Source organism: Amyelois transitella, chromosome 19 (assembly GCF_032362555.1).
Source record: "Amyelois transitella isolate CPQ chromosome 19, ilAmyTran1.1, whole genome shotgun sequence".
Lineage (NCBI taxonomy): Eukaryota > Metazoa > Arthropoda > Insecta > Lepidoptera > Pyralidae > Amyelois > Amyelois transitella.
In genome coordinates, this window is record NC_083522.1 from 2,365,709 (window position 1) to 2,473,854 (window position 108,146).

Consider the following 108,146-nt stretch of genomic DNA (forward strand, 5'->3'; position numbering starts at 1 on the left):
ATCTTGTACAAACCAATGATCCGGCATTGTAATGTCCGTCCAAGGCCTCGCAGAGTGGACATTTATTGCCGTGCTACATAGCCGTCGGGAATCCACTACAGGCGGTACATTATTGACTCGTCCAATAAGCGTGCGATGGCCGCGCGCCTTTTGTCAGCATCTTAGTTCGAAAATATGGAGACGATTTTATTTTAATCAAGTTCTTTATAAAAAAAGAATAGGACCACTCCATCTGTTTTCCATGGATCTCGTAAAAGGCGACTAAGGGATAGGCTTGCAAACTTGGGATTCTTTTTTTAGGCGATGGACTAGCAACCTGTCACTATTTGAATATCAATTCTATCATTAAGCCAAATAGCTGAATGTGGCATTTCAAGACTGTTGGCTCTGTCTACCCCACAAGGGATACAGACGTGACCATATGTATACGTCTGTATCCCTTGTGGTGTAAATTCTTTATATGTTTTGACGTATTTATGGTAGTCAGTTTAACAGAACGGATAATCTCTATCGCAGAGGAATGTGTGTAGGATAGCAAAAAAATATTTAACAATGAAAAGCAGTCGTCTCTACCAGTATGGCGCAGGCGACTGGCGGTTTTCAGTCCATAATTACTTAAAGACGCAATGTAGTTTAAATATCGACGCAAGAGAGAAAATACCTAACACAATCCGAAAAATAAAATGAAAATAAAACGCGTGGTGAAATTAGCCGCTGACCACACCGCCATGTTGCCCGAGACTGCTGGCGGCACGCGGATTACTTCGCGATGACACTGCGGAATCAATATTACTACTCACTGTTTTTACAATCATAAAGACCTCTTTTTTTAATTATGTAAGTACCTGCTTACATTAGTTTTTGCTTGCCTTTGCTTTGCCTGCTTACAAAATCGTGTTTATAGACGCATCCTGGGCTCTTCTCCAGAGATTTGAAGACCGTTCACCGCGACTTACGCCACGACGATAATGACAGATGATTGACTAAAAAGTAAATAAAAAAAAAATCGGTTGCCTGTTAAGTCGGTTTACTGACGACAGTTGAACGTAACAACGTCTTAAGAAAATACCGATGTAATGGCAGCATTTTTCAAAAGAAAATTTTAATTTAATTTGTTTAATACGAGTAGATTTGTATTTATATAGAGGAGGATTTATTATATATAGGAGGTATACCTCCTTCTCTATATAAATACAAATCTCGCTGCCGAACGCGAAGGCCAATTGTGCCTCTTTATCGCTCGTTCCACGCTCTCGCTTGCACTTCAAGCCTTACTTAATGGAACGCCTCAGAGCGAGGTAACGCCGCAAGAGTCATGTTTTTTCATGCGTGCAGCCGGCTCAATCGAATTATAAGACGTTGTCACGTCAAAAAAACTACTTATCAATTTTATTGTACTAAAACGTTCTCCATACTAACAAACCTGAGACGCGCGCATTCCTCCGCGTGATGAAATGAGCCGCTGCCCACCGCCATGTTGCCCGAGACTGCCGGCGGCACGCGGATTGCTTCGCGACGACACTGCCGGAATTCTGTTACGGTGTTAATTGCTTATTGTTTTAACAATATTATTAGTTGTCAGTCGTAATCTAATAATAAAAAAAAAATAAAAAAAAATAGACCTACTTTTATACGAGACATATTACACAGATTGAGTTAGTTTCGAAGTTAGTTCGAAAATTGTGTTACATACATAAAATCACGCCTCTTTCCCGGAGGGGTAGGCAGGGACTACCTCTTTCCACTTGCCACGATCTCTGCATACTTCCTTCGCTTTATCTACATTCATAACTCTCTTCATGCAAGCTCGGCGGTTTCGGGTACTTTTGATCTGACTCTTTACCGTAATTGTGCCTATGCAATAATAAAAATAAATATATACACGGGACAGATTGAGTTAGCTTCGAAGTAAGTTCGAAAATCGTGCTACGAGATACTAACTTAATTATACTATATTTTATAATAAATACTTATATATATAAAACTCCAACACGAAGAAGAATCATCATAGGATATTTTGCAATCTACTTAGTAATTGTGTTGTAAGTTGTTATCATTAAATTCGGAATAATATGTGTAAAAAGAAATGTATGTAAACTGAATACGCAGTACACGTAACAAAGTTGACATAGAAATTTGGAAAGCAGACTTCAGGCAGCAAGAAGCATAATGGCGTCGTTTTTCAATAGATAATCCCTTTATTGCATCACAAGAGTAAAACATTCAAAACAGTACAAAAGAGACAGAGATGGTACAAAAGCGGACTTATCGCTTGTGCAATCTCTTTCAGTCATCTTTAGGTGGAATGAAACTGAACGGGCCGAGGGTCTGGTGGGTTAGTCACAATGAAACACCAGAATTTCAGATATTTCAAGGCGTTGTCTGGTCGTCGTCTGAGACCAATCGATAGGCCTTTTTTTATTTAATATGTCAGTCAGTTTTGTTCATCTAATTTGACGGCCTCTGTGGCGCAGCGGTAGTACGCTTGTCTGTGACACCGGAGGTCCCGGGTTCAAATCCCTGCCAGGGCATGATGAGAAAAGAACTTTTTCTGATTAGCCTGGGTCTTGGATGTTTATATATATAAGTATTTATTATTAAATATATACGAGATACACAAGTCTCGAACTTACTTCAAGGCTAATTCAATCAGTGCAATTTGTCCCGTATATATTTATTTATTTTGTCTAAATTTCAAGTCAAAGTGTCTGTCTATCAATGGAGTATGAACGGCCGCAACAGAAATCAAACAGGAGATCTGCGTTGGCGCAGAGTAAAATAAATAAGTAAATGTTTAAACTTAATCCAATACAAACAGGAATTGTTCTGAATTTAGATGTTTTTCATCAATGTCATATTTTCATCGGTTTTTTTTTTTCAAATTAATATATTCTTAACTATTGTAACTAATCAAGATAGGATTTGAACCTGGCGGCAAGGGTTGCGCAACTGATGCTTATTATATTCTTCTGAGATTATTTTCATTGTAATTGTTGTAAAGTACGGCCTACACTAAAAAATATATTGAAAATTATGTGTAAGTACGTCTTACTGTCCTGTAAACTCTTCGAAAATAGTTATTATTTTTAAAAATATACCTTTTTAATGAAGTTAAATATAGAGAAACATCAATGACTATTTATTTGTAGAATTCAGCTACGAAAATCGTAGCAGTTCGTAGCTGCTGTGGTAGCGCTACGAAAATTAAATTAAACTAAGAAATAATTTTTAAATAGTAGGTACTTACTTACTTTTGTTTCAAAATCTCTTATTATCTTTAAAATACTAAGTGCCTTTAATATGTATTTGGTAAACATATTTGAAAGTAACAAACAAAAATTAAGGTCACGATTTTTAAATTTACCTTGATCATAATAATCCTGCTCTACAAAATTATCCTCAGCAATGCCTTCCTAGTCTGAACGTTATAGTGACAGGATTCATATAGTGACAGGATGCTAGCCCATCTCCTAAAGAAGAATCCCAAGTTTACAAGCCTTTCCCTTAGCCGACTTTTACGATATCCATGGGAAAGAGATGGAGTGGTCCTATTCTTTTTTATTTTGATCCCGTGAACCACACGGTACAAAAAATTACTTATGTATAAATAATAATACAATGCAAGTCAGCCTAAGTAACTCCAAACAAGAAATGCCAATCATGAAATACATCAGTTAGACAAGAAGAAGAAACATTTTTTCCCAAAAGCAATCTGAGCGGGACAGCTTCACTAATGAATTGGACCGTGTAATGGCCGCTGCAAATGTCCACTGACCCTCGGAATGGACCAGTCGGAGTTTAGTAATGAACCCCGGAAGAAATAAGTGTCACTCTTTTGATTTTGACTTGTAATACTCGTAAACGTGTATTACAACTGTGCCGTGTGGTTCCCGGCAGTGCCGTGTGGTTCCCGGCACCAATACAAAAAGACGGATGTCTTAAAAGGCGACTAAGGGATAGGCTTACAAACTTGAGATTCTTTTTTTAGGCGATAGGCTAGCAACTTGTCACTATTCGAATCTCAATTCTATCTTAAAGCCAAATAGCTGAACGTGGCCTATCAGTCCGCTCAGGACTGTTGGCTCTGTCTACCCCGCATGGGATATAGACGTGATTATATGTATGTATGTATGTATGTACTCGTAAACTATAACATGTTATTATGGAATGTCTATACATACCTAAATTAAGTCTAACTATTAAACGTCAAAAAAAATTATTCAAGTGTATGTCTGGCATAGGTAATTCGTTTTTTAAAAGCCCATATTTTGCAAAAAGCTTTGGCAAAAGGCGAATGTTAATAATAAGTGAAAAGCAGGTAACCATATACTTAATATAAAACGAATTCCAAAAATATACCAAGTGAACTGAAGTTCTATAAAAATGTCTCCAATAATCTTTACCTTGGCTTTCTGGTTCCATCCTCATCACTCTGGAGAGGAGCCCCGGGCTCCTATAAGTATGCATTTGACCATGGATCCTACACCTTTGGAACCTTTGCAGGGGAACCTCATTCGTATTGGATCGATCATGTTTATTCATCAAGTTGACTGATTGCGCAGGTTTCCTCACGATGTTTTTCTCACGGTAAAAACATCGGTAAGTGTTCAAACTAATATAAGTGCATAACTTCGAAAATAGTCATTTGTAGGGTGTGATTCGAACCTATGCCTTTTTTTCTAAAAATGTCTCCCATAATAATATATTTATAATAGGCAAATAACCTATAAAACCTATGTTTATTTCAATCAAGTTTCTAAAAACTTATTGACTTACACATTTTCTGTCTTTCGTCCTTCTTAGCGAATCCTTATATGGTCTATGATTGCATTGTGACTGTGAGACCATTTCCATAACATATAATACGAAATTATCGGTGTTTATCATTTTAAGTGGTTTTTGTTTTGTGTAAGTTAAAAACAAACCGGCCAAGGGCGAGTCGGACTCGCGTAAGAAGGGTTCCCTACCATCATGTTTGTTACTTAAATACCGTTTCTACCTGTTTATTAAAATCAACCAAAAATTGCTTAAAAATTACGTTTGAAGCATGGGAGCTCCTTCAATAATTATTTTATTTTTATAAATTACTTACTTTTTTATTTAAAAAGGATATTGATGAAATTTTAAGCTTCTACCTGTTACCGTTATTAATATTAAACAAAAAATACGAAAATGATTATTTTATGGGGACCCCTTTAATATTTAATTTTTTTAATGTTGAGTATTTTTTATTAAAGAGGAAACGGAACATATTTTTAAAAAATTTATTCTTCTTAGCTATCACGTTTTGTATATACAGCCTGGTGACAGACAGACAGCGAAGACTTAGTAATACTGTCCCGTTTTTACCTTTTAAGTACGGGACCTTAAAATAACCACGAACTGATTTACATAGTTAAGTTTATTTTTTAAATTATTTATCTTATATATAAAATTCTCGTGTCACAATGTCGATTTTAACTAAATTTTGCATGCATATTCAGTAGGTCTGAGAATCGGCAAACATCTATTTTTCATACATAGTGTCAAGGGTTGTCCACACTTAATTTTCTTTTTAACTACAAATTACTTAAAAATTATTTATATGGCAAAACAACGTTTGCCGGGACAGCCAGTTTATTTATAAACCGCAGGCTACATCCACCAATAGACGCTAAACTCTATGGACAAATTTCCCGCTTTTCAGAATTGTTTTCAGACTGTATCGATCGTCATCTTGCCGACGGGGAAGGGCGACGCGCCCGACGGCAAAAGTGACTCGTTGTTAAGTAAAACCCGACGGGAGGAGGTTCGAATCACAGGAAATCTATATTTTATTAAGATTTCTTAAGATTTTTACTAGAGCAGGTAAATTATAAGTTTTAATTCTTTTTAGAATTTCATATACTTATTATTCGAGGTAGCTAAGATTTTTGTCTTAGATATTTCTTCTGTACTTGTAGGTACCTATACTTATATATGTATATGATCAAGTAGAATAAAAAGTAAACCATAAGAATATAAGTAGAGAAGTTTACTTTGATACTAAAGTTAAAGAACACATAGAAACGTTTTCATTTAGAGATAAGGTAGACGTAGAATGACTACAAGAGAGGAAAACATGAAATTTGATGTGAAAAAGTCAATAAATAAAAGAGATAGATGCTCTATTGTCTTAGAAAAAGTTGTTGGATTTTAGAAATTAATTTCTCGCTTAGACCTAAATACTTACATGAATAATTTAGTCGTTAATCATTTTAATATTAAAAAAAATAACTAAAATAAAAATTAATCCAGCGAAACGTCGTCACATTTAAAACTCAACCACGAAATTCACTCAAACACTCCAAATAAAAACGTTAAAGAGGTTGCCTTTAAAAAATATCCGTACATTCATCCGCCATTGTCCGCCGTTCTTTTGAAGTAATCCTCAATCCTGAGGAATCGTCACCATTGTCGCTGGATCCAGACAGAGCATTAATCCTGCCTTTTGAAGACAAGAGATATCCATCAATTGTCAACATTGGACTGGAGGGGGCAGCACCGCTTCTTCCACCCCTGGGGTGAACCCCGGACGCACACTGAGGTAGTCGGCAAAGATTAAAATTGGAGTAGAGAAGGTAGGGAACTTTTTGTCCCTTCTTTTTTTTATCAGGCCAAATTTTATATTAGGCAGAACTAATTAATAAATAACACGGAAATAATTAATTTAATAATTCATATTATGTACGTAATTATTATTTTTATAATAGGCAGAATAATGTAATCACATCTAAGACGTACTGTAAAATTATAATAATATTAGCCGATATAAACCTGCCCGCTGTTTCATATTATTTTAAAAATTGCGATGCCCAGCAGGGTTCATATTGTACCCACATATATGAAGTAATTAGGTAACTGTAATTTGACTGATGACATGCAATAAAGATTTTGAATTGAATTGAAAAAAACGGCCGTGCCCCTTATTTGCGCGAGTTGGTGATCGCACTGCCCCAGATGTTTTTGGTACAAAATCTTTGTGTTTAAATGTACGGGCACACCACCGTAAATTACATTTCATTTCATTTTTATATTCGCGCGCAAGTGGATAAATTCACTAAATTCGGTCCATGGGCTACACATGACTTTCTTTCTCGTTATACTTTAGCATAGGTATTTTCTATTGCAGCTTTAGCACGGGCTTTTAAAAGACAGTAAATGATAATTTACAGCCAGTGAATAAATGTATTAACACCCGGATTCTAATCAGGCACCAGCCTGTCTCGTAAATTTTTAATGTCGTAGAGAGGACGTCAAAATCTCTGTTGGAACCTAAGTAGTCTTGCATAAAGAGAATGATTCATGTTGATAAAGCGAAAGAAGTGTAAAGGGACCTAGCAAGTAGAAAGTTGCTGGAGTGGTATAACTCTATGTAAAAATACTGTGTAAAAAAATGGGGTGGGTTGAATATTAAAAAGACTTATTTAGAAATTATGATATAATTTGACAAGACGAACGATTGATGACAACGCAAGAAACTTAAAAGGCACGACGACTCTCAGTTTCTCTCGTTTTCGGTGATATTCCTTTCATTTAGCTTCATAGTGCGATGGTGGAGCCCGCCGCGAGACAGGAACGAGTAGGTAAGTAAATAGGCTCGGGCTCTATGAAGATTTGAAAAAGGAAAATGTCGTTTCTGCGCAAACCCGCAAATAGTCTATGAGCGCCGAGCAGCCGTAGCTATAGGGAGTAAGCTAGTGATTGTCAAAATTTGGCTTCGTAGAACAAAGCATTATTTACCGAGAGGGGGGGCCTTTGTGTCGGCATTACACCACTCTACATAATATTGTGAAAGTTCTCACAATACTCTGTTTGCTAGGAGGCATTATGAGGCTTTTCGCTGGAAAAATCACGACTTGTTTAAAACTTTGAGGTGTCGAATTAGTTTTCCAGTTCAGTTTAATGAAGTTCGCTTGTTGGTTCCGGCGTGGCGTGTGTTCAGCGTCGTTTGTTTTGTGCCAGTATTTTTTGATTATTTTTTTTTAACAAGATAAAAAATTTAATTAAAGGCATGTTTTGCGCAGTATTGTGTTGTTGCCTCTGAATCAAAGGTCCAGAGGGTTCAATCCACGATAAGGTATGATGATGGAAAAGTATTTAATTACCTACATAAGAATTTCAAAATACAACAGTAGAGTTGAGTTGGTATTCGATGATAGAATTCTCGAACTTTAGGACTAAGTCATAATCTGTATGTGTGTATAATTACTTAGTCAGTCACCACTTAAGCCTCAAATTTTAGTGTGTCGTGATGTTAGTTCTCCTCTTACTAATAGATACTGAATATACTGATAATATTAAGTATTCTTGTAATAAATTAGTTTTATATGTAACACATAAGAGTGCCTTGAAATAATTTTTAATTTTATTTGATCGTCTTAATTTGTACATACAAATATTTAAAGTAAGTAGATACTTACTACATTAATAACTTAGGACTTAAAGCCCCATACCTACTAACATGTAATTAGGTACGTAATTCTTAATTTGAGACTTTCACGATAGTTTGAAAATAAGTTTTTTTGAAATTACCAGGTTAAATCGGAATGTTTAATCGTTATTTGGTGTGTTGAAAGTAAGTAACAATCCGCGAGATGGACTGATCTGATGGTGAAGTCCGCGGGGAAACGTTTAATGCAGGTCGCCTTCAACATAACCAGGTGGAAGTCACTCGAGAATGTTGAGGAGTGGACGTCCTATGAAATAATGTTGATGATGGAAATAATTAAGTAATATTATTCGTATAATAGTTTTATTCCGAGTTCTATGGTAGGCCATATCTCCTTTTTCATAGAAACGAATGTAATTGAAATTACCTCAAAAAAATACCCAAATAGATAAGTATTTAATAATATTGTAAAAATACAAATAAAATGTATCAAACTATTAAACGCCCACTAAAATTAAATACCCGCAAAAGTTAACAACAAATCGTTCAACGTATCAGCCTTCACCGTCTATTAAATTACAGTAAAGCCTCGTACAGACTGTACTCGAAACCGAATTATGCCGGAACTAATTGGCCGAAACGCGCCGTGAACACGTTCGAAAAGCTCGTGTTCGAATTTCAAATGAGGCGGCTCGCCCCACCCCCTGCCCCGCCCCGCCGCCATCTTGGATCCTAGTGGGGGCGACGGGGGGCTATTAAATTATTTCATTCCACATTGGGCCGCGAACGCTATCGGATTAAAACAATTGCCTGCGATACCATAAATGGATAATGAATTTTGCGAAGAAAATAATATGCTACGGAAATTTAATTCCGCTCGGATGACGGCGTCGCCGAGCTCGGCATACCTTCGCGAAGAGATTTGGAAAGGATTTTGTTTTGTAAGAATATTGTTTCATTTGAATGTTACAAGATCTTAATAAATAAAATATACTTAGAATAGTTATGTAGGTACAACATTTTCAAATGATGAGGAAAAAAGGTAAATGGGATATAGGGAAAAAATGGGAAATACTTGTGGAAAGAAGATCGGGAAATAAACACGTACTTACCCAATTTGAATTGGAAATTTAAAGTTTTAAAAAATAAAAATTCGTAGGGAGAAATTTCGCTATGAAAATTTCCACTAAATCCCGCTTTGTTTTAAAGTGATTTATTCTTATGGCTTAAAATAAACAAAATTAAGAAAAATAGAAACGACAAAGGCATGATTCTGTTTGTTATTTACCTACTCACTCTCAAGTAAGTAGGTGTGTAGGTAAGTACGTTTCTTTTAGTATTTATTGCAAATTTCTGAATTTATTAATATTGACCTATTATAAAACCTACTTCTTACCTATATATTGATACTTGCAAAAGTTCGGAACAACACAATTTTCCCGCCAAGATTGCCTGAAAGCCAGCCGGCACGGCAGCTGTCACATTCTGTGGTCGCGTGTCGGGAACTAACCAACTTTCATACCTTGCCCCAAACTTATTCCTATGAAGTCATTATTATACTTCTTAGGTGTTATATAAATTTTGTTATAAGTACCTACATGTTACTTGTAAAATGTAATAAAAGAAAGAGATTGTATATTATATGTATATAATATTTTTTTATTCCTAAAATTTCAATTAAATTAATACACCATAAAAATGTTCAAAGAAGAAAATGCTGCAGTGCAGTTTGTTACCACTTTTTCTGCACTGAAGCTATGAAATCGGCATTTAACTTTGGTTTACTTAAAAAGATAGTTGTAAAACCAAAAGATATGACAATTATTAAGTGATGTTTAATTATATCAAACTTAAACACTAGCGCTGTCGCGTTTCGCATCATAATAAAAGCGAAACAGCGATAAAAAGTAATTTTCTTTAGACTTCGCGCATGCCACACTAAGGGGGCTGTATATTGTATATGTATGTATATTTATAGTGCCGTTCCCACGTTTATAAACTCAATTCTATCATTAAGCCAAACATATATAAAAAAAAAAAAAAAAAAAAAAACATCTTTTAGAGAGTTAATTTTTTTGAATAGAGGTCCCTTGTGAGAGTTCTAGAGGTGCGCAATAAGTGAATATCTCATGAACTACACTTGAGAAATATAATGTGTAGTTAACGTTAATAATAATTGATAATTGTGAAGTTAATGAAGATAATGCTGCAGTGCAGTTTGTCACCGCTTCTTTTGCACTAACGCTTGGGAAGCAGCAGTAAACTTACATTAAAGTTATTTATTAGATGACAACCAATGTTGTTAAAACAAAAGATATGACAATTATTAGGTGATATGGGATGAAATGTCCCATAATAATGAATAAAAATTTAGTATTTGTATTTAATTGAACAGCTATTAAAACTACTTGGCAATGCGACATATAACATACAAAAAAGTACTCATAATTTTGCATTATATTTTGTTATTTGCATTTTAATAGAAAAAAACGTCTACTTACCTACCTATATAATTTTCCTGAAATTCCTTCTAAAGCCATATCTCTAAAAATTGTCAGTCTGTTACTCTTCATTAATAAAAGGTCTTTATTTTGTTTCGTTGTATATTTATCCCCTAAAAACAAAATAGATATAAATTTCTAATAATGACGACTGCTAATTGCAATTGAAAAACAAGTTAGCAAAACACACCGCACAAAACTATCCAGGTGGAACTGCTCGTACACGATTTGGCCATCAGCGTCGTCAATGGCCCCTCCGTACCATTTCACCCCCTTCCACTTTGTTCCCCTATTATTCCCTATCCACAGACGTAATTAGAGCTCCTACCACCGTTACCACAAAAATCGGAAAAATATTCCGATTACTGTGACCGCAACCTAATTATAGTTTTAAGATAAAAATAAATTGAAAATAACCGTGTGGTTCCCGGCACCAATACAAAAAAGAATAGGACAACTCCAATTCTTTCCCGTGGATGTCGTAAAAGGCGACTAGGGGATAGGCTTACAAAATTGTATTTCTTTTTTTAGGCGATGGGCTTGAATATCAATTATATCATTAAGCCAAATAGCTGAACGTGGCCTATCAGTCTTGAGACTGTTGGCTTTGTCTACCCACAAGGGATATAGACGTGACCATATGTAGGTACGTATGTACTAGTTATATATAGATGTAAATGAGAAGCTGCAATAAGCGATGAAGCAATTAAGATTGCCACCACGCCGCAAGATATTCTAATTTGCTGGATGCATTTTATTAGTGGGGAATTTGTATTGCAAATGTCTACGTTTTGAATTATGCATCAGCCAACACCCACTGTTACCCCTACGCGGTTTGTCGTGGCTTTATAACAATACATAAATAACCGTTAAAACTTAATAAATGCTGAAAGCAGTTGATGCAGTTTTATTTCTAAGGTCGTAAGGTTGTAAGTATTTGAAAAATTCTATGTTAATAGGTATCTTTCGTGGTGTGAAAAAGCTTAGACGAACTTACTTATATAAGCTTTATTAACTCGGAGACCTTCTGGCGAAAGGACAGGTCAAGTACCCGAAACTGACAAGCTTACATCAAGAGACTTATGAATGTAGAATAAGCAAGGAAGTTTCCAAGGACTGTGACAAGTGAAAAGATGTATTCTGTGCCTACCTCTCCGAGAAAGAAGAGTTATTTAGTGTATGTATGTAAGTATTAATTGTTAAGTCCAGATCATATTAATTTAACCTTCATAGGTAATTATAAATGTTTAAGTCTGATGTCTAGAAACCGAAGCGTAAATCTGGACCTGCACTTACAAGTTACATTAGTAGCCACTCCCCTCTTATTTTGCTTGCAAAAATATCAAAATCACATTTATGTTAGAAATGCTTTTGAGTATGCAGAGATCGTGGCAAGTGGAAAGAGGTAGTCTCTGCCTACCCCTCCGGGAAAGAGGCGTGATTTTATGTATGTATGTATGTATGCTTTTGAGAACCTTCATAAGTTTCTCTTGTATGCAAAATCCCTAGAAAATTTAATAGATTGTAAAATATAATATAAATTAATAAATTTATTTGTACTTAATCAGAACATATTATCATAGGCTAACTTTACGGCCACGGTCGAACTATAAGTAATTCTTTATAATGTCGTTATTACTAAGGATATAAGTAATCAACCACATAATTATTACCTTTCCAATACATTTCCTATATGCCTCCGACATAGTATATACGAGATATACAGAGTAAGTATACAGAATAAGTACGGACACGTCGAACAGTTCGCAGCGAATTGGGAGAGGCCGGCTGCGCATCAATTATGCAAACAAATCGGACAAATCACTTAACGGATACTGCCTGTGTCGTCTTCTACATACATCCTATTGTATATAATGTTGGAGTAATATTTTTGGACTAGGAGAACACAGTTTGCCTGAAGGCCATTAATTTTTAGGCAAAGGCTCGACGCTCAGAACAGAAAGACAGCCTTTTCGGCATAAACGCGCAAGGGGCTCCCAGGTGGGACAAACCTCGGCCTTGGACTGTGCCTTTGAGCAATGCAAACTCGTGAGCAACGCTCATAACCTTAGGGGTTCAATCTTGACTCAAATGTTCGACTAAGTACAGTTTATATATTTTAGTATTTTTTACCGGGCGAGATGAGCGAAGTCGCCTCTTTTCAGTGGGGGTAAAAAAAGATTTATATGTAATTAGGAAAGTAGTTAATAAGTATGTTTACTTTTTTTTTAACTGGAGTTTGAGCCGTCTTCTTAGAATATAAAAAATTTGGAAGGTTTTTTTTTTCCACTTAATTGGGCATTAATATTTTGGTGTGGTTCTCGGCACCAATAGAAAAGAGAAAAGGACCACACCACTATCACGTCACGTCTATATCCCTCGTGGGGTAGACAGAGCCAACAGTCATCAAAAGACCACGTTCAGCTGTTTGGCTTAATGATAGATTTGAGATTCATATAGTCACAGGTTGCAAGCCCGTCGCCTGAAAGAAGAATCCCATGTTTATAAGCCTAGGGATATTCTAGCCTTTTACGACATCCATGAGATGGAGTGGTCCTATTCGTTTTTTATATTGGTGCCGGTAACCACACGGCATAAATGCATTTCACACTAAATCCATTTGGCAATGTTCTGGTTTGCAACCATGTCTGACTGAATAAATTATTGACACATACGGCCGCTCGGTCCGGTCCAGATCATCAAATATGTATCGGTGCTGCATTGGTTGGATTTATGTTTTAATTTATACATACATACATACAGTCACGTCTATATACCTTGCGGGGTAGACAGAGTAAACAGACTTGACAATACTGTAAGGCCACGCTCAGCTGTATGGCTTAGTATGGCATAATGGAATTGAGATTTAAATAATGACGGGTTACTAGCCCATAATTTTTATTTATTTTTTATTTTAACTTAATACATGTGTACTTATTTATACCATACCTATTATGAAAGTGGGGTAATGACCCCACCTTGCTAGAAGAATTAAAAAGCTTCTTATGTGACTAAAATCTAAGGAGACATTGCAGTACAGAACTGTTCGAATCTACATAAAATCATGCCAAGAGTTAAGGAGAGACTTACATCCTTTTGCGCTTAGCCACCGTCCCGCCCCATGAGAATCCAAAAATTATAAGAACCTCTTTTTTTAACTCCAGTTAAAACTACTCCTTAAATAAGTCTGCGCTCTTTTAAAATATTTCCCAAGCGAAGTGTCTTTTATTAAGTAAGGAGAAAAGCGCAAAACAAAAGGTTGGCGACTCATGGGCATTCTTCATTAGACCGGCGAAGAATGTGGGCCTATTCTTTCTGCTCCTGCTGCTGGCCTTAATGAAATACCATTTGATGAACCGTCTTTTTTTTTAAATTGAATAAAGTACGTGATTGTTTTTTGATTTGGTGGATTCAAGTTGAACAATTGTGCTGCACTACAGTGTAATCCTACTAATATTATAAATGGGAAAGTTTATGAGTATGTCAGTATGAATGTTTGTAACTCTTTCACGCAAAAACTACTGAACCGATTACGATGAAATTTGGTATGAAGCTAGCTGAAGACTAACCAGAATAACATATAGGCTACTTATTATCCCGGAAATCCTGCGGGATTGATAGGGTTTCCATGCGGAGGAAGACGCGGGCGGCCATGTTATTTTTAAAAACGACTATTTACTAATAAAATGATAGGATCTAGAAGATTCTATTCTAGTCAAAAACATAGTCCGTGTCAGCTGCTTTTCTTCGGCGCAGTTGTAAAATTAAGGCTTTTTCCTTTAGGCGATAGGCTAGAACTGATTGATGTGTGTGTACCGTGCAGGATAACAAATTGTGAGAGTGCGCCAAGTGTGAAATTAAAAAATAACAAAATCTTTATTTTAATCCATTTCCATGGGAACGATCAGCTTCTAAAGAATTTAGTCAAATACTCCACTTTGAGACTAATATCCTATGAGCAAACGACGAGTAACGCTAAATGCAAATATTATTTTACCACCCGAAAACTAACATACTTATCTTTATCCCCTCTAAAATAAGGCTCATTTTTGCGTATGGATTTCTTTATGAGTTGAACCATTTATTTTGTGATGCCTAGTTCAAACATGTTGACAACTTTTGAAGGGGCGTTTTGGCAAATAAAAAAGCAATATAGTGCTTAGAGGGCCACGTGCAAGGGAGATATTGAGATGGTGTCGTGATAATTGGCGCTCAATTTCATCGTGTTTCGACGCTCGTTTGGTTTTGTGCGACAGTGTGAATTACACTTTATTATTTTAAAAAAACGTAGTTTCTTTACTCAAATATATATATATATATATATAATATAATAGCTTAATTAAATAATTGAGGTTCAGAGATAGTAACTAGTACCAGGTAGATTAGTATATGTATAAGTACGAGTAATTCGGATTACATACATACATACATATGGTCACGTTTATATCCCTTGCGGGGTAGATAGAGCCACCAGTCTTAAACAAGGATCCCAAGTTTGTAAAAAGGAAAGAAATGGAGTGGTCCTATTATTTTTTGCATTGGTGCCGGGAACCACACGGCACTCTAATTCGGACTGTTTTATCATATTACGATTTCTTTCTATACTAGGACACGTTTAAATTACTACCAAGTAGGTACATAAGCCTTTCCCTTTATTTACTGTTAAAACCTGCGCTGGACCAAAAAAAATCCCATCAATTATTATAAATGCGAATACGATAACACTAAAAATATAAGATGGGTAAAAATAAACTTTTATTTCAAAAGACATTTCCCATTACAAAATCGGGTAAAAAGCTACGAAACAATTCCCAACAATGTTCTTAATTCACCAAAATTTCCCATTACCGGGGAAAAGACGTAAAAACAATAATTGCTTTAGCATTTCATTCCGTTACGGCGAGTCCCGAAGCCCTCGCAATTATAAATATTTCAATTAAAAACCGTTCCATTTCCATTTTCCGTGTTCATATTGTGCGGTGAGACAATAAGATTTCATTGTGAAAATAAAAAAAAAAACACATTTTACGACATCCACGGAAAACGGATTGATTATGTTCTAAAGTACCTATTGGGAAATGATATGAAAATAGTATCTACTTACCTTTTGAATCCTACTAATATTATAAATGCGAAAGTTTGCGAGTAGTATGTCAGAATAAATGTTTGTTACTCTTTCACCCAAAACTACTGAATTGATTACGATGAAATTTGGATGTCTGAAGACCCAGAATAACATATAATACTTTTTATCCCGGAGTTCCCGCGGGATTAATTGTTAAGTTATGATAGGGTTTCCACGTGGACAAAGTCGCGGGCAACCGCTAGTATTATATATAATCAAAATATAGAAAAGTTGTACCTCTTGATCTCATGACGTAAATATCTTGCATACAATTTATTCTGATAAATAGAACGCATAAAGTCGAATAGATAAAATAAAAAGAATTACTTGAAATGAAAAAGAAAAAACTTTGTTATTGAAAGTAATTTTTTATGGTCAGTTTGTCGTCCCACATCTAATTTAAGCAGCCAAGTGAAGAGTAGGTATCTCTTTTTAAACATTCCAGCTCTTGTGCCAGAGTACTAAACTAATTTTATATCCAGAAAATTTAAAGACAAGGATTTGAAGCACCTTGGCTGTTCAATCTTGCCATGAATGAAATATTGAACAATTTATGTATTAATGCGATTAAAAATGCTTTCGTTGGGCCATGCGCAGATCTTCGTGGGTCTGCGGTATCTTTCCGGGGCTGTTAGCTCTGTAAGCGATAGAAACTTAAAATAAGTAAATTTAGACTAGATCATCAGAAGTAGCAAACGTTTTTTTTTTCTAGAAATTCACACAGGAGCGAAGCCCCTAGCAAACTTCCAGGTAAACATACATACATACATATGGTCACGTCTATATTTCTTGCGGGGTAGGCCAACAGTCTTGAAAAGACTGAATAGCCACGTTCAGCTATTTGGCTTAATGATAGATTTGAGATTCAACTAGTGACAGGTTGCTAGCCCATCGCCTAAAAAAGAATCCCAAGTTTGCAAGCTTATCCCTTAGTCGCATTTTACGACATCCATGGGAAAGAGATGGAGTGGTCCTATTCTTTTTTGTATTGGTGCCGGGAACCACACGGCACTGTCGGGAACCACACGGCACAGGTAAAAATACTTGTAATGTACTTCTGTTGGGATTTTTTAATTTTTTTTTTTCTACTTTTTCTAGGCAGCTTCAGGTCGCATGTTAGGAACAGGCAGCAGTAAGCGACGTATATTCATTAGAGAAGATTTAACACTTAATATTATGTCTGCAGACAACGATTCTTTTGTCATTTGTCGTGTTTTACATTCATAATAAATGTTTTATTGGGAAACACTAAAAGAAGGTAAATGAAAAATAAGTAAAAAATATCTTTATGTCTATGACCCTTTTAAGATTTAATTTCGGATGGGTATTTTGAATAATAAATAAATGAATCCATAAGACTAGCGAAAATAATGGATTACTTGATTTCTAACGAAAAACTTTTATGACGTTTGTTGCTGTCATTCCTTATAATGGACATATTATTCAGAAAAATCAGTTGCGAGACCAAACTTGGACAAAATAATCCTTAAATGTGGCCATTTACAAAAAGTTCTTTGCTAAATATTTTTACAGACTTAGCTTGGAAATGTTACCTACCATACTATATATCGTGTCACCTAACCCAATTTAAGGCAGTGATTACTTGCGATGACAAAACATAAGGGTCTATTTTCTCATGAAACGGTTTCATTTATTGCAATTTATAGCCATAAGCGTTACGTCCAAGCAAACACATTATAAATCATTACAAGACCATACAAACAAATACAATAGGCAATATCCATAGTTCCCTTGCCGTAAGGGTGCGTACACACCGGCACGCGTCGCTAGTGCGAACAGCAAACAGCCTCCCGGCGGCGTGTATAATTACATTCTTTTAATATGTACTTGATTTGTGTATTTGTTTGATGTCTTTCGCCTTAAGTGAGAAACGAATAGTGAGGGAAAAGATTCTCTTACATCCTCACCTCTAAAGAAGAGCCCAGAGTATGTCTTTTCACCATGATCTTGGAGAAAGTTAGAGTTTTATACAATGCGACTCCTATCTGACCTGTGTAACCTTCGCAAGGGAAATAAAGGAGGTAAACGGTACTAAAAATAAGATCTTCCAAAGGCAGGTACGAGAGTAGGAAGTAAAAAGTAATTAGATATATTGTTACTTGTACCTATTTAATTTATATATTTATGTACATCAAGGAAAAAAATTAAAATTGAACTTAAACTAAAGGAGAAATTTAGAACAAGGGCACTACTTATTTCTTTCCATAGGCCTACGACAGGAAAATGTAAAGACAGGCATTGGGATCTGTACATAATTAATAAGACATAAACTAACTTTTTTTTTTTTTTTTTTTTTTTTTTTTTTTTTTTTTTTTTTTTTTTTTTTTTTTTTTTCGGGACAAATTACACTGATTGAGTTAGCCTCGAAGTAAGTTCGAAACTTGTGTTACGAGATACTAACTCAACGATACTATATTTTATAATATAATAAATACTTATATAGATAAACATCCAAGACCCAGGACAATCAGAAAAAGTTCTTTTCTCATCATGCCTTGACCGGGATTCGAACCCGGGACCTCCGGTGTCACAGACAAGCGTAGTACCACTGAGCCACAGAGGCCGTCTGAACTGATACAAATAAATAAATAAAACATATTATCTTGTACCTACTTTCCTACATTTCGGTTGATGCTAATACACGTGTAGAATGTCAAATCGAGAATAAAAAAAAAATATCAAGTCATCTTAATCCTCATGGTGTAAGTTCCGATCAAGTCCAGATAGTTCCCTTGCCTCACTGAAGAGAAGCACAGAGTCTGCATTATCACGATCCTGGGTTGGCGAAGTCAGGTTTTTACAAGAAGCTACTCCCTTCGGTCTCCTTATAACTATATACTTATAAAACACAAGTGAAACAACTTGAATTCACTCCACAATGGAAATACACAGTTCAACAGCCTTGTAAAATAATCTTTCTTTAAAATTTCAAATTTTTCAAAATTTCAAAAATTTTATTCATTATTATAGTATACTACATATCGCTTAATAATTGTCAAACGTTTGGTTACACAATATTGGTTGACGTCAAATAAATTACTTAAAACAAGTTTACTGCCGCTTCCAAGGCGTCAGTGCAGAAGAAGCGGTAACAAACTGCACTGCAGCAATTAAAAAAAAAGTTACTACTGAAGCTCTTGTAACGTAGTTACTTTAGTAGTGTTAAGTATTCATAATAAAATGTAACCTAACCTAACATACCATATAAACAAAGTTATAAATTATATTCAAAAAAGCTCTCGTACCTAATAAAAAGGCGTGAATTGATTACGTCGGCACGTGCCCTGACATCAAACGTGTGACCTCTTGTTTTGCTAATTCCGGAATGTAATATTGATGTTGGGGTGTGAAGTGGAATAGACATGTTCAAAGATGTGATTAGTTATCGAGATATGTTCATTGGGTTTTTTTTTAATAACGTAAAAGGACTACGACGTGAAACGGAACATAGCAAATTTATGTGCGTGTAAATTGTTTTAGAGAGATTTGTAGACTAAAAATTGTAATGTATAAAAAGTTTAAGTGTCGTGTGGTTTCCGGAACTAATAGAAAACAAAATAGGACCAAAGAGATGGTCTTACACATAGAAAAGCGACTAAGGGGTAGACTTGCGATTCTTCTTTAAGGCGACAGGCTAGCAACCTGTCACTTTATGAATCTCAATTCTATCATTTCAGTTCTGTCTATCCCGCGAGGAATATAGACGTGATTATATGTAGGTATGTTTGTAAAAAGTTTAAAACAGATCTATGAAAAGCTAGAGAAAAGAATGAAATGAAAAGTATAATTTTTAACTGTGAGGTGAGAGTTTCAGTGGTAACAAGTAACTATAGAGAACAAATGTTTGGACGTTATGCCTCTGACGCCCAAATATACCTGGTTTGAAGACCTTTAAGTTGATTTGCGTCTGAAAATAGATTTTTGAAAGTGAGGATGCTGAAGGTCGGACAATGTGAAGTGGAAAGCATCGGAAGCTTAACAGAGAACACATATACTATATGTTAATGAGACAAAGACGTATGGAAACTAGCAATATGATTCATTATGAGTAAGGCCGTGTGGTTCCCGGCACCAATACAAAAAAGAATAGGACCACTCCATCTCTTTCCCATGGATGTCGTAAAAGGCGACTAAGGGGTAGGCTTGTAAACTTGGGATTCTTCTTTTAGGCGATGGGCTAGCAACCTGTCACTATTTGAATCCTATCTTAAAGCCAAATAGCTGAACGTGGCCTATCAGTCTTTAAAAGACTGTAGGCTCTGTCTATCCCGCAAGGGATATAGACGTGATTATATGTATGTATGTATGAGTAAGGTTGAGGAGGCCAGACGGATTGCTCCGTGATTATCCTGACTTATCATGGTCACAGGCAGACCTCGGGAAAGGAGAGCCTTAAATATGGAAGTGAATTGTTTAATCTCAAATCTATTATTAAGCCACACAGCTGAACGCGGCCAATCAGTCTTGTCAATACTGTTGGCTCTGGCAACCCTACAAGGGATATAGAGGTGACTATATGTATATATGTGTATGTGAAAAGTTTAAGACATAGGGGAAGACCGAAAAAGAGATGGATGGACGGCGTAAAGGATAATGTGAGGAGAAAGGGAGTAAGTAACTAGTGAGATGGCAGTTGACAGAAGTAATTGAAAAATAGATTCGGAGATAATTGACAGTAAGCGACGGACGGACAGACACACGAGTGATTCTATAAGGATTCCGTTTTTGTATTCAGACGTACAGAACCCTAAAAACTATCATACTGTGCCGACCCCACATAGAAAGGTAATGACAAAGAAAAAGGCAGACCCCGGCTCCTTTTCCAACGATTAATTAGGAAGCAACCGTTAATGTTATAATCCTAGAAGAATTAATTTTGTGGATCTAAATTAAACTAGTGAGAATTTTTGCTTAGTTACAAAATGTGCAATCATCTATGATGCTAACAATACCATGACAGAACAGACAGTCGACAGCATAAGGCCTCATTCACACGTGAGCCCACCGCGGCTTATCTCACTTGTGTCCCACTTGTGACGGTGAAAATGTGGCATCAGCCTGAAAGGAACTATTTTCATACACTGTAGTCGGACCTACTCGTTTTGATCATTGAAATGGACGACATTTCAAGGGGACCCTTCTCAGAACCTTAAAGGCATAGACATAAAAGTATTATTGAAAGAAAAAAAAATATTTTTACGATAAAAAATACAATTTGTAACCATATTCAGATAAAAAACTAAATCAAATGTCAAGACGTCTGACTACCTACAAGAAACAAATAACTTAATACAAACCAACTCAATTTTATATTTAAAGCAAGTAGGTAGGAACCTAATAATAATGTACTGTATGTATGCTATTTTAATTAATAGATGGGCGTCAAGCAGCAATTTTCTTGATCGTTGTTATTGACAACAGTTCTTTACCTAAAGCCTATATATAAAATGAGTCTATTAATTTTATTACTTGTAGTTATAACTTCAAGTACCAACTCTTACGGAGCGCAGTATACGTTGCTTTGTATCCGGATATCCGGTTTATTTGCGCGTATATTGTGTGGACACAATACTCCAGAGGGATCATGTCGCCGACTGTACTCGGATTTCGCGGAGTCCCTGTTATTGCATATACACACATGTATAAATTTTGTTATACTTAAATAAAATGTAGCGGGAGCGATGTTTCGGGCTCGTCCGCCGACAAAGGGAAGATCTTCCGCCAGGCTAGGTGTGATGCCTGGGGAGCCGCGACTCCGACTATGTTGAGTCTTAGGTTGTATTTATGCTTCAATCCGTGAAATCTTTGTTTGCGCGATTTAGAATCTTCGCTGCTAGTAGCTGAGCGCGTCGTTTTATTCGATTGACAGTTGGTGTGTGACATAAGTGCTGTCGCCAAAGTACTTACTGTATTTTACTGTAATACAAATCATTAACTGTTATCCAATTATCTGAATACTAGCTGTGCCCGCGACTTCGTCCGCGTGGAATAGTTATTTTGGGCATCATATTTATTTTTGCAAACATCCTCCTCGGCTTTATCAATTATAGCTGCTAATTGTTATGCGACTTGGCGACGACTTGGCCCACATCATTACCCGCGACCGAACGGAGACCGTATATATGAGTTTAGGGTGAGAGGTTGTGCGTTTGTGTGTTTGTTTGTGCAAACCAATGTTAGCATATATCTCCAAAACTACTGGTCCGATTTTTGACAGGCGGTCACTCGTATTAGAAAGAACGCTGGTTCGCCGTATTAAATGTTTCGCTGCAAATTGCTTATAACGACTATATCTCAAAACCTATTCGTCTGATTTATATACTGTAAATGGCAATTTTAGTCTACATGAAAAGCCGAAAGTAATAAACATATTTATTTGGATAAGGATTAAAGAAAATTGGTTTTAAAATAACTTATATTTATAATGAAAAAATAATCTTAAAAAATGAACATAAAAGTGGTTATTGTAGGTAAACATTAAGAGATAGATATATGCTCTCGCGGACTTTTTTGTGGCAAAAAATGAGTACTTCACATCTTTAGTACATTGTTTTACTATATCTTTGTTGGTTTGCGCAGCGTACGCGTGGAAAGCTCGCAGATGGCCGACTCATTCAACTTTCACCTGTATTGTTGACGTTTCCCGTAGGAAATCCGGGATAAAATGTAGCCTATAGCCTTCCTCGATAAATAGACTATCTAACAGTGAAAGAATTATTCAAATCGGTTCAGTAGTTTCTGATATTAGCGCGTTTAAACAAACAAACAAACAAAACAAACTCTTCAGCTTTATAATATTAGTATAGATGGCAAAAAGATTTTCAATTACAGATAACTATAACCACGCATCATAGAAATCCGATTGTATAACATTAATCCAATTTCTATAGGAAGTACAAATATTCTCATAACTTTCTTATCACCTGAAATAACATTGAAGCAACTATTTGTGTAACTAATAATCCATTAGGGGTTAAGTTCCATGCAAGTTTTTTAGCCTTACCCTTAGCCGTCTTTTACGACCATAGAAATGAAATGCCAGTGGTCCTATTCTAAAATGGCAGGAATCACTTGGCACCTTTTCTATACCGGAGTTTTACGACATCTATGGAAAAATAATGAAGTGGTCCTATTCTAAAATGGCAAGGAATACCTTTCTTTACCGAAAAAAAAACCCATCAAAATCCCAAACTGTTTACCTATTTATTTATCTGGGTGGAGTACTGCAATGCGCTTTTAGGTTATAAAAGATTCAAAGAGGGCGGCGCCCCTGTGTGGAGTTCGGCTTACGCGGCAGTTGGCCGCTCTCAGGGAAGCGCCGACCGAACACTTGGCATTTTTTTTTGTTTGTAGGTATTTGAATACTTATAAATTTTCAGCGGCGCTGACTTCTATAATGTACTCTAGACTTATGTTAAAAAAATAACAAACCATTGATTTTTATCATTTTTGCACTGATAATGTAAGTACTCTAACATACTTATAGTCACGTAGTTTAACCCTTACGAGGTAGACAGAGCCAATATGTGGGTGACTCCATCTCTTTCCCATGGCTGTCGTAAAAGGTGATTAAGGAAATGGCTTTTAAACTTGGGATTCTTCATGGGCGATGGCTTTTAAACTTGGGATTCTTCATCGATATGGGCTTATAACCTGTCATTATTTGAATCCCAATTCTATCATTAAACGGTGTATTCGCTGGACGGCGATTTCGCAAAACGTCGATCCATCCGTGTTTGCATTCTCGTGACGTCGATCCGCTTATGATTGTATTCTCATAAAGTCGATTCTATTGTTTTACAACTTTCCAACATAAGAAAGGTACAGTCAAACACAACATTTTTATTTAAATTTTTATATTTCAATCAACAGGTAATATAACGTTAAATAAACAGATTATAGCGACCTTTGTTTAATTATCCAGAGACATTGGAAAGATTTAGTTTAGAAGCCGTTTGCTTGAAAATCCCAGACGCATAGATTTTTATAAAGTTATAGGACTAAAATTTTACTCCTTAAACCTTTAAAAAAAATATAAGTATCAATAGGAACACGACTAACATAATCAAAGCTAGGTAGAACATTTAAAAAATGTGATTTTTTTATCACCGTTATCTCCTATTATCATTGGTTCGACATTTAGTCGTACGACTGTCATCCTCCAATAGGACGACAGGAAATTTCTAAACCAAGCGCAGTTCTCTCGTGTGTTCAACGTCGTGTGCTGTTAGAGCTGTTTGTACTATTTAATATTTAAGTTTGCATAAATACTTACATGGAAGGTGCAGGAACCTACACATTTAAAAGAATACAACAAAATCATTATTACCTACATACATAAAAATCACGCCTCTTTGCCGGAGGGGTAGGCAGAGGCTACCTCTTTCCACTTGCCACGATCTCTGTATACTTCCTTATTACCTACCTACATATATTCTTTTTTCGCTCGATTGTACTGCAAAAACATTGTAGATTCTTTTAATTTATAAAGTTTTAAAATTTTATTGGATGAATCGATGTAATGCGAAGAAAAGCCAGGTAATAACTGTTGGATCGATTTTATGCGAATAAAAGCGTAGGTCTCGATAAAATCGACGTCGTGCGAAATCGACGTCCAGCTAATACACCCATTAAACAACCAGCCAGCTGAACGTGACCCATCATTTTCTTCAAGACTGTTGACTCTGTCTACCCCACAAGGGACATTGACGTGATTATATGTATGTATTAATTTATGTATACTACACCACCACCCATGGCTTTACCAACCTTCCGTTTATAAGAGTTGAATCATGGGAGGAGTGCAAGAGTGCCTTTCTTAAATACTTACAAAATATTATAAAACAAACAAAAAAATACACAAAGTAGAGTTTTTCTTTACAATTTCGTAACATAACGAGGCAGCCATCTGCAATATCATTTTCAGTACCTAGGAACCAGTACGTTCGCGGGAGCGCTTCAAAGAGGGTCAGACTAAATGTCATTTTGTCTTACATATGTATAAGATCCAGCATACTTGCATTAATCAGTAGAATAGAATAGAATAGAATAGATTTATTTTCAAAATTGGATACAAGGTATCACTTATTGACGTCGCATCACTTAAATCTAATTATAACTACTACCGCTTCCAAAGCGCATGTGTAGAAGAAGCGGCGGAACAAACTACTCTGCAGCATTTTCGTCGGTATTTATGTGCCTCTGTGTCCGATTTCATATCTATTTGACATTTTGTTATAGTTGACTGATAACAATGCTTTTACTAAAAATACCTCACAAAGTTAATTATCGTGTGGTTCCCGGCACCAATAAAAAAAAGAATAAGTAGGACCAATCCATCTCGTTCCCATGGATGTTGTAAAAGGCGATTAAGGGATAGGCTTATAAACTTGGGATTTATCTTTTAGGCGATGGGCTAGCAACCTGTCACTATTTGAATCTCAATTCGAACATTAAGCCAAATAGCTCAATGTGGCCTATCAGTCTTTTCAAGGCTGTTGGCTCTGTCTACCCCGCAAGGGATATAGGCGTGATTATATGTATGTTAATTATACTTGCTTAAATCAATAAATTTCACAGTTGGAAATGTATTCCTTGAAAGTCATAACTTTAACCTGTATTACCTACTGTTTTCATGCCTAAATTACAATCACAATAATTAATTTTTTAACTAAATTAAAGAAGAAAGATGATTGTCACAAAATTAAAAAAAAAAAAACAAATTTAATTAAAATAACAACATTTCATTCGGAATCGAACCACTATTCCTCTCAACTACACCGCGCCACTAATCCAGAAGGGCAGTTCTAATAGCTCACATTATACGCGTATTGTGCACCCTTTAATCACCCCCAATATTAAATTCAGCCCTTAAATGACAATCAACGCACCCCGGTTTTATTTCAATCTTATTTGTAGTTTTAGTTTGCAAAGTCAATAGCTTCTTCTGTAAAAAAAATGATGTCGCTATTGAAATGAAGGAACATATTGAAAAACTAATCTAGGTTCTAAAGCAACTTGGATATTCTATAACAAAATTTATAGTTACAAACCTATGACAACGTTTTAAGATTTCGTAATGAAGATTTTTATAAGAAATGATATCTCTTTTTACCTTCGCACAACCTTTGCAACCTAACAATTATTGGATCATGGTTCCAAAAATTTAAGATACCTCACGATGTCTGTATTCATTGTATCGATAAACAATTAAACAATATACTGAATCAGAAAAATGTCATTGGATTTGAACCTATAAATCACACTTTTTAAGTTTAATCCCTACTCTTTAACCGTTCGACCACAGACGCTCAATTTTGATTGGCAAAAGTCAACATAAGTATTATTAAATGTTAAAAATATACTCATAACAAACAATAGAAGACATTTACTGTAGCGGAAATATTTCTTAGATAGACATTAGTGATGTCGTCGCATTTACGAGTGCATTCTCGAAGATGAGGACAGAACTTCAAAAGTTTTCTTATAAAACTGACACATCTTTGGTAAGAAAATCGAAAGTTCTAAAGCACGAAACGAAATACGTATCATAACATTTTCAATTTCGCGACCATTGAAGCCGAACACAAAAAAAACCTGGCTGAATGAAACCACACTCACGCGTAACCATCACTGACAAAAAACGGTAGTATGATCCGACACATGAAATAGGAATGATTCCACCCAATCTCACGACAGACAATTTGCACGGTGCTTAACCGCAAACAATCCGGGTGTTTTATGATATGGCTGGCCAAATTGGGGGTTTGGGCAGCCGGGCGTTATTGAATTTGCCCCACCGGCAAAATATTTATTTCATTACTCCTATTCATGGGCGCTAATCTGTGCTACGGTGCAACTCGTGTTGCGGTGTTATCGGAAATTTACTGGCTTGGTTTAGTTTTTGATGTTTAGGTAATATGTATATTTACTTGGAAAACTGTTATTATAGACTGACTAAAAGAAAGACCACAATGGTATTTTAATTATAAAAGGTTTAATTATTTATAACACATAATTAATTAAACTCAATGGATATTTTTGTATAAATTTAAGCGATCAAACAAAATCACAGCTATTAGCTTCATCAAATGCCGCATTCTGCCGCAGCAGCTTTTTGTCTCAAATAAAAAGAATAGATTTTTAATAAAAACATTTTATAATAACTTTTTCAAAGACACTCGTTCCATTTTCTTTTGTATTTGCACTTCTCTTTCAATTATGGACTCAAATGAAGCACAAGTGTAATTAATATTAAAAAAATACATTGTGATTGTAAAAAAAAATAAGACTTCTAAAACATTTACATGTGGTTTTACTACTCCCATATTATATTATAACTTGTCGTTATATATTTTAGGAATGAAATAGATTTGGTTCAAAATGACAAATTTCGCATTATTCCTGCAACAGACAGTAGGAAACATCACAGCTTACTTCACGGGGCGTCGCGAACAGGGGCCACATTCGACCCCTATGGAGACATTATCTCAAAAACACAACAAAAACCTACCTTATTGCAGAGCACAAAATCACAAAGTCTTTCGCAAGCGTTTTGTCAACGTTTCAATGTGCATACGAGATAATGCGACGATCAAACGTGCTCTTATTGTGTAAAAAATATTACGAATTTGAACTTTACTGCGATAGAAATAAAAGTGTCTATATCGAGACACTCCATCCCTTAACAAAGGGTAAGTGAGATGCGTTTAATTCGTCTGGATTGTCACTTGGACTCTTAATTTCTATTGTGAAGTATCTTACGAATGTTTTGAATAATCAATCGTAATATTTACACGTGAATTAAATTAATTTGTTTTGTATTGTGAGGTATTAGCAGCTTAAGGTAACATTGAATCAATTTTAATGTCAAAAATCTTTGAAGAAAGTATATTATATTTAGAATAGAACCACTCTATGTCTTTCCCATGGATGTAGTAAAAGGCGACTATGGGAAAAGCTTGTAAACTTGGGATTCCTTCGACCAACCTGTCACTACTTATTTGAATCTCAATTCCATCATAAAGTCATACAGAAGAACGTGGTCTTTCAGTATTTTCAAGACTGTTGGCTCTGTCTACCCGGAAAGGAATACAGATGTAACTATACGTATGTATGTAAAAACCTTTGTAAAAATTATTCACGGGTTTATTTTGCCAAGTTAATATAGATTGAAATGGAAGCGACTACCGTCTATCTAGAGAAGATTCCTGTAAAAATCCAAACCTAAATCATGGTGTAAGGCGCATTAAGAGTTCCTTTCTGGAGAGGTGAAGATGTAACTAGCACTAACGCCAGGAGGCTCTTATAATAACAAATTTTATTGCTTGATTATTTAAAAAAATACATACATCTATATCCCTTGCGGGTATAGACACAAACCTACAGTCTTGAAAAGACTGAAAGGTCACGTTCAACTTAAATTTATTTAAAAAAAATCTTAGTTAAGTAATTGTTTTCTTTTCAGTCTTAAATTGACTCATAGTTTCTAATCCAATTGTCATAGAGAATGCTTAAGTCAGTTCATCTCATGTAGTTTAGGCTCAATAAAGTTTTAAATGAATAATTAACCACTCATTTCTCTCATTCGTTAACTTTAAAACCATTTAGCTATAAGTAGTTAAGTAAGCTTAAGTTTGATCTTTGTAAAGAGGAAATAAATGAATTTTGAATTTGAATTTGAATTCGAAGTACTTATTTCTTCATTTACCTCTCATACAAATGCAAAAAAAAACAAACAAAAAAATGGTGAAATTCTTGCAAATTATTCCCGCTCATTCTAGAGACGTATATTATGTAAAGGGCCGACCCTCGTCCAGCCCTCGAATCTAATAAACAACCCTTCGTATTCGGAAAACAATTTGATCACTCCCTGATTCTATTCGACCTGTTTATATCACGTCTTTATGTTCATTATAGATAGGTATTGGACCGGAATTTGGAACGATCATTTGCAAAAAGTTTACATGTAAACATAGGTAATTTTGATTCATCTTGATCCGATGTGAATTTAGTTCGTCTGTGAAGGTTGCGGAGGTCGGAGTGAAAAACTGACTCATAGAAATGAAGATAAGTGTAATAAATTTGTTTCATTATTAGGTCACAATAAATAGGGATGATGGCAAGGTCTTAAAATACACGCACGTATAAATTTTAATGCATCAATGCTTTATATTCTTCCAAAACACGATGGAAATATCCATTATGAAAATTCAAGTGTGAATAAAAAACATATGGAGCAACTTTTATTAAGACATCGTCATAACCATAAACGCAATAATTAACGAAGCTGCCACACAAATAAGGTTTATATGACGCGAACAACAACAACTTAGGTGTGACGTCAAACTTAAGTAGCGTTTTAAGTAAGTAACTTGAAATTCAGCCAAGTGAAAAAACCTTCATGGTATGAAATAGCAAAACATTGTTTTCGAATTATTATACAAGGTGTCATTTGATAACGTCTTTCTTACACATCTTATTATAACCGATGGGAGAAGCGTCGAAACAAACTACACTGCAGCATTCCCAGACGATAATTTACAAATAGAAATATTGTCACGTACAAATAACGAAACCGAAGGGCGGACTTACATGACAGCCGTATTCCAACTACTTACCATTGACACATCAAATTACAATTCACGACAAAAGAATAAAACATTTTATTGAATCATACACCACCCGGCAAAAACATCTTCAACAAACTCAATAAGAATCAAATCGGCCCCATGTGTTCAAGTGTACACTTGAGTGCAAGCGTACAAGATATGTTGCGCTGCAGTTACATAATTGATATGGTAAAATCATGGGGGCCTCTCAGCGGGCGGTTTGTGTGCGATTTTTCAATGGAATATAGAAATGTAGAAGTGAGGTGAGGTTCTGATGTTAGGATGTCTCTTAGAGGCTGTGGCTTGGCTAGCTGTTTTGTAGAACTTCTAGATTGTGTTTAATAAATTTGCGCGGCTGTGTTCGTTCTCTCGCTCACACCTTTTTGGATTTACAATGATGCTATTTTCACACCTTTAACGCATAATTCCGTCTTGTTCACACCACGGCGTTGCCATATCTGCTCTACTATCTGCGTCTCACTCGCTCTGGAGCACGCGTGTTGAGTGTTGACTTGAAGTCTTGATGTTCCACGTCACAGCCGCTCCTGCGCCCGCAGTAAAGAATTCTTCCAAACGACGGTGAAACGATCAATGTGGCAACCTTATATTTGTGGGGCTGGTATTTCCTCGCTGCGGTAAATAAAATCGCTGGGCTTCTGTTAATTCTTAAATGTGTATTTGGTATTGCTGTTGCAAGATCTGTTTATAATGTAGTTTTAAAAATAAAACTAAAATTTGCTGAAAACATTATCGAGATGTATATTTAGCTTCATTCTCAACCCGAAGTCTGCTAAATATGTCATGTTAATATTCAGCTTCTTTTTACAAACTTAATTCTCATTAAGAATTAGCATCTACTGGTATATTTTCTGTGCCCAAAATAAAATACGGAGATCGCCCGGTCGTTAACCATCCTTAAATCTTATTACCTACGTGTAAACTTATGAAGGTAAGTTCAAATAAAAAAAGGTACAAATATCGGCCTTATAGCAAATCCAACTGCTTCCAGGCTGCCTAACCTATAGAAGAGAAAAAAAAACATCGTGACAGCCAGGACGAAGACAGTTAGGTATAAAAGACAAGAGATGAGATGAGATGATACATTGTCTTTTTAACACCACAGAAACCAACCATTTAATTAATATCTTAACAAAACAATTCCACAGTTACAAGTTTTCGAAGTCTCGTCAAAGGTAAATTAGACATAGTGTCTTGTCTGGAAAGTTCATAATCTACTTCTCAAGTCTACCAATGTGACTCTTTGTTAGCAAAGGTATTGTGGTCAGACCAATTGTGCATATAATTCCTTGTGAAGAGTTGTGAATTAATACAGCAATTTGGAGATTTTGTAAATTTAATGCGCGTTACAAATTTCTGTCAATAAACAGACATTTGGTAGAAAGTTACAATTACAAATCACTCACAACGGGAATACGTACATTAAATTACGTCATATATAATAATACATCGGAAGTGTAAACAGAAATCGGACATTTGGTTGGATTGGTCTTATTCAATGAAGTGGTTGCAATACTTCGAGTGTCCCACATTCATACCCGCGAACGGCGCATTGTATTGTAAGGTATCGATTTTATGAATGATCACAATGTCATTGAGTATTAGAATGAAAAAAAAAATTTACCGTTTTCATGGACTTTTTGGCGGGAACCAACACGTCATTGTACTGATTTTGCTGTAAAAATTATTAAGGTATATAAAGGTTTAGGTATTTATGAATAGGACCTCACCATACCTATCTTTCCCTTGGATGTCGTAAAATGCGACTAATAACAAACAGTCGCATATTATGACTAATAAAATGAAATAAACTAACTTGTTGAATCTCAAGCCGTACAGCTGCTGAACGTGGCCTTTCAGTCTATCTAGGACTATTGGCTCTGTCTACCCCTCAACGGATGTAGACGTGACTGTATGTAAGTATTAGGTGATATCTAAGAAAAATTCAAATGAGTCCAAATTATTTTGTTAATTTTCAATGCTTTCTATGTGTTAATTTTAAGGTTAAGTTTGTAGACATACATAAGTGTTGAAAAGTGTTAAAAAATAGGATTTGATACATTTTGATATGGGTAGTGCCTAAAAATCCCGAGGACGGACGAGGTAAAAGCAAGTAATTTATTAATTGACGTCCGGTGAAAATGCTGCAGTGTAGTTTTTTCCACAGCTTCTTCTACACCTGCGCTTTGGAAACGGTTGTTAATACTCGTATCAAAGATTATACTTAAATTATATTGACGTTAACAAGCGACATTGTAGGTATACCATTTTCAAAATTAAACTATTTCTATTTCAACCACAAAACCTTAACGTGGACTGACTTACTATTTTTCTGACTATGACTAAGAACATTTTTAAGCGTAATGAAGATACAAATAAATAATTTTCTTATTACGTGATGACAAAAAAATATGTTAAGTACTATTTTTCTATGCTATATATAAATTGTTAACGATACACATTAACCAATAATACCTTCTAAATATTTATACGTAAATGTGACGTAAGAGAGCTGTAAAATTTTCCTTAATAACAGTTAATAATAATAACATAACAATGTAAAAGATAGCATAGGTATTTTTAATAAAGTGCGCGATTTTCTATTTGTAAACGCAAAAAAATATATAAGATATTTATATTATTAACTTACAACGAAATTAATAACTGAATTTTATAACAATGATTGTTATTAGATATTAATACGTCGTTATTGGTATAGATTAAAAATACTTATTCATAAAATTAAGATTCTTTCCCGGAGGGGTAGGCAGAGACTACATATTTCCACTTGCCATTTTTCCGTTCTTTTGCGATTATTGCATATTTCTTTCGCTTCATCTACATTCATAACATTAGCGCATATATACCGACAGAGAAAATAGTATTTTACTGCGATTTTCATATTAATATTGTTAACTAAATGCCGCTCGCGACTTCGTCCGCATGGAAACCCTATCATATCAATCAATCAATCAACCCCGCGGGTTGAAAAACAAAAAGTAGCCTATGTCTTCAGCTACCTACATACCAAATTTCATCGTAATCGCACCAGTAGTATTTGCGTGAAAGAGTAACAAACATCCATACATACATACTCGCGTGGTTTTGCGTTCATAATATTAGAAGGATGTTGTGTGACTTGGTCGTTAACTTGTGTAAAGGTAGTTCCACGGCCAGTCTTATAACACGTACCTAAAGAAATCGCAGTAAGGAACCTTAGACTTGGCAGGACCTTGTCTAGATTTCAATACTTTTTAAAGATAAAAAAGCAGCTCCATCGAGACTGGGCTAGTTTTTTACAAAATGGTTTTAGTGGCATTAAAAGTGACTGAACAAAACCTAAGTTTTAATGGTAAGCGCACTCTACAAAAAATCACTCTAAGTTTCGTTATTTAACGAAACAATAAGATGTAATCGTAAAACTAACTTTATACACAATTTCTCCACAGTTTACTTATATAATATTTGTATAATATAAACCTTTTGCTAAGATAATATTATACAATAACATATAACTACAATGTTTCAAGAATGACTGCGGAATCACATAAAGCAAATCTCATTATGATAAGTTTGTGTACATAGCGAATTGTTTATTGATTTTATTGTTATAATTACAATGTTTTGTAATTGTGATCATGTTACAATTGTTACTATTTTAGGTTAATTTTATGCCAGTTGCAAGGTTACATATTATGTGCAAAGCATTTCTTCAAAAGGTACTTACTTACTTATATAATATAATTATTCTAAACATATAATAATTACCTGTAGATAGGCAATGATTTCAGTAAAAAAATTGTGGTCTATTTCATAGTTAAAATTTCGATGTAAAATAAAAATAATATAGTTTTAGAACTGTGGTCTGTCTGTCTATATCTTTGAAACAGAACTGGCCAAAACAGAAAACGTAAAATTGAATCTGTTAGTTTATTTTTATTAATATAAATTAAACATTAATAGGTCCTCGTAACTCGTAAAACACACAAAAGTATTTAAGATGCGAAAAAGAATTGAAAATTAAAAAAAAATCTACTATAACGTTAAAAATAATATTCTGCTTTCACATATCAAGAATATCTCAGGTAAGCCAAAAACTAGTTCAAACGTGGCATATCTTTTGGAGGTTAAAACTACAAAACGAAGTGGAACAACCTGTTATCTGCATTCATCAACTGACAACAGGGCAATTAAAAAAACTAACGTCATGTCAACAATGGACGACGCAACACTCTCTCTTGCTTCATATTTTTATGTCCTTTAGTGGTGTTATAGATTTATTTATGTACTACTAGCGACCCGCCCCGGCTTCGCACGGGTGCAAAATTATAAATGTTATTATACATAAAAACCTTCCTCTTGAATCACTCTACCTGTTACAAGAAACCGCATCAAAATCCGTTGCGTAATTTTAAAGATTTAAGCATACAGACAAACAGACTAAAATAGCGACTTTGTTTTATACTATGTAGTGATATTGCTTCTTCCCGCAGCTTCGTCCGCGCGAATTAGGCGCCACCTACAAAAGAACATAGATTTTCGAAAATTCCACGGAAACTATAGTTTTTGCCGGAAGGAAAGGTATAATATGCACTTCTCTAGACTCTTAATTATACGTAAAATTCTAAGAAGATTGGTCCAGTAGATAACTTATGAAGAGGTACCTAACAAACACGATCTTCGAGTTTTGACCACTGCCTTGATGTTATAACGCTTCAGTGCGTACGCACAATTTCTAGGAGCAGTATAGTAGTATCGTTGATGGCGCATAAAGCAACTAAGGAAGAAAAAACATACATAGAACACCCGAAGCCCCGAAGGGGTAGGCAGAGACTACGACTTTCCACTCGCCTCGAACCCTGCATTGACCTTTAGTCGCGTCCACATCACTTCATGCGAGCTCGTAAGGTCTTGTAAGAATAATAAATATAAAAAATAAATATAAAATCATATTACATAAGTTAGATCTTTGATCTTTCTAACCTATGACTGTATAATATTATAGTAATGAAAAAAACACATAGGTACGTATTGTGTAAGTACGAGTAAATCACTGTTAATCTTACTTACATGTTTTATTTACTGTGAAAAACGAAACGTTACAGCGAAATGAGCATGATAGTATATTTAAATTATGAATCCTAGAATGATCAATCAAAAAAATAAAAACATACATTTTTTCATACTCACTTTCTATTGCATCACAATATGACATGTCTATTATCAAAATCAACGTGATACAGTGGTTTCAAACGAAAAGGTGTTTGCTTAACATAAATTACTCCCATTGTGGAGAGTACAGTCTTGTTGAAAAGTGACACATTTATAATATTTATCTTTTTTTTTCATGGTTTTCAAAGCTAATTCTTGTAAGTTCATTCGTTATTTAATAAATATTTTACACAATCTTTTATTGCATAATTTAAAAGTTTAGAGTAATTTATAATAACAATTAGATTGACTTCAAGAAATCTCAATTGAGACAAGTCCGACATTATAGTACATAGTCTTCTTAATCCAATGACTGTTTTAGATTTAGTTATATTTTATTATGTGCAATAAAGAATTAACGAACACACAAACCAAAAAACAATATAACACTTTTCGTCTCACATGTACTCATAAAGGTGCGCTATGCTATACTCAGTAAGTTTGCTCTTCCAAACATTTATTTTCGTAGTTTAAGCTCCATTTAGAGTGTTTATCATTTACGAAACATAGTTTACTTATGTCTTTGTTCACATTCTCGTTTACTTTTTATTGGGAAATAACATTTACTCAGATAAGTAACTGTTTGTGACACTTGGAAGGTGTTTGTTCTTCTTTTAATAGCATTCCAATTTATACTTTTATCAAATTGATCAAAGAATGATGTGTATTTTTTGCATTTTATTCTTGTTTATGTATGAATTTTTTTGTCATTGAATTATTAAGGATATTAAGTCTCCGACTATTTCCAAATAGAAATAGGTTACCTAAGAATAAGTTGACTGAATTTCTGAAAATAATGAAATATAATCAAATTCGTTGTTAATTAAGAATAGAACCACTCCATATATATTCCATGGATTTCGTAAAAGGAAATTAAAGGATAGGCTTATAAACTTTGAATTCCTCTTGTAAGCGATGGGCTAGCAATCTGTCACTTTTAAAATCTCAATACCTTCATTAAGCCGTACAAATGCACGTGGCCTTTCAGTCTTTTCAACACTGATGGCTCTGTCAACCCCGCAAGGAATACAGACGTGACTATGTGTTTTTTTTCTTATATATGTATTTAAAGTGGATTGAATGTAGGTTTTTTTTGGAAAAATCTAAGCATTCTAAAGGAAAATAAAAATATAATAGCTATAACTCGAGGAAAATATTATTCTTCCGCGGCGAAAAAACAACTGAATTAGTTATACCAACATAATACGTAATAAATAAATATTATTTCTTTTACCTCATACATGGTTTACCTAAGTATTTTTATATGGACAGTATCTTCGAATAAATATTATCTAAAAGTGTTGCTATACTATTGATAGGAGATTCTGTCTTTGTCGTACCTTACACGTGTAATATTTAAATTCAAATAATATTTTTGTAGGTATTATTATTTTAAGCAAATATCCATCCATACCTATAGGTATTACAAATGTGAAAATGTGTAAGTATGTTTGTGCGTCTTTTACGTCGATACCACTGCACCTATCGAATGTTAACGGAGAAGGCTACATTTCATTCATACATACATACATATGGTCACGTCTATATCACTTGCGGGGCAGACAGAGCCAACAGTCTTGACAAGACTGAATGGCCACGTTCAGCTATTTGTATTAATGATAGAATTGAGATTCAAATAGTGACAGGTTGCTAATCCATCGTCCAAAAAAAGAATCCAAATACAATTCATTATATAATAATTTTCCAAATAAGTTTGCCAAATAAACTACTTAATAAAAACACATTGATATTCCTCTGTTTAGACCACCCGAGATTGTGAACCCGTGACGTCACTCGTCCGACGCTGATAACGCTGATAAGTAATCCTAAGGCAGCTTTCGTCCGTCGCACAGTTTGCACAACAGAGCTTACCTCACACGAAGCTGCCGCTGAAATCCTTAAAGCTCTGTCCAAGTTTCAACGTTGAGCTTATCATGTTTTTAAAGTTATTGTATGCGGTAGAATTTTTTTTTATTTTTTTTTTATGCAAATGCGTTTTGTTATTTTTGTAAATAGAAACCTTTATTTGTCTCTCGTTTCTCTCTCTCGTTTTTCTCTCTTGACGAAATATTTGTTTGTTTGTTTGTAAACTCTTTATTACACATAAAAATAAATAAAACAAATTACAAAACAGTTAAACAAATATTCGTATTGAAATTACTAGTTCTACATTCATTCATGTTTTTTAATGTAGACAATGTGCATTCGTCCATGATTTGGATTTAAGAGATCTATATTTGTATATTGACGTCCGATGAAAATGCTGCAGTGTAGTTTGTTCCGCCGCTTCTTCTACACATGCGCTTTGGAAGCGGTAGTAGTTATAATTAGATTTAAGTGATGTGACGTCAATAAGTGATACCTTGTATCCAATTTTGAAAATAAATCTATTCTATTCTATTCTCTATCTTTCTATCTCTCTCATCTCTGCGTGTTCTCGGTTGCACCCTCCACAGAAGTGTTTCGAAGCTCGGGGTCCGGTTTTCAGCGTCTTCTGATTAAGACTTAGGTAGGTACTATGTTAGTATGAGACGAGAAATAGCAAGGAAATGACGTTTGATATATTAACAATTTTTTTTTGTATTGCATTTGAGTGCCGTGTGGTTCCCGGCACCAATAGAAAAAAGAATAGGACCACTCCATCTCTCTTCCACGGATGTCGTAAAAGGCAACTAAGGGGTAGGCTTATAAACTTGGGATTCTTCTTTTAGGCGATGGGCTAGCAACCTGTCACTATTTGAATCTCAATTCTATCTTAAAGCCTAATAGCTGAATGTGGTCTATCACTCTTTTCAAGACTGTTGGCTCTGTCTACCCCGCAAGGGATATAGACGTGATTATATGTATCTATGTATGTATTGCATTTGATTTGATCAGATACCGAAGTAATTACTTATGTGTTTAAGTGTTGTTGAGCGACTTATCATATATCCTACTACTATTATAAAGGCGAAAGTTTGTATGGATGTTTGTTACTCTTTCACGCAAAAACTACTGAACCGATTACCATGAAATTTGGTATGTAGGTAGCTGAAGACCCAGAATAACACATAGGCTACTTTTTATCCCAGAGTTCCCGCGGGATTGATAGGGTTTCCATGCGGACGAAGTCGCGGGCGGCCTCTAGTAAATCATATTTTTCTCGTTCTCACTCGAATTTCAAGATAATTTTTTCTTCCTACTTTTACGAGTATTTTCCGAAGAAAACTCTAAATTTCTTTGCCAAGAGGGTTGTTAGTTTTCAAGGAGGAATGAAAGTATGAAAATGGTGATAGGTACCTACATATTTATTAAGAAACATGACTGTTTATTATTAAAAATAAGATTTTTGTTAATCGATAAAGACCCACTGTTATTAGTTTTAGACCACCCGAGATCGTGTACTCGTGAGGTCACTCGTCCTACACTGATAACTTAGTTTTGTGGTCATTTTCAATTAGATTATGCAAATAAAATATTAAGTAGATGCACAACCGATAATAAGAGAAGATTATATGTATGTGATATATCCACTTTGGCTTTAGTATAACTGAAGCAGTTCTGTAATAACATTCGGAAAAATCTCTGATAGCCTTTTTGCCTTACTGCAGTACAACAAATAATTTATTTTATGTTAGGTACAAATAGTTTAAGATAATACTATTATTTTTAGTGTTTGTATGATACAAATCAAACAAATTATACTATCTATCTAACTTTCATTATCTTAATTATTAACCACCAGATGCTAAAGAATTTCGCGCTATCCTTAAATTGACGTGTTCATCTGATAAGGAAGGCCAAGGAAGTCCGTGTCATTATGTCTAGCAGTTTTATAAATTTTAATGAAATTAGTTTAACGGTTACGACTGTATCATGTTGATATTTTTATTTTGCCTTTAATGACTCATATGTGTGGCTAATTAGGTTTTATGAATACAAGTTAGTTTCGTGTTAATTTTAATGTAGATAAATATAAGATTAAACAAATAAATTATTAATGCAGAACATATAATAAGACAACTTTCAGTGTGATTTTTCTACTTTGGCGGTCAAAGAAATTACAAATTAAAATAAAATGAAATATTTGAAAATGAAAACAAAACTAAGTTGTTCTAAAGTGTAGGAATGTAAATCAGTTCTTAAAACAAGAGAAAAATAGTTATATTAACTCGAGGAATAATACTTTTTTAAATAATGCAAAAATATTATTACCTACTACTTTGAGTTGCTAAGGTATACCTATTATGGAAAAGTTTTTTTTTTTCATTAGAATTGTGTAATTTATAATAAATTGTATATTTCTTGAACAAAGGTTGAATTTTATTTTAGTAATGTTTTCTACGTAGGTAGGTACCTAAGTAAGAACTAAGTATATTTCTGCACAATAAGTAGAAGTAACTACTTCATGCCATGTTGTAAATTGGGTGAAAAAAATGCAATGACTTGCTCGGATTATTTATATTACTACGAAATTTTTTTTATGGAACTGAAAGTGCGAATATTGGGGATAAAATGTTTCAAAATGAAGTATGTAAAGTATACTTTCATACATTTTATTAAAATCCATTCAGCGGTTTTGATTGTTGTCAAACAAGCAGTTTTGAAGGGAATCTTTCGATGTTTAAATAAAAAAATTAAACCTGGTTTCATTGTTTTTTTTTTATGATTATCCTTAAAAATAAGATATTACACAAAAATATACTACAATCGTAACGTTTAAATACAATTTTAGTGATTTGAAGTAGTGCAAAAGTCGCGCAGTTTAGGATAACTTAGTTTTAATTGAAATAATTGTTTTAATTTACATGTATTTGTCTACGCGCCTTTATTTAAAAACTAAATTATTGCTTATCTACTTACAATAAAATAAACGAAGAAAGTATTTACATAAAACTCGTATTTGACACTACTTTGTACATAAATGACTAGATATATTAAATAATGCAGCTACTTTTTAATTAAGATGTCTTCAATAAAAATAATTTGTATTATTTTTATCTACATAGGTACTTACAAACCAAATTATACACGGGAGACATTTTTTTCTCATATTTAACTAAAAAGTAGCAACATTGAAGTTTTGGCACGCAGTCGCATTATATATTACACTCTTACACTTATTTTACGGACGTAATTTAATTCTTACCCAAAACTTAAACTCTAAAATAACGACACAATATTTGAACACAATCTTCAAAACATGCGTTTTATATTGTAAACAAATTTTTGGTACTTACTCTTCGGCAACGAAAATTACTGGTAACTTCATATGGCTTGGTCATTTTATGCTAACACTATAAAATTTGATTGAAGAAGTAATACCCGTTACAGTTTTGGAATTATATTACAATTTTCACTGGCTCACAGATCAGTCTATAGGCGAGGAGTCGGCGCCGGCCGTCGGGGCGCTTCAGTAAGGGGATGGACTTGAAACGCACCCGTTTAGATACATTCACCTGGCCCAGTCGTCCGGCGGCCCGGTGCCCTGATGTAAAGGAGAAAATGCACTTCGTCGTGGCTCTGGAGTTACGGACGAATCTTGCGAGCCAATAATGGACTCGATAGAAAAACCATTTCTTGATCTTTTCTCACGCGGCTCAGTAGTTTCTGCTATTCTCGGCGGCAGCGGAACAGGCCTCAAGGTAGCCGGTGGAGGCCGAGGCAGCGTCAGTAGAGGGGCTGGAGGTAAGTAACACGGTAGAGGCAGGAGAGGAGCGTACGCTTCTCGTGCCAACATGGCCACGACGGCATGTGCGTGCTGCAACGAGGGAGCTGGCCGTTTGTACCGCTTCCGACGCCTCAGAAAACTTCCATTGTCAAACATATCCTCTGCCAGAGGATCTAACGTCCAGTAGTTCCCTTTCCCAGGATTTCCCGGTTCTCTTGGAATTTTTATAAAGCAATCGTTCAAACTCAAGTTGTGTCTGATGGAATTCTGCCACGCTGGGAATTTCTCCCGGTAATACGGAAACCTGGTCATGATGAACTCGCAAATCCCACTCAATGTTAGCTTCTTGTGTGGCGACTGTAGGATGGCCATCGTGATCAGAGCGATGTAGGAGTACGGCGGCTTGATGAGTTGTGAAGAGGACTTCGATTTGGGTTTCTTTGGCGATGCAGATTTGTGGTCGATAGGGCTGGAGGCGTCGTATCTTTCAGAGTCGCTGGACGGCGGGGGTGCTTCTGGCGTGTCCTCATCAACGGAGACGTATGTGTCGTCCTGGGGGTACTCCGTGGGGTCTTCCCGGAGGTAGTGCGGGAGATAGAGCCTCGGCGGTGGTCTTAAGTCCAGGGGTAGGTCGCCTTCGATGATCATATCGCGGTATTGATCAAGATCACTATCTTCCATGCTTCACATGTCAGAGGTGCGTTTAGGCGCGTGGCGCGGCGCGGACTGAGACCGGAGCCCCCGGCGGCCGGAGACTCTGCCCCCGGCCCCGCCCCCGGGGGGTGGCCCCACCGGCGTTTACGTTCCAGTAAACACAACAATTGTCGTTATTATTACTGCGGGTCGGCGCTTTGTGCATGAATTTCAGGCCGCCGACTAATAATTATTAGTCTGCTTGGTGCTCATCAATTCGACTTTGTGAGTTTATTTTTTTATCCAATTTTGTTGAGGCTTTCTTTTGAAATCATAAATAAAACATACTTTTTAGTGTAGGTATAATTATTTCAGTATGATGTCGTTATGTTGACTTGTTATATTATTACAAGTGAGTAAGTAGGTAGGTACTCAATAGTAGTGGGATACTTAAATATGTAATCAAATGATGTTTAAAATTTGCTGAATTTGTAAGTCAATGATAAATAGTAATTATCTAGGTAACTAATATTCCTAGGTTTTTCATTAGCATAGCCTAAAAGCTTTAGAGGTCTTAACACTTAAATACTTCATAAATATTCCTTAATCTGCAAAATGTGGTTTTTGTGTTTTGGTATATACCTATAATAAAAAAAAGAAATGCTTTTCATTTTTGTCATCATAAAAGTACCTACTAACGCTAATCAATTACTTACCTACTATGTCCAATCCTCTGAATTATAAATAACATCTCGAATATTATAAGAGGCAATTCACAAATACTTCAAAACGTAAAAGCAATAAAAGATCACTAAGGCGACTGTTTACAGAAAATATGTGAGCGCCGATCCCTTAATCCCGTAAAGGATTCTTATTGAAAAAATCTCATAAAACGAATTCTAGTAGGTACTCCATTCAGTCAGGTATTCTTCGAATAACGTAAAAAATATTTAAACCTTGACAATGGGAAGAAAACCTCGTATATGTTTCCTACCAAAACATTTGCCCCTCAGGCGTTGGGGAAAAGCTACACGCGGGAAGGAGACAGAACGCTCGGAAGAGTGAGATGGGTTATTATTCCGGCCAATGGGGATCGTGCTTGGTTTGGGCGTGGCTTGGTAAAGCTAACATGTCAGGGCGGGGCAGTAGATCCTATTATTGTCTGGCAAGGCAAATAATATTCTGCTCAATGTACACATTGGGTAAGGGGGGGCTGGGGGGTTGCTAATTTATTCCCAACTTTGGTTACGCGCTTGTTTTTCAGCTTTGCGAGGCTGTTATTTAAATTGGACGCAGTTATTTGTATGTAGGTATTGTTCAGTAATGAAGGAATTTCGCCGGGAAATTCTCAGTTTCCGTTCTCGTTTTTTGACGGCTTGTGCGTTTGTTTTAACTTTGTGGATTTTTGTTCTTTGGTACAATAGGCGCTAGGTTGGTTGTTTTGTTCGTGTCATGTAAATACTTATAGTAAGTTTTAACATGTAATTTCTTTTAATTTTTATCTTGTTAGTAGATAAGTGCTTATACAACCATAATTGTTTAATTATTTCAGAAATTCAATAGACTGGAAAAGATCACTCAGGTAACGAATAGTCCTATCCTACATTTGAATTTCATATGAAAAGATACTTATCTATATTTTTATGATATATGTAGATATATCTCTATGTACTTACTTATTAAGTATTTTATAGTTTTCTTTCCATTTAAATTTTCACACACATTAAGTCCAAGTAAATCGTGCAGGATTAAAGATTGTACCTATAGGTAAGCACTTACATACATACATATAATCACGTCTACATCCCTTGCGGGGTAGACAGAGCCAACAGTCTTGAAAAAAACTGTTAGACCACATTTAGCTGTTTGGCTTTATGATGGAATTGAGATTCAAATAGTGACAGGTTGCTAGCCCATCGCCTAGAAGAAGAATCCCAGGCCTATCCCTTAGTCGCCTTTTACGACATCCATGGGAACGAGATGGAGTGGTCCTATTCTTTTTTTTATTGGTGCCGGGAACCACACGAAACCGGTAAGCACACAGGTAAGCACTTAGCTACCATAAATGTACCTACCTATGTAAATACCTACTAACTTATGTAAAAATGCTTACATCTACAGGAAATAAAAATCTAGGTAGTTTCTTTCTTAGGTATATATTTGTTTAAAGCCATACAGCTAAACCATTTGTAATTTCTATGAATTTTGACCTCGTAGAGGTTCGTCGTAGCAGCCTACAGAAATCGTTGACTCGTAGCACTCCGACCTCGTAGCCGTCATTCGTAGCACACGTAGATTTGATCTGTTTGTTTTATGTAACCACTAAAATCATAACAACTTCACCGTTTTTAATGATAATGAAGAATGCGTTCAGGCAATTCCTTCAGGAATGCGAGAAGCGATTATTCAAGTTTTTAAGTTAGCAGCTAGATGTAGACATACTTACTTACATACCTACTTATAATTAAGACCTTGTGGGGTAGACAGAGTCAACAGTCTTGGAAAGTCTAAACTACGTGCACTTATAATTAAAGCGATGGGCAAGTGGCAAGCCCATTCCCTAAATGAAGAATCCCTAGTTTATTAGCATTTGCCTTTGATCAGCCTTTACAATCTTCTCGGAATGAAAAATAGCTGGCACACTTGCTACCAGACCAGCATAAAAACTATAGGTACCTATATAAATAATATTCTCAAACAAAAAATATATATACTTAAATGTGCCGTGTGGTAACCGGCACCAATCCAAAAAAGAATAGGACAACTCCATCTCTTTCCCATACATGTCGTAAAAGGCAACTAAGGGATAGGCTTAAAAACTTGGGATTCTTCTTTTAGTCGATGGTCTAGCAACCTGTCACTATTTGAATCTCAATTCTATCATTAAGCCAAATAACTCTTTTTAAGACTATTGGCTCTGTCTACCACGCAAGGGATATAGACGTGACTATATGTATGTATATACGCTTTGGAAGCGGTAGTAGATATAAATCTTTTACTGAATAAATGCTACCCGGCTTCGCAAGGGAAGCATTTATTTGAATAAGTTTCAAAGATCTAAGCATACATAAGTACTTACATACCTACAGACATAGGGTCAGACGCCGGTAGAAACTGCTTTATATAAGTAGTAATGGCGATTTGTCATATAATCGTCGAGAAATAAATTAGGTAAATATAACTTCGTAATACAATAACTTTAGTACCTAAAACAAAAATTCTCGAGAAAAGCTCGCGAATTTTGAGGGCCAATAACAAAAATTACTATATCCGATATTGTAGTACCTAGGTACACTCTCCAACACTCGTGCCGACGGTAATTGTCACTTATAAATTCATAAATAGTCGATGAAATCAAACACACATTTTGAAAAAACTTACTTAGGTACTTACTTGCAGCACAAACAACATGACGTTTGGGTTCCAAAAATTAATGTCGTAGATTATCGTGGTGGCATAATGGTATAATGATTCCCTCATCTTTTGACAACGACGCAAAAAATGACATAAAAAAGTCATGGTTTATAATTAGTATAAATACATACATACATATAAGTATTCACGTACCTTACGGGGTAGACAGAGCCATAACAGTCTCAAAAACTGAGAGGCCACGTTCAGCTTCGGTATAATGGTGGAATTGAGATTCAAAATATAATACGTTGCTAGGCAATCGCCTAAGAGAAGGATATCAAGTTATTAGCTTTTCCCTGGACCGACTTTTACAGTCTGCACGTTGAGGGAAGTAACTGGCACACGCTATCTATGTTTTTCTTCGCTAATTATGTAAGTATTGAGCATGAATGTAGCAGCATGAAAAAATAAAATGAAAATAAACTACTGTTACTGTAAAGAAAAGCTTCTAAATTCAAAATCATTCAAACAACATTTTAACAACAACAAAATAATTTATTTATTGAACATAATAATGACTTTGAACATAGGTAAGTAACTTATCTACTCATTTTTCAAATCTTATATTAAATTAGATACCATGCCTTTTTTATTTTGACCGAGGGGTTAGCAAAAATTACCATAGACTAGGTTTATGTATAACTTTACTAAATTTTCCACGATTCTCGGCAACTTTTTTTGCACCGTCAGTTTTTACACGCTAGTTCTTTCTTTATTAATCTGATCTTTATTAGAATGTGCTTGATCCCCATCAAGTAAGATATTATTAAGGTACTTACTTACAAGAACGTACAAACGGTCATTTTGAACTTATAAGTCTTGATTTTCCCATTCCAAACTCATATCAAATGTAATGTCAAAGAAGCCAAAAGTGAGTTGGAAAAGAATGACCTGCTTTATGAAGTCGATTAATAAACGTTTTAACCTTTTTTTTTGTCATTATAGATTATATCTTAGAAGAGAGAGTTATATCTCAGAAAACCCTCTTTCCAACATTTCATACAGGAACAAATCCGTCCACAATTTTCCGAAATTGGGGCATAAGAAAGAAAAAAAAGAGAGAATTTTTTTAAGTAGTAGATGAAAATTTTTAAAAAATGTTTGATACTTAAATTCGAAATTAGCGCCATCTGTTGAACAGTACATTACTCATTTATTTTAACATTGTTGTATAGATGGCGGTAAAAAAGCATTACTAACGACATCTGTTGGATAACTGTTACAATATATAATAAGTATAATTTGCAATAGTTCATAAGAACGTCAAGAGATGGCAAGATAACACTTTATGACTTAATACCATAGTATATTCATAGATGGCGTTTATCACATTAGTTTTAAATTATTTCTATAGATGGCGTTAATGAATATCTGAATTATTATTCAAAACAATGACTCTTGTGAGTTTATTTCTTTTGTTATTAACACGATTTAGGTTTTTAAACCTGAAATAAATCATTTTCATTTATTTATTTTCTTACATAATGACTTAATAATGACTTAATCTAATGCGATAGTGTATAGGTACTCAATTATAAAATAATATCATCCTTAATGCTGCCCTTGTGAATTCACTCAAACTGCAATTGAACAAATCTATCTCATTTTTATTTGTTATTTAAATTATTTCTTAATGCGAACCGATACTCAAACGGCAAGAGAAAACATTGCGAGGGAACCTGTACATTCATGCAACTGAATGTGTCCAATAAGTGTTAGGTTCCACAGCAAAGGTAACTAATTAACAGGATCATAGTCAAAGGCGCATCTCTACTCTTCTCCAGAGAGGTGAGGATATTACCGGAAAGAAAAAAAGATTCCCAGAAAATCACACGGATTAATGCTCAGTTGATGTCCACTAGGGAAACAATAAACTAAACTATTTCTAGATTAAAATTACGAGAATAAGGAGAATACCTACAGCCACCCATGCCATAGATGTCAAAAAAATATAAGTAGTTAGGTAGTACCGTGTACCCTTCCTAACAGCTGCCTACCTACATAAGTACAGATAGATGTCCAAATCCCGAAACAGGCTCTTTATTCCCAAAAAATAAGGATAAGGTGGTTCTCTTTGTTATGTTGCAGCCAAGTTGCAGCGAGATCCACGAATTAATTCATGTGGAACAAGAAGGCAGGTAAGTAGGTAGGTACTTAGTGTACAAAAATATTATAAAAGACAACATTACTTTCTAGACTAGGTAGTAGTGTCCGACCGAAGGTCTATTTTTGGCCGAAGCCGAAGCCGAAGCCGATTAATCGGCTATCGCCACAACCTTCGGCCGAAGCCGAAGCCGAAGCCGAAGGTTTATATTCTCTCAGCACTCAGTAATTAATTTTGTTCAATATTGTCTACAAGCTACAATTAATATTAAAATCATTTCAAAACCTCAATATTGAAGATTTATATATTGACTGTCTCATATAGAAGTTGATGATATATCATAGAGGTGGTTGGTTTAGAGATAAACTAGCTGTTGCCCGCGACTTCGTCCGCGTAAATTTCGAGTTGAATTTTAATCATACAGTCAGATACAGACAGACAAAAAATGTAAAAAAAAATTCTCTTTCCGTTTCAGTCAAAATATTAAATACTTACATACATACATAAACTCACGCCTCTTTCCCGGAGGGGAAAAATAAAATATTAAATATTAAATGTACAGAAAAAATATTTTTACCGTTTTATTATTATATGTAGTATTTTGATTTTCAGTTTTTTTACATAAAATACTCAAACAATACAAAAAAAATATATTTTTAATAATAAAAAATATCTTGTAATTGTTGGGATTCGAACTTGGACCACCAACTTCACAGTCTTTCGGGCTAACCACTGGACCATCGAAGCCGTTGCGTTGGTGTCGAAATTAAAGTAGACTACATACATATTATGGTCACGTCTTTATCCCTTGCGGGGTAGACAGAGCCAACAGACTTGAAAAGACTGAATGGCCACGTTCAGCTATTTGACTTAATGATAGAATTGAGATTCAAAAAGTGATAGGTTGCTCGCCCATCGCCTAAAAAAGAATCCCAAGTTTGTAAGCCCATCCCTTAGTCGCCTTTCACTTATATTTATATGTTATAGGTATAATGCCGTCGTATAATGATAAATGACTTTGAATTTTTAATTTCGTAACTTATTTGCAGGCATACTGATGCCTTGAGTTCATTCAAATGTCGATAACTTTTTTTTTTGTGAACCGATTTTGATGAAACAAACTTTAAATGTTATTCTGAGTTAAAACAAAGCAATTGGTGAAAGTTTGAAGTAAATCGGTTTAGTACTTTCGGAGATAATCGTGATCATACATACAGACAGACAGACAAGAAATTAAAAAAATATATTTTTGCTTTCTATTATTCATTCTAAGTGTCCCTCTATCCATTTCAGTCGAAAATACTAAATGTACAGACAAAATATTTTTACTGTTTTATTATATGTATAGATAAAAGTTTGTGATTTACCTACTGGTAAAAATAATGATTTGATTTCTTACAAAAACACTCGTTTAAATACACGTACGGACTTGTTTTGATGCATGCAATCAGCAATGTGATATTTTGACAGTGACTCCCCGCCGCCTCATGACTTTCGTAACAGTTCGTTCAATCTCGACGGTCGCTCGGACCTTCGGCGAAACCTTCGGCTTCGGCCGGATTTTGGGCCGAAGCCGAATGTTTCGCCGAAGGTGGATTTTTTGGCCGAAGGTGGCCGAAGCCGAAGCCGAAGCCGAAGCTTCGGTCGGATACTACTAGGTAGGTACCTACATAATATAGATCATACTATCATAGGGTTGTCTGTACTTTGTATGTCTAGGTGAAGGTTAGATGCCAAACGAGTACCTAGTTGTCCTAGTTGTACATCAAATGAGCTGGTAGGCAATTTTGACTCGTTTGCAAAGAAACTTCGTTGGTATGGCAGGTACCTACCTAGCTTTCTATTAAAAACAATGGGTCATGTTTCTCTGTAGGTGACTGTACGTAAAATCTATAATAACATACAATATACCAATCGCATAAAATAATAGGTACAATTAATTTTCGTGGGGTAAATATTTTTATTCTTATCAAGCGAGCAATACCAAACGCTAATTATAAAATTTTAATTCAAGATTCAAATGAACTTCGTAAACACACTCTACAAATTGCTTGTCAGTTATTGTCAGTCGGCGCGCGCATGCGTTTTGGGTTTGACGTGTGGCTATTGTCAGTTTCTTGTTTGACTCGTACGATCTTGACGTTATTTTCTATCGGAATTTCGTAATATTTGTGCAGGTGTTTAAAAATCGTTAAATAATTACACAATTAAAATGGATAGAAACGCTAATTCGCGTACGAACCATTCTCAACCTAATGATCGAGAATCGAGGTTCCTTTTACGAAAAATTGTAATGGATTTCTTCATACTATTTTGCGGTAAGTAAAAAAAATATTTTCATGGATTTTATTACAAATTATTCACTACTTTTCGCCTTGATAACCGGAGTTATTAAGTTGTTTTTCTACTACTTAGATAAAATTTTATTCTGAAAGTAAACAACTCTGTATTTAGGGTAGGTATAATACAAAAATAAAAATACATATTTTAATTAGGTAGGTACATGATATTTTTATTGGATTTATTTTTATGTCCTGTACTCGTTAACTCAAGATAGAATTTTAAAATGCCTTATACCTAGTATGTAGTTTTAAGAAATTATCCATTGAAAACTTATTAATAATGAACTTATTTTATAGGCAAACATAAGTTATTGTATAAAGTAACTAGGTAGGCACACGTAGAAGAGGAACAAACCTATAACATGTTATTTAATTTTAATGCTTAATATTATACCAAAAAAAGTCTTTTTAGCATTGTTTTTATTTTTAATATAAGTACCTAATTGTCAACAAAAAATTGCAAACACAAGTATGAAACCTTTTTCAAGTTTTGCATTTTCTTCTTTTAAATTCTGTAAAATATTAATTATCTCATTATTTCCTTCAGTAAAGTAGACAAAGCCTCTGGTCATCAACTCATTCATTTGTTGAAACATTTTACAAAAAAAAAAAAACAAAAAACTACAACACTGCGAGTTTAGTGCTCACATTAACACTACATATGTTGCAAGTTCCCATGCACACAGTGGGTGCATTCATGCAGTCTCAAGTGTCCATTCATCGCTTCCCCTGTCCGATACTCATTCATGGTACTGATACACATAAGCAACCTCAAACCCGAAGTTTGCTGAGGACAAAACCTATGAGAAAGAAGTATTCATAATATCTGATGAGGTAAACATACACTTATCTAGACATAGTCTTACACATACATATTGTCCGTGCCGTGTGGTTCCGGCACCAATAGGAACAAAAATAATATGACCAATCCATATCTCTTTCCCATGGATGCTGTAAGCGACTAAGGGATAGGCTTATAAACTTGGGATTCTTCTTTTAGGCGACAGGCTAGCAACCTGTCACTTTTTGATTCTCAATTCTATCATTAAGCCAAACATCTGAACATGGCCTATCAGTCTTTTTAAGACTGTTGGCTCTCTCTACCCCGAAATGGATATAGACATAAATATGTGTATGTAAACATATAGTCACAAATCTCTTTTCCTTTCTGGAAGACAAAGCAAACAGTCTTGAAAAGAATGAAAGGCCATGTCCAACTGCATGGCTTAATAATAGAATTGAGATTCAAACAGTGGCAGGTAATTCAATAACACAGACATAATCCTAATCTTGTCTTATTATCCTACTCAATAGTTAAATAAATTTTTGGGCCTGCTGCTGAAGAAATCCTGTAACAATTTTTAATTATATCATAGCTATAAGGCTGATGAGGCTTAATTATATATATTTATTTCATTTTTATTGCTAACTATAGTAGAAAAATAAATAGATAAGTACCCCATCTGTTAAAATTTAAACAATTCATGAAATACAAAGTACCTCTACTTTTTATGTATTTAGATGTAATAATAGTTCATGACACACCTGGTGACAGACAGACGTACATCAGGTGTATACTGAAAATGGATTCAGTTTTTGGCCTTTTACGGTATCATACCCAAAGGGTTAAAACCTCAGGGTTAAATAGAACCCTATTTCTGAGACAGCTGAGCTGACTGTGTGTCCACAGATTTCATGAACCATAATACGATTTGTTACTCTTGTCTCTCCCTCTCCGGTCTGCGGTGTCTTCAGTTGTCATATGTTCCTGTTGCCAAAAGCAATATGAAAATGGGCTGCCATTCCATAAACATGAATGTTTTGTTTTGCTGTTTATTGGTAGGTACCATTCGTGCGCAAGTTCGACTTCCATGGGTCGGTTTTATTTAATTTTTTTATGAAAAATTCAGGTCCAACCTAAGGTTTCGTCGTAAAGCGTGTTAAAGGGGCTGGTCTGGTCATCGGATTCTTTTACCCTCGATAAAGATAGAAGACGCGATATAACCTAAAAAATTGAGTATTCTCCTCGAACAAACTACCTCACCAACCCAGTCTTTCATCGTGGTCAAAGGTGGAACTCCCAAGGGAAGATCAGATCTTCCCCTAGGACAAACGCCGTGAGGATGATGATAATGACCAATGGATCGCAGGTTCATCGAAAGCAGGTTCACATAGGACGTGAGATTTCACATAGGACATTTGAGAAAAGACATGATAGACAATGTCTTGTTAATATTGAATCTCCCTTAACTGTAATTTTCGTCGTAAGGTACTGCGCAAAAATTAATTTTGTTAAGCCAGGTAACATGCTAATCAAAGTGCCATTGGTACGCAGTCACACCGCAGCGTAGCCGCAGGGTCCCAGGTCAGCAGGATGTGAACGTGCGCCCCCGAACAAGTGGCACCCAATTGAGCACATGTCAAAACATCCGACACGCCTGTCCGATTAACTATATCCGCCGTGGCACGACGGTGTGACAGGAGGAATTTCGGAGGTGGTTATGCGAGAGAATTAATTTACGGATGTCAAGAACTGTAAAAGGTTTTTGGCCATTGACGAAGGAAAACTGGACAAGTCGCCTTAAACTGGTTAAGTGCCGTTAGTTTCCCATGCTTAAAAATAGGTCCACTCCAACTCTGTTCGGCAGAATAAAAAAAAATCTAAGTGCATCAACCAAGATCTAAACTGGGTTAGGTGCCCTTGCTTCCAACAAGGCGACCAAAGTCATAAAGAAGATGGCTCCGTGTAAAAAACTTACTTGCCTTTTGTCCAAGTCGTGGTCATAGACTCACCGCTGACAAACCCATTTAGGAAACAAACAGAACAAAAGCCAAGAGAATGATGAAGAGAAGGTTACATACATAAAATCACCACTTTTTCTCTGAAGGGTAGGCCGAGACTACATTTTTTCACCTGCCACGATCCTTGCATACTTTCCTCGCCTCATCCACATTCATAAATATTTTCATGCAAGTCAATTTCGGGTACTCTTTATCTGAGCGTCTACCAGAACGTCTCCGATTTGATTAAGAAGAAAAGGATGGTTCAGCAGTATCAGTTCTGTATGTTATATGTTATTTTTTCCGTGCCATATATTCCTGCAGTGTACGCTGAAACCGTGCAGAATTCTATTTTCAGTTAAAACCACACCCAAACTAATGCAAAGTCTCAATCATTTGGTGTCAATAAAAACGCATATCTTTAAGTCATACCTCTAATGACGATGCTGTTTAAATTCAAAATGTTAACAGATAAGACATTACGTTGATCACATTGATCTTTTCCATCTGTTTCAAATAGTGATGGCTTCAGGTATTAACAAGTTGAAACTTTTACAGTCTGTACGTCAGTAAACTTGTTTACAAGATAATTTTCAGTCATGTGACCATCGCATATGACAGTAGAACTCTACGTTTCAAATCGAGCACGTCGTTAAAAGATTACTTAATAATTATCATGGGAAATGACGCACTTTCCTGTAGGTTTAGGTGTTTATTGGCTGAAATTATTTCCAACCACCACAAATTGTAGATTGTTCAGGTACCCGATGGTAAAGATTTGTAATGCAAGTCGGCCATATAAACCTTAAAAATTACCAAATCTTTCACACACTTAATTAAAACATAAAAATATTTTGAATTGAAATGAATAAAATTAGAAATATGCCTTATTACTCAATAACACCACAGAATGCCACATCAGTCAAAATTTCACCCTGGACAGCTTTCGACCGGTAACCTTTTGGTCAGTTTCTTTTGAATGCTAATCGATATCATTTGCATCTAAAACCATCCAGGGCAATTTGGTCAAATCTCACATACTTTTAAAATTATCATTACCTAATACACGTACTGATTCAGAGTAATTGTATCAATTAAAATAATTATGAATGCAATAAAAAATTCGCTTAGAATCAGAGAGAGTTTTCATAAAAACCAGAGAAGTGTAAGTTAAGCAACACGATGTCTTTACCAAGTAGTTTGCGATCTCCTCGTTCCCAAGCCCAGTGTGTTGTCATTGAAACACACTTAAGCTGAAAACACACAGGCTGTGACATAAGTGGGCAAAACATCATGAACACTTCATCTTATCTATAATGATACTAGCATGTCGAGCACAATTAACGCTAAAGAATGCTTTTTGAGAGCCGCACATACGACTTTAAATGTGCAGATGTTATAATTTTGAGAGGCTTCAAAGAGTTTTTCAAAAATGTAAAACGACATTATAAATGCCAACAACCTCTTCTCGCGCAGAATTCCGTTAATCAAGAAAAAGATTTATCGAATCAGGATTTTTTAAGAAGATTCAGAGCAACTCTGAATCTTAATTTCATCATAGAATTATCCAGATATACTTACATTGAGCGCGTCTTCTGTATCCTCGGTAATATAGACGTCCTGTGTGTATAAAGTTGAAAAGACAAAAATCTAGGTTGATACTTACGACATCATGTTCAATTAAGTGACATAACCAACACTACAGGAAAAAGTCGAAGAATTTTATAAGCTACACATGCATATACCGTTAAAGTGTCTACGGTCTTATATTAAGTATTTTATAGTGGCGTCACCTCTATGTATCATCTTGGCCCACCGATTCGGTAGAGCGTCGGTGTCTTTGGTTCCTGTAGGTACAGCACTATGCTAATATTTGGGCAACACTATCAAACTTTATATCCGTCTGCTGTCACAGGTGCATTTCGTGTGTGTGAACTGAATTCTTGAGTTTCGACATTTTGGAGGTACTACTTAAATGTTTGTTTCCTGTGTAGTGTGTGTACACATCATTTTTATTTAGTGCCAGTTTTATCCTCGATTTGTTTTATAATAATTTACTTGTTTTGGCTAAAGCTAGCAAAATTTCTCATTTCCAGTAGGGATGGTTGTATGAAATATCCAATCATCTACACTTCTACACTAATCTACACTATCTACACTAATATTATAAAGAGGAAAACTTTGTTTGTTTGTTTGTTTGTTTGGTTGTAATGAATAGACTCAAAAACTACTGGACCGATTTTAAAAATTCTTTCACCATCGAAAGCTACATTATCCACGAGTAACATAGACTATATTTTATTTTGGAAAAAATAGGGTTCCGTAATATACTTGGATTTTTCAGACACAAACTGAAAAAAATCAACCAAAAAGTTACTTATTTTGCGTACTATATATTTAGTATCGGCTGTGCATCCGTGCGAAGCCGGGGCGGGTCGCTAGTGACTGGTTGCTAGTCCATCGCCTAAAAAAAGAATCCCAAGTTTGGAAGCCTATCCTTTAGTCGCCTTTTACGATATCTACGGGAAAAAGATGGAGTGGTCCTTTTTTTTTCATTGGCGCTGGGCACCACACGGCACACTGTTTTTTTTTGTTTTATTAGAATTTAAAATAAAACTGTCAACGGTTGTTAATTTTTATACGATCATAGATGTAGAATGTACATTTTGAATTTTTGTGGTAGAGTCACACGTGTGTGTGGAGTGAAATATGAAAAATTTGTCATTCTGTTGCAATTAATTACGACAACTCCGAATAGAAAGTGGGCGTCAATTTTGTGCAGTCTACTTATTGGCCCCAATTGAACTCACTGGGTCTCTAAACGATCACATCCTGCATTATTTGTGCATTCACAATATAGACTTCCTATATTTATTGTTAGGATGTCTGCATCCTATTTAGTTAAATAATAACAGGATTATTCCTGATGGTTGTGGAATTCGTGGATTAAGTTTATTGCATCAACGTTAATAAATTCAATTTGGTATCAAATTTAGGATCTTCCTTTTCCTTCCTATTTAAAATTTGTGCATTTAAGCAGTTTATTATGACTAAATGTCAAATTATTCAAGTTTATACAAAATAAATGTATGTAATTGTCTAAATTGATAAACTTTTTGGGTATTACTAATAATAATTTTAAGTCGTTGGAAATATAGTTATTACTCTTGAAAAAATTATAATATCTTGCATCGGTCGCGTCTGTTGTATTTATTTGAAACACTTGATCGTGACGAATACGATTATGCTTTTGTACCTGTTATTGTATTTCTTTAAAAAAATTCCCAAAAAAGCATGTTTTCAGCAATAACCAGTCTTTACACTTCGTAAATTTCTGGTCCATCTTCATTTTTGCTTCTTGTAACAAGCGCAAGAGTCTTAATACCACTACTTACCCAGCTAGCTACTTGAAAGTCATGTTATCACGATCAGCTATTACTTACTGCTCGCCATTGTTGGGGATTTCGCAGCTATTTACAGCAAATTGAGGTTAATTTAGCCCCATTCAATGCGCTACAGAAATAGGGTTGGCAAACTTAAAATATGTAAGTACTTCAATTTCTAGGTTACTGTAAGGAAGAACCAAAAGCAATATATCTTTCAATTCAGGGTCTCTTGAAGAATCTGTATGTCTAAAATCTTCAATCACTGTCTTTAGAATTTGATGAACTAATATCACAATTTCTATTTTTAAATTAAAGTGGAGGGGAATTTCTTTCTTAATTTTATTAAGTCTATTTATGTTGATGTATTACGAAAACGCACCCGTCAGAAGTTTTTTTATGATTACGAACGACTTTATCTTTATGGTTGAAAGTGAGTCATGGCGCTAAAAATATATGGTTAATTTAGTTCAATAACTATTAACTGTCAACCCTATCAGTAGGAAGACCTGAAATTATTGCATCCTCTTTGCAGTAATTGGGTGTTTTGTGCAAGCAACCCTTTGAAATCTGATTCTAATTGGTGTGAAAATTGCAGCGATCGTAGCTAAAAGATTCTTATGCCTTGTCGTGGGGTGTTTACAAGAATAATTTTCTACCTTGAATTCTCCGGGTCGAAATTTAAAAACTACGGATAAATAAATGAGTTTTTAAATTTTGAAAATCAACATTTTTACTACATTCAAGTGATATTATTTAACTCATTGAAACATTATTGTACTATTTATTATTTCGTGTAATATATAAGTACATTACTTGAGATAACATGGGTATTCAATTTCAGCAGCATTACAGTGGAGTGTTTCTTATCTGACCTATTCTAAAATTATTAATTCAGTTATTTAAAATAAACTAATATTTTTAGCGAGTTGACATGGGCGAATCACATAACCAAAGCTGAAATCACTGCCGATACAGAATAGAGATACATTTGATGCGTAAATAAAGTTCTTCAATGAACAAAATATAACCTTTGCCCAAGTGCAAACTAGTGGAAGTCATAAAGTTAACATCAAAAGTAATTTATATCATGCGGCATTCCCCTTGGGTATTAAATACCCAAACAAAACCAAAATAGTAGGCGTCGCCACTAATTGTAATGACTGGAAGGTTAATCAAGATCTATAAATCAACTTCAGACGTTATCTCAATGTAATGAAATAAAACGTGCATCCTGAGACGAAGAATAATTAATGCTTTTGAAGATATATCGTTTGTTAATGTTACACCCACGTGGGGCACAAACGACAGGTTTAAAAAGGGATATAATGAACGATAGTGCATATTCCGTACATATTAAATACTGAAAGTTCCAGCTATGGTTCTGCTAAAGTGATTATTCTTGCTGTGTGCTGGCTTAAAAACGAAATAATGAAGAAGAAAGACTATAAAGAGTAAAGAGGAAATATATTACGATTTCACCCTGAAAAATTATTAGTAAGCAGCAGTCGGCTGCCGTGAAGGGTAAGTTACACTAGAAATCTTCTGCCTGTCGTTCTTGCAAGTTCAAATTTACTTATATTTTTTCAGGGTGAAATCGTATTATATTTCCTTCTTACTCTTTATAGTCTTTCTTCTTCATTATTTCGTTTTTTCGATTGCATTTAAATGACTTCAAACCTTGGGTCTACTAAAAACAACATGCGATCGATATCTTCTTTATTGATATGCTGTTAAAAGCAAAAATGAGCACCAACCCGAACTGTTGAAGTAAAGTGTTTTTAGTAGCCACAGAAGCCACATCGTCTATAAAACTCATATTTCAAACGCGTCTACATGTGACATTTTATAGGTTGTTAATTTTTTAAAGATTCTAGTTGCCTTTGTAATCTTTCGCTTATAAATAATGTTCAACTGGACGTTTTGCTTGTAATATCCAAAGTAACAAATAACACATGCCTGTAAAAAATAAGAACTATTAAAAATAAGAACTATAAGCACAGCGAGTCTCTAAAAAGAAATAAATTTTATTGAGCTTTAATATCATGCAATAAAAGTTACAAGGCATAATCAATTCGGGCTCGTACAATGAGATATGGTTTTCATTCTGCAAAATAAATGCATGTGCATTAATTTAGTCTTGACTGCAGTTCTTGATTGCATATGGATTGAAATTAATTTTGGTATCTCTGATTCGAAATATATTTCATAAATGTGAGATATGATCTCCTTTTTACTTGTAGAGATGTTAAAAATGTAAAAAAAAAAATAGTTTGTTTAATTGAATGATATAATGTTTAACTTGGTTTTGAGTTAAGAAATTTTCCATAATTTATAATTCGGAGTTCTTCAACAAATATAAAAATAATACTAACAAAACCAACAAGAAATTCAATTCAAACAATATGTGATCAGATATAACGGACTGGTGATAAATAATTCCAACAAAGTTAACATAGAATAAAAGTATCATTATTATAGATCCATCACATAGGTACAATTTATTTTATTATTCATCAAAATTCACTCCAGAAAGCGTTTAGGCTAGATTGACAACAAGACGAAATGAAATGAATTCGTACGGTAGCTCGCTGAATTAACTCACGAAGGGTCAACATGATAAATATTCGGGTATTGCCTAATATATTTTCTAAAAATAGTTTACCAAATTTACGTACTTACTTTTTTATTGATGATTTTAAAGTTGTTTCCATAATTTGAGAAGATTGTTAGAAAGGTGAATAAATGGTTTTACTAATAGGATGATCAACAATTGTATAAACTTGACCATTATTTCTAAATTCCGACCTTGGGAAATATTAAGCTATTGAAATAGAATTATACCATACAATTTGTCACATCTCACATCACACCATTAAAAGGAAATAACGAACTAATAGAAATAAACAACTGGGCATTCTGTACTTTCATAATTTGTGCTAATTCCTGGCCTGAGGAGGCACGCCTTCGCCGCCGCCTCCACGAGTTGTAAACCAAAATAAATCAGCGCAAGTGGACATGAATGTGGAAAAGGAAGTTATGGATATTTTAATAGATGTTATATCAGAATATCTTTACTCTTTTTTCCTATAGACATCGTCTGTGAAAGACTATCTATTGTGATTTTATTTATTTTAAATAGTCCGGATAAGGATCTATGTAGTTTGGGAATTTTGATAATAAAAAACTGCGTAATGTAACTGCTAAAGTAAATTATCAACTTTTGGTGCAGTGTGCTGAACTCCTCTTAAGCCGCTTCTTTAAGTTTATTGAAGAACGAACATTTTGGATGTTCTGTCGTAGTTTGTAGTTGTCTGTATCCAAGATTCATTCCCTTTATAAGGTCCTACGTAGTGACAAGTGTCTCATATTATCTAAAGCCAATAAATCTACAATCGTTCGATTTGTCCGTCATTGACACTGCTCAATCAAGCGTGCTAATGAATCATTATTTTCACGCTCTGCGTCTACGATAAATGTGTGGCCATTAAAATACCGTTAAATATTAATTTTGTGAGAAGGCTATAAGTGCGCAATATACCAATTGTATTAAAGATTTTTAAGGCGCATGTTTTAGTTGGATACCCAAAAATTTTTTAGGTTAGGTTTTCAAGAAATTTCTGGTAATGTAGACGATACCAGGCTTTTTTTTTCTGTACATGTTATTGTAGAAAACAGTGTTATTTATAAAAAGTAAGGAAAACCCGTAGGAACCTGTTTCTTTAAATAATCCCACTTATAGTAACCTGCCATTCAGACAGGTAACATTGATGGAAAGGGAAAGCAGGCAGTACCTATTGAGCCGAAGAAACGTTGGCACGCTAGTCACTTAATTTTGATACTTTAAATCATTTCAGGATATAAAGTAAAATAATTATTATACCTCGAACATATACAAACGACAAAAACGGTACCTGGTTAAGATTATATCGTAAAATCTGATGACATTTCAATGTATATAATAAATAATATACCAAGATAGGTTAATGTGGATGAAACTAAAGAAGTATGTAATGCAAGAGTTTTTTTATGAATAGATAGTCGTTACAAATAAAAATAAACTGCAATGAACTATCAATTTGACTGTACTGCTGGTTGCGTCTCCCTTCGAACAAGAACAAGACCACTCTATTTGATGGCGTCTTTTAACAACTATCTTTAAAGGGCATATAAAAACAAAGAAGATTTACGATGGTTTTATTATGGTGTGAATGGAAATGTTGAATTGGATCTATCCGAGCAGCATCCCGTTTATGATCTGGTCCATTTGGTTGAACTGAATTGTAGAACTGAATTGCTAATAAATTATTACCCCATAACGTTCGAAAAAGAAACACGATTCAATAGTAATGATGTGTAAATGAATGATTGAAATGAATAAGTCAACGGTTTTACCATATCTGGCACTGGTATATGTTCTTATTTTTAACATCCTCATATTTACCAATCTTTGGATTTCTACAGGTGTATGGCGGAATAATGCGCTCAGCTAAACGATAAATGTCACTATAACGTTAATTGGCTGTATTTTTAATTTCCATTTCATTTGTACTTTATAGTCCTACATAAATTCTGTCAAGATTATTAATAGCTTCCATTAGCGCAACTAGTTTCTTCATTTTATTATTATAAGTGAGAGTTCATATTAGCTTTTCAGTATATAAACGGGGAGGTGTTAATGATACAAGTAACATGTACTTCTTCATCTTATATATAAAATCCTTGTGTCAAAATGTTCGGTGCCGTACTCCTCTGAAATGGAGAATTGAGTAGGTCTGAGAATCGGCCAACATCTATTTTTCATACCCCTTAGGGATGAGGGTTGTCCACCCTTAACATTTCTTTTTTTAACTACAAATTACATAACAATTATTCATATGGCAAAACAACGTTTGCCGGGACAGCTAGTATTTACATAAAAGCGTGAAACGATCAACAGCTAGAATAAATACCTAAATTAGATATTTCTAAATAAACAACAGCTTCAAAGCACGAAGAAAGCACTTTAGCTCTAAAGAAAGGTGTGACTGGCGTTAAAGAGTTGACATACAATCGTTTATATCTATAGAAAAGTGGCATGTCGTGTAGAAGCGCTGCATTGTTATTTTAATTTATGTTAAACTTCTCACATGGACGACTAGTTTTGAAGTTGCTTCATTTGCAACCACTCGGGACTCAGTACTGCGCTGTTTGTGCGCGGTAGTCACTACCAGCGCAGTTGTCGTTTCTATAGGTACGTTGAAGACTATTTTTAGCATCTTATGATGAAATGAACTTCTTATTCCTGTCTCCCCTTGAATTCGAACTTTGATCTACTTAAAACTTATTTGGCATTATGAGTACATAATATCTAGGTAAAGTTATATTTGGCTTCCGTGACAATTTTCAATAATCCTTCCTTAGATGGATTCCTTAGTCATTATATATCATTCAGGTACACCTGAGTTAATAAATGTAATATTCCAGTCCTATTAAACCAAAAAAAATATAGTTACAAATCTTTTAGCTTTTTCTTAATAATTTCTTATCCTACACCCACACTTGCTTCATTTTTATTATCATTTATCGATGATACGTGTTAGTCTCGGTCCGTTATGTCATACAAATAAACGTTTATTATTCAAATGGCCCCTTCGATTCGGCTATTTAGGCAATTATAACCCAAAACAAACTCGGCGTCTGCGCCGTCCATCTTCCTTCATCCCGGCTTGGGGTCATTGAGCGATCGACTCCATTTGATGTCCAACGCATAGTGGTTGTTGATTATTACGTGTCATCTTGACATTTGGTATGCGGTGAATTACATTAAAAATTATTAAACGAATTGAGGCTCAAGTCTCGAACATAGTTTGAGGCTGGCTCTACATCAGTACGTAGAATGTATGTATAAAATAATTAGAGTGTAGTAAAGCTTGGACAGTTTTAGTTTGATACAGTAATTTGGAATTAATTTTTGAAGTGATATTGGAAATACAAAGTTTTTCTCGTAAAGAAAGATCGTAAAAATTAAAAATGTGTGCCCAAACATGAAAAAAGCCGAAGTAATTGCCATGTCGATACTTATTAATTCTCCTAAGTTGGAAACAGCGCCCCCATTGAGGCAGCAATGGTTGTTTTTTAAACATGCGCTTGCACTGGTATCGCCCATACAGCGGCAGTAAACTGCACGTAACAGGAGGCATGGTATGTGTTTAAATTTGTAAATGTAATGGCGAAACCATAACAATTTTGTTTTACAAGGCAAGTTCAGATGTTATGGTTTGTGAAATGAGATCATATAAAAGCGTAGTATAAAAGTTGGATAAACACCTATTTCCCGAGCCAACTTTGATGATAGCTGTATTATTCTCTTGTAACGCACTTATAAAACGTCATTTTTTCTTACGGGTTATACAGAGCCAAGTCTCAAGACTAACCTTACGTTTACCGTACTTTGATTATCATATATGTCAAGTAACTCGGTCACTTGTAATTTAATAATGTAAAACTTCATCATTTGAACAAATTTAACCAGAATATTAGAAAATAATAGCTACCTACTATATTTATTATATGGTTGATGATAATTTATTTGATTTTCATTTCTTTAAAATCGCACATTGCCTAGTTGTAAATAAATTTTATTATACACGTTTCTATCACAAATTAAGTCTGAACGGTATATGAATACTCATTTTACTATTACTGTTTTAATTAGTAGCTCCTATTACTTGTTTGACCACAATTCTGTCCGGGTGTTCTGTGTGAATGACTGGCTAGTAACACGTATGTTCTCAAGTGTATTGCGTTTGCGTGTGCACTTGCATACTTTACATTATATTATCGTACACTGTCAGTCATTTGCATCTCCTCACGGAGTTTTCCTTCGTTCTTATTGCGTTCTAGGTGTCATGACATTGCACTAATGCGTAGCATTTAACTTTTATTATTTCAACGATCAACGCTTATATCTGAATTTATTTACTAGTAGTTTTCTACATGTAAAATTTTGTATTCCTAGAATTTCATCTTGATTTCTTATTTTGTCTGTTGTATATTTTTTTAAAACAATAGTGACTTTTTTAAATAGAAATACATTAACGATTACCGTATCTAAATCTAGAAGGAAGTTGGCAATATCAATATCATGCATAATGTACTAGTTCTAAAAGATTGCAAAATACATAGCTTTGGTTGGCGGTGGATGACCACAAGATATGTGCAAGCATAACTGACAGTTGTAACAAGATCAATCAAACCGAAGTAGCATGCGGTACATTGATCCAACTAAACAGATTCTAAAATGCGATAATAATTTATTCTCTAAATATATTAAATGATACATTTACTACCTTACTGATTGAATAACATTAATTGACACAGCCACTGGTTCTAGAACACGAGATATTAATTGAAACTTCGAATCAAACAGCGATTCTAATGATTTTATTTTTTATTCCAACTAAACGTTATTCTTTATCTGCAGTTTATTCTTTTTCTTTTGAATTCCTAACTTGCTTATGTGCTTTAGTACTTCATCTAATTCTGTCTTATTTTCTTTTTTATTTCACAATTCACGTACTTCTTACAATACAAATAGTTGGTTTATTACTCGTCCATCAACTAGACCAATGTGAATCTTATTTAACGGAACTGTACTTATGATGATTGATGCAAATGATAAGAAATTACCACGTATCATGTTCAATAGTAATTCATCAGTATGACCAGTTTTTTTTATTTACAGCTGTGGTCTATTAGCTGATTCATGTTTGGTCTAGAATTTAAGTTTCAGGTCAAGAATTTTCTCCTGGTATAAAATGATATACATTTATAAATACATATTTGTGCAATCCATCACGCGAAGCTATATTAAATTGTTATTTTGCTCATTATGGTTTCAACTTTAGAATTTCATCATCTCATCATCTCACTGTAATATATTTAGACCAATTCTGTAACTAGCTGATTCACAAATAATTTACTACCACCAATTTGACAATCATCTCAGAAGTAGTTTCAATTGGTGTCACTTGTGCATCACCTAATTTAAGTCCATTGCTAAATTTTGTTGTTATTATTATTTGCAATAAACGAAATTTATTTCGTTACATACAATTACACTTATAGAAACACAAAATCTTTCCCACGATCCTTGCATACTACTTTTGCTTAAATCTATACTATTATTATAAAGCTGAAGAGTTTGTTTGTTTATTTGTTTGAACGCGCTAATCTCAAGAATTACTGGTTCGAATTGAAACATTATTTTTGTCAATGTTGCCCAAAATAACTATTCCACGCGGACGAAGTTGCGGGCACAGCTAGTTACATATACAACTCTGTGCGTGTTTTTGTGTAATCTTGACCTTACGCCTCTTGTGAATCTTTTTTATTGAAATGATTTATTTGTTACGTATCTAGTTGTCAGGATACATGCTTTTTACTTAATTTAAAATCCATTAGTTCACTTACAATCACATTTATGCTTGTTCTGAATCCTAGTTCAATCAGTTCGTGCGTGCCATCATAAGTCTCGAGGATTGCAATTTACTATGAAAGGTTGCCGACCACTTTTAGACAGAGTTAGATTCATCTTGACAGCCGGACATGGACAGATGGACGTTGGACACCCACTGAGGTGTAATAACTTGTAGCGTAGATTAAGATGGTTTATTTACAAATGATGGAGTGTAAGCTCAATGTTTTTTAACAAATTGTTTACTACATTCGTACATTAAGTGATTCTGACTAAACTTCGTTTTTAAAGACAAAGTTTTTTTAACCCTAAACAAACGTTTTTATTTAGGTACATTTTTTCATTTTCTTTACATGATCTTCCAAAGTTATGAGAAATAATGACGTCTGTAATTTTGTATCAAAATATAATTTCGCAATGATAAGATTGGTTATTACTCCAACACTCATTATTACAGCAGTAGTCCGTACATTAAGGACAGTAATTCGGATCAGTTGGACAGCCATGCACTTTTTTATATTTATTACTGAGATAAAATTACCCTTTATATCCGTTACGCTCCAGAGACATCCTTTGGACCGGTCGCACCAAACTGGATTTCAATAGCTACTTTAACTTTCTCATTTTGCAGCATTAAAAGTTCAATAACCCACGTTTTGGCAACACCAGCTATTCTATTTGTTAGATTTGTAAACACTACGTTGTTTGTCATGATGGAGTTTGTACAAGTTTGTGTTTTATTTCTTTTGGCATATGTATGAAAATAACAAAATGATGCTTTTAGGCAAGATGGTGTAAAATTACATGTATGTTTTTCATTTCACGTTGGAAAATATACATGTGTACCTATACGAATATTTAATCAATTCACAAATTTGTTATATATTTATAACGTTTTTTTTTTGGCTCAACATGTTTATTCACAGGTAGGTATCCTTTTTTTATTTACTAGTAATAAGTAATTCTCAATTTTATTCAGGACTTATATCGTTCAGGACTTATGCCGTGTGGTTCCCGGCACTATTACAAAAAAGAATAGGACCACTCCATCTCTTTCCCATGGATGTCGTAAAAGGCGACTAAGGGATAGGCTTATTAACTTAGGATTCCTCTTTTAGGCGATGGGCTAGCAACCTGTCACTATTTGAATCTCGGTTCTATCATTAAGCCAAAGAGCTGAACGTGGCCATTCAGTCTTTTCAAGACTGTTGGCTCTGTCTACCCCGCAAGGGATATAGACGTGATGATATGTATGTATGTATGTAGGGGGAAGTCCCGTAACGCCGGACGGCACCTAGCGCCGGACACTCGTACTATCAAGCGAGTACAAATCAGTTCGTTTCAAAATACATGTGAAAGGGGTGCTGGGGCATACAGGTACAAGATCACGCGCCGCGCCTCGCCAGCGACGCACACGGCCGCGGCAGGAGTAACCATTTGCTGTTTTAGGCTCGAAATCACGGCGTCACCTAAATATCAACGTAAGTAATTCTAGTATATTTATGCATTTACATTTGAGTGGTATTCAAAGATAAAATCAGTACTCGATTGTTATCCGTAAAATGGTAGAAAATTATTACATCTTTTAAACAATTTTAGTAGGTACCATCTAATGAACGAAAATGTGTGTCCCTTAGCACCGGACACTAAGTCGTCCCTTAGTGCCGGACAGTAAACATATTGATATTTCTGGTAAGAAATTACGTATTTTATTCTAATTATTTAATTTTGTTTTAGAGTATAGAAGAAAGAAGATAGTTAAAATGGACGAGAAGAAAAAGAAAGGATCCTGGGATCCACAGAGCTTACAAACTGCTATTGATAAGGTTATGTCACAAGAACTGAGTGTAAGACAAGCTGCAATGCGATACAATATTCCTAAAAGCACTATACATTAAATAAAGGCCCTAAATCAAGAAGAAGTAACAATGAAACCAAAGTTAGGTAGATTCACTAACACCTCCTTAGCAGAGTATGAAGAAGTCTTGGTGGACCACATTAAAGATTTATCGAATAGATGCATGCCAGAAAAAGAAGTTTCTTAAATTAGCATACGACTTAGCTGAAGTCATGAAGATTCCTCATCGATTTAATAAAGAAAAAGGCAGTGCTGATAAATAAAAAATAAAAGTCGCAATAAAAAATTACGACTTCATGAAAAGACATTCTGACATTTCGTTGAGAACACCGGAATCGACAAGCATGATGCGCCCCGTAGGATTTAACAAACCACGAGTGGATCTCTTCTACGACAACCTTGAAAAGCTGATGAAACAGTACAACATTCACACCCTCAAGAATTTATTACTGTGATGAAACTGGTGTCAGTTGCGTGCACAAATATTCGTCCGGTACTAGGTGCCACTTTTTAAAATTATGTTTTATGTTACCAAAGTTTGTTTGATAGTATTAATTATTTTTTAGCAGAGGTTGCATTTTTGTTAAATTAATTTGATTTCTAACTTTGTTATCTAATATAAGTCATAATTTTATAAACATTCCTTAAATATTTTATGTTTTATTTTGAAATAACCTTAGGTGTCCGCCACTGGGGGACTTCCCCCTATGTACTTATATCGTTAAGGTTTTATTACGTGTATGTAATATTTACTTTTCCATTATCTTATTAGTCTTCATCCAATCAAAAATTTCAGTTGAGATCTCTGGTTTGACCATTAAAATTTCATAGATCTCCAAAATCCCCGCATCTCTCTTCCCCGATACAACTTGGGGATTTTCAACGCAAGAGTGAATAGGCATTGTTTGAGCTTGCCTGCACCACCTTAGGCCTCATCTTGCTTAATACCAGGCAGATTAAAGTCAAACGCACTCAAATTATTATAATAAATAAAAAAAACTAAAAAACTACGCTTTATTGCTAATCAAACTAAAAAATAGAAAATAAAATTTAAAGACAAAGGAATTATAAAACAGTAGTAGCAAGTCGAACAATCGGTTATAGTCAATTACCTCCGATTAAAATTATAACAAAATTAAATTTATAAACAAAACAATTTAAATCAGAGTAAAAAGCGTGGGGTGCCTGATGTAGTAAATATTAAAATCATTCTATTAGCATATATTTATGACAAGAGAGTTATGAAAATGAAGTAAAATGCACCCCACGCTTTTAACTCTGATTTAAATTGTTTTGTTTATAAATTTAATTTTGTTATAATTTTAATCGGAGGTAATTGACTATAACCGATTGTTCGACTTGCTACTACTGTTTTATAATTCCTTTGTCTTTAAATTTTATTTTCTATTTTTTAGTTTGATTAGCAATAAAGCGTAGTTTTTTAGTTTTTTTTAAACTATTATTTATTTTCTATTTTTTAGTTTGATTAGCAATAAAACGCCTAGTTTTTTAGTTTTTTTATACAATTATTTTTTGGTAGAAGTGTTAACTTCCTACTACTTCTACTACGCTGTATAACTATCTTACTAGAAATGACTTTCGCAACCATGCGCCCATCGCCGGAGGTTTTCACAACTAACTTTCTTAAAGTTATATGTGGCCTGATTGGATTAAATCTCATAATATTCTCATCATCATGATTCTTTTTTAGGCGATGGGCTAGCAACCTGTCACTATTTGAATCTCAATTCTATCTTAAAGCCCAATAGCTGAAGGTGGCCTATCAGTCTTTACAAGACTGTTGGCTCTGTCTACCCCGCAAGGGATATAGACGTGATTATATGTATGCATGTATGTATGATGATTGTTAAACCCAGTTGAAAAGAATTTTATAGTGATAAATCACTGTTAATAATATTTTTGACTATCCAGCAAACATAACAATTTTCGATTGTGGCCTTGCCAGGAATCAAACCACAAGATTAAGAGGCAGATTGATACAGGAACAAAAATATTTCAAACATACCTCCACTGCCTTTACAACCAGGAACGCAACAATGTTTATCTGAAGACATCGTGGCACTTTTGTAGTAAAATCTGTCTTTCACAAAAACAAACACAAACTTGGGACTCCTATCTCAAATAATCAGGTACTTTTTACAGGAGTCCTATCTCAAAATATCTGCACAACACAGTGAACACAGTCAGAGTCCAATCTCAGATGATAAAATCACACGAATATCCGGAAGAACAAAGCTCGACTCAACGGAAGATTCCAAACTCCAAATAACGACAAGTTATCAGCACAAAACAAAGTGCAAATAGGTAAATACACAGGCACCGGTAAAAAAACAGAAAGAAAGTTTACAGGTGTTAGAATCGAATTCAAAACTTACTGCAAAACTTATTTTACATAAATAAACAAACTGTCACTCATTTTCCAAGCGAGTATTACAGTGTTGCTATTATAAATATGCAAAAGTTACATAATGTTAATTCAAGAATCGCATTAATATGTTAAATACGTATTAAATATCGCAAAGTTCTGTAGGTAGTAACTTTATTCTTGTATTGTTGTAAATTTAGTTGTTCAATTTTCATTTATTACTTTTGTTTTATTACTTATATATTTTTTATTGTTTTAAAATATTCTACTAATTCTACTATTGTTTCTAATGGTAATTCTAAATGGAGCGATGCGATGAAATAAAAAAGCCTCAGGTTAATAGTAACATTATATGGAAATATATTACATCTCTTTTTGGACTCCTTATACGTCAGAACTTCTTGGTTTCTTGTATGGAGATTACTGGCACTGGTGCTATCTCTGTCTCTCTTACTCTCATACGAAGGATCTAAAAATGAATTTATTAATCCTGGCAGTTTTAATAAGGATAATGAGAAACTCTTATCAAAATATTGCATTGTCATCGGTCCTTGATACGTGTGCAAAGTTTCAAGTTGATCAGACGTTTAGAAATCAGTGAAAATTAAGCTCAAAGATTCCGTTACATACATACATACATACATACATACATACATACAACCCAAGCTAATAAAAGCGTAGTAAAAACAATAATTATTTGTCCCACATTGCTTGTAACAATTTCTTCAAACAGACCGCTCAAGAACATTAATTTTGTTTTTAATTATCAACTGAGTCATGTGCTATTAAAAGTCTTTGAAGTGTTTCCAGTTTTTTAATGTTCATTACTGAACGTTAAAATTTTTCACCATTATGCAATAATTTAATAATTACCTACTTAAATAATATCATGATATGCTGCTGCGTCTTTGACATTGCTTGTAAATTATAAGTCGATTAAGTTAATCCCATTACATTAATTTAATGTAAATTTGTGTTTCTATAGGTTTTAATAATATTTCATCATAAAGTTAAATTTTTATTTTTCAAGTGACCGTAAAATCTCTCTTAGAAATTTTTCATTAATTTTGTCTTAAAATTTTCTTCTATTGACTTTTTTACATGAACTTACTCAATTGAATATTTTGGGTTAAAATTCGAAAATCTAACAAACTCACGAGGTAAAAAAGCAAACATGCTTAAAGTTATAGACTGAAATGGTACGCATTCTACAATCTTAATGATGGAATTGAGAATCAGATAGGAGACTGGTTGCCTCAGAGAGGAATCCAAAGTTAATAAACCTATTTCCTTGATTGATTTTTAAAATCTATACGGACTGCTAACTAGCTGTTACACTTCTTTGCTACACAGCCCAAATTGGAAGCTTAGATGAACTGTTAAACTGATATTAATTACAAAAATAGGTGTTCTTTAGTGTAATGAGATCAAAACATTTGAAGTCTAAACCAAAAGCAACCTAAAACACCTCACGGTTTCCGACCACAACCTGTAAAGCACATATGAGATACGTAATCTCAGATTACAGAATCTAGGCTACATTATGCAACTGACGGTTCATTGACCCAGTTTGTAGTCGTGGACCACAGGCTGACTCATAGTTTTTATCGTCTAAAATTCACACTCATAATTGCTGATGTGGAATGGAATTGAGATTATGAAGTATATTATCATATATTCTTTGAGTTAGTATGAATTTTTGTGCAAAATTTTAACAATGTAATTGACTGAGACAATGAAGACGAAAAAGCTTTATTTTGGCGAAGTAAAAAAAATGCGAAATATATTATGATGTGTGAAAAATAAAGGTAGCAAAATTAGTTGTGTCGATCATCGAGTTAAAACGCATTTGTATAGAGGGGAGGCTGAATTAATTGAGCACGCACTAATAAATATGTATACAGTTTAAGAATTTTGACAAGTGGACAAATCAAAATTGTTCATTGAAGCTACGTTTACGTAGATTAAATAAAATCAACCTTTGTAAATTTTACTATAACGTTGCTTTCTTTATATAATTTATATTAGTAGCTTCAAGTGTTGCTTCAAGCGACTTATATATTATATAACTAGCAGTGCCCGCGACTTCGTCCGCGTGAAATAGTTATTTTGGGCATCATTGAAGCCCTCAAGGATGAATAATTTACCCCGTTTTTTTTCACATCTTCCATTATTTCTTCGCTCCTAATAGTTGCATCGTGATAATATATAGCTTAAAGCCTTCCTCGATAAATGGTCTATTCAACACAAAAATAATTTATCAATTCGAACCAGTAGTTCCTGAGATTAGCGCGTTCAAACAAACAAACTCTTCAGCTTTATAATATTAGTATAAATAATATATTCTCATCTTACTCCCAATAGTTATTAAATCATTCATCCTGGTGAAGTTCCGAAACCACTATCTTTCCAACCATAATATTTGTAGTACGACACTAACGATATAGCTCATAACAATAGCTTCTCAAAATAGCGAAGGATATAATTATATTCTAAGACACGAGTATATTGCCCAATCCACTCAAAACCGTAACTCGATAATGGCATGGGGCATAAAACTGTTTATTTTTACTAAGATCAATAACAAAGACTCTCCCTTCGTGACAGATGTAAATTCACTGGAAGAGTTCATTGAATGTTTATATTTCACAAATTTACTAAACTACAAGCAAAGAGATAACGATCAATTAAAAAAAAAATCATTTGTATATTTAATAAAGAACGAATTCATCCTTTTTCTCCTTCCAAGATACATAAAAAAGGTGGTAATAATATTGAATTGTTGACGTTAAATTAGTTCACTATCCGAATCTCAATTTCCAGCTAAACGTTGAAAGGCCAAACGTTCATAATGATCAATGATCATTTCGACACTGTTGGTCCTGTCGCCGTGCACCATTTTTTCGTTAATAGAACAAAAAAATTCAACGAGATATAATTATTTTTATGAACTCTAGGGTTTTATAATTTCTACAGCGTCATTTCCAAAAATTCTATATCGTTGTGATCTCCGTTCCGTACCTGCTGTTTTTTGTCTGTCCCTAGATGTGTTTGGACAAGGAACAATCCGTGAAACAATAGTAGAGTTATCCTAAATAGGGTTGTTCCGTGCTCCCAATTTAAATTCCATCTTTGACGGGCCTCGATTTTAATCGGTACACTTTTTGTATAGTAAGTTTGTAATTATGACTGTGATTTATAATATAATAGTTTTTGTGTCTGGAATAGCGTTATTCATTAATTAGTTTTGGTTATTTTTAACACATTTTTGTATTATTTATGTGTAATTTTAAATATATTTTTTAAATCATTTATTTTGAAGAATTTTTAAACTGTTATACGTGAACGAAGTTCTTTATCATGTCTTATCTAAACCTGTGTATGGCACTTCCATATTCTTTAGTGTTATTACAGTATACAGTATAGTCGAATCGTCCAGTATAAACCCTTTTTTTAGTACTTTATTGATTTTCCCATTATTATTATTTTTGATAATTATTTTTGTACACATCGCACAAGATATGAATAATTTCTTTTCTTTTGTTACAGTTGGCTTCTTGATTCTCGTGTTCTACTTATGGGGCACCCCTTACAAGCGAGGCTTCTTCTGTGATGACGAGTCCCTCAAGCACCCTTTCAAAGACTCCACCGTCACCAATGTCATGTTGTACATCGTCGGTTTGGGGTTGCCAGTACTAACCGTAAGTCCTTTCTTAATATTTTTCCCCGTCTTTTGGGAGTCGTACTTAAAATTATAAATGTTTGCCTTCTTCAACTTCTTTATTCTATTGTATTTTATTTTGGATAGCATTGATTTACTCTGCACAAATAGAAAGTACTGTAACTATAGAAAGGTACTTTTTAAACACGAAAACATAGATGAACTAACACGTCCACAAATATTTACAATCAATATTTGACTATTCTGTCATCTTGTCACAGAAATAGAAAAAGCAATATTCTTTCATGATCCAGTTACAGAAGGCAATGACCGACAGACTACATCACTAGTGTGTATTATAATGTAAACTTTTTGTGTTGAGAGCTAGGCATAAAATAGAGTATGCACTTATTTGCAACCTCTTACGTCTCCTTAATATCAATCAGGTGTACCGTAACGTCAATTGGAAGGACCATGTGAGTGAATAATATTTTCACGTGGATTGTTAAGTGGCTATGATGACGCCTTAAATGTGACTTTGGTTGTCGTGTGGAGTTAACGGGTGTTTAGAATAGAACCGTTACATTTTATGTTATAAGCGTTAGAACGTTTTTATTAGTTTACGAGTAAACTGTGCACTACGTTGGTTACTATTAATCTTCCAGACGTTGCTACAAGTAGGTACTATTAACAGATATTTGGATGCACCTCGAATATTTGGATATAAGCTCTTGGTTGCTAAAGCATTTATTGTCAATATTAGTCTTGTGAGGACATCGATTATCGAGCCATGATGTATAGTCTGTCTTTATCAGTAACTTGTTAGTTTTGTAGACCCAATTCGATTTGCCCGTATTCGATAAAATTTGTTCAAAAATATTTTTATATACAAACATCACGTTTTTATTCCTTACGGGATAGACTAAGCCAATATCTCGAAATTACTCAAAAGAAGTGCAGCTGAATGGTTTATCATATCTAACCTAATGTACATACAATCAAAATTACTCCGCACGCATTTTTCTAGTATACCTATCCTGATATGTGAAACAGGGATTTTTTTTTAAATTTGAATGAATGGTATCTAAAGAGACCACCTAGAGTCTTCTTTATCTTAAATCGATGATAACAGACACAAATTAATTTTCGTGAATGAACGAAACAGGATTCTTAACTTCATCCTTATCAATGTCAGTTATCGAAATGATCCAATTCTATATCAAACACATGCGCCGAGTTATTCCCACGGAATTCTTTATAGGTCCTCTTGAAAAAAAAACAAAAACATTCGATTAATGTTTTTTTTAAAGACTTGAAGGATCTTCGATGATATTATTTATTCATAAGTAATTATGCAATACGGTAAATTTTATGGAATCAGTTAAAAAAAATACCTCTAATGTTTGTAAGTACCGTGTGGTTCCCGGCAATACAAAAAATAATAGGACCACTCCATCTCTTTCCCATGAATGTCGTAAAGGCGACTAAGGGATAGGCTTACAAACTTGGGATTATTTTTAGGCGATGGGCTAGCAACCTGTCACTTTTGAATCTCAATTCTATCAGTAAGCCAAATAAGAAGAAAGAAGTCATGATATATAAACAGAAATACAAGAAAGCCTGAAAATGAAACATAAAATTTCATATTTGTACCTATGTCTATAAATCGTGTGTGTGGAGCCGGTAACCTTTTCCATCATATCTCCTATCTGGGGTATGCTGGAAGAGATTTGTTTAGGAATAAGCAGAACCTATGTAATTTTGATTTTGTGTTTATCATTCGCGATGTTTTCCGTGTATATAAATGAGTAAATAAATAAAAAAGAAACTGTTCGAATAGAGCTCGAGAGAGCTGTGCATTTGAAACACAAAATTAATGAGCGCGTAATCTTTTGTCAACAGCCACTCGAAATATCAATAACACTGCCACTAACCTTGAACTTTTCGCTATACATGTATATAATAAACGAGTAGGTATTACGTGTGTCTGTCTGAACAAATATTGAAGAAGTCACGTATATTATGTTGATAATAATGATTTCGGCAAAAAAATGATAACCCATCATAGTTTATCATGTAATTTGTCTGCGTTATTTTTAAGATCGAACTCATATCAAATTATACCTAGCTGAAGACTGTCCCAGAACGCTACCGTAATATGATATTTTTGTAGCTAACCCAATTTTATAGCTCAGTGAGTAATAAGTTTTATCATCAGGTTTGATGATTTCTTATAGTTCATTGGTTCACGCGTTTGATCTATTGGTATGCAGCGATCATGTTTCAGAAATTTTGATATTTAATTCTATAATTATATTTAGATGTCATATCAATGTCTAAAGTTATTGAAAAACAAGACCGTTACATAAGTACAACAGAGAGACTATCAGTAATTAATTAAATTTAAAATTTGTTTCATAAATTAATTATTGCAATAACGTGACAAAATTGACAATTAAAATATTTTAGAAATCAAATGCGATTAACTTAATACTCATCTTAAAGGCACGCATGATGGCCATGACAATAAAACTCTAAATGATTTACAGACCTAGCGTGTAGAACTAATAACTTAAAGTGCTAACTCCCATGAAAGCGTGACCGTCAAGGTGTAACCATAAACGATTAGGAATTGTTGTGGTCATGGTCTCAAAGGTAAATAATGGTCTACTTTCAACACGCCTTTACTAGAAATTTATATCACTACATAGTATAAAACAAAGTCGCTATTTTAGTCTGTTTGTCTGTATGCTTAAATCTTTAAAATTACGCAACGGATTTTGATGCGGTTTTTTGTAACAGGTAGAGTGATTCAAGAGGAAGGTTTTTATTTGTAATTTTTTCCGAATTTTGCACCCGTGCGAAGCTGGGGCGGTTCGCTAGTATTAAATGAGAAATTAACCAATGACACAATCTTAAAAATGAAGAGATTCTTGTTAAAATTAAGATTCTTAGATTAGACTAAATTTATATTTTGCAGACAATTTCTTTGATTGTTGGTATAGTTGAGATGATAGAAATAAATCTGATGATGATAATTTATAATAAAGACTTTATATGCGACTGCTTTACTTCAATTTCAATAATCAAAATAAATTAATCAAGGGTGATTGTTTCAAATGATATAAGCAACGTTTTGAAAATTATTGAGCAAAGGATTAAGGACTGAAATTCGACTCAAAATAAGTATATATTAGTTAATTATCTGACTAAATATTTTTTCGAAAAACTGCTGTATTTATATTTTAAAAAAGTAGTAAAGTCAGTTTTAATACACATAATAATATATCGCCAGGAGGATATAAACAAATATTGTTTCACATAGTTTTGCCAAATTAACCTTGACCGATAGAAATGGCACCCTGGCATTTTGCCAGACGATATTTCTGTAATCTTTTCTTCTTCAGTTTTTGTTTACATGGAATCAAAGAAATAAAATATTCGTATTTTCACTTCAAACATGTATAATCGTATCATAATAACTAGTTTTATTGGACAATTTACTTAGATATGTCTAAACAGTTTAAAGAGCGTAACTTTTGTTTTTTATATGTATTGTATCATTATTTAAGAAACATTTTCTTAGAAAGTTCTTATTACTTCGGATCTCGTACGACAACAAAAACAATTTTTATTCAACAATATTACTTTTAAATTAGTTAATAACTATTATTTATATCTTTAAACATATAGGTACTCACTCCCGCAACACTTATCTTTAAAGATTTGATATTTATTTTATGCCTACCTGATCATACAACGACTAATTTTAATAACTAATAATTAAAAATAATAATAATTTTAATTATTATTATTTTTAATTATAATAATTTTAATGACTAATGTTAAGTTATTATAATGCACCAGATATTTAACAAACTTTCCTTACATAAATATTTTTATTTAAACTTTTAAGAAACGTTATCGCATGGACAAGTATTGTTTTGTATGCAAATAATTCTACGAACATTGCATTACTGAAGACCTTTTGAACTCTTGTTATTTTGTCTTTATTATTCGTCTTATAAATTTCAAATAACTACTAGAAATGCCAAAACTGTGTTATCTTATCGTTAATTTATTTGACCGCGAATCGCAAATCTGCAAATTGTTTACCATTTGATAAAAGTCTAAGAACTTTTCAACATCACATGTTTGATTTTGTTTATAGATGTTTTATTCTGGGAAGTAATGACGACATTACGTAGGTTTTTCAGGTACCTAATTATTATTATCAAGAAATATAACATAAGTTATGGCTGATTTTGAGTAGTAATAACCATATTATTACCATTTTGGTGAAGTCGCGTATTTAAGAATTGGTTTTATTGATTCGTTAGACCGGTCAGATCAACTCCTATAAGTATATTTGTATTTATCCTAAAAACAAATGAACATACATATGGTCACGTCTATATCCCTTGCGGGGTAGACAGAACCAACAGTCTTGTAAAGATTGATAGGCCACGTTCAGGTGTTTAGCTTAATGATAGAATTGAGATGCCAAAAGGGACAGGTTGCTAGCCCATTGCCTAAAAGTTGAATCCTAAGTTTATAAGCCTATCCCTTAGTCGCCATTTACTACATCCTTTAGAACGAGATGGAGTGCTCCTTTTATTTTTTTATTAGTGCCGGGAACCACACAGCGCCTGTTTAAATCTATCTAGAAATTTCCTCAAGCCTTGAACTTATATACCTCAATCAATAGTCTACCTATTTATAGGATCGATTGAATCAAGGTATTTATACACTCACCGCTCTGCACAATAGAAACTCTAATCTTCAAAAGTTTTATGTCAAACGAGGTTCCGCCCGAGGCTTCGCTTCCGTGAGAAAGTACCTCTGTTGTAAGGAAATGTGTGGTTGAAAGTCTTAGAAATTTGTTAGGTAAGATAGAAGAGCAAGAGGAAGCTGAAGAATCATATGGAGAAAATTCCATGAGCATCGAACGTGTAAAGTGAAAATAATATAGCTACAATTAATAAACAATAAGTATTTTTATTAAATAACATGTCCATTCGTGTGAATATTGATAAAACTCTTAGTTAATTAAAACAATTTGCAATCGCATTAGCTTTCTTAAATGCGGGTGAAATACTCCTATATATCACACTAGCGCTAGATTTGTCAATTTGTTGTCAACAATATGCCTTAAAAAGGCAACATTATGTCTTAAATGGTTGACTTGTAGATAATGCTTCTAGCATTAAGTCCGCCAATTGTGCTTTACATTTGTATTTTGTACAATGAAGTTAAAATAAATAACATACATACGTACATATAATCACGTCTATATCCCTTGCGGGGTGGACAGAGCCAACAGTCTTGAAAAGACTGATAGGCCACATTAAGCTATTTGGCTTAATGATAGAATTGAGATTCAAATAGTGACAGGTTGCTAGCATGGCGCCTAAAAGAAGAATCCCAATTTTATAAGCCTATCCCTTAGTCGCCTTTTACGACATCCACGGGGAAACAGATGGAGTGGTCCCATTGTTTTTTTCTATCGGTGCCGGGAACCACACGGCACAAATTAAAATAAATACATTAATTAAAAATATTATCCGGCCTCGAATAGGTAAGTAGGTAGGTCCTTCATTATTATTCGGAAGTTTTCAGCGCCGTGCCGTCACGGCATTGTCCCAAATTTAGCGACATGCGGGCCCGGGTTCATCTATTTTTGTACTTACGTCGATCCATTGAACCAATTTTTAATTGTTCAAATTACATCTAAGTATGAGACACAAAAGCTAAATGTAGCTTTTGTTTTTAAATTACTTAAACTATTTTAATAACTACTTGAACCGCAGGTGGTGCCCTGGACTGGAAGCCCAAAATACAGTTGTGAATTGTAATCGGAAATAATATACATAAATTTTTGTATTCTCTGGGTGTAACCTAGTTTAGAATCCACTACACTCTCCAATATGTGTTAAACATGTATTTTTAAGTGAAGATTTCCGCTTCACTTTTTTTTTCTTTACATACATACATATAGTCACGTCTATATCCCTTACGGGGTAGACAGAGCCAATAGTCCAGAAAAGACTGAATGGCCACGTTCAGCTGCTCGGCTTCATGATGGAATTGAGATCCAAATAGTGACAGGTTACCAGCCCATCGCCTAAAAAAAAGATCGCAATTTTATAAGCCTATCCCTTAGTCGCCTTTTACGACATCCATGGGAAAGAGATGCAGTGGTCTTATTCTTTTTTGTTTTGTATTTGTGCCGGGAACCACACGGCACATTTTTTTTTCTTAACAATATTCATAAAAAAATTAGTAATAAATTTTGTCTGACATGGAATAAAGATAGCGCCATGCATAAACCCAGACACATTGACTTATATATTACGCAAACAAAATATGTAGGTCTGTCTGTGCGGAAATTATGCGTTTATCTATTTCCGTTAAAATAGCAAATGTTGCAATTATGCAAAACACCACAAACTATTTTAAAACCCACGTTGATACTCGTACCAAGAAAATGAACTAGAGTAATTAAGTAGATTACAATAATCATTTCGAAGAGTATTTGCCATATAATATCCCTGAAATATTGTGAGAGCATGTAATGCTTCTTCTGGTTTATTAAATAACTAGCTGTGTTCGCGACTTCGTCCGCATTCGGATAGTTATTTTGGGCATCATTGAAGCCCTCAAGGATGAATAATTTCCCCGTTTTTTATTCACATTTGCCATTATTTCTTCGCTCCTAATAGTTGCAGCGTTATGTTATATAGCCTATAGCTTTCCTCGATAAATGGTCTATTCGACGCAAAAAGAATTTTTCAATTCGAACCAAACTCTTCAGCTTTATAATATTAGTATAGATTGTATTGTTTAAACATTCGAAGTTTTAAATAACAACATTATGGTGACAAAAACAAAAGTTCATTTCGCTGCATTTGACACATTTAACTTAATTAATATTATTTAGAGCTCCCAAAATATTGGAAATCACTAAAATACACCCACAAAATAAAATACATATAAGTATCCAACACAATAGTAAAGATATTTACTATAGTCGTATAATGTGAATAAGTTAACGACTGTCGGTTTGTATGTGACACTCCAATCCCCAGGGCAGGCGTAATCCCGAGTTATGTCAGCGGCTGTCCCCGTCTAAGCCTTTCTATTCCCGTCGGAATTCCATTCACAAACCGAAACGTATTTAAAGGTTCAGTTTTAAGCTCAGATAATAAAGTTGAATAATACTAAGCTCTGGAATTCCATTATCAAATGTACAGGTTCATTTGAACCTTTTTCCGTGACAACTTATGGTAATCAATCAAATCGTCGTAACTCATGTAGAATTTAGTTAAAATCAAAGAAATTGGAATACTCTTTATCCGATAAGAGAAGGTAAAAACTTAAGGAAGACTGAATTTTCATGTTGATATCTAACTCAGCTGTGACATTTATGTTTGCCAAATCATTTCACCGAATTGAATTCCAAATATTGAATTCCAAATTAGTGATGTAAAAAATTAGAGCGAAATTACTATTTCAACTATTGTTTAAGAAACAAATCGTGTGTTTGTCTAAACAAAAGCATTTCCAGGAAAACTATTGAGCTCTAATAGGATGTAACAATAACAACTGCTGAATCCTGTTAGCCGCTCGACCACCTCAATAATCCACTAGGGTTTATAATTTCCTTCTCAAAGTTAGTTAAATAAAAAGAATCTGCATTATTGGCTGAATTGATAAACTTGGTATTGTAATATTTTACCTAGGCCATGTACCAGACTCTTCCCTGAGTTAAGACCAATTAATTTTAAGACCAATGTATCTTAGTTGTAACTTAGTTGGCAAATAAATGAATATGAATTAGTTTGAGCTTTCCGACGCTTTTAAGATGAGGAGACATATCGTTAAAAAAACACATAATATTTTAGACAACTGGATGTCTCAATATACCTATGTAGATTGGTCCAAAATATGAATTAGGATCCCCTGAAAAATATGAGTAGGTCCCACAAGAGTCGCTTCGTCTAAAACAAATTTACAAATTTTGTAAAGTTATTTCATCAACAAACGTACTTTGTGATCTAATCAGGGACGTCCTGGCGAAACTTCAGTCAGGCAGAAGTGGCTTCGTGTAAAATAACTTACTAATCTATTCTCTTTATCTACGTAGTATATTTTTAGTATCGACGTAGTAAGTATTACTTCATCAGCACGATCATTAATTTCGTTAATTATCGCGCTCACGATAATCAATTCGCATGCAAATGCACCAGCGAGTAGCATAAACGTCGCGGCGATGCACCGACCCGCGTTTTTGTCGTAAATGCCGATCACGGACCACATAACAGACACGCTTTCTTTGCGATATGAGTTATCGTATCTGTTGGTTTTAATTACTGTTTTATTGACTTAGGATTATATGCCTTCTATTGATAATTTCTGTTTGACTAAAAATTTTTGGTTTTAAAAAGCTTTTGTTTCACAGATAAAGTATTAAAATTGATATTAAACAGAAGTTTTTTTAATAATACCTAAGTACTCGCGTAAAATGTGATCTCAAGTCATACGATCCTAGTCCTCGTTACCTACTTAATTAACGCATTTAAGGTTATTTAAATCTATTCTTTTTCAACTTTTACACCATAATGGGGTAAATAAAGCACTAGACAGAATCTAGAACACAAATTCCTATACAGCTAGTGAAAACAGAAGGATCTTTGAAAATGGAACGATAAAAGCTGTTTCATATGAAAATTTATTCATACGAACGAACATTGAAGAGTTTATAAATGCAGTAACGATCATGTCATCAATATTCGTTGTTGACATGCAAATCTATTAATATCCCCTAATAGATAAAGCCTATCTGATTTGCATGACATGTTTATGGTAATATGTATGAAAGCTAATTTGACATGCTTGTCATTTGTTTTGCACGAATTAATTTATGCGCCAATTATGTTTGAGCTATCGTTGTGATATAGTTTGTAATGTATTTACTTTGTTACAATGTAGATCAGTAGCCGTATGGTTTTCAGTAGAATGTGATAGGATCAGTTCATCTGTACCTGTGGATGCTGTAGATCGTTTTAAAACAATAACCCAAATCTTTACTACTACATTTACTTAAATAAGTTCATTAAAAGAATGTCCGAAGCTCGTAAGTGTCAGGGTGGTTGTTGATATTGAAAATGTTTGCCAAATCCTTTCACAAAATCAAGATCATTTAAGTATATTACAGATCCAAGGTTATGAAGGCAACAAGTGAGAATACAATTTGTAATGTTGTTTTTAAAATAAAGTATCTGATTCTGTTTGTCTTGAAGAAAAAAAAAGGCATAAAGCCTTTAATATGGTTTAGGTTCTCTTTTAAGATATAATTGCTCTGAATAAGTAAGTTTTCTTAATTAAGAAGGAAAAGAGACTTAAAATAACAATAACTTTATTTCCTGTAAATAGAGCACAACGCTTGCTTTGCATAGGAAACAAACAATGAATTGTACACCTATTTTGCCATTCAAATGTAAACTAGACTTATCTATAAAGGTGCGGTTACACCAGTGATAAGAGACATAGCTTGCGTGGTATCAGTTGGAGTGGGTGGAGAGAATTTAAGGCATTACTCAGAGAATGCATAAATATCACACCCACAGTAAAGGCCGGTGGAGGTCAATATTGTTGTGTTGACAATAACGCTGATAAAGAAATAGTATTTAGAAAGTAGTAGCTGGAATTAACTTCAAAGCTATTTAAATAAATTTACAAGCAAGAAATATAATGTAAATGGACTTGTTAAAGGAATATTTTAGAGATCCCTCTTATCATTATAGTGAACCGCAACACACGCTGTTTCAAATCTTGTATAATTTCATATTTTATTAGGATCTGTTGTAATTTACTGTTCTTCCCTTTTGCATTAATCTCTCACTCAATTGCAAATATCGTATGGAGAAATGACGTCTACGCACAAATAGATAAAATTAAATTATACCGCAATGAATCAGACAGCGAATTAATTCTTTTCCGAGAACTTATCTAAAAAGATAATAATTTTAGTGAACAGGAAAATTAATGTAGTGTCACTCATTTCGCAAAAAAAAAGTAGAGACATTTTCAATGCGTGTTAGTTATTTTCGCTGCCTTCCTTTGTATAAAGATTTGCTATGTTTCTTGAGAACAGATATGGAACAGAAATGGAATATGGAATATGATGTAAAACGTCAGTAATAGGTATACTCACTTCTAGTACCTAGCTATACCTATCTATCTTACCCTATATTTACACTTACATACTTGATTTGACATTGACTCTTAATGTTATTTACAGATATCATTAAAAATCGACTTCTCACGTACTCATCCTGACGACCCAGAAATTTTTCAACAGAAGTGATTCGCCTCCAAAAAAAAACAAGTCGCTATCATTTCCGTATTTGTCCGGACACACATCCTCAGCTACCTGTTTCATTTCAGCTAGAGAACTCATCGGTTCGTTATCACCGCTTAACACCCATTTACGGTTAATTGGGCGGTCACGTAATACTTAGTACTAAGCACACATCTGCTCTCAACTTTGTGCGTGCTTTCAATTTCTTATTTAACGACTTCAAAGAGATCCTCATTAAACTGTTTATACTTAAAATCAAAGCAAATTAAGTAGCTTTTTTCTTTTGAATCGTCTACACGAATAAAGGTAACTTTGAAATTTGTACTTCTACAGATCTTTAAAAATAGGCTGCTACTTTGAACTGAAAGAGTTCATTCTTCATGTACTTATTTTTGAGCCTTGAAGTTTCAACAGGTAAATTTAATGCTAAAAGCTTTATCCTCCCGGCAACCTTAAGTAATTCTCACCTTCATAATATTTTTAAACTTTTTAAAATGTTTACACAAGCTGCAAAACAACACAATAATAATTCTGATGAAATCCGTTTAGTAGATCAGACCAGAATAACTCATTAAAAAGGTGATATATAAAATTTTATCTCAGCATTCGCATAAAAAGCGATCACGCCACTTTTTGGCACAACCAACAAATGAGATGATAAAACAGCAGTTACCATTCCGAATGCGTTCGACCCCAGAATGCTGACATTGCGCCATTATCTCAAGGCCGCAAATTGCAACATGCGATACTGTAATCTAATTACACACGTAATACTATACAAGTTGTATCACTAGCAACTATCACGATCGATTCTGCATAAAGATAATGTATGCAAATTGAAGAAAACAGGTTCGTTAAATTTTATTTAACAACAACTTTGCCATGAAATGTTTATTTCGAAAGAATGCACTGATATTCACGTTTTTAAGTGCAACTTGCGTTAACGATAAAACTAAATAATTTTTTAAAATTAATGTTTAACTATAACCTTTTCAAATCTTCTTCCTTGCCTGCGCCCCTTACTTAGAATATTCGCAGGCTTTAATATTTTCTGTTTGATCTCTGCGTATATTACTGTGTTTAATCCAATATTGTCCGTGGTCTATGATCTCCCGCCGCTCTTTTTCTTGTCAACAAGAGGCATGTGTGCTTTTTAGACAGAATACTGTGTTCATTTATCTAATAAATATAAAGTAACGAAAATTACTCATATTTCATAAGCTAGTTGCGTCAGCTTTATTTTTACTGACTTGTTATCAACGTAATTACTTTTTGCATTCGTAACTACTAAGTTAAATTCTCGTCATTTTTTCTCTTAACCTCCAGTGTCCTTTAAAGACCAGTTTGTGTTTCAAATAATGTACCAATGTCTTAATACAGTGTCAAGTTATTCTTGATCCATTATGCAGATCAAGCCTTAACAGTCTTAGAAGGTTTGACCATCAGTCCATGTAGGCTACTAGATGACACGATTAGCGAAGTTAAATCATTACAAATGTAATCATGATAGTGTTTTGCATGGTCGTCTAGTTGGTGACCATGTAAAATGTTATCGTATTCATGATTATGCGACTAATATTTAAATACTACTACTACTTTAATCTTCTAAACTTGAAATTGTTCTTGAACGGGCCGAGGGTCTATTGGGTCTAGTCGAAATAATAAACAGAATTTTTCCCGTTCAAGATATCGTCTTATTGTCGTCTCGTCTCAGTGTCGATTGTCCTTTTTATCACCGTCTGTCAGTCGGTTTTAGTCATCTAAATTGTCAAGTGAAAGAGTGTTTGTCCATGGAGGCTGAACGGCCGCTACACTTCTTTTAGGCAACCAGCCACTATATAAATCTCTAAGTAGTGCGATTTACCATGTAAAGTTTCTATTCTCAATTGTCCCCAGATGTGTTTAACTGAATGGATCAGGCTCCGAGACTTCATGGGCGGCAGGTCCCGCACCATCTTCGGCGTGAACATCCCGGCTTGGGCCTGGGAAGCCTACAAGGTCATCGGTGTGTTCCTCTTTGGTTGCGCGTGTCAGCAACTCACCACGGATATAGCTAAATACACCATTGGAAGATTGAGACCGCACTTCTTTGATGTAAGTAATTTTTTAAATATGTTTTTTATAGATTAGTAAATCAATTGTTTGATGTGACATTATTATTAAGTAGTAGAGACTGAAATAGTTTTCGTCGCATCTAAAAGAGTTATTCGTGGCGTGTTATAAACTGAAAATTTTAATTGTCAAGACATTTTGAACATATTTGTTTATAATTCGTCGGGGATAGTTCAAATCCGCGTAACTAGCATTGGATAATTCTGCGTATATGACAAATGTAGCCATTTTAAGTTTTCGCAAGCAATTCACGCAAAATCTTGATAGGCTGCCACCGACTTGAAACGAGTTCATTTCGAACAACCGGAAGCCTGAAATCGCCAAATAACAACACTGCGTATCTTTCGCGAGCAAGTGTCGACACCGCGTATGTGATTTGGTGACACCGGCACCGAGTTTGTTGTTTAATATATACATATGGTCACGTCTATATCCCTTGCGGGGTAGACAGAGCCAACAGGCTTGAAAAGACTGAATTGCCACGTCCAGCTATTTGGCTTAATGATAGAATTGAGATTCAAATAGTGACAGGTTGCTAGCCCATCGCCTAACTACCTAAGAATCCCAAGTTTGTAAGCCTATCCCTTAGTCGTCTTTTACGACATCCATGAGAAAGAGATGGAGTGGTCCTATTCTTTTTGTATTGGTGCCGGGAACCACACGGTACAAATGTTGTTTAATTTTGCAATAAAACTGTGTATTTACTTAAAAATTATCATTGCCAACGTCAGGTAAGTGTAAATGTAATGTTTTTTTTTCGTATATTTTAAATTATCAATTTCTAAACTTTTAAATCTCATTTCTAAACTTTCCAATAGACTTAGCTCTGCCGCTTATGCTGTTAGGAGGATCCGACAATTGACAGATGTAGCTACAGCTAGGCTTGTTTATTTCAGCTATTTTTATAGCTTGTTATCTTATGGTTTACTTTTATGGGGTAGCGCGGCTGATATACAAACTATTTTTATAATTCAGAAAAGGGCCATTCGCGCAATTTACCCACCGCATTAATATATCGCAAAATTTTAGTACCAAGAGACTCGTTAAGACAACTCTTTAAGAAAATAAACATACCTACAGTAGCGTCCCAGTACATTTTTGATCTTATAATGTATGTTAGGAAAAATACCTCTTTTTTTCAAAAAGTTAGTGCCACAACTGATAGAAATTTACGTAATAAACATAAATTAGTCATGCCGTATCATAGGCTTTGCAAAGTCAGTAAATCATTTATGGGGAACTGTATACGATTTTATAATAGGATGCCGGAGTCTGGTCTTGATATGCCCAACCGAAAATTCAAAGGGTATGTAAAGAAAGTACTCTGTGAGAAGGCTTATTATAGGACTGATGATTACCTTAATGATAAAAACATCTGGCTTGAGCTTGGCACAGGAACCTCGTAATGAATTGTAGTTTGATTTGAACTTAAATCAAAATTCAGTACACTCTGTACATAAATCTTTTTAAAATTGACAATCCATAATATATATATATATATATATATATTTTAATAATAATAAAATCTATCTGAACAATGTATTCTCTCGTCCACATTCGATTCTAAGTTTAATTGATAATGTGAAGTTGACGTTGTTGAAGAAAATGCTGCAGTGAAATACATAATTTGAACCTGCCTCTTATTAATTAATAGAATAGTAATCTATAACTGTTTACACTTTATAAATGAACAATTTGGTGAGTCTTTTTTTGTTAGAAATTATATCTTTTTGTTTAGTTACTTTGTTGATTTTTATAATTTGATTTTAATTAAGTATTACCTACATTTGTTACATTTATCTAACATTTATTCATTTTATCTAACTTTTATAAGAAGCAAAGATTTTTCAATAATTTTGTATAGTTTTATTTTCTACATTGAATAATATTTTTGTTAAAATAATGATATTTGTTTCATATCAAAACCGCGTACTTTCCCCATCAGTTCCATTGTTATAAGTTTATGGTCAAAGCAAATCCGCGTAATTGTCGTAGGGCCTTAATTATTTACTTAAATTGATATATTTTCTACCAAGAGATAGAACACATTACTAATAACTTTTTGTGTAAAAATGAGCTTTAAATTAATTGAATTAATAAAGTTATTAAGTTTTAACCTTCCCCTGTAAAATTGGATCTATTGCAGATACGCACCTTTTACGTATGGTAGATTCGCGGATTTGCACTATCCCCGACGAATTGTAACATATAATATATATAACATATAATCACGTCTATGCGGGTATATATTCTTGCAGGGTAGGCAGAGCCAACAGTCATCAAAAACTGAAAGGCCACGTTCAGCCGCTTGGCTTAATGATAGAATTAAGATTCAAATAGTGACAGGTTGCTAGCCCATCGCATAAAAGAGGAATCCCAAGTTTATAAGCCTATTCTTTAGTCGCCTTTTACGACATCAACGGGAAAGAAATGGAGTGGTCTTATTCTTTTTTCAATTGGTGCTCGGAACCACACGGCACATAATGTTTATAATTGGTTTTCCCATATTCTAGTAACAAGAGCTCAAACGGAAATTAGTTCTCTATTATTAACATAACTTTCCAACAACACAATACCATAACAAAACAGCTTATCAAAAGCAATTATTCGCGTAAAGTTACCGATTTGCGTATGACGTGGGAAATTAATTGTTTCTTCAGCACGTGCATTTGTAGCTACGTGTCGCCTTTCACGTATGTAGCTCCTATAATAGAATATTTGCATATATAATATCTACATTGTTATCTTTACCATTAGAATATCGTAGAAAATCTATTGTGTTATTGTAATTGCTTGCTGGGAGACGTTACATCATTCTTAAGCTAAAATTCTTCTGAAAAATCAAATAAATGAGTTTTTTTTTTTTGGGAATTTCATGGGTCTCAATCTGTCTGATGATTAAGTAAGATAAATACATAATAATAAATATATACGATACGGTATAAATTACACTGATTGAGTTAGCCCGAAGTAAGTTCGAGACGTGTGTTGCGAGATACTAAGTCAATGATACTATATTTTATAATAAATACTTATATAGATAAACATCCAAGACCCAGGCCAATCAGAAAAAGTTCTTTTCTCATCAGGCCCTGGCCGGGATTCGAACCCTGGACCTCCGGTGTCACAGACAAACGTACTACCACTGTGCCACAGAACCCGTCAAAGAGCTAAATGGTGCACGCAAATTTAAATTGACACTAAAAATATCGTCACCAATAGTTTTGTTATGACAAAACGTATACATAATTTTCTTTTACCTTTGCCCGGGCCATAACTTGGTAACATGCATGAAACTTAAGCATTCAACTACATCCCACTTAAAGTTCGATATATTGCAAAATGTCGACCTCATAAAAGCAAAGTGTCAACAATTTTATTGCGCAGTAACAGTATCGATCGGTACTAAAATTTGTATGTTTGCAAATACGCGAACTCATTTCCAACAACTTTATTGCAAAGTTAACAAGAAACTACAAGCAACTTTATAAGGATGTCGTATTTTTGTGTTCAATTAAAATTCTATCGTTCTCTAGTTACATTGTCTTGTCAATTAGCTTTATCTTCTGTTCTCCATAGTAATAACATTGTAGCACTTAATTTCTTGCCGTTTGTACCCTTTGTCCTAACACTTTCACATAGGTTGGCCTAATGGCAGTCACCAATGAGGCTATTGAAACGGCAAATATTATAGAGGAAAATTTTAAAATCTTTTGAAAACCTCGATACGCCATATTACGAAAGAACGAAATAAACCAGTATGTGTACATCTTGAATCGTGGCTTTAAAAAAAGACACTTAATCTATTGACAGAACATCGTGACTACTAAATTGTTTATAGTAATATTGGTTGCGATTTAAATTATCCTTTATTATAACATCACTATGCATTCCCGTCAACACAATATAATTAGTTATCATGTTTTTCTAATTTTTATTACCTTGATTGTTCGACACGTCTACGTGGTCTGTCTGTGGTCCAAGATATTGATATGAGTTAATGAAATTTATCTGTTCCCTGGAGTATTTATGCTGTCGTAAAACGTGCTTTAGGAAGCGATAACGTTTTATAGTTGCGGCGTGGACACAACTACTGCCGAGTCTGTTAAGTAATGGCATCACTAACGAAATTGTATTGATTGCAAGTATGGGTGTGTCAAATTATTATTTCGTTAATAAGAAAAGCTTCGGTATATATTAGACAGTTTCTAATGAAGAGTTGAAAGTTATACTACAAAAAAAAAACAGTTTTCTCTATTATAAAAGACTGTAATTGGAAATTATCACAGAAATTTTCGTAAATTACAATTACAGCGAAATGCTTTCAGTTATCTAAAATCTCTATTGATAAATGACTTCTTTGTATGTATTGTATTTACGCTATATATGACAGTATTGAATTCCTGATCTTTATGAATGAACTTTACTCAGGCAGCAGTGATATGCTGGCATAAATTAAACGAATTGAATAATTTTATAATTAAGCAGACTCCTTATAAATTTTTCACAACTTGGAAAGATACTTCTTGAAAAGTAACGGCGTGTACGTAGTAAAGGCATACTTGCATTTCTAGATAGACCATTGAAAGTTTTGCCTCCTCCATATCATATACGAATGTTAAAAGCCTTAAGTTCTAAACAAACGGTTCGTCGTGAGAAACAGGTCAAGAACAAAACCTAGGAAGTCCTAAATTTTATGCCTGTGCTCTTTTCTTATTTTATAACAATGTAACATTTGTGAGTTGTTTTCCGAGACCAAAATAACAACGTCCCTATTCAATTCAACGTATTTGTTTATTATTGGATTTGTTTTCCATCATAAAGAATCTATTGAAACTTAAACTTTTTTTTTAAAGAAATTCAAATAATGGCGTAAAAAAAATTAACGTAACGTAATAGAAGCTTCACCATTTCAAATTCTTTGTTCCCTATACTTAAGAATATGACCACCTCTAATACCAGCTCGTTTCTATGGATGTCCAAGAGAAAGGTTTATAAACATGGGCTTCTTTAAAGCGATATGCTAGCAACCTGTCACTATTTAAATCTCAATTCTATCATTTACATATATCTCAACGTCCTTGGAGTTTTCAAGACTGTTGGCTCTATCAACTCCGTAAAGAATAAAGACGACACAGACGATAAAAAGTGATGCTATTCTACTCTACCGACCACCAGCAGTTTGAAATCGTCTGGTTTTACTGATATCAACTAGTTATATACTATAAAGTTTCAGTTCAGAGCTTGAGGCCGCCAATTATCTATATTTTGACTAATTTTTATCCATTTCACCTTCAGTTAATAGATAATTGATAATGATTCTGAACAATAAATGCGCCTCACATAGTACGCGCAAAACTAAAGGAATAGAATCCGCAAGTTGTCATTTCCAGAGGCGCCTTTCTATATTTACCTCACGTCTTGCCGCTGGGTGGCACGTCTCGCCCGTTCCTTTAAATATACCAAAATCAATTAACTCTTCCACTAAGTAGTGAAACCGAAGTGCTGGTTTAATTAAGGAGGAATGTTTTTGTTAGGATCGCATCGTACTTGATAAATCACTGCCGCCGTCTGACATGTTCGTATCTATAGTAAATACTCGTACATAGCTTGAATAGTTTAGCAATAGAAGTATTGAAGATTTTAAATCAAGTTGGGCTCAAACCTGTTTTGTCGACGTCGATATTCTGCTATTCGCATCTGGAGGCGAAGACCACGTCAAGAGTAGACTTTGAAAAGCCTAAATCTAACAATACCTCATGTCTATTGTTTCTCGTTTTTATTACTCTATAGTATAATAAAATTATAATTGTCAAATAACGGTCAGCATAAAAGTGCAGGACCGGAACTGGTTGCATATGGTGACGGCGGAGCGGCGCCGGCGCAATATGTCAAAAATACAAGACGCAACGGAGCGACGCGCGATAATATGACAGCTGTGTCTGCTTAAAAGTTAATAAAGATGGTGAAGTATTTCCAAAGGCAAAAGGAATCGTAATGAATATGCTGAACAATAAAATAATTCTTAAGCATTATTTAGGCAGTTTTAAGCTTTTGAATAATATTCGTTCTATCGATTGTATGTAAACTAACTGATAATAAAATAGACATTATACTTTTTACTTACAAAACTTTGTTTTTACGTCGTAAGTTAAAATTTGTGAATCAAAACGATCTCAAACCGGCTCTGATTCAGATTTCTAAAGCGTGCAAGTGTTTCACTTGACTATACACACACCTCCTAACTTATTCAGTAACTAATTCAGACAAGTGAAATAGTATTAATTTACTTCTTAGATACTATATAACTTTAATGTCTGAATTAGTTGCTGAATCATTGGCGTCTGCCAAAGCAAATGGAATTCGTGCTAAATCTGATTTTATTCCGTTTCAAATAACATCACGAGCTTTTATTATGTTCACCAACTCCAATTCAACATCAATTTCGCAGTACCGGGATAGCATACTGTCAGTGTAGTATAAAAGGAAGGGGTAATACAAAAGGTATATAGAGAACAGCACGCTTGATCGACGAGGCGAGACGGCGGGCCGTCAGACGATCACAAAGGTCGCTTTGATATTTTTACTAAGACATGTTTTATTTTGATGTGTCTTGAGTCCAAGTTTCAAAAGCCGTCGCTTTTATTTCAAATTGACGTAGGAGATGAAAGTATGTTAAAGTCAACATATTTTGCTTTGTAACTACAGATCAAACTTCTTTATTCGCAAATATATCTGTTCCATTTTTAAAATTACTTACTAACATTGTCGTTGTGTTCGTATTTAACTGTATGATAAACCTTCATGATGTCATTGCATTAAGGTATTTTTACTTTATCATCTTACTCATCTAGGTTACTTTTGTATACTCTGCCAGGGTAATCTAGTAAATCATCGTTGCCTTCTATCATAACATTATCACGATCAGACAATGAAGCTATGAACTTAATATTTCAACCGTTTGTATTGAAATTGACAACGTGCAAAGAAAACAAATCAGTATTGACAATAAAAACCATCAGATATTAAATTTATACCATGTCACGTACTATGTTTTGTTCCCTTAAATCGTTTCATGCGTAAACCAGTAGCTAGGGATCACATTGTTCAACGACCACTACACAAAACCCATTATTATACTTACTGCAATAAAAGATGAGATATTAAAAGCATAATATTTGAACTTCAGTTATATTTTATTTAGGAGTGTTGTATTGATTTTATGAGAAAACATTTAGCTTTTTATACCAACAGTTCCACTTTATTGAAAGAGATCAGTGGTGCGTGTTTTATAGTAAAAAAAACTATCGTATGCGTCCGTTAGTACGTGACATCGGATGTATAAATGAAATGTGTTTGTCATCGTTCACGTGTTAAAATGAAAAGACAGTGATTTGCAAAATTATATAAGTTAAACTAAACCAAAATTGTATACCTTTAAAAAATTGTCTGACTTTAACATAAAAGCTTAGGTACTTGAACTATATATGATTTTCGTACTTCACTGTCTCTTTTGCAAATAGCCGATTTACTGCAGAAATTTAATTTTTAAAATATTACGAGTGTAATTTATGAGTGTCATCTTTCATCATTCAACCAGACTGTAATGTACAAATCTTGTCTTTCTTCTTTAACTTTTTTTGCAATATCTTTAGCATCGCCTTTTTTATCACGCCATATATCAGACGGTAAATTTAACTTTTTAAAGTCTGGAGTTTCTTTCGTAAATTCTTTTATTTTATTATAAGAGTATTTCCGTACAAGCTCCTTACAAATTGTTGGACATTGAAGATTTATGTGCGTTTTTAGTTTACGACCATTGGCTTATTTTAGTTTATTGTTTACACAAAAGAAAATTATCTTAAGTTAAAAATGTTAACTGCTTCCTACATTAATATACTATGCTTGGTTGTACAGAAAGATGTTTTGTGTTTCGTTTATATCGTAAAATAGTTTAACTGGTTAAAAATAGACTTCATGTAGTAATATAGAGCTAACATTTATCAATTATAATAGTCCACTGATCTTTAAAGTAAAACTCAATAATATCGTCTCGCAAACTTGGAGGGTTGCGTGCAGTTTTGACGTCATTGTGAGCGAAAATAGAATTCCAAATGAAATAGTCTATTATACCGATTCTACCCTTGGGACTAGGACGGCCAAAGTAAACACGCTGAAATAAATTAGAAAGTAACCATATAAAATAGAAACGTTTATAGCCCAGATTAGGGAGAAAGATTTATGTTCCCATTTCTTCAGGCAATCTTGTTTATTTTATTCCCATAATGTACTTAACTAGTCATCGGGGTAACTGGTTTTTAACATTAAAACTAGTAGTTTCGTAATTTCTATGAAAGTAATCTTGCATCAAACATAAACGCGACGTTAAGAAATGTATTTTATTGCCTTCTTGTAGTAGTTTTACTATATAGAGTTTACGTCCAGTTACAAGTAGTTTATCACAATAAACAATGGAAAGAAATCTAAAGAAATATTATAAATAGGTTAAGTTTGTTACTTTGTTTGTTTGTAAGGGGTCTTCGGATCTTCGGAAATACTAAAACGATCATGAAAACTCTTTTACAGTTAAAAGATAAATTATCTGCGGGTGTCACAGGCTATGCATGGCATTAACGATTACCTATCCTCTTTGATGTTATCGGGAGGAGTAATGGAAGATGTAAATCCGGCTGTAAATTAGGGATTGGCGAAACATGATTGTGAATTTGACACTAGTTTGGTTTTTTATAGTTCTAAAATGTAGTTTATTAAAGAGGTTAGATGGGTGTATCTTCAAGTAAAAACCACACGGTAGCGGTAAGCACCACGGGCTGCTTTCAAAAATGAAGAACGAACTAGAGAAAGAAGAAGAATTGAACTGGCACTAATTTCATGATGATTATGATCATCATGGAATTAGTGCATCACAAAGCCAAACAGCTGAACGTGGCCTATCAATCTTTTCAAGACTGTTGGCTCTGTCTACCTCACAAGGGATATAGACGTGATTATATGTATGTATGTATGTTATGATCATTATTGAGGTGAAATGTTCGTAGAAACACATTATTGAGATTTAGCAAATGTATTTTCAACACTTGATCTATCGTAGGAAAATAAGAAAAGTCAACACTAAATAGATCCAATGGCCGTGTCACATCGGGTCGTTGATCGGATGGGATTTACAGCTCGGTCACATAGGCGGCGCGTTCAAACGACCAATTAGAGCTATCTCTTGGTGGCGATTGAAACGCCATCCACTGTCATAAGCGATGCAAGGCATAAGCGATGCGGAGAAATTATACATTCACATTTTGATCTAAAATCTTACATTAGTTTGAGTGCTGGGCTCCTCTTTAGATAGGTGAGGAAATTACCAGGACTAAAGCCAGGAGGAAGATGATACTTATGACAATCTTGTTCTTACGCATACTTGTTGAACAACTTTACTAAGCTAGAATTAATGAAAAATATTATATTAAATATATGCATTAAGATATTAATATTATTATGAAAAATCATAATTAGTCATTTGTAACTTTTTGATGATTTTTATCATTTATTCCGTGAAATTGAAATTGTTTCTTTTTTCCCAAATTAACACAGTTAGCTATTTCTGAGTGAACTTTTTTTTGACTCTACGAAAATTATAAGCAATTTGTTAGATATTCTTAATTATTATCAATTCTGAATGGATTTTTATTTATTTTTTTCTTCTTAGGTTACTTTTCTAACATTTACTTTTGTATCATTAGTTGGTGGTGTTCAGTTTATGAGTTACACCATCTCGCCATTTAATTGGGTTTGTTTTGTAACATGAGTTGGTAATTGAATCGAATTGGAATCATATGGAGAGTTATGGAATGCGCCTCAAGATTACTTTGAACCTCGTAGGTAACCCGATAAGCCTGAATCGTAGTACCTATGTGTTTGTTTGCCAATGTTATAAATGTCTTGGATAATCTCTACTATTTATTATATTGTAAGTATTATTTCCTTCTTTCTTTCTACTATATTACTCTGAACTCTGATTATCTCATTTGTTAACACAATTGGCAATTATAGTTGATTCTTAAAGCTTATTATAGATCAATTAATCTCTACTTGTCTGCATTTAAACGCAGTTTTTTCGCAATTGTTTATTTTTTTCCTTGAATTTTGGTTTTGTCTCCTTTTAGTACTGTAGGTCTCATTCGTTAATGACTAGAAACATTAGTGTCGATGACCGAGTACTGAACAGTCAGCGATAAAAATGTTTATTGTCGTTTAAGCAATATCGTTTAATGGCCGAAGCGGCTTCCTGCTCTTATGGCTTTATTGCCAGTGTTATGTGTTTTAAATTGACATTGCTTATTGAGTATGCTGATACCGAATTTAAGTAATTTTTTTATGTTGTTTCCGCTTACAAATATAATCTCGAAAGCTACTACGTTGTCAATGTCTACATACACTTATGGTTTGCAAAACTGTTCATAACTGTTATAAGTAATCGTCTGACACAATCGAATGTAACTTCAAAATTTTTGACAACACCTCTTATTTGTACCACATTCGACGCCCAAGTTTAAAGCCGTGCAAGAAACTGCATTGCAGAATTTTCTATATCAATATTCAATCAGGGATAAACAGAATATAATCTTATTTCCAATGCTCTTGAACCATAGTTAACCGTAATATCTGTAAGCACCTCAGTCATTACTTGTAAACCGATACAGTCGCAATGTTACCGTAAATTGACTCCGACTTTCCCCGACGTCGTAAAATGTCATTCCAGATAAATGTAGACCAAGGAATTGAAAATTATTTTGCATAGAAATGGAGTTGGAAAGGAACTGCTTAAACAAAAAATATGTAATATTGGTCCAAAGTAATAAAATTAAAAAAACCATGTGTCATGACAAAATAAATTTATATGATTGTTTTGTGTATTTATTTAATCTTTGTACCTTCATTTTCTTTGTCATAGTTTTAGCTCTGAATTATTAAAATCATATCCCCATAATTACAAGAGTGACCGGGCACAATATATCGATGACAGTCGCTTCCCGTCCAGACCATAACTTAATGCGTGACAACATTTTCATTATCATTCAAAATAATTTATTACACCCCTCTTTTCCCATTCCATTTCATCACAATCGATTACACGCCAATATCGTCACTTATGCATCTCTTTCACTCCTACCAATTTAGACGACTTCCCGTTTAATTAAAACTTATGACCCATCGCTACCGACCCCAGAGCTCTATACAGAGACATGCAATAATTCTTCGATTTGATCGCACCCTTAACCAAACCGTCCAATTTAAAATGACCCGTATCACCTTTGATTGTATGAATGTTTGTCATCATTGAGGGATCACGTTAGCTTGGTGAGCTGATGACAACAATGCTGTCCATATGAATGAGTCCTGAGCCTATGTCTGTCTCTTTCCCGCCTATTGTGATGAAGTGTCACGGACGCGGAGGATTAGCAGGCTCAAGGTGAAATTGTACATTTTTTGCTTTATATCGTTGCAGCATTGTCACTTTGTTTGTCGCACCGCCGTGCTTACCTGTATCTCTTTATATTTTTAGTTCGTCATGAATGATACAGACCTTACTTTTTTGTTAATCTCCTGATATGGATAATAACTAAAAAAGACTATCATTATTTTTTTCTATCTATCAGTGTAATTCCCACCTAAAAATTTCGATTAAGATTTCTTATTAAATCTGTCTTGAAGATATAAAAAGTAGAGACATCAATAATATGAACTGAATATTTAGTTTGAGAAATTACATGCCACAGAAACTGGACTCGGAAAGCATAAAGATCATGAATATTTTTTATATATTATATAAATATTATAAAATTGTAATTTAAATAAATAAGTGAATACGTAGGTAGTCATAGAACATCGGTTGTCGTTAATCTAGCAAAAAGTAATTAATTAATTCAGGACAAGTTAAAATTAGTGTATATGATTTCAACCTCAATTCATGTCTAGACTCGAGTTTAAAGACCCCAAAACTGGTAATCGAATACTTGATATTCAAAAGCTCGTAATTCAATACTCGATTGAAACTGAAACAATAGGGCGCAGCGAGGCTGCAGCCGAGTTAACTGATGGGGATTTTAAAGACTACAATTGAACGTGATTACAAGGCGATTCGTTCAAGATTGATGTCTCAATTGTTTTCGATTGATTTGATATTTTTGATAAGGAAAGAGGCCTTAAAGAAAGTTTTTTCGTCTTCTGTCTTAATGAGGGCTGTCTCATCATATTCAAGACTGCTCTGGAAATAATACGCATCAATTATATTTGAAGACAACTACGATGTAGAGTCTTTCAAGACTTTTTTCCGTCTTCTGTTTGATGTGAGCTGTCTTACAAATACGGGGCTGCTCTTACAATTAAATGTTTTAATTCTTTTAAAAGACAGCATTACAAATTTATCTAACTTTTGTACAAAATGGTTGTAAATTGGATTTAAATAAGACACATTAGATTACAAATTCTCATGCACGATGTAGCTTGTAATAATATTAATATAAATTTATAGTTACGAAAGTTAATCCTCTATCCTGGGAATACAAATTTTATGGTAATAAGTACCTATGTGCAAATAGAAAGTACTGTTGTTAACAAACAGTAAAACCTGGCAATGCTATGAATGACTAGTGTTTCTAGAGTTAATCCTAGAACATTACCCTCTTCACGGACAATTACCGCAACTAACGACTCTAAGTATACCCTAATAGTTGCTTCGCTAAGTGTCGCTTGACACAAGTCTGTTAATTGCCTGTAACAAGCGTGGTCTGGTGTGGAGACATGTTTACCGAGCACTGATACGTTTGCTAGATTTGTTTATAAAGTTTGTCATTTTCATTTTGTCTTTTAATTGCATCTAAGTTTAAAGCTCTAGCTTTCTAAGTATTAATTGATTTTCCAAATCTGCTGCTTTGTAGTTTAAATTAAATTTTTGTTTATTTGTACCAGTGGTTTTGATCCACGTTCGGTCAGATCATGATGGTAGTATTTCACTGATCAGACTTTGTCTTTGAAATTTATCTAAGTATCCCAGTCACATATCAAACTTAATTTGAGCCTTCTAGAAACTGTGGTTTGTCCGGCAAATATTAAATCAGTTTTGGGACAGTTAAAAATATACTGGTCCTTTCAATGTTGCAAATTTAAAGTCATATTTCAAAAGAACCGTTTTGTAAAGGACTTAAAAATTTAATCTGATCTCTAAAAGAACATTTTATTATACTTAAAGCACAGTCACCAGACACCATTGTTATGCAGTTGGCATATTTTTGGATAAAAAATAAATGACATCAGCTTCTTGTGTATTTAGGTGGAATTGTCCAAAAAAGACTGCTGACCCGTCTGTCTGTGTTTTGGTGGACCTCAATAAAACGAACAGCAAAGTAGCACTGGCTAAATTCTGGACATCAATGCTTATTTAAAAAATGTTAAAGTTTGTCTATTTGTCTTTCTCGGCTACACCCACCCGAACGCGAAATACGGTAATTTTAGTTTATGCGCGCGCAGCTGCAGCCAGAACCTAGTTCCGAAAATATGTAGCTAACTCAACAAGTAGATGTGTTTTGATAATAAGACCGGTGTTATGGTTTAAAACACGTACTGGTTCTATCAACAGGCCGACACGCGCTTACCAAACATTGTTCTAGTGGTGCATCAATACCATACAAATAGGAATATATTATTTCGAATTCTTTGTTCAACACCTGTATTGTTTGAAGCTGTTTGTACGAACATTTTTGTTCCATGATCACTCATGGAACAAAAATGTTCTTTATGATTTCGCAATCATGTATTTTTTATTCTCACTTTGCTATTATTTACTTCTTTTAAGCTTTTATTTTTTCGATATTCTGAGCTGATATTCAAATAATTATATAAGTAAATTAATATTATCATAACAAGATACACTTATATTTAAAATTCTGATTACATACGGTTAAATTAATTTTCTTAGTAGGTATAGTGACTACTTTATATCAGTCAACAAAAAAATTGCTTTTCATAATAACATTCGTTTTGTGAATTGATTTCCGATCTGCAAATTTATAATTTAAAGAACGATTTCAACAATAATTATGTAAAGTCAACTGCCAATTCCTACATCCGCTATTATTTCCAATTAAGATATAATAACTTTCTATATTAATAAATCATTTGTCGCAACGCAATCTATTGTGTCTACTTGCGTCAGAGGATCTCTGCAGGCTTTTTATTTGCTATTGTAAGGTTTTTATTCAGCATTATATTCTGTTAAGGGAATGGACAATCACTTCAAGTCATCCTGTACAGCATCTGTGCCCTTTTTCCTTCTAGCGATGGTCCCGGTTACATCTTCACCTCTTTGGAGAGGTGTTCTGGTGCACCTTAACTATGATCCTGGATAGAGTAATTCAGGTTTATACGCCAAGCAACTTTCGTCTGACCTTCGCAACTTTTGCAGGGAAACCTAATCCATATTGGGGCATAGTAACACATCTAATTTACTGACTACGCAGGTTTCCTCACGATGTTTTTCTCATTGTGAAAGCATTCATCGGTACCCAAGTCACCTGTAAGAGTTTAAAAGTTAATGACATCTGTAATAGACTAACGCTTTCTCTCATTATTGATATTCCTAATGAGGAAATAATTGTATTAGTCATAAATATTGTTAACGTATCTCCTATTTATGTAATTAATTGTATTAATTTCATAATTAGAAAAGGTAATTATTAATAAAGGAACACTAACAAAAAATTGAGACATCTTAAGGAAAATTCTGATATAGTTAGCATCCTATCAAATAGTGATTGGGAAATAGTTATTTTTTTAATTTGATGATTAACTAGCTCGCGTAAATACTTTGAACCACAAGATGTATCGGATATATCGTTATCATTTGCCAAAAGCATTATACGTTAGCACAACGTTCGTGCAAGAATTGAAGAATTTTTAATTAACACTATCTTTATCGCGTTAATTTCACCTTGGTCTTAACAGATTTCGTCGTGGGAGGTTAAGTGTCGTGTGCACTTACACCAGAGATAACGGTGCGTCTGATACCCACTTTAGGGCCAAGTCACGCGTGTCGGTAAATAAAGTTCAGTAGAAATTGGTGATTGGACGTTGAATATACATGGTTCTCGTTATAACACCTTTGGTTTGAATGAAAACTCATTACAACTACTGATGATGTTTTAAGAACTTGTCTCAATTTATAGGTATGGCGATGGCGTAATCATATTTAACAAGTTGAGATAAAGCTCTCTATTTCTTTTCTATGTCCGGACTTAATTTTTTGTTTTTGTTAAATCTTTCATCTTTCAACATTAATAATCCCATAGCCTAAGACAATTTTTGGCTGGCACATTTTTACTCTCTCTCTCTGTCCCTCTCTCATTAAACCACCAGCAGCACCAGACCAGCAAGTCCGTTTTTATTTAGCTCTTAAATCACATGGCTATATTAAGACACTTCGCACTTTTCACTCTATATGGTATCGTTTTACACGGTGCATTATACCCGCCACAACATTACCACTGCGCCGTCAGACCTGTTGCTTTACTTGCTATCTTTTATCACTTTTTATTTTATAATCTGACAAGCATCTCGCATTGAAAACTGGAGGTTTCATAGCATAGCCTGTTTTGCTCGCGGCTGTACTGGGTTGAGATAGATATTGGACAGAAAAGATTTTTAGGATTACACTGAATTGAAATTTGCAAATAAAATCACAGATAAACATTTTATTTTGTCTTTTTTTACGAACTTTTACGAACGAACTATTGCAGCTTTTCACTCAAATAAGTAATAATTTATGCAAACTATGATCAAATAAAAATAAAGGTACGTTACGTGCGCAATAATATCAGTAGTATTTATAAATAGTATAATGTTACGCGGAAGTTTAAATTCAGTTATGATCAAAAATCTGATAAAAGTTTACGTATCCTTCTTACGTATCTAAAGGGCTTTAAAATTTCGAAATAGCCTTAAATAAATATTCATTACAGTGATCAAAGTTTGCATTCCTAGATACTGACGCTACGCTGCACTAGACCACAGTCTAATAAATCTGCAGATAGTATCTTGGTGATATTTTATATTCGATCAATGTTACTCCTCTCATTTCACTTTATTATGAATTGAACAGAGCCGACATTGAATTAAAAAAAAATGCTATAAATTTATGCTAAAATATTAGTATAAGATCCTGAGCCCTTTTAATTACTACATTTTACTTCATTATCAAATCCCACGTTTTTTTTTTACTTTTCTTTTTGAAAAATAAAGAACATCATGTAAAAGCCTAATTTCAAATAAAAATATTGCCGTAGTAATGTGAAAATGTTGGATAAAACTTAATTCACAATATTTAACTATGTAATTAAATCAATAAGCTACATTTTCCAGCAGAATGGCTTTAAATCAAGTTAAGATCGACGCCTACGTGCGATTGTATCTTTCAAATGGACGCCAAACCGCATCAGGTTCACGGTTTGCGCTTTTGTAAATCAATTGGCGATGAATTTTTAGTTGTATTCTACACCGATTTAGAGTTTAAAGATAATGTTAGGATAACTTTCAAGTTCTTTTATAAATTTCATTGAATGAAATTCAAGATTTCGGTCGATTCCATTTAGAAGTTCTAACCTTAGTGTTGCAGCATTTTTTTAGCTTTTTCGATACTTTAGTGATAATTTGAAAGACGCCAGAAGGTTTTGTATAGCAGTTGTCTTTTGTATTGAGTTTATCATGTTCATACCCTTGTACATGCATGCTCTATGCAATTAAAGTTATTGATTAATTCAAGATTTGCAGATCAAGATTATCAACACAGCATGTTAATTATCGTATGCATTTTCTTATATATTATCATCGCTTCTATATAACATCTTCATTATAATTATGTCTCACGCTGAAAGTATAAGTCATTCTTTTCTAAAACGCCTATTGCACAAAAAAATAAGCATCACAATTTCTACACGAAAGTTAATTTGCAACGGCTTTGATGGTGCGATAATTGGCATGAAGATTTTATCTGTAACTGATGTGATACGACACACGACTGTGGTAAAGGCAAAAAGAGAGAATGTAGTATGGGAATATGCAGGGATTTATTATTAGGTGTGTTTAGTATTATCATAACCCAAAAGTTCTGCATCATGATTGAGTGCTTGTAATATTTTAACTATCAATTTGGGTTTATAGTTTAAATTTAAAACAAAAACTATAATATATTTTTTATAAATATATAAAAGAATATTTATAACAAATTATAAAAAAAAAATGCATTTACAGCAATTAGAATTTATAAGTGAAATTTGTCTATTTAACTGTCCACAATTTTCTACGCAACAATAATTCCATGAATGATTCCATGGTCTATAAAGCATCGTGTGGTGCATTTTAAGGCAAGTCAAAACCACAAACCACAAGCCCAATTTTCAATAATCGTCTGAGGATAGTGGGTGACTGGACTGACTGGTCACGACAAGGATTATCGCTCGGAATATTGAAAGACTTGTTTTAAAAATATACATATTTTGCGTCGTAAATTGCGTAGTTTCGTTTTTTCTTTCACAACCAGACCAACATGTTTTCTTTCTGAGCAGTTAAAAGACAATCAAGAGAATGTCATATGAACTTATGATTCTTCTTTAAGTAGACGGGTTAATTGTTGCAACCTGTCACTAATTCTGAATCTAAATTTTATCATAAGCCATCCAGCTCAACGTTGTATTCAAGTCTCTTACAAAATAATGAAATCTTGAAACTCCTGTTGAAAAATAATATCGGATTTGCAATCAAAAATCGTGGATAATACACAACAAAAAGGGCAACAACTCTGATGTCCATTTTTAACAAATTACAATTTTAAATCTTTACAACTATCAATTTGATCTTGTAGGTTCCGAAGCAGGTAATGATTAAGTTATCAACGTAAATTTGAAAGGGAAAGCAGTTGCCGCAAACTGTACTTATATAATGTCGCAGATTAACATGTTAGCAAGAGAGTTTACGATCGATAAGTTAGGAAGATTATTACCGTGGACACTTCCTTAGCTCTTGAATAGTAATCTCGGTTTGTCAAAAGTAAAAGATTTGTGATAAGCTACAATTCAGGATAATGTGAATAAAATTTATGTCAACCACCTTTTCCACTACATATTACTACAGTATAAAGTAAAGTCCCCTCTATTTTCACTGCCTTTATGTATGTGCTAATCTCGGAAAGTTGTGGACGGAATTTGTTACTGTTTCAAATATTGGAAAAAGGGTTATCTTAGGAAGGTTTGCTATATATAAATGCTACCCGTGCGAAGATGGACGGGTCGCTAATTGCTTAATAAAATATTATCGAACCCTAAACTGACCATTTACCAAATATTCCGCTGCACTTTGCAACTACTTAGTTATTTAACAAATTTTATCCTCGATTCCCGCCCTCTGGCAATCGTCTCCGCCTCCAGCCTCGTTTCCATAATCACTAAATTATCGAACCTTTGCGCAACTTATAAATATACAATACCGTTCGCGAAAGTGGTCGTTATGGCGAAGGTATTGGCTAATTATTCCAAGATCCTTTATACCTAAATCTAGGGATGCCAGTCGCATTAATATCTATTTGCTTTTCATAATATAAATTATTCGATAAAATTTGACAATTGATGGCATCTTGTATAAACCAGCCTTTTCTTAGCAAACCTCTGCTATTTCATTTTCCTATTAAAGTTAAAGCATTGACTTTTTCCCCGAGATCACAGTAATAAGTTAAATCAGTAATCTCCTAGTGTTAGCATAATTCTTTTCCTGCCAACCCTGCAACCCAACATGTTCTTCGGTGAAGGGGCGCCACTGCATGATTGGATGATTGACGTAGCCGTTTTATGCGAAAAAAATCCAATATGCAACGAGTAATTACATGTTATCGAGACTGTAAACAAAATTACAAGCCTTTAATAAATCGTGCATACCGGTTTGGGTTGCAGCTTTAGTACCATGAAGTTTGCTTCGTGTATGTTCGATAAATCTGCTAGATTGGTCGTCTTCTTCAGTCGTCAGTATTATATTTACATTTACTAATAAGTTGCGCTTGCAAATATTTACTTTGACTGATCTCTCACTCTCTCTCTCTATCTTTCATCTTTTCGCATTCCCAATTGCACCCTTCGTCACTATGCTTGCTCGTCGGGATGTGGAGTACGCTTTCCGAAATTTCTCATTGCACTTTGTCCGGTCTACAGCGTTCGAAAAAAATCGTAGGCACTCATATCAACTTTTGCGATATCAAGCCAGGTTTTCTGGGTCTGTCCCTTTTACCTGAGCCTGAAAGAGGCGGCAAAGCCAGATATTGGTTCCCGAGAATACTTTCATATCCAGGCTTTCGCAACATTGACCGTACCAACGTAGACGTCTTAGCGGTTCTAGGCAACTTTACTGATAGACACACGGAATTTTTGTTATTTAATTTAAAAACATCCTCGGCAAAATGTTTATTATCCAACCCACCTTTTTACCGTCATTAAATGAATAAAGGCGATGCACATAAAACATGTCACTCAGGCTGTTGTAAATGTCAGAACGTGGTCGGAACGGTAGCCCGAAGCGCCGACGCAAACATTTTTAAAGAGAATATGAATTACCTGATAATTTACGAGTATGATCTGGTGCAGATAATTGGACACTGTATAGCTATGCTTGTTATTATGCGAGATTTAATTTTGTAAACTGCTCACACCATATTTGTATCAACTCCATATATTGCAACTCTCATACTATGGTCGATTTCTAAAAGGACATATAATTTGTCGCTTTGTAACTCCCCAAACAGTATTAAAAATTGTAAAAACACTGCTCTCACTAAAAAACAACTCGATTCATCCAATGGTAAATCTGCTGTCTGGCCACCATGATACTGTAGTAACAGGACTGACAGCAGGATTGGATCATAATCGTCTTTGCTTGGATCCCAAATTTCAACGAAAACAGAAAATATAACAAAAAAAAATTCGTTGTTATTGTTGTTAGCATGAATGAATGTGAATCTTAACATCTTATCGTTATCTTTTTCTTTTCCAGGTTTGCAAGCCAGACATCGACTGCAACTTGCCCGAAAACAGGTGGCGATACATCGAGGACTTCAAATGTAATGGGGCCGATGAAAAGCTTATGAAAGAAATGCGGTTATCCTTCCCCAGTGGCCATTCTTCCTTCTCTGCTTACACTATGCTTTACTTTTCTGTGAGTATATATTTCATTCCTTTTGCAAATTATCATACTGCTGGTATTTTTTTTATTTTGGTAGAATTGTCCCTAGTGCGGTCGTCATGGTCCGCCTATAAACATCCTCTTTTGGATTTATATTGGAATTTAAGATCGTTCGTCGTAAATCTTCTCGGTCATTAACGTTAGTGGACCACTTGCAGACACTACTGTTAGTATTTTAGGGCACCTAATTAGCTCGAAAGGGAAACTAATATGGTTCGGAAGCTAATATGCCTTTATAATGGTAGAGGAAGATAGAATTAGTCTAATACTATCTAATGATGTATTCTTATGATCGAATTGAGTAAAAAACACCAATCTGTATCTTTCAGATGTACCTCCAGAAGCGCTTCACGTGGCGAGGCTCCAAACTCCTCCGCCATGGGCTCCAGTTTGTCCTTGTCATGTTGGCCTGGTATACCGTCATGACTAGGGTCTCAGACTACAAGCACCACTGGAGCGATGTGCTTGCTGGCTTTAGCATTGGTCTTCTATACGCTGTTATCATTGTAAATATCTATTTTAGTAACTTCAGTACAAAATTAGTTATTTAAAATTAGACCTTTTGCTAGTACCGAGAAGTTTAATCAGTTAATATTATCATCATCACTTTGTCAGTAATATCGTTACTAGGTCGGATGCCTTCGCTAGTCTATTCAGTTCACTCTTGTAATGAAGGTGAAGCATCTATCATTTATTATTATTATTATATATCATATATTTATCATTTACTTGAGCAAAAATGTTAAATAAAGATTATTTAACTACCGAATAATATTGTCTTTGGTTTAAATACTACGATCTAGTTCGTTTTCTTTACAATAACCGGCATGTGACAGTTTCCACTAAGGAAGTGCCACAAATTTAAAATAAACGTCGCCTTAACACGTAATTTTCTCATTTCCAGTTCACATTCGTGTCCGACCTCCGCAAATCCGTGCGGATGCGTCCGCCGGCGCGCAGTGCCGAACTGCACGTCACCAACGGCACCAACCACAACACCATGGTGCACGTCTGACAGACACCACCCAGCGAGTCGGTCTCCGACGAGGAACCATGATCCGAACCTCCGAATATATCGTGGATATCACACGAATATTATCAGTGAGTGATGTGACTCTATTTAGATGATATAATTGTAGATGGTAGGTAGTGTTAAAAACAGTCGTGATTCCTTTGATATATGTCGGTCTCCGATGAGGAACCATGATCCGAACCCCCGAAAATATAGTGGATATCACAAGAATATTATCAGTGATGTGACTCTTTGTAGATGATATAATTGTAGATGGTAACATTGAAAATTGTCCGATAAGGACACCTGATCTGAATATGATCAGTGAGTGTAAAACAGAGGTAGTATTTCACATGATTCCTCTAATGTACTGCATTAATTTGGTGGAGTTCTAGACCAGACATCTAACAAATCTGAGTCCAAATCCTCATCAAATGTAACGTTGATATCACACGAATACTAGTGAGTGAAGTGAGTCTTTATAAATGAAGTGAATTTTGAAACAACAGTAATGTTTCCCATCATTCCTTTGATGTACCTACAAGAAAAGCAAGTTTGTAATTGCAATGCAATTCTAAAATTGACACAATGCAATTCTAAAATTGCTTGGCAATGATGATGTTACTGATATATTTAGTCTTGAGAGACATAACACGGCAAGTAAATGAATTGAATGAGACATGTTGTCTGTTGTAAAATTTTACATCTAGACATATTAACTTTATACCTAGACCGAATTAAAGTCTACTACCAACTAAACATAACAGATGTCTAGGGACATTCGTTAATGAACTACGATTGCGAAATTTAAATTAAACTAGTTATTGTAACAGATGCTAATTAACAATGTACATTAATTTACGTTTACTTGCAAATTAATTTAGAAATATGTACAAATTGTTTGTTATGAGCATAATTTGAGTACTTCATATTTCATACAAATCGTTTTTATTTAATGCACTGCTGTATGAATTGCTTAACCGTGGATTTTATGCAATTCCTCAACAGAATAACTAAAATAATTTATTCGAACATGCTTTTAGACACTTAAGATAACGTTGCAATTTTACTTATAATAAGACCATATTTATTTTAATATTGGCAGTGAAAAAATGAATAATGGGTACTTTTAATATTTTATTTTCTACCTCTTTTCTTTCTTCAGCCATATGCTTTACTATTCTCGGAAAACTGTGTTTTTGCCTTAATTATTAATATTTTTAATATTTATTAAATTAAATTAATATTTATTAAAACTCTGCTACTAAAAAAATTTTTTGCAATTTTAAAGTACATTTTTTTGCTGCAAACGTTTTATTGAAATTTTTTCGGAACTAAGTATATAAATTAAGTATAGTTAGAAAAATTATCAAGTACTGCAGATTTTCTTAATAACCGATAAGATCATTTGCACTTTAATTTAATAACCCAAAGGGTAAAAAGTTAGTATATTTTAAATATATGTATGTATATATTTATATAAAAATGGCAATGCAAATTTGCAAGGTTTTACCCAAGGGAATTAGTTATGTTGTTATTGATAACATAAATCGTAATTTTTATTTATAACATTGCATTTTATACAATATAGATTTAGATCATCGGTTTTGAGGTCTTGAAGACCGCAAGCCTGTATTTTTATACTGTGATATAGTTTTAGAATATAATTATTTGAGTTTATGGAGAGTATAATTATATTTTAGATTTAAGATTAGGTGCTAATTAAGTATCAAAAATGTTTTAGATGTAAAGATATTTAAAATTTTATATATATTTTTTTTGTCTAAATTATACTAGTCTGTCTGGTTTAAGGAAGCTATGCAAGTAATGTTTAATCAATAAAACGACATAAGTATTTTGTCTAAAGAAATTATGAGATTCGCAACATCGTTTCTAATTACATGAATCTGCTTTCTTACCTATATATATATATCTATTAAGGAGGGGTTATTAATCAAAGTTGACACTGTATATGTCTTTTTTCTCATTCCATCTTTTCGGTTAAATTCAGTGATAGAGAGAGAGAAGCAAGACCGATAAAGATACATCAATTTTCGTGAATAACCTCTAAAGTATCATGAAATAAGTCTGAAAAACAGCATCTACACAGTTCGAAGAGCAATTTAAGAAAAAAAAATTTTGATGAATTATAAAACTTGCATAGTGTTAACGTATATGTGTTGTAAAAACACGTATTAGAAAAAACACATATCATAATATTTTAAAATCTTAAATTTTAATTTTCTTATTTGTTGAAATGTGAGCGCCTACCTGCTTTCACAAAAGTTTTTAATAAGTAGGTATATTTTAAAAGCTGGATGCTTGTTGCAATGGTTAGTCTTACATTATTATTGTATATGAAATATGTGTAAAAAATATTGTATAATTGTAATTTGTAAGTATTTAAATTAGTTAACATTGAAGACGGGCCGAAATTGGTATTGTTATTTCGCTATATCTATAATGACAGCTTCAAAAGCGACATCTATCTACAATAAAAATTTGGTAAATCAAAATATACAGGGTTACTAGTATCAAATATAAAACCTTTTACCTACTTGCTCAGGCCATCACACTAAACAACCTTTCCTATGAAGCCAACACCGAAATCGTGAGAAAAAGAAATAAAATAATTTAGCTGTTATATATTTGCCACGTTAGGTAATTAATTTTGTATGAAATGATATGGAGCTTTTTTTGATAAGCATTTGAAGTAACCCTATATAAATATACAGAGAGGAGAGTTTTGGCACAAGTCAAGAATCCTACTTGACAAAGTCTTACTCGTATTGGGCTTTGATTTATTC

General features: G+C 34.1%; 2 protein-coding genes across 2 annotated transcripts; one reads left to right on the forward strand and one right to left on the reverse strand.

The window, feature by feature from the left end:
- Positions 1–39,524: 39,524 nt before the first annotated feature.
- LOC106137252 (forkhead box protein D3-B-like) lies at positions 39,525–41,260 on the reverse strand. The gene has a single exon (XM_013338052.2). The coding sequence runs from the start codon at positions 41,225–41,227 to the stop codon at positions 40,331–40,333; it is 897 nt and encodes a 298-aa protein (XP_013193506.1). The 5' UTR covers positions 41,228–41,260; the 3' UTR covers positions 39,525–40,330.
- Positions 41,261–48,736: 7,476 nt separating this feature from the next.
- LOC106137276 (putative phosphatidate phosphatase) lies at positions 48,737–107,624 on the forward strand. Its single transcript, XM_013338081.2, has 6 exons — positions 48,737–49,015; positions 71,455–71,606; positions 83,826–84,023; positions 104,139–104,300; positions 104,657–104,833; positions 105,232–107,624. Exons 1-6 carry the CDS (start codon positions 48,910–48,912, stop codon positions 105,340–105,342), a joined length of 906 nt encoding a protein of 301 aa, XP_013193535.1. The 5' UTR covers positions 48,737–48,909; the 3' UTR covers positions 105,343–107,624.
- The last annotated feature ends 522 nt before the right edge of the window (positions 107,625–108,146 follow it).

Excerpts from the sequence above, each read along its gene's own strand:
- LOC106137252 (XM_013338052.2), bottom strand. The coding sequence starts at position 41,227 with ATGGAAGATAGTGATCTTGATCAATACCGCGATATGATCATCGAAGGC.
- LOC106137276 (XM_013338081.2), top strand. The coding sequence starts at position 48,910 with ATGGATAGAAACGCTAATTCGCGTACGAACCATTCTCAACCTAATGAT. Across the intron at positions 104,301-104,656 it reads ACACTATGCTTTACTTTTCT|ATGTACCTCCAGAAGCGCTT; the intron begins GTGAGTATATAT and ends TGTATCTTTCAG. Across the intron at positions 104,834-105,231 it reads TTCTATACGCTGTTATCATT|TTCACATTCGTGTCCGACCT; the intron begins GTAAATATCTAT and ends TCTCATTTCCAG.